The sequence below is a fragment of the Falco peregrinus genome, chromosome 3 (genome assembly GCF_023634155.1).
Source record: "Falco peregrinus isolate bFalPer1 chromosome 3, bFalPer1.pri, whole genome shotgun sequence".
In the NCBI taxonomy this organism is placed as follows: domain Eukaryota; kingdom Metazoa; phylum Chordata; class Aves; order Falconiformes; family Falconidae; genus Falco; species Falco peregrinus.
Window position 1 is genome coordinate 13,259,236 of NC_073723.1, and position 140,445 is coordinate 13,399,680.

A 140,445-nucleotide genomic window follows, 5' to 3' on the forward strand; every position below is an offset into this window, starting at 1 on the left:
GGCTCTACCACGTGCCTTCACCCCCTTTGCCCACACATTTTCATACCTTCCTTCACATGCCAGGTTCCCTCCCAACCCAAAAATGGAGGCACCCGCCAAGTTCAGGCAGCACAAAACTGAACCTTATTTTAAACCTGGATGCCAAGAGCAGGACTGTTCACAAGCTCAGAAGGACAAGATCTGTGGCAGTAGTAGCCCCAGCTTGGCCTTTGCCTGTGCCAGACAGCATGGTCCCTAAGAAATCCTAAGCCTGTGGGTAGAAAAGTCTGAAGACTACTTTAAATAGTTCAGTTGTTACCACCTTATGATCTGGGTGTGGAGCAGAGTATGGCTATCCAAGACCACAGTACAGTTCTTGGCTCATTCCAGGTGTTCAAATATGTGTGCCACTTGAATATCTCCAATTCTGGCAGGAGGGGAAGAAAGTTGAACGGAGTAGATTGGGCAGAAGACTGGAGCCAGCTCAGCTGGGGGATGGCAGTGCAATAGAAACTGTGGGGACAGTGGAGAATCTGATGGCTAAAGATGGAATATCCTTGGGCAACCTTGCATTTGCACTGAGGAGGAAAAAGATGAAGTGAGGCTGTAGCAAGAAAATAGAGGTTGGAAGTAAAGCCCAGACTAAGACTGGATGAAGAAGCCAACTAGGAAGGTTGGGAGAGAAGACAGTCAGGGATTGCATAGCTGGGGGTAGGATGTGGATGGGAGAAATGGCTCACAAGAAGGGATAAGAGCAGGTGAGGGTGAGCTGGAGCAATGAGACCACATTTCATTTACAAACCTGTTAAAAAGATCCAGCTGTTTCTGAGTGTTGCTGTTCCTCTGCTCTCGGCAAATGCCCAGCAGTGAGCAAAGCATAGAGCTGCTCTCCCTATGCGATGAGTCTACAGAGAGAAAACCAGCTGGGTGAGCTGCACCCAACTAATTACCCTGGGAGATCTTCCTTGGGGTAATCCTAGTGGAGAACTTCTTCAGCTCAGGAGAAAGCATCTCAGCCTCCTGTGACTCACTACGGAAGGGCATGAGTGAGCAAATCTCCCATTCCTAAGATTATCCACAAGGAAGATCAGTGCAGGGGAATGAGCTCCTTCAATTTTAACCATGAGAGGAAACTTGACTAGCAAACATAAAAGATTTATTTTCAAAGTTAATATTTGGTCAAAGATGAAGCTGAAATATCCAGATGCCAGCAGACACACGGTAGAAGCCATCTGTCTTTTCTGATGATTTTTCTTTAAGCACCATGCAAGATACTTTTTTCCTCTTTCAAAATAATCCGTAATGCTTATAAAGCAATTTCCGCTGGAAGACCTTAAATCAGTTTAAAGTAAACTTAATGCTCAAGATCCCTTCACATTGGGTCCTGCCTTGTCCCCTCTGTTTGCCTGCTGGAGAGCTCAACAGCCATTTCCTTTCAGCCAGCTGACCCAGAAGAGAAATTGAAAGCAAGTTAAAGAGAATACAGTTTACTCTGAAATGGAGTCACAAAAATGACACTTCTGCCATTGCAGGGGAAAAAAAAAAATAAATCTGGGAGAGACTTCCTGAAGTGAATGCAAAGCAATGGCAATATATTTCAGTGTTATTTCAATTCAACTTGCAGACCAACGCCTCCACTTTTGTTGCTGCTAACATGGATGCATCCAGCCGCTACATGCGATGTACCATACCACACAGTCATACAATAGAATAAAATAGCACTTTATTGTGCCCAGTTTCTGTTTAACAACTGTAATATTAAAGGCTTCCTCAGAGTAAAATGATACAGAACAGAAAATGGTATAAAGAGAAAAATGACACAAAAGAATGGCAGGGATAAAATGAAGGGGGAAAAAATGCAAGGAGTTAAAAAGGCCAGTAGTAGGAGAGATGGTGACTATATGGTGCCCTTCTGCAAGTGCAGGGCTCCGTATCATGCTTTTCTCTTCCAAACACCATTTTGAGGTAGAGCTGTGCTCTTACGCATTGTTATCAGAGTAAAGAAAAAGCAAAAATATTTGCTGATGAGATGTGACCTTCCAGGTAGGAGAAGCAGGGCAGCATTCACACTGTACAGATGAGAATTTGATTCCTTGCAATACAAGCCCAAGCAGCTACATTTCCCCCCAGCCCCTTTAAAAACCCAGCCGGAGGATGCAGGTGAGACTGGCCAAGATGCCCAGAGCTATAATAGTGTAGCTGGTTTTCACACTGCTGGCACCACTGATGTTGCACAAGGAAGTCTCGCAGCAGCTGGTAGCAACACCAGCTATGCCAATATTCACGTCAATTGTTGGGCAAAATGCAGAACATTTCTTGGTAATACGCTGGTTACGGTTATCGCCTGAAGTGGGACAGAGAGAAAAGAGAAAAGTCAGTTTCTTTATCTTGTAGAGTTTTTACATACTTCAATGATAGGCTGGCTGTGCAACATCCAGTGGGAATATGTTGTTCTGTACTTAATGCTGTTGGTTTTCCCTTGCGCTTCCTCACACTATGTCAATATTTGCATATATGTGACCTATGGAGACCATCTCCAGGCCTTACTACACCTCTGTTGTTTTCAGGGCCAGCTGAGTGCAACCTAGGGCAAGATTCTGGAGATCTAATGCATTTGTACAGTGCAAGATTGCAAGACATAATCGTCACCATGCCTTGGGATTGCTCCTTCCACACTACCTGGCCCTTTCCAATTCCACCACCTCATGAGCATATATTTAATCTTGGAGATGAGGCAAGCGATTTGTGCAGAGGAATCTCCTCTCTTCCCATGTCTCCCTTTCCTGAGTGCATTTAATCAGCAGTGCGGTAATGTTACAATATATTGCAACAGAGATGGGCTATGCTGAGCTCCCAGCTGCTGCAAGGTTTGCCCTCTGTGTGCTACAATCCTCATTAATTCTTTCCCTACACATCCTGGTAGGAGGAGGCTCTACAGTCAGCCTAACCTGAACTCCATCTTGTCATCAGAGCCTTAGAAAAGCTTCACACTCACCAAGTCCCGTGGTAGAATACGTTGTGAGACAGTACTTCTCATGTTCAGAGCATGTGGTTGTACTGAGACAATGCATATTGGAGGATGCATCTTTGCATGTGAAACACATCAAGGAGAAAGCTGCAAAAGAAGCACACAACACACATCAATCACCTCTAGAAATATCTGTAGAAGCACAAAACTGGTGGTGCTGGTCCAGATGGAAGATCTGTCAAGCCCAGCAGTCAGAAGCAAAAAAACTCCTGAGTGTGTGAAACTTGGCCCCAGCGACTCTCCTGGACCCATATTACTTTAAGCTCAGATTCCTGACACTGGTGTGGTTTGTTCATTTAGTAAGCCTCAAGGGACCTCCCTTTTGGATGTTAATACTTGAGTCTCCCTTGAATCCATTTAAACATCTCACATTCCCAGTGTGCTTTTGCCAAGAGCACCCCGGTCTACTACCACTTGCAGCTTGAAGCTCTTGTGGTTTCTTTCCAACCTGGCTCCTCCAAGTCTTGGTTGCTGGCCACTAGTTCTTGTATGGAAAGAGACCTATGGATTGGATGGAGCTTTGAGCAAACTGTTCTAGTGGAAGGTGGCCTTGCACATAACAGGGGGTTGGAACTAGGTGATCTTTAAGGTCCCTTCCAACTCAAACCATTCTATGATTCTACGATTCCTGTCCACACTCTTTCACATCCTCAAGTCAGCTGAAGTGTCCTGGCTTACACACCCTTTCAAGGAGCACACAAACCAACAGTGAACTATTTAACAAATATTTTTGAATACAGAAAGGGAGATACACACCTGTTGAGTAACCCCCCTGGCTGTACTAGGCATGAATATTTTGCTGCATGCCCCTCCAACATATCTCAAATGAGGGACAAGTGACCTAGATCTGCTTCTTAGTGTTTGCTGGAAAGATGGATGCATTTGGCTGGTTCACTTTTAGAGCTCTCTTGTGTCAGGAGGCAATCTTGGACCTGTAGAAGGCAGGGCTTAGCAAACTGCCCCCTTGGCTGCAGCAGATTCCTTTTTACAGCCGTTCACGGGTGATGACTGAGTCACACTACAAAATGTGTACATCTGTAACATTGCATCTGCAAAGCGCTGTGCTAATACAAACGAATGAGAACAGCTTGCACTTCAGTAAGCCAAAGCAGTCATTCATAGCAAAGAGATCCTTGGGGAAGGTTTCATTGCATGATAAGGGGAATTTCCTACTCATCTGTTTATCTCGAGCAAACACTCCAGCAGTAATGTCACCCACCAGGAATTAGACTCACTCTCCTCATTTCCAGGATGTCCGTATATATGGCCGGTTAATACCCATCTTATTCTTGTCCTTTAGCTTTGCCTTCCTTGTTCTTCGTCTCCCTCTCCCTTCTTCTCTTTTGTTCAAGCTTCTTTTCTGTTTTTAGTGCCTTTGCCAGCAATGTCCCAACCTCATTGCTGCCCTTGTTTGGCCTTAGACAAGCTCATCTAACTCAAACAGGATCTCTGCTCCTTAACATCCTACTAGCCCAGACCTGGCCGCAGCTCAGACTGTGACCCCAGGTGACCAGGATCACTGTATTTCATAGGAAGCCACAAAAATGCTTTTTAGGGTACTATTCATCCTTTTGTGTCTCTGTGGAAACTGTCTTCTCTTCCTGGTCCAGCTAACAGCCCCTTCTCCCTTTCCATGGCCACCCAGCACTGACCTTCACTTTCCTCTTGTAGCCTGTAGCCCTTAGAGTTCCTACTGTCCCTTTTCCCTCTCCCTGGAGAGCAGCTGGCAGAGCACACAGAGGCCAGGCAACTGGGCTTGCAGTGACTCACATCCCATCTCCCTGTGTTCCCATGCTCAACGCCCTTATGATTGATTGTCAAAGCCTCAGACCTGGTACCTGGCTCGTCCCGACATGATACCCAGACTATTGAAATTTGCTTCCTACCTTGCTCATTTTCATCTCCAGAACCTTTCAGCTGTCCTGCCTTTCTCTTGCATTCATCATTGTCCTGACACTGCAGGCTAATTTTTTTTTCTTTTTTTTTCCCAAGGCTGGGACCCTCCTTCAGAGCATCTCCACACAAAGTGGTATGGTTTCATTCTCTTTTCTTGTGCAAACCCTGTATAGGTACATTTCTGCTCCACCCCGCTGGGAACCACCCTTTCCTCCCAGAATAACCGTACGCTAGAGCAGAGTCCCCAGACTGGGTTTTCCAGACATGTAGCTCATTTTATCCCTTAATTAATGCAGCTTCTTTAATCAAGCCCATTCCAAAGAAAAACTTCCTGAACCTATGCAGGAAACAGTGGAGCTTGTTGCATGTGCAAGTGTTGTTTCATCACAACCTCCCAAAGCTGCTAATTTCAGATTCCAGTTGCCTTGGGACCCTTCTAGCTGGGGGGTGGGGGAAAGCACCCTGCAAGGTTGATTTTGCCAACCTCTCTCTGTTCTCAAGAGGTTTCTCTCTCACCATTTACTATGTAGGACCTTGGAGGCACAGGGGCTCCTAACCTGGGAGCTAAGACCCTGAAGTCAGGTAGAACAATTTTCCTCATGCTACTGAAAAACACTTCTGGTTTTATTGTGCCTGTTGAAATATCTGTTGCAATGAGGGCTAAGTGGGGAAGGGAACAGTATTTCTTTTCAAGTGTGCCCCACTCAGGATGCAAACCCGGGGTTAAACCAGGCTGCCTTTGGAGGTCTCCTGACTGCAGCCAGCAAGACTCTTCCCTGATTGAAAAAGAACATTCCTCAAGGAAGATTTTCATGTGAATAATTCCAGCCACCCAGATAAACAACTTACATGGGTAAAGGATTAGCAAGTGCAAGTACTGGCAGATGCAGGATTTACACCATTAAAATCAGTCAGGTCCAGGATTAACTGGAACAGCAACCAGCCTTCTGGCTAGATTGCACAGCGAAGCAGCACTGTGTATGTGTTAATTTTCACTGACTCCTTTGATAAGTTTGCTGTCTCATTACCTGATCTTTTTAAAAAATGTGATTACAGTTGATAAGCTGCAGGAAAGAATCATTTTATGTATTGCCCTCAACTTTCTCAAACCCATTGAGCACAATGGTTTAGCACATGCCAAGGTTAAAGCCTGTGAAGTCCCATAGCAAGAATATTTACAGCTTCAAATTAAGCATGAGCCTAAATGCTCTGCTAGATCAGGACCAGAATGGCTAGTAATTTGCAGGTAAAACCCTACAGTAGAACCTGAGAAAATTTCAGTTTGCAATAATGCAAAAGCCCCCTGAGCTGTTCCTTGCCTGACCCACAGCCCACCCCTGTGCAAACAGGACCTCTCCCAGTGGCACAGGCAACGATCTTTGGTAGAGCCCAATCAGGCTAAGTAAAAGCACAGGTTCCCAGTGCACCCTTCCCAAAAAATACAGTTATCAGAATGAGAATAGGACCCTACAACTCCAGCCCAGACCTGGGATCAACATCAGCAAAGTTGCACCTCAAAGCAACAAGCTGCCAGAAGGAGCCAGAGCATCTTCTTGTGGTGTGACATCTCTGACAATTTAGGCAGTGGTGATTTGTAATTGCAAGCAATAAACAAGCAAGTGAATAAAAAATAATCAGGCTATAGTTAGTTATATGTCAGATCTGCAGCTTTATTGCACATACTGCCCTCTCCCTGTCCAGCTCTGTATATCCCTCAGCTAACTCCCTTCTCATGGAGCTGCACCAAGGGCTCCCAGCTGCCTACACTGAGCCACTCGAGAGCTGGGCTGGGACTGCATGAGTCAAGTGAGTTGGGTATCTTATCCCCTACCTCAGCTCCTCAGCTTCCTTCCAACTTCTGTTGGGGATACGTCCCTTGCCTTCTTATCCTGAGGACTGTGATGCTGTCTAGACCCTAATGACCCTTCAGCTTTACCATTCATGCTGCAAAACGCCCTTGTCATCCTGCAATATCAAAGACATGCCCCAGCTCTGGGGGTCTTCCTAGTGCAAAGCAATCCTTGGAGACTCACCACTCTCCGTGCACAGGGCTATGACGAGCACGACAAGAAGAGAAGTCTTCATCCTTTATAGGTCTTGCAGCCTCCAAAACAAGGAGAACTCACCCAGGGCAGGTTTTATAGCTCCACAGTGTTTGCTTTGATGCTAGGATAATAACTATAGGGTTGCTGTGTCAGACGGGGTAATTGAGACTAACGTGTCAGTGCTTGTGTGTGGAAGTATGCTTCTCTGGAAACAGGCATACATTCCTCCCCACTTTTCTTTTCCTAGTTGTTTCACAATGCAGCTTGTTCATCTGGTATTAAGAATGCAACAGTTTCTAATTCTGGATAAGTGGAGGAAAAGGAAAAGACAAAAACAAAACAGTGTCCATGTGAGAAGAGGAATGTTTTCTTTCCAGGCCAGCCTAGGTCTCAGAACAGACTGCATCCTTAAAGATCATGTACTCCCACACTGTTTTAGTGCATATGTAAATTCGTTGAATTTAAAATTGAAATCAGGATTGAAACTTCTACAAAATGTCTCCCAGGATTGTCAATACAGCTAGATCAGAAGAGCAGTATCCTTCCACTGCATTTCATAGGGGACCAGACATCATTTTCTGTGGGCCTTTTTAAGACAGAAGTTCAAAATCATAAATGTTTCTGTTAAAAAAAAATGGATGCTTTATATGAGGGAAAATGTTGTCTTATTAGAAAATAAATTCCACTGAGCAATGAGAATGACCACTTAAATTAAAAAATAGAAATAACACCCCCTCCCATCACATTGAACAAGCTGTGATTTTTTTTCACAGATTACAAAAAATAAATGTCAGGGAGGAAATAACCAAACCAGTTAAAGCATGGAGAATGAGGGATTGCCTGATAAAAGACTCATTAAGCCTTCAGAAAAAAAAAAAAATTATAGCCAGCCAAAATTCTGTGAAATGCCAAATAGGAGTACTCCACTGGATTTCCATACGGTGCTCTTTATTCCTTCTTTTTTATCATGTTTCATCCTACCTCCCTGCATAAAAATCGGAATCTTTCCTATCTTCTGATCGCTGTTGCCTTTTCCTCCCACAGTTTTCTTTCTGCAGTCTGGTCATGGGGGTGGAGGCACAGTCCCAGAAATAGTCCAGCTGGATCCCTTTCACATGACACTCAGAGCTGCAGGAGCAACCTGCATGCCCCAAGCCTCTGCCAGTGACTCTGCCGCTTGCTGCTCTCCATCTGTTTTGTTTCCTTTTTTTCTTAATCTCAAAGTTGCTTAGATTTCCATCTCCCATTAAAAATTTGGGCTTCAAATATGACCCACCTACAGTCATTAATCTCATTGAAAAGGCACGCCTCGCTCTTGAGGTGATGTAAGTCTTTCCAACACCTCTAAATTGGACATATAAATATTGTTAGTATGGAGACCTGTGTGACTAAGGTGAGGAAATTTCTGCTTTCTCAATAGGTAGGTCACGAAACTCAGTTGGAACAGAGGTGGCAATTAACCAAGAGAGCTCAAAGGAGGGGAGCTGTTTGGCTTCACAAGGCACCAGGCAGGAGCAAAACAGAAGCTGGCACCCTCCATACCAGGTAGTGCAACCCTCTACTGTCAAATACTTTCTTCTCCCCACTCCAGAAGAGGTTTCATGAATCTTTATTGGAAAATCAACTTTTATTTCTGACTGTTTTGGGTAATAGCAGCAAAGGGGGCTCTAGTCACAAGGTGATGCCATTCTGCAGCCGGTACGTTGTGCTGCAGAGGCAGCCCACACTCAGATTTATTTCAGCCAACAGCATCCATTAACAGGTACAGAAATAGCAGCTCATCCAAGCACTCCCCCCCCATCCCCGCCTCAGTAGTCTCATCCAAGCAAAACCTAAAATATCTCTTGTCTCCTAGAAGCTGCTGAGATTTTGAAACAGCAAGGCTGTATTTCGTAAAGGAATTATTGCAGGATTTCTGACAGTGAAATTTTCCATTAGATGGTCCTGCACTCTTCCAACTGGTCCCATATGTCCCTCTGATACTAGTGTTATCTTTGTCCCTCACCAGTGCCAGGTGAGAGAAATTGAAAAAGACTTAGAAGGGTAGAAAGGACAGGGATGATTAGGACACCAGAGGGACCAAAGCAAAGGAGAAGATAATATTGCAGTTTACAAGTATTTGGAAGTTAGGAACTTTAAGAAGATTTTGGAAAGAGTAACAGGGTGTTTAGCTGGAATTGGAGGGTGGGGTGGAAAGACATACTTCCCTTCACACAGATGCTGAGTGGAGAAGGAAGGAGAGTGTTTTCATTCATCTTGTTCTAAACCTGGTTGAAATTGTCACATGAGAAGGACAAATGATTTCTTTATTTTAGTGAAAACATGTAGTTTTCATGAAACAAAAGCTGAAATTTAAAAGTAACTGTGTAATTCAGATTTTTTTTGCTAAACGTGGATTTTCAAGTTGGCCAAAAGCTTTGAGAATCATTTCAGAAATTATTGTGAATAACATATAGAAGAAGTGGTTACAAACCAGTGCAAAAATCCAAGTTTCTGTTGGTCCCTCAGCACAGAAATGCTACAACGCTACCATTCTTCAGTTAGCCCATCTCATATTTAAATAAATGCCAGAACACTCTCCTTGCCCAGAAATTAAATCTTTATAGGATGACTGAACCTAATCACATCTTCACAGCCTTCAGCCAGCACTGCGGTTTCTCCCCGTTGCACAGAAACACACGTGCTCCTCAGCCTTGTCTGGAGTGCTGGTTGAGCAGGACTCCTGTCAAATCCAGCTGGGCTGCAAATATGAGGTCTTTTTTTTCAGGTGCCCCTTTACACAGGCCCTCCCAAAACATAGCACTGCACTTGTAAGCTGCTTGTCCAGTTCCAAGAGTGGATGTATTTTGCCCATTTCAGCTACAGTTCCACTCCTCCAAGAGCTGCAGGGCATCTCCACCCTCAAGAACTGCAGGAGATCTCCTCCCCAAGAGCTGTGGGGCATCTCCACCCCATCTCCTCCATCTCCAAGCCCAGAAATGCAGCAGTGACAGAGGAAAGAGAAGGAGCAGAGACCTCCCCAACAGATCAGACACGGGTCACCTCTGCCAGGCTCTTTCTGCTCGTTTCCCCTGTCCCTGCTGGGAAGTCATGAGCAATCACTCAGACAAGCAGCATCTTTTCTAGGCAGGCACAGAGGTCCCTTTTCCATTAGGACAGATTCCAGCATCATCCTCATCTTGGAGATCTATAGCATCTTAGGGTGGGGCCTTTACCTATTCTAAAAGCTGAAACCACCCACCCTGCAGAGATCACATGAGAACTTTGCAGCACTACCAGAAGCACAACCAGTACCTGCCAAACCCCCAGCCTTGGGTGTCAGCCGTTACAAAAACAATTCTTGCTGTTGCTTGCAATGGGAACCACATGAACATCTTTGACCTTTCCAGACTGACACCTTGATTCGTTAGCACTGAGTGATCAGGCAGAACATCTGGCTTTATGGAGTGTCTGCCTTGAGCTGCTGGATGCATCTGAGTCAATTGAGAAAAGTAGCCAGGAGAAGACTCCCAGGCACTAAAAAGAGGAATTCAATGTGAAGTAGAGATTCAGACAACAGCCTTTTCTGGCAGAGCTGTTTTCTCAGGCTGATCTTAGTGTGGATATAGCAAATACACTCTAGAATAACATAAATCTTTATTTTGCCTGACAATTGTCACACACATGCTATCAAAAGAGCTTTCCCAGGGAAAATCAGTACAAAACAACAAATAATACAGGAGAAAAAATAGGAGCTATACTGCTGTGCCATTTTGTGGATGGGATCTGAAGCAATATCTTGGAAAAAACAGGGTACCATAGACCCTGTTGGAGACACTTGACAGAGGATGTTGGTTTCTCAGTTAGGGAATACCTTGTTGGGTCGTCACATCTTCTTCCACACCTCATCACAATCCTGCCCTGATGACACAGATCAGGCTGGCCACAACTCCCAGGAACATTACAGCATAGCTGATTTTTATGCTGTTGGCACCACTGAAATTGCACAGGGAGGTACTACAGCATTTGGTAGAATAAGCTGCCATACCGAAGTTCACATTCGTCTCAGGGCAGTCTACAGAACATTTCTTGGTGATGCGGTGTCCGATGTCCTTGCCTGGATGGAGAATAGATAAGAAAGGAGAACTGTGATTTAAGATTCTTTTGCAAGAGCTGACCAGAGAACAATAGGAGGAGGTGTATTGCACTATGCCTAATTTGCAGTGCAGCAATAACAGCTATCAGCAGATTTGATGACGGCTGGGTGAGTATCCACACAACCTGGATCAAATGCATGACACTAGAAAGTCCTGGAAGCACACCATGCTTCCTATGGGACAGCAAAAAATCACTGCCAATGCATTTTTGGTTTCTAAACTCCATTATTTACACACAAACCCTTTCCATCCTCTATCACGAAGCATGTGTGTGAGCTCTCAGATGAAGCAACAGGGTCTGCTCATGAAAATCTGTGTGCTCCAGCCAGCCCTGCCACAAGGTGGTGAGGAATGTACCCCAGGTGGTGGATCACAGAGCACTGCTGAGGGATTCACACCTGCTGCGATTCTTAAACCTCAGTGGTTGACTCTTTCCAACGAGACCAACTAGTGCCCTAAAAAATCTATTGCCCATCAGTGTCTTTGGAGGGAAAAAAGGAGGAGAAAAAGAAGAAAAAAAAAAAGCCAAAAAAAGCGCCTTGACATATTGCTGGTACTCACCAAACCCAGCAGAGCTGTATGTGGTTACACAGTATTTCTCATGGTCTTCACACTTATAGGTTTTAAGGCAGTTCCAGTTGGAGTGCTCGTTGTCACATGTGTAGCAAAACAGTGAGGAAGCTGGAAAAAGCGCACATGACACCTGTTAATGGTTTCTAGCAATGTCCTCCTGGGAAGAAAGTGTCAAAAGCCATGTCCCTTCTTGGAAAATACAAGGTGAAAAATATGTTACGAACAAGTTTTCACAGCAAGTGAAATAAGAGGTTGGGTTTGATTAATGAAGCTGAAAAAGGAAACAACCAGAACAAAACAATTTCCTTTCTTTACTTGAGATTTTCAGTGATTAAATTTGAAAACACGTTCTTCAGCTTGAGCAGCACTCTCAGGTGACCTTTCTTTCTCACCCAGGTCCACATTGGCCTGGTTGACAGCCAACCTGCAAAAGCAGAACTCACGACCTGCCCAGCTGGGTCTAGTATAGTTCTGGCAAGGAGAGGATGAACTGGCACTGTTCTCAGGTGAGAGCTTAGTTTTTTAGTATTTTCAGACTGCATCTGCAAAACACCGTACAGACATGAATTAATTAGAGCCTACGACACCCCTGTGAGCTAAATTACTGAGCATGAAGCCACATTAAAGGGAGTTCCCTGGAAGAGGTTGCTCTGGACAATAGAGAGATTATTTCTACCAGCGCCTGGAACAACATGTTCTCAGTGATATTATTAGCAGGGCTGAGCCAGCTCTATCACAAAGCCAGAAGGAGATGGGAAATGCATTTCTGAGCAAAACTGAAAGAAATTGAGTCAAACTTCCAGGCTGGCCAGCAGGCCATGCTAGAAACATATGCATGTGCCATCTCATTCCCTGGAGGTGGATTCACAATTGATGGAAGCTGTTTCTCTCCTGTGCAGAGTCCCATGAAGTGCTCCTCATGTCTGAGCAGGGGTGACAGAGGCAGCTGAGCTGCTCTCAGGGAAGCCTGCTCCGTTGTCACCAGTGGTGGACAGCTCTTGGCTGTAGGTGACCAAATTGCACACCAGGGTCCTCCATTGTTAGGCCGTAATTTTGCTTGTTCAGCTCCTCTTGGCCTTCTTAACCTAGGAAGGCTCTCATTTCTGCACAGAATAGCCCCTTTCAATTGAATTTGTACCCATTTTCCACAACGAAACTCCTCTCAGGGAGTCTCCAAAGCCCAGCTTCTGCTGATTTACATTCATCTCTGAAGTTGAACCTGCCTGTGACGCTTGGTTAGACAATTCCAGAAGCAGTCTTAAAAGAGAATTAAAAGCCATTTTATGCCCTAACTGCCCCAGGTAGGTGAATAAAAGGCCTCCCCTCTGTGATGTGGGGAGCTCAGGTGCCTTGGGTACAGCTCTGCGTGCCTCAGCATATGACTGACCATCTTGCTCTGAAACCTACGCAGTTGCTCTTTTCCTAGTGTCAGGTGTTGCAAGCGCAGGTGTTCTCCAAAACAGCAGATAAAAACATTCTTGTGGCATCCTGGTTTTAATTTCTCTTTAACTGACTACTCAAGACCTGCTGTTTCTCCACCACTTGCATAAGTCAAGCCTCTCACCTCTCCAGTGGAGGTTCACCAACCAGAGCTGTGGGCTACCATTCTTCTGCAGACCATGGCAAAGCAATCCCAGCCACGCTGCCTAGCAAGTGTTACGGCACTTTACAGACCCTGTAGCTCTCTCTGATCTGCTTTTCTTCCAAATCTCACAAAGCTGTTCAAACCACTTCCTGATGCAGTAGGAGCCCAGACCCCAGCATGTGTGCAAAAGCAACTGAAGTGAACTCACGTTCACCGACTGATGCAAGGAAAATCTCTCCCAGTCGGGAAACAATAACAGCTTAAACCATTGTAACTGTTATAAAGCCTTCCCTGCCTCTGGCCTCCACCCTCCATTAGCTCTAGTTTTGCAAATGCAGCCAGAAATAGCCTTAACGGTGCAAAAAGGCTTGCAGGACTCCTTGGGATTTCAAATCCATGCACAGCGCCAATGTTTCTCAACTGCACATTCCTATGTAGTCACATCTGCACCTCCTTTTGAAAGTCAAGCACAGAGCATTGTGGACCCCCATTACAAACACATTCACTCCCAGACACTTAAAAAAGCTCTTCAAACCTACGAGCAAAGGGCTCTTAGGCTTTCAAATACTTGCCAGCAACCTAGTTTCTTGACTGTAATGTCATTGTGTGATATAAAGTGAAACACTGGCAGAAGATGTCATGTCAATACCAGCTGTATTTACCTTTATCAACAACTCCTCAAGTTTCATTCAGGAGCAAAAATAAAACCAAAGGCAAAGCAGTGAGTCCAGCCAAATTCCTATCAGCATTTTTCAGTCCACATGTCTATCTTCAGGTGTGAGTGGTCAGAGCTTGCTACTTGGAGGTGTGAAAAACCAGGGCAGTTAGCTCATCTTCTTTGGGTTATGGGTACCTCAACAAAACGCACTCAGAAGCTAAAGCTCAACCACACTAAATATTGCTCGATGCAGCTGATGCCAAAGAAAACCTGCACTACCAAGACCTCACCAATTGCAATAAAAGCTGTCAAACATTCGTGTCCCTGCGTTATCTCTGATTTCTCTTCTGGCATTTTCATCCTCTCCATCTGGCTCTCCCAGCCTTTGCAAAGCCTTACCTCGCTCGGCACATAGGGCTGTCACCAGCAGGGCAATCAGAAAAGTCTTCATGGTTGTTGTGCCCTCAGCACCTGAACAATGTGGAATGGTGCACCACGGTAAGGTTTTATACTGGGACTGCGTTTACTTTGACTTCCTTTGATTACAGTAATTTGAGGTTTTGGGAGTGACAGCACATAAGATGTGCTCAGTGATGGGTGTGTTTGTGTGTAGGAACCTATTATGAGGCTCCAGGTAGCAATTTTTTTTGCATCTTATTCAGATCCAATCTTTTTTTCCAAGGCCTACTCCTGCTGACCATGTCCACATTGCTAATTTGGGGAACAATTTATCTGATTCAAACATGGGAGTCCCTCCTTATCCTGTTGGGCTGAACTGCAAAACTTGGAGCAAAGCAGAGGCAGCTGCACCAGTCTGGTATGGCTTATCACTTGCAAGATAGTAGGTGTCATCTGACATTCGCCATATTTTCTCTCTGGTCTCTATATATGAGCGCTTCATATCTGTGGGAAGTGGGAGAGCAGGCAATAAAGAAATTTTTTTTGCTGGATTGCCTGCAATCATTCAGAATTATTTCACTTTTACTAAGGAACGTGCTTTAAGCAGAAATCCAGCTTGCATCATTCCTGCAACAACACTATTTGTGCCTTGAGGACTGTCACTCAGAGGCTCCCATGGTCCAGGCAGGGACAGGATCTGATGCTTTTGTTTTGCTCTGCTTCTCTGTCCTCCAGAAGCATCCAGGGTTTCCAAGTGACAATGTTTGTTGCTACCTGTAGACCAACTCTGAACTCTGTCAGGTTTTTCCAGTCCCTCATGACCTTTCCAGTCCTTCTGGACTTCCTCCTTCTGCTCCCACAACTACTTCATCACCTCTTGCCAAATGATTCAGGATGCAGCAGAAGCACAAAGTGCATGGAAATGGCTGCAGGAGTTAAGCTCCAAATGGGAGCAAAAATAACTGAAAAATAAAACAAGTCCTGGTCAAAAGACATCTCAGCAGACCAGGACCTACCATCTTTAGAGAGAGAAATGACCAAGGGGAGCTCAGAGTCAAGGTTTGTAAGGTCACAAATGGCATGCAAACAGAATAAAGAACATCCAGTTGCTCTTTGTCTTCCCCAAATTACTCCCCAAGGATTTGGTTCATAGGGTCTTCTGATCACCTGTCTGCAAGATCCTGGGCAGATGGCCCCATGCTCAACCCCTGCGATGAGGCTTTTGCTTCCAGTCATTCTTCCCTCACCCAGTGCCTCCTTTTCTACAGCAGCTTCAGCCCCCAATGTTTTCTATCTCTGCCTGTGCCCAGAGCAGGGTGGAAGAAATGAGTATCCAGTTTTCAAAGTCTTCCACTCTGTTCTTTGGATTTTCCCTGACCTTGAGCATGAATCTTTCATTACCTCCTTTTTTTAGCAAGGATGTGAAAGACCCACGTGACAGCTAATGTAGCAACTGTACTTCGGAAATAATCTGTGAAAAAGTCATACCCTCCAAACAAGACTTCATATAAATACATGCATGAACGAGATCAAGCAGGAAACTTGATCAACTGGGCATGGGAGGAAATAGTAGGTATTATTCTGCATGTTTGTTTTATGTATAATAGCCAGGCTTCTCTCAGCCAGCTGGAGAAATGGAAAACAAAACTTCCTTCCCTCCACCCACATTGAAAATTCAGAAACAAAACTGAATTATGGCACTGAATTCAGCTTATCTTGGAGCCAACCAAGCAGAAAAATGCAGCTCCTCAGCAGAAGGAAGGGAGCAACGCATGAACACAGCCCAAAACAAGAAAGAAGAAAGGCTTTGAAATTAAAACAAATAAATGAACAGTAAATAAATGAGACTGTTAAAGGAAAGTGCAGCTGAATAGAAAATCTGCAAGTGAGAAATGGGCTGTAGGAAGTGGAAATGTGAGAAAGCATTTAAATAGATTAGAGAGAGGGAAGGTTAATAATAATAAACAAGATTAATATTTCACCCAGAACTGGGAAGAGAGAACAAGGGAGCTGAAAAATAGTGGTGTAAAGCAAAATAAATCAAAGCAAACACAAAAAGCTCAGGGGGAAATAATTAAAGACAGAAAAAGTGAGGGTAAGAAGTAAGATGGGATGGGAGGGAAGTTTCGATGCTTCACTGTTTCTTCTATGGTGGCATTACTTAGCACTGTGCAAAACGTACATGTTGCTATATGTAGACACTGTTCAGGTATTAACCACAGCCCTTTAGGGTCTGAAGAACATTTTCTGCAGTTCTCCAAATCCCAGTTTAACCAGTCACTAGTGTCAAACTTTGGGGTGTCCTATGAGACCTGGACGGGGAAAACCCCTGGGGCATCACCTGACCCCTTTTCTTGTGCCCCCGAAGGAGAAGACTGCAAAAGCTTTGGGACCCAGACTGCGGTCTGGCCATGTCCCAAACCCCACTATTCTTGTGTACTGTTGGTATTGCAATCATGCCCAGGGCCACTGCGAGGGCTCTGGGCTCCAACCAGCACCACGGCTGTGGGGTGGGGGATGGGCATCCTTTGAAGTAGAGAGCAGCCCAGTTTTTTTTCAAGCAAGAGGTGAAAAGATCTGGAAGAAAAAACAGAGCAAAGACAACTAGGGTAGTGGGAAGTGCAGATGGTGTCAGGAGAACACCGTGTGGAGGTGTTAAAACTACTTTCCCAGAGACGTAAAAAAAAGAGGAGGGCATTAAAGAGAGGAGGGCAGCAGGATGAATCTTGCTGCTGAAACTGGGCTAGGTGGGTGTTAACCCGATGTCATGAAGGGTATTAAACAGTTAACAGAGCCTGGGAGCGCTAAGGAAGAAACTTTAACCCACTTCAGTCTTGGCAGCCAACAACTTGTGTTTGTGCCAGACCTTGGGAGAGCATTGTACAAGGCCTGTCCCTTTTGTGCAACTGGAGCCAGACCAAGTGTGTTTTCAGCCAGTGATGGAGCAGTGAGGTGGAGCAAACTGCCCGCTCTGGGGACACTTTAATGTCATCTCTCCCCACTTTCCCCTTTTTTTGTTCTGGAAGGTGGCTCCAGTTGCAGCTCCGCTCTATGGTGTAGGGAGGAAACTGTTTCAGATCAGGGTTTTAAGCTGCAGCTTCAACAGGGAAAGGAGATGCCATGGGACAAGGTGAGAAGGCAGCCATGAGTAGTGCTCCCAGTGTCCCTGAGTCACACAGGTGGTGCATGCAGGGCAAGCAGTCCAGCCCAGCCCAGCCCCGGACAGCATCAGGCTGATCTGGTCGTGTCCTCTCCTTCCCTGGCAGGTCAGGGAAGGCTGGGTTTCTTCATCTGGCTGTGCAAGGGCAACAGGGTTAGGTGAGAGACCAGAAGGTGGGAGATCATGGAATCCAGAAACCCCAGGGGAAAAGGAAGAACCGTGTGTCATACTTTGCCCTTTCCACCTAAGGCCTGATTGTTGCAGGCAGCCTGCTCTATTCTTCCCTTTCCTGAAGCACACCTGGATCTGTAGGTGACTTGGTAAACTCCAAACAACAGGACAGAGCTCTCCAGGTCAGCCCCATGGCAGATGACAGAGGCTACCAGACCTCCAGCTAGGAAGGACAGGGGTAGCCCAGACCCACCATGTCTGGCTGAAATACAAGGTGATCCAGGTAGACTTCCATCTCAGTGTGACAGCTGTGATGGTCGCCAGGAGCCTTGGTATCAGTCGCAATGGGTGGCAAACCTGAGTCCTTTGGGGTCACAGCTCCCAGCCAACAGGGAACCAAAGCCATTTTGTCACATTCCCTTAACCTCCAAGGTCCTAAGAGATAATTCAATCCCACCAGCTTGGAGGCTCATGGGGAGATACCAAACAGCATTATCGTACATGGAGTCATCCACTGTGATTCACATGTCTTCCAGTGCCCTGCCTGAAGGGCCAGGTCTGGACTAGATCACCAAACAGGGCATAAGCCCAGCCCCAATGCCATCCATGCCATCAGACCATCAACATGGCTTGGGCACACCCCAACTGGCATTGTCTCAGACAGAGCCCTGACATGGGGATGCTCCTTGCAAGCAACTTGGGTGTAACCACCCTGTTTACAGAGGAACGAGGTTAGAGTTATGGATGTGAATCATCCTTCTTGGAGCCAGGGCCATGGTGTTTTATTCTGTGGTGGCATCTCTGCAGCCAGGGGTGGGGATACTGGGGACCTGTGGGATCTGAAAGAAAAAGGGTGGTGAATGATGTTTGGGAGAAAGAAGAGGTGAGAGAGGAGAATCCAGTACCCTCTTGGGATTCCCTTAAAAGAGTTAATGTCCATGGAGGACACCACTGGCCACAATTGCTTGGGGAGCAATGATCCTCACAGGTTTATTTAAGTTTGCACTTGTTACACAGCTCAGCTGGTAATTCCCACGTCTGTCCTTGCTTTTTCACTGGAAGTGGGAATTTCCTCTTGTCCAAGGTCCAGCTCTCCTGATCCTCTTTCCTGATATGAGCAGTCAATGTGCAGGCACTGAAATGGGACCGTCCCCTCTGCTGTATGTTCACACAGGTGCTGACAAGCAAGGCTCTGATACTTTTTCAGAAATCTTGGGCTATGATAGATATCTGAACCATGCCAACACACTTATGAAAGGCTGATCAAAAGCTTTACCACGGAAGATTTTGGCCAGCCTCTCCAGGAACAAAAGTAGGTGACAGCTATCGTGCTTGTCTTCACAACTGTCTGTCTGATCACTGTGGGGTTTTTGTGTTTCTTTTATGGGTTTTTTTAATTGAAACTTTTAAGATCCTAGAGTTACACAGTGGTGTAGGGAGCAGTCATTTGAACCTGCCAGGCTAGTGATATGTGAGAGAAACTCATGAGAACACAGCTGTGGTAGCAGCTGGCCTTGTGAGAGCCTCCACAGCTGTCCGCAGGGACAAGAAAGCCTTAGTCTGCTCGTCCATTTTGCTTCTGTAAGAAACAAAATTTTCCACTATAAAGGGTAGACACACACACCCTGACCCAGAAGGCAAGGCAACAGTCACAGTTTTCAAAATTGCTTTCCTTCTTTTTTTTTTTTTTTCTTTAAATATTTGCTTTAGGTTCTCGATTCATCTTTTACATGATTGGTATTTCAGGCCCACCAGTGATCCTCTGCACTGAAACCTTATAGCTGAAATTTCCAAGGTTAGGTGAAAGCTGAGATTAAAATGAGAAATATATGTTTCATTATCTGTAGAAAAGCTATGATGAGCTCCACAGACAACCTCTCTACTCTTAATTTGTTTTAGGGTCTCTGGGTCTGATTTTTTACAAGAGGCTCCCAACTGAGAGTGGAAAAACTCAATGAGAGCAGAAAAACTTGGCATATGTGTGGGAAGATCAGGATGTTTCAGTTTCTCTCCTGACCTGCTCCTGCTGACCCAGTCAGGTATGGCATCAAAACTCCAGTTGCATGGTGAGAACAAGAGCTTGGACCATCCCTCCTTACGTCTAGAAACTTGTCACACCTCAGGTAATAGCCGTGCTGAAACCTTCACAAATGCAGCCAAGGAGGGCGAGGAGAGCAGGGCTGTCCCCAGAGGGGAGGCCATGGCAGGCAGAGGAACTACAGGTCAAGGAAATGTCCTGGCAGAAACCATCCCAGCTCGACGGGTGTGTTCAGCAGGGCAGAGAAACAAACAGGATGATATCTGGGAATACAATCATATTCCTCACTGGATGAGAGAAGGGTGTTTTCCCAGGAAGGTTAGTAAAAAATTCGAGGCTGTGTGTTGTTTGGGTTTTCTAAATTGCGGTGATTTTGGAAAAGCAGGGCATGGTTTTGCTGGGGTGTGTTTGCCCTGGTGGTAGGGCAGAAGGAGGGAAAGGCATCTGTCCACCTCAAGAGCATCCCTGCACACTGCAGCTGGGCTTTGGCTTCTCTGACCACATCCCCACTGCTTGGGGGGTACTGTGAGAGCAGCTCACATGCCGTAATTGATCCCATCCACTGGCAGAGCAGCTCTTCTGAGACCAGTCGCCAACCACTCAGTGCAAACAACCGCTTGTAAACCTCAACAGATGACAGCCTGGGAGGGATATGGGAACCAAAAGCCATCCACACTGATTCAGGGAGCAATACCAGGGTGGAAAAGCTACCCTGTCTGCAGACACCCTCCTTCTTGCCAAGGAAAGGGCATAGGAGGAACAACTTGCCCCATCTTGATTGTATCCACCATGTACTAGGCTTTGACCCATTCCCAACTTGTTAAAATGTCGTGAAAAAGACAGCCACGACTTGCAGGGATTTTACAGTGTTTCAGCAAAGGCTTCCAGAGCCTCAAAATTGAGTCTGAGTGAGAAGAGTGATGCCCAGTGTCCCAGGTGTGGGAGAACAGTGGCTTTTGCTCATCAGCCCACAGCACCTGCAGTTGGTGCTTCCACCAGCATTTCTTTGCAAACTGACCACTGCTGCAGGACCGGAGTGGGAAACCAGAAAGGAAACAAGCTCTCTGACAGGAGAAGAGGTCCATGAAGCTTTCCTTCCTCTGAAAGTACAGCCCAGGGATGTGACCTCCCCTTTCTGGGCTGTAAATACAGCGCTTGGCATCAGGCCCTGGTTTTGCTTACACACAGCTGCTCTCTCCTGCCTCCACACGTGGAGGAAAATCCACTTTCATTCAAGCTGAAAGGGAGATGGGATGAAGGAAGTGCCAACAGAAACAAAGCTGCGAAGGTCTTAGCACCAGGAAACTGCTCTGCAACCAAAAGCTCACCCCCTTGTCCTCCAGACGTGGCTTTCATGGCAGACATACTGGGTATCTCCTCTCCTCTCTTTTGACATGTCCACAGCACCAGGCAATGCCTCTGGTGTCACTTCCACAGGCAAAAGCAAGCCACGACATCTCCGGTGCCCTCACTGCCACCTGGTCCTGATGGTGGGATGGGTCCTGCCCACCTGCTCTGGTCCCATTTCATTTTCCTGGGGCAGGGTGGCCAGGAGGGGCAGGATGCAATGTGCCATCCCAAGCAATCAATCATTGCATGTGCTGGAGTCAGCCATTGCTTCCTTGGGGTTTCTCATGCTAGTTGTACAGCACAGTGGGGTTCTGGTCAGACCCACAGAGTGCTCTGATAACAAAAAAGAGCTTTGAACCTACTTCTACACTGGTAAAAAAGCCAAGGACAGAGCACAGGCTCGCACATTCGCCCACTATCAACACTCAGTCATGCCAAAAAATGCCTCCCAGACCGCACCCAGGAGACAGCCCAGGGCCAGAGGGCCATTTGGATGTGACCACCCTGTTTGGGGGATGGAAAGGGTGCCACAGACATGCCACCATGGCCTCATGGCTGGAGAACAGACCCGCCCTGTGCTGTTTATCTGTCTGGATAGAGCCTCTCCCTGTAGCATTTAACCTCAGGAGCTTGATTTCACCCGTTTACTTCTTCACACTCCTGCCAACGCGTGTGGAACAGCATTTAGCATGGAGGGTCTGGAGTGGGAGGTGAGATTATCTGCAGGGATGCTGCTGTGACAGCCTCCGACCCAGCTCCCCCATGCTCCAAATAAGTGGAAGGGACCACACAGGCAGTACCATTTCAGTAATGCCTGGGACATGCTGAGCACCACTCCTGCTGGTTTCCTTGGAAGCAGGACAGCATCTAGGAGAAGCACTAGGATTCTGCCACCAAGCCTTGGCGACTGTGGGTATTTTGGGAAATGAAACATGATCAGACTAGATATTCATCAGGCTCTGCTTCCTCCAAATCCTTCAGGCCCACAGCAGGCAGCAAATCCCAAGGAGAGCATCTGCCTCCAGATACATTCACCACAGCCCAAGGTCCACGTACCCAGGGAAAGCTTTGCATGGATCTAAGCATGGGGAAAAAAGACACAGAGCAGCAGCCTGGGAAGGTTTTATTGCTGTAGGGAGGGGGTGAAGCACCACCCTCCCTTCTCACCACAGCTGACATCCAGCTGGGAGCTGAGTGATGAGCAGACAAGCCAGTCCTCCAACTTTTGCAAGGCAGGGCTCATCCCCAAGGCACTACCTTGCTCTCCTGTCTGTCGTAGCATGGGCTGTGCTGGGCTCAGCCCTTCTTCTCACCAGTGCCAGTGCTGGGGAGGGCAGCCTGCTGAAGGGAGAGGCAGGTCAGCAGCAGCATGTAGCCCTCCTGCTGCTTTTCAAGGCTTTCTGAAGACACAGGGCTCTGCATCTCAACCTGACATTGGGCTTATTCCAGGGAGCAAGTCCTGACCCTGGAGCTTCTCTGATTGCACTGTCAGGAGACTGGAAGTTGAACAAGGGGTGCTGGACCCTATCAGACCTACAGAGCAGCCTCAGCCCATCATGCGACCTGTCACACTACTGACAATAAATCAGGCAGTAGCCAAGCGACTGATGCACTGAGCAATGCCCAAACCCTTGCCTTTACCTCAGTGTCTACATCCATCCATTGTAAAATCTCCTGTGTGATAGGGAAGTGGGGGAGAGATGTCTTTCTGAGCTCTTTGCATGCCCAGCTCCTAACAAAAGCTCCTTGGCACCACAGTGAGTCAAAGAACAGCATTTCTGGAGGAGTGAGCAACGTGGGAGCAGCCTCAGCTTTGCCATGACAGGTTTCTGCATTGCATTATGGAAAGGATGAGTGTTCACACCAGTTATAGCAGCACAGCGCTGCAGGGGCCTCCAAGAGGCAAGCTCTGAGTGCACAGACATCTGCAGTCAGTGGGCAGGCTGACCCATCCTGGTCCCGGTGTAAGGACATCCCTGGACCAGCTAGATGAAACATCACTAAGATACTGAGTGCCAAGATCCAAAGAGCCCTCCAGGTCAGGGTGAGCAGCTCTGCACTGTTATCTCCATCTTAAGCACGTGAATCAGAGACACCAAGTGACTCTGCCAAGGTCAGACATGGGGAAGCAGTGGTAGAGCTTGGTTTGAAGTCTTGCCTAGGCTACCTTCTCCCCAAAGACCTTCATGGACTTCTTCCTTTCTCTACTTTCACATAGTTGCCGAAGGCATCAGGTGGTGGGTTGCAGGCAGGGTTAAAACCCACAGGTGAGGAGTTAAAAGGTGGAATTTTTATAATTTGTATGCATGGTGGGTTGCAGGTGCCAGTCTTATTTTTTGGCTGTGGCCATTTATGAGAGGAATGGAGGGAATTAGCATAGTTTAGAATTAGAGGGACAGGAAGATGTTCAAGGAGTCATTGCAAAGAGTGAATGTGAAAGAAAATCAGAAAGAGGGGACGGAGTCACCCATAAAGGAACAGAAAGGTGCGACACCATCCAATTCGATCCCCTCTTTACTTCCCAGGACCTCATAGATGTCAACACTCTTCCTGCTGTCCAGACCCAGCCCAACATCAGTCTAGCAGTTCTGGGGACACCAAGAGCACCGCAGCCACAGGAGATGGAGGGACAGAGGGTGGCACCCCACTTCCAAGCAACCCATGGCCCCAGGCTCTGGACCGAAACCTTGCAGGGCTTGGTACCAGCTTTGGGGTTCTGATGCAAATGCCCTCCTCTCCTAGTCCAGGCACCTCAGGAGCTGATATTAGACGCACCAGAATTGTCTCGAACAGCCAAACTGAGGCACGTCCCTGGCTGCCGCCAGCGCAGGAGCCAGCAGGTACTGGAGGCTGGCCGGGGTCCGCTGTCAGTGAGCAGAGCTCGCTGGCCTCGGCAGCACAGACCCACAGCCATCCTTCCCTGGGCTGCTTCCAGTCTGGCCACCACCTCATCCCTCGCATGGCTGCTGGTTTTCCCGCTGGATGATCCCGCAGGAGTCATCTGGGCTGCATATTTCTTTGCAAATTAAGATCTATTTACTTTAAAGCTTTCCTATGACATTGCTGGACTGTGTCAGATCTTATTAAGAATAAAAAAGCCAAGGATTCAGAATTTTTAAACATCATAACTTTTGTTGTCTACAACGGGTGCTGTGTATCCTCATGCCAAAGGTGCTGTGCATCCTCATCCCGGCAGCACCGCGGGCCGGGCCGGCGCCGTGCAGAGGCATCAGCTCCCTCTCGTGGGCTTGGTCTGGCTCTCTGCACTGTCCAGCATGTCCCAGGAAAACGGTGTGTGTGTGGGGGGGGGGGGGGGGTTGTTGTTACATGGTGTGTGTCCCCACCTCCCCCCAGTTCATAATATTCATTAGTGCGCCAGACACGGAAATTTTAAGGAAATGTGCCAACTAACTGCCATCAAGTTTCCTCTCATAAACATGGCGGGGGGGGGGGGGGGGGGGAAGTTGTCACATTTTCCTTTTTTTTTCTTTTTTTTTTCCTTTCTGACTGAGGCTGGGATTTGAAGCAACTATTTCAGGCATATGAATGGTAGGTCTCTGATTCACTTGCCCTGGGCCTCTGAAAAGAGTTGGGGGTCACCACACTGAGCTCTCCAAGCACCATCTTCGGTGCCTGTCCCAGGAGGGGGCAGTCACCCCAATTTGTTTGGCAGGCACAGACTGAGGCATCCAGCATTTAGGTAAGTCAATGAAGGCCACAGCATGAGTGCCCAATGGCCATTTCAGTTTGCAGTGCTCGAAATCAAGTATGTTTTATGAAGTCAAAAGTTAAGGAAGGAAAGGAGAATAAAAACAATAATAAAACCTCTTTTCATTTGTACCACATAAAAAAATAATAATAATAAAAAAATGGCTAGATTTCTAGCTTCGATTTGGAGAGCTCTTGGTTTTCCCAAAGAGCTGGAATTTCCCCCAGAGCTGAATTTCCTGCAGCATTTCCACCCAAGCCCTCAGCAGGGAGGTGTCACGAGTCCTGAGAGTAGTTTTGTCCATCCTGCAGCACAGCCTGGTACCTGTTGGGGACAGCCAGGTCACTTCTCCACTGGCGCTCCTCCCCAGGTTGCGTGACCCAGCAGGTCTCACCATCATCCAGATGATGCTGTCCACCCCACAAACCAAACTAGGACCTCACCCCCTGCTCTGAGCCCTGTGAAGATTTAGGCAACACATCAGGGGCTGCTGTGCTTCAGGGTGGTGGTTTGGTGTTTTCCTGCCTGGCATGATACTCACTTGGTGGTGTGGGTGGCAGTGGGACAGATGGGGTGGATGCTGGCCACAGAAGGGCTTGGGGGCCCTCATCTGATGTCCCCTCCTCCAGGTACCGCTGCCTAGGGCACTGCTGCTCCCCCTTTTGCAAGGCTTGATGGCTCCATCCCCCTTCCAGCCTCCCTCCCAGCACTCTTCTAGCCTTGCCCACACACAACAGCTTGGCACAGGGCTAAATTTATCGCGTGGGTCTGGCTGTTTGAGGCTGTAAGCTGGTAGCTCTGATAGCAGAGGGGAAGGGTGACAGCCACACACAGTGAGTCCAACTGTCCTACCACCTGGACCCAAAGGAGGCACGTCACAACTCCCCCTGACGTCCATCCAACCAGTCCCTTAGGTATTTAAAGTGCTTGTTATTATCTACACCCAGGCATTCATTATTACGGCATTTGCAATTGTTTGTTGCTTCATCTCAATGCTGCATAAGCCTGCCAGCTCCAGACACTGAAAGGACTCCGTGTTTGCTTTGTGCTGCCTCTTCTAAGTACCATACTTAGGCACTTCTTTCTCCATGCACCTTTCTCCATGCCTTGCTCTGGGGTCTGTTAGCCCCTCTGGAGGACTCTCTCCCCATGTCTGGCTGGTTGGGTATCTCCTCCCCAAATGCCTACATTAATGCTGTGCCAAGTGTCTGTAGCATCCTCCTCCCACACTCTGGACCATCTCCAGCTGAACTGTCTCCTTTGCACTGTGCGATGCCCCGAAGTACTCTGATGTTGCACCTGAGTCCTGCCTTGTGCTGGGGAGAGCAGAAGGGCTCCTTCACCTCTCTCCCACCTCTCCCATGACCATCACATCTTTGAGTATGGTCGAAGAAGCTCAGTGCAGTCTGTAGTGATGTTAAGAACTAGCTCCTTTCCACCCAGTGCACAACTCCTTTCTGTTTAGGGTCCTCCAAGCAACCTCCAAACCCAAGGGGTGAGTGCTGCCTTCCACAATGACACAGCAAGCAGCACAGGCTCAGGGTAGTTTTCTGGACAGCCCCATACGTGTGTTAATGACTGCCGTCTCTCTGTGGTCCTGATTGGCTCTAACTCCTGGTAAAAATTAATAGTTAGGAATCACACCCTCTTCTTCCTCCCCATACATCTCAGATGTATTGAAGAGGATTAATTGCCACCACAGTAGCTTTGCCCCATGGGAAGAGGGCAGATTTCGACGCCCTTGAGCTGCAGTGCCCTTTCAGTAAGGGAAATAACCCTTTGCTCTTCAGCTATGCCCGAGATTATTTATTTCCCTTTATATTAGCCATGGGATACAAGAATGTTTTTCTGCAGCAAAGGCAGACCAAAACAAGCAAAAAATCTGCCAGTTTTGCTTTAAAGCAGCAAAAAACCCCCCTGACTCTGTTTTCCTGCAGGCTGTGGGGGACTCTGTCTTCGCTACTGCAGGACGTGTAAATCCAACACAATGAAATATTAATTATTAGAGTCTGTCCAACTGGGATTCCTCAGTGCTTTCAGAGAGCTGAATAATTCTGGCACACAGCAGAAAAACCACGCAAGTCCCTTTTTTTATTAGAAAATATTGTGTGAGGAGTAAATTAGAGCTTTTGAGCATTCAGGCTGAGGGACAGGAGGGGGCTTGGATTGCTTCAGGGCGAAAAATGCAAATTCCTAAATCGGGTATGAAAGAGGTCTAATGAAGGGATACAGGGAGGTGCATCACCCAGCATGGCTCCTTCAGCATGGAGGGCTGCCCTCGCAGCATGGCGTAACTGTGAGAAGGAGGGGGTAGAGGAGAGTAGAAGTCGATTAATAAAAGAGAGCACACATCTCTGAAGACTCCCGTTATGCAGCACTTCAGATGAAGGCATTCATCCAGAGCAGCCATGGGCACCAGCCCAAGGCAGACACGCTCAGCACAGCTCAAAGCCCCTTTTGTCCCCCTTGTTTACCAGGGCTGGGTTCAAAGCAGAGCACAGAGCATCATCCCTTGGCTGAGCAATGTTTTGCAGAATTGGGAGCCCAGGCTGACCCGAGTTTAAGCATTTCCATGCTATTGCCAGGGCAAAACTCCTCCACAAAGTGTTGCTTGGGAGAAGGGAGAGGCATCCAGCAGCATCTCTGGTAACGCAAAATCTCTAACCTCTCATCATTGTTCATTTTTTCAGCTTCCTTTGACCTTCATTTCTCTGCAGCCTCTGGAAAGTGCTACATGAAATGTTTGGCCTCTCTGAAATCTGTATTCGTCTCTTACAAACCCCTCCATCATTCCTCAGCAACTTGACCCAAATGCTACAAATACTTTTCATTACCCTGCGGTTGCTTTGGGGGGTGTTAGAGAGACAGGTAAATGAATGGCTTGCTGGAAGACACAATGCCAAGTGGTAGGTCCAGGGCAGTGCTAGCCCTGGGTAAGGTCGCTTGGCTCAAACAACAGCCACAAGCAAGCAAGCCAACGAGAAGAAAGGGATGACTGAGGACAGCTGCTAGAAGTGGAGGTGGAGGCAAAGATAAGCAGATGTGCACAGATGTGCAGGCTGTTCAGATAAGCATTGTTTTGATGCAGAGCCAACAGGAAGAGGTATGTGGCTGATGTGTCTGACTGTTAATGGGGCACAGGGGGATGTCATCGTTCCTAGCTGGGGGCTGGGAGAGGCTGGACGAAGGGGGTGAGTAGTGCAAGGGAGGAGAGTTGCAGTTAGCACCCGTCGCAGGCTTTTATACACAGAACTGCCTTTTCCCCTGCCCCAGCAGCAACCCTATGAGTTCGTATGGTTTCACTTCTGAATTGGTGCAGAGGGGTTGTTATTTTTGCCCACCCACCTCCCTGAGTCTGCAAGCTGCCACTGTGTAGCTCCCAGCTGCACCCGAGATAAGGTAAGATTGCAGGAGGAACCCCTGTAGAGATTTGCAGGAGAAGCAGAAGCAGCATCTCTCTCCCCCAGGCTGTAGGACACAGAACAGACACTTCACCATCAAGCTGCTGGGGCGACAGAGCTGGGGCACAAGAAGCAAGTGAGAAGTTACAGAAGCAACACAGGGCAGGAAATGATGAGCATAATACTTTATCTACTGTGCAGCATGTTCGATGTCCATACCCTCCTCCGTGATTCTGACTATGCTCTTCAGGCCTTCAGGAGCCCCTTTCTCCCACCACTGCTGAGCAGGTAAAGAAGGACACTGGCTAGGACTCTCTGCCACCTCACGGCCGAGCTAGTCTGGGTCCTGGGCACGCACTCAGGTTGCATAAGAAGGTTTGACAGCAATATGAGGTGTAGGAAGCCAGGCCCAGGCTGAAGTTGTGGTGTGGGCAGGTCTCAGAGCACTTCTTGGTGATCCTCTTCCACAAAGACAAAAAGCCTTGCCCAAAGAAGGGAGAGAGCAGCATTAACAATGGGAGTTTGTTGAGAGCTCCCCAATCTCGTACAGGAGGGGGATGGGTTAATGAGTCCCACTGTCCCCCACAGCCCCAGGGACCAGCATGGTAAATGAGACCCAACCCACCACAGCCCAACAATTTCTGGTGACCAGCTACACAAGGCATTCAATATCCCTGCTGGGTATCTGGCACCTCCCAGCATGGACCCTCATGTCAAGGCTTTTTAAGGTGTACAATGGCATCCATGAGACAATGTTCATGCCTGGATTGAAAGCACACTTCCAGGTTTCTCTGCTTGGAGGAAATAATTTTACTCCCCTCTGTATCTCTCTAGACCTTCTCATCCACGCTGGCTACCTGCTTCTTTTCATCTCCTTATCTAATCAAGGCTCAAATTTATTTATTTTTCCTCTGAAAGATTCTCTCTTTATCCTACCTCTTCTTTCAGTGTCCCCTGCCTTTCCATGCAGGCATAAAACAAAGGCTAAAGAGGACAATCTCAATGTGTGATGGGGAGGAGGATTTCAAACTGCAAATTTTAGCATTGCCAGGCTGGGCTAGCAAAGGCTCCACCTCCCACATGTGCTTCCCCATGACTCCTCAGCCCATCCATCAACAAAGGGCAACCATACCAAATTCAGTCAAAATCCCACATCCCATTCCTGAGTCCTAACCAGAGGAAATACAGCCAGTGCATACCAATTCCTACAGAGGCAACATTGGTCACACAGTATTCATCCTTGTCCGAGCACTTCTTGGCCTTCAGGCAGCTCCAGTTGCTTTGTTCCCAGTTGCAGGTGTAGCAATACAGGGCATTTGCTGCAGGAGGAGACACAAAATATGGAAGATGGGGACAAAATGCCACTAGTACTGGCAGCAAAAAACACTGCCTTCTTCCTCTTGACTCTCAAATGTACGAAGTGCAGGTTTGCTGAAAGTGATGGAGCTGCAAGACTCAGACCCAACCCACTCTGGAGTCCACACACTTGCACATTTAGACCCAACACATGCACCAACAGTGCAAGTCTTCCCTTCCTGCCCTGCCCTTTAAATAATAGCACAATGGGCCAAGGGTACTGAGTTTGATGTGACGCAGGGAGCAGGGAAGGTCAGGGTCTGCTGCAGGAGTCTACAAGGATGTCCCAAGGCTTGGGGTCATCCTTTCTAGTTGCTGGAGACTATTAGGCTATAGCCTTATTGGGCAATAAGCACTAGCAGTCAAATACGGTTAATTGGGACCTCACAGCCTAAAGTCGCCAGTCTCTCACACCTGTGTCTTTGTGTGGGACTTCAACACCCTCAAACATATATCCATTACTTGGGTTAAAAAAAAAAAAGGTGAGGAGAAGGGCTTTTTGCTGTGTGAATTCAGTCCTAAGACACATGCAGTCTAACACTTCATCTTGACTGCCTAGGTCATCTAACATGGATTAGGGCAGTCTTCGTTCTGGCACTGAAGACAATCTTTCTGTCCCTGGGGCCTTGTTGACACTTGGAAATCTGTCAGAATCGCTATTCTGGTAAGAGAACAAAGCTAAATAGCAGAAAGGTATTCTTAGGCCACAATGAGACAGAAATAACTATTCCAATAAATTATTTTTCTTCCCCAGACAACGTGGCAAATTTCAAAGCACTGGCAAACCCTGTTCCTTTTTACTAAATGAGGATAATATTTATTCTCTCTGGTTGCTTAATTGTCTTGTCTGTAGAGGCTACAAGATCATATCTTTTGAGGGGGCTCTGACTTCATTTTCAGTATCTCTGTGAAATAAAACACATAATCTATAATGCAAATAATACACAAATATACATATCCACCCAATACCCCAGCATAAGACTGTTTAACCCATTTAGTCCACAACCCAACTTCTCCCCAGTTCCCCAACTTTGTCCCAAAATCTCTGAAATCAGCAAGTTTGGTGGGTCTCTGAGATGGGCAGAAATCAGGGGCATTCAGCAGGCAGCTGCACAAGGCCAGATGTTGTAGGTCTGGCCCTGTCCCATGCTGCTGCTAAAACCGGCATCACTGACTGCAGTAGGAACCAGGTGCACAGAATTGCTGTTGTATTGTGCTATCATATGCTGAAGCAATTCTTCATCAAGATTTAGAAATAACCACAGTCTTGCATCATCTCAACGGACAAAATCACTGGGAAGTCTCTTAACAAAGGCAGAACAGTGGCAAATGCCCCCTTTTTTTGGTCTCACTTTCATAAAATTCCAGTAGTACCTGCATCTATCAGGAAATTTCCCTGCAGAAAATAAACCTTTCATACATCCAGGCTACAGATAAGAAACCTAAAGAGGAGCAGTGTGTCCTTCAGCTGCACCACTGTCAGAGCTAAAGTACTTTCTCCCATTATTTCTTTTCCCTGGCTATGAGACCTCCCTGACTTCCAAACACACAACTATTCTTTGTCTAGTAGTGAACCGTGACACCTCACCTTGATCTGCACATAGGATCAAAACCAGCACAGCAAGGAGGGCGGCCTTCATCTTCTCTCAGTCGTCTCTGCAGCCCAGGAAAAGCACCCTCACCTGGGGACAGGATATATATCTTCCCCGCGTTTGGACTGAGTGATGATGAAGCCAACAATTTGGAAAGAGTGGGCAGGGATCATGTATTATTTGAGAGGGCAGGAATGCATGTGGGTTGTTTTCTCACCTCACCATTGCCTTCAGGCTGGTCTGATGGGTCTGGAGGGGAGTGAAAGCACTAAGGCAATTCATTCCATTTATTGCTTTTAATACTTTAATTTATCTATGGTCAGGCTAGGAGTGCTGCTGATGTCTGAGCCGGGGGTTTGTACTGTTTATAAGTTCCAATTTGATCATCACATCTGTGGCCACATAGTTCAGTGAAGGCAGTTACTCAAAGAAAAAATGATAATAAATGGCATAAATTAATGGCTTCATCTGGGTTTACTGCCAAGTGCCTTCCCAGGTTAGAAGTGGAGAACCCCCAGTATCTGGAGTCAGGGCAGATCTAGCTGTATACTCATGGGTGGCAATATAAACAGGAAATGTCTTACAATTTCCTGTTTGCCTATAAAAGCTGCTGGTTACTGACAGAGTCCTAAATGTTCTGCATCCTGATTTGGAGAGCAGCTGCTGCAAGAGAGCAATGGCTTTGTGGTTCAAATGGAGAAGCCAGAGCACTGGAGGTTGGTTTCCAGCTTTGCAACAGCTTTCTTTTGCTACATCTGAGCAAAGGGTAAAAATATCTTTGTCCCTCTTAGGACACAAAGCATCTGACTGAGAGTCCTGCTAGATACCACTCAGATGTGATGTCCTCAGCCTTTGTGATTTCTCTGCATGCTTACAATTTGGGTGGAGCTGGAGCTGATATTTTCAGCCCTTCTGGGGCCTCCATTTGACTGCCTGTCCCATTTCTGCTTCCAAGGAAAGAGTTACATGGAAGTTTGATGCTGCATATCGGCCAGCATCTCCATGAGTCACCTCTTAGCAAGCCATCAAAGAGCAGAGAGGATGAAGCAGGAGCAGCACCTTTGAATGAAGCCACCTGGGCCATCAGCTGTCTGTTCACCTCTTCCTTCTCCACCCTGCAAGGCTTGGTCTGCACAAAAGAGAACAGAGACCCAGTTGTAGCTACACAGCCTGGGGTTTAGAAGATGGAGATACAGAAGGAGAAGAGGCAGAGGCTCAGAAAACATGTGGAAGAAAGAGATTAGGTGGCCAGAGGGAGGGCTAAAATGATGGGGCCACCGTTAGTTTCTGGGCAGGAGATCAGTCAGATGAGCAAGAGTCCCTGAAGCAGTGGTCATGCTCATCAGAGACATTTAGAGCATCTGATGGGACTAATTAGTGCTCATCACAGTGAAGGCAATGGCCAGAGGAAGTTCAATGTGACACAAAAATGCATAGCATCTTCTTTAAAAAAAAAAGAAAAAGATGGGGAATTATTGGGGTAAGCTTTTTTTGGTTGATTTAGAGATATTTTTGAGGTTTCTGACACTGGTGTTAAACCACTGGTCTGCCAATACAGCTGCCGTAAAGCAGGATCAACAGGATGGTGAAGTCAGCCCTGATAACCCCATGAGCCCTAACCGTTCCTCTGCGATGGACGTACACCTTCTGGGTGTGGAGAGGACAAGCCACATTGCTTGCCCAACAGATGAAAATCTACCAGACTCAGGGACTGCATGCCACTGTGGATGCCAGAGAAGGTGTGTCAGTCCTCCCAGATGTCACGAGGTAGCAACCAAAGAGCTAGACCTATTCCAGGGAATAAGGATTGCCCAGCGTGATTCACTGCGTGGTGTCCTCTCGCAGGGATGACTCTTCAGGGGAGTCTGGAAGTGAGCCTGGGAAGCCAAGGCTCAGTGTCCCATAGTGGCGGGAGCACCCTGGCAAAGGTCCGCACTGATAAAGTAGTTTACTTTAACCAGATTTAGTTTTTTGAGGGAGGGGAAAATAGTTGTGTTACTCTTCAGCGTGACAAACACGGTGTGTTCTTGATTATTATTTTTTTTAAAAAAACAAAGAAATGTGTCTGACTCAGTTTATTCCTCCACTTCCAAGAACGGATGGCATGAACATCTCCCCTCTGACACAGAACTCGAGAAGTGTCACCTGGTCCAGGGGTTCAAATCTGTTCCTTACTAACAGCAGGAAGATGATCTGCAAGGCCACAGGAAGTGGTCCACCACACGTCTGCTGGCAGGAGTGGTTTGGACAAGCGTGATGATGGACAAAGGTGCGCGATGGGCTGTTTGGCATTTTGAGAATTGTCAGCGGCCCATTGAGCCAGATAGCTGGGACATTACCTTTCTAGCCTCAGGTATGTCTGATGTATATGTGTGATGTGTGGGACTGCCACAGTTGGCATTTTTGCAGAGGCGCATGGGATACTGAGGATGGTGCTGTCACTCTGGGTGGCCAACACATGGAAGTAGTATGACTGCAGCATGGAAGGTAGTGCTTGGCTAGGTCAGGGCAGAAAGCTGGAAAAAAAAAAAAAAGGTGTCCCAGTATCCAGCAGCACATAGCAGAAATGAGGTTACAGCTATAACAGTAAATTAAACATGTCCAGGACCATCTCCAGCATGGAGACCAAGAGGTGCACATCAACAAGGCCTCTTGCAAATAGTCCTTCCTTTGTGCTTCTCCTCGGTTTTTTTCCAGACATTGCATGCAACAGTGGTGCTTGGTCCATCTTAAAAACTTGCCAGGGAACACACAAACAATTAAAATGATTAATTAAATGTTGTGGATGATTGCATGCCAGACCACAGATGTTCCCAGGAACTGTTTATTCCCCTAGCTTGGGTTCAGCCTTGGAGATCAGACCCTTGCAGGCATGTGAATCACATCCTTCAGGATGAGACCTTGGTCCCTGATTTACTCTTGGCTGTGCCACATCACTATGCAACTGTGTTGGAGTTGGCTAGTAAACACAGCTTTATTTGGCTGCCCTCCGAAATGTTCTGGCCATTGGGTCTTCCTGGCTGTAGAACAGAGATCAGCAGTCAACAAATGAAGTCAGCCAGGGATCTGCTCATCTTCTGGGAGCCTCATACCAGGGTCTTCTCACAAAAGGCCTTGGGACAAGTGCCCACACATGGAACCACAGTAACAAGGAGGAACAGATACACCATGGCGTGGTCTCATGGGATCTCTTCTTTTTATTTGCCCTGAAGATTTTAACTATTCACCTTCCCTGTGGTCAGAGAAAGAAGTCTGCCTCATCACTTCTTAGGTGGCATCTCACAAGGGTTCCAGATATTTCCATCTATCCCAGCATCATCTTAATCTGTATGTACTGCCATTTCCCACTCAGTGGCTAGTGCACCAGGGGCTGCAGGACAGAATTGTTTCTCAGCACATGGTATTATTGCACCACCAGGGATTTTGCAGCCCTGAATAAAATCCATTGAAGCAATTGCAGAATCTAACACTGTCTTGTTCCCCATTCTTCATTTTGGGTGGGGTTGTGGGGAAGGAAGAGGCCAGGTCAGCATGGTACCACTTGTTTTTGGCAGTGAAGACAACAGTTTAAAGCATGCATTGCCCTGGGAGGACAAGAGGCAGCTGTGTGTGTTGAGCACACAGTGGGTGAGGGCAAGCGCCAGCTCTTCCCATCCTTGAAGTCCGATGACTGTGGACAAACAGTGATTTTTCCTTCTGGCTCTTTCTCTCCATCTTTCTCTTCCTCCTGGGGGATTTACTTGTTCTTGATCCGGCAGGGCTCATTCTTTGTATCCTTCCTGGTAGTGACCTCCTCAAAATCAGGACAGGAAGGTGGGTTGTCACCACCCTCCCCCTGACATAGATCTGTCCTCACCTCAGACCTTCACAGATGTTTCAGTTCTTAACTCCCAAGGAAGCCAAGGACAGTTCGGACCTAACCTCACCCATGGGTTTACTGCAAACTAACATGGGCTTAAACCCTTACATCCCAAAGTACTGAAGGACTCATACCCTGTGGCTGCTCCTACCCAGCCTCCTATGCACTCCCTATTCCTGGGTACTCATTATGGGAGTCCCGCTGTGGGGCAGATACACGGGTTCAATAACACAGCATGGACAGCCTAGGGCCAGGTTACAACAAGGTGTTGAAATTCTTCTGAGATTGCCCGCTGACTTCCACTCTTTCAGGCCGGGCAGGGAAATGATGCCCCAGAGGCATCCCAAATCTCTGTTTACCTGATTTTATGGTGTCTCTGGGACTCCTGTATTGCCCAAATCCCAGCTGGGTCTGGATTAAGTTACATTCAGGACCATAACCTGTACTTGGGGGCATTAATAGGGGTATCCAGCAGTCATGTCCAGGTGTCACAAGCTCCAGAGGAGGTCACCACCCTTCCAGCTGCCCTGAGGCCGGAACCACATTGCAGAGGGCAGTCATGGAGGCAACTGTGTCTATACCAGTAATACATGGAGAGCCCATGTACAGTTTCAAGGACTGTCCCACAGTTGTCTGCACTGTTTAATTGTTAGCATGCTCCTCAGCATGGTTTTGGCCTGACCAGCTAGGACCATCCCTGACAAATCCCTGACAATTCCAGATCTACTTTCCAACTGGTATTTCAGATTCAGCCTCTTTACTTTGGAGAGAGAGCGCCAGGCTGTGCAGATGGGCACCAGCTGACCCCAGAGCCAGGAACTGACACAGGGTGTTTCATTTGCTTATCTGCCTTCCCCATGCTGTCCCAGACCTTGTCAAGATCAGAATCTTGACAGCATACTAGAACTATACCATTGGAGATGCAAATCCATTATTTTTCCAGACAATTTTCTATATGCCTTCAGAAGTTCCTGCCTGGCTGAAACAGTAAGAGACACACTCTGATCTCAGGCTGTAAGAGACACACTCTGATCTCAGGCTGTGCTGATCGGGATTGTATCCTCCCCCCGCTCACCTCCATTTGTTTCACTGCCCATGTACTTACATGAACAACCTGACCCTGCTGCTTGCAAAACCCCATCCCTGCTGTGAGCCAGCACTCAATAAAAAAAAAAAAGAGAATAAATAATAAGCATCTTGGAAATGTCTTTTTTTTTTTTTAATGGTAGCTGCAAAGCACTGTTGCATGAAAAGCTATAAAAGAATAACTGATGGATCTCTTCTCCATCAAGCTCAAGCTAGCTTCAGACCGGTCTTTCCATGGCTGAACATCAGATGTTCAGAAGATGTCCTGGGGACAGATGGACAAAATGACTGCAGGTGCTCAGGAACCAGGATGGGTTAAGCGGCTTGTACGGGTTATTCAACAGGAACTTCATCACAGTCCAGTCCAGAGAAAAGGCCTGCTAACACTGACCAGAATCACAGTTCCCAGCAGCGCTGTGGGAGGTCTCACCCCAGATGCCTCGTGATTGCTGTTGTCCTGACTGCAGCATTTTTAAGGGTCTCAAAACATACTGCAAGCTGAAATGCAGGTTTTGCTGTCAACTTCTGTTGCTGAGTGCCTGGATAAACGAAATCAAACAAAACCAACGCATGAATCTTTCTCCCAGGAGTAAATCCTGACTTTACTAAGAAGCACACAAAATCGCCTAAGACTATACAGGTTATAGTGTTCATTTAACTACTCTGCCTCACCATTCAAGCAAAGAAATAACTGAGCTTCACCTGTAACCCAGTGCTATCCAAATTCTCCCAAAGCCCCATGGAAGGGGAATGTTTTAGACCCAGGTGTGCTGGAGCAGAAAAAGGGGGGAAGGACACAGACCCACCAAGAGCAGGGCTTGGGCTGGGACACTCAGGAACGTTGGGCAGCAGGCTTGGGATGTCACAACTCAGGCAGTTCATGGCAGTAGGACTCACCAGCACCTATCTTATCAACCATAGTCAAGCAGGCTGTCTCATTTTTGGTACACAGGGAAGTCATCAGGCACCGACCATTGCTGCTCTGGTTGGTGCAGGTGTAGTATGTCAGCAAGTTGGCTGCAGGAGAGGAACAGAAATTATTTGCATGAAGTCAAAACAAGAAACCCCTTTCCCAGCTGGATCAGTTCCCATCCTCACACAGGCCACAGGAGATAGAATAAGACATAATAGATCTATTTGGCTGAGACAGTTTTACCTTCCTACTATCACATATCCAAAATTGCTAAACACACACTTCCCTGTAGAAAAGCCCTCCTTCCAGGTGAGTGGACAGCAGAGGCTTTCTGCAGGTGTTGATATTCAACAACACCATCACAGCATTTAGCAAATGGTCACAGGCCCAGGAGAGCAGTGAATTCACTCAATTTTTAGCTCAAAGCTTAATTGCACCCCCATCCAAGAAGTGAAGACCTGCAGATCTCAAGATGCGATTGAGTTTGCAGAAAAAACCCAAAGGGCTCTTTCTGGTAGTGCATCATGAGAGCAGGGGAAGGTGACAGATTTTGGGTTGCTCTGGGGGCAGCCCAAGTCCTTTAGCAGCAGTGACAGCACAAAGGAAAGGCAAAGCTGACCGTGCAGACCAGCTCTTCATCTATCACTATCTACTGACTTCTTAAAGGCCTCGGGACTTAAAAGTTATGGATGTGGCTTCTCCTGAAAAATGCCATCCCAGCCCAAGCCTCGCAGCAATCCTGAGCAACTCACCAATGTCCATGCAGAGGACAGACAGACACGCCATGAGGAGAGCCCTTATCTTCATTTGCTCTTCTCTGCCTGCACAGTCTTCAGGAGAAGCAGCTCCCAACCCTCCGTGGAGTCCTAGCTGGGAGGGTGACCAAGGACATCAGCCCACTCATTGCACAGCACGCACAGACCAGAAGCCTGACACCTGCTTACAGAGCCTTGCAGGAGCTCAGCACCCACACCTGCTGTCCAAGTTTTGTGCACTGCCTTTGCCCGAGCACATTACTGAATATTTCAGAATAAGCCAGAAGGAAAGCAGCTGCTACCAATAGCAGTAGTTCCTCTTTGAAAGCAAGCAGGAGATAAAAGGTGGGTAGGAAACTGTTACCAGCCAAGGGGGAAGCAAAGCCACTAGAAGGGGGGTGGAGGCTCTTGGATTTGCACACCGTGCACTGCTCCTAGAAAAAAGGGGATATATGTGCTGGGTCCAGCAAGGAGGAGCTACTTTTTGAGGACCAGAACCCACATTTCGTTGCTCGATCAGAGTCAAACCTGGAGCCTTGGGTTAGCACTAGGAAAGCTTGTTCCCCCTGGGACTATGTAGATTTCCTTCCCATGACTTGGGACAAGTGCAGCTTTACCAGCCCTGTTACCACAAGTCTAAGCTTAGAGTGGCACCAGCAAGATCAGGGGAGCACAAAAGAACCAGAGAAAGACCAGGAGAAAGATGCCACACCACTGCTACAGCCTCAGTATCTCATCTTATGAGCAAAGAGAAAGCACATCATGTACGTGTATGTAAATTATTACTATACTTGAAATCTTAACAGGCTTTTATCCAAGAATGGTTGTTGGTCTGGATTTAACTACTATAGGAAAACAAAGAATAATCCTATGTAGAATGATATTATTAAAATTATTGCACACACTTAGTGGCTTCTACCCCTTTTCTTGGTGTTATGCTCACCCTTCCCATTCTTGGGTGTTTCACACTGGTGGCACTACAGTGAGTCCTCAGCATCTGGAGCCCTGAGCCAGGCAAAATAAGATGTTCATGTTGATGGTTCCCTCTTCTTCTCCCCAGGATCCACTCAGAGACATTCCGATTATGATTAGTAACTTTTTTTTCAAACATGCTTTTTTAATTGTTCTGCAGCTGTGTGATGTCTAAATTTACTATATGTAGTGCTTTTTACTTATGTTGGGTACTACTTTTGTACTGTTTGCTACCCCTAAAACCTGCCTAGTCCGGCTCCAGGTCTGCATTCCTTCAGTGAGTGGTTTATAGCCAAGGGGTCTCCAGTTCCAGCCCAGACCTCATCTCATCACCCCATGCCTGCGCTCCTCTGCAGCACATCCCACATGTCCACTTCTCAAGACCTTTGCTGTTGTACCAAGCCTACATTTCTCTACACTGTGTCCTTGGGTCAGAGCCATAAATAACTCATCCTACACAGAATAAAAGCTTGTTACTGCTGTCTATATAAACTGACAGCTGCACTATACAAAGATACACAAAAGTAAAACAAATTATCTGTAGCCACTTGGTCAATCAAAAAAATGGCTCTTACCACTCAGCCAAGTTAAAAAAAAAAAGCCTCAGGCAAGTCAAAACAAGCTCAGTCAGAGCAAACCTAACAAGCCTCAATCCAGATGTTTTTCAAACTTGGTGCAAAGCTCACAGCCCATTACTAGCAATAGCAATGCCAAATTAAAGTGCTAAGGGATAACAAACCATCTTGTCTTAGACTTTCAAAGGGGAAAAACTGGACTGAGCTATTCTGTTTTATTTTTGGAATTATATCTCCTGGTTTGGGTTCTTTTTGGGTTTTGGTTCCTCTCCCCCCGCCCCCAGCACACAGGAAGGCATTATGAGAACAACCCAGTACAGCCCCTTATAGAAGCTTTTTTCAAAGGTGACAATAGGGAGATGAAAACGAGGGAAGGGAAGAGGGAAGGGAAGAGGGAAGGGAAGAGGGAAGGGAAGAGGGAAGGGAAGAGGGAAGGGAAGAGGGAAGGGAAGAGGGAAGGGAAGAGGGAAGGGAAGAGGGAAGGGAAGAGGGAAGGGAAGAGGGAAGGGAAGAGGGAAGGGAAGAGGGAAGGGAAGAGGGAAGGGAAGAGGGAAGGGAAGAGGGAAGGGAAGAGGGAAGGGAAGAGGGAAGGGAAGAGGGAAGGGAAGAGGGAAGGGAAGAGGGAAGGGAAGAGGGAAGGGAAGAGGGAAGGGAAGAGGGAAGGGAAGAGGGAAGGGAAGAGGGAAGGGAAGAGGGAAGGGAAGAGGGAAGGGAAGAGGGAAGGGAAGAGGGAAGGGAAGAGGGAAGGGAAGAGGGAAGGGAAGAGGGAAGGGAAGAGGGAAGGGAAGAGGGAAGGGAAGAGGGAAGGGAAGAGGGAAGGGAAGAGGGAAGGGAAGAGGGAAGGGAAGAGGGAAGGGAAGAGGGAAGGGAAGAGGGAAGGGAAGAGGGAAGGGAAGAGGGAAGGGAAGAGGGAAGGGAAGAGGGAAGGGAAGAGGGAAGGGAAGAGGGAAGGGAAGAGGGAAGGGAAGAGGGAAGGGAAGAGGGAAGGGAAGAGGGAAGGGAAGAGGGAAGGGAAGAGGGAAGGGAAGAGGGAAGGGAAGAGGGAAGGGAAGAGGGAAGGGAAGAGGGAAGGGAAGAGGGAAGGGAAGAGGGAAGGGAAGAGGGAAGGGAAGAGGGAAGGGAAGAGGGAAGGGAAGAGGGAAGGGAAGAGGGAAGGGAAGAGGGAAGGGAAGAGGGAAGGGAAGAGGGAAGGGAAGAGGGAAGGGAAGAGGGAAGGGAAGAGGGAAGGGAAGAGGGAAGGGAAGAGGGAAGGGAAGAGGGAAGGGAAGAGGGAAGGGAAGAGGGAAGGGAAGAGGGAAGGGAAGAGGGAAGGGAAGAGGGAAGGGAAGAGGGAAGGGAAGAGGGAAGGGAAGAGGGAAGGGAAGAGGGAAGGGAAGAGGGAAGGGAAGAGGGAAGGGAAGAGGGAAGGGAAGAGGGAAGGGAAGAGGGAAGGGAAGAGGGAAGGGAAGAGGGAAGGGAAGAGGGAAGGGAAGAGGGAAGGGAAGAGGGAAGGGAAGAGGGAAGGGAAGAGGGAAGGGAAGAGGGAAGGGAAGAGGGAAGGGAAGAGGGAAGGGAAGAGGGAAGGGAAGAGGGAAGGGAAGAGGGAAGGGAAGAGGGAAGGGAAGAGGGAAGGGAAGAGGGAAGGGAAGAGGGAAGGGAAGAGGGAAGGGAAGAGGGAAGGGAAGAGGGAAGGGAAGAGGGAAGGGAAGAGGGAAGGGAAGAGGGAAGGGAAGAGGGAAGGGAAGAGGGAAGGGAAGAGGGAAGGGAAGAGGGAAGGGAAGAGGGAAGGGAAGAGGAGGAAGAGGGAAGAGGGAAGGGAAGAGGGAAGGGAAGAGGGAAGGGAAGAGGAAGGGAAGAGGGAAGGGAAGAGGGAAGGGAAGAGGGAAGGGAAGAGGGAAGGGAAGAGGGAAGGGAAGAGGGAAGGGAAGAGGGAAGGGAAGAGGGAAGGGAAGAGGGAAGGGAAGAGGGAAGGGAAGAGGGAAGGGAAGAGGGAAGGGAAGAGGGAAGGGAAGAGGGAAGGGAAGAGGGAAGGGAAGAGGGAAGGGAAGAGGGAAGGGAAGAGGGAAGGGAAGAGGGAAGGGAAGAGGGAAGGGAAGAGGGAAGGGAAGAGGGAAGGGAAGAGGGAAGGGAAGAGGGAAGGGAAGAGGGAAGGGAAGAGGGAAGGGAAGAGGGAAGGGAAGAGGGAAGGGAAGAGGGAAGGGAAGAGGGAAGGGAAGAGGGAAGGGAAGAGGGAAGGGAAGAGGGAAGGGAAGAGGGAAGGGAAGAGGGAAGGGAAGAGGGAAGGGAAGAGGGAAGGGAAGAGGGAAGGGAAGAGGGAAGGGAAGAGGGAAGGGAAGAGGGAAGGGAAGAGGGAAGGGAAGAGGGAAGGGAAGAGGGAAGGGAAGAGGGAAGGGAAGAGGGAAGGGAAGAGGGAAGGGAAGAGGGAAGGGAAGAGGGAAGGGAAGAGGGAAGGGAAGAGGGAAGGGAAGAGGGAAGGGAAGAGGGAAGGGAAGAGGGAAGGGAAGAGGGAAGGGAAGAGGGAAGGGAAGAGGGAAGGGAAGAGGGAAGGGAAGAGGGAAGGGAAGAGGGAAGGGAAGAGGGAAGGGAAGAGGGAAGGGAAGAGGGAAGGGAAGAGGGAAGGGAAGAGGGAAGGGAAGAGAAAGGTCTTAGTTGCCCAGCAAGGGAGCCAGGGGTTGTGCAGCCACAGTCCAGGCATGTTGCTTGCTTAAGGGGCCACACTGCAAAGCCTGCCCAGCTGGCTGTAGGGAAAGTGGAACTATATCAGACATAACTAAAAGCAATGAAAGAGGACATCATGGAAGGAGTCCTGTCTGAACCACAGCCTGTTACAGCACAGGCCATGTGCCAAATTACAAAGACACTCAACTCTCTGCCAGTGTTGCCAAGACCTTATTGCATGCTCAAATGACACCCATTGCTACAAAGTTGGGGTTGGTGACCCCTCATGAAAGACACAGGGATGAAGCAGAGAGCTGGATGAGACATGAGGCTATAGCCATGTAAGTCCCAGGGGAGAAGGAAGAGAAGACTAATTAAAATCAAAACTAATTAAAAACAAAACAACAAAAAAAGACTGTGTAAAGTTCCTGGGCTAGGAAGAGAGGCCAGAACTGCTGGGCCCAGTTCTTCATCTCCCCTCACTGCCTTGAAATCACACCACTAGAAAGGCAGCAGCAGAATTTGCCTTTGCAGGCACGTGAGTTCATCCCCCGCCTATTTGTGTTGAGAAACCTTCTGCATAAAGAAATGGGAACAGTGCTGGGTCCAAGGATGCACAGAGGTGGGGGGAACAGGTGGTGGTGATTTAACACCTCCAGGACTTCCTTCCAACAGAAACAGTGTTTGCAGCACTAGGAGTAAACTATGGGAAGTCAGGATCTGTTTCTGCCTGGGGGACTACCAAGAATGAAACACGAGCCCTAATTAGAACCAGTTGTGATAATTGGCACCCCATTCTCTTCTACTTCAGCAAACTAAGCCTTCAGGAGTTGAGAAGTCCAACTATAGCTTGAGAAATAGACGGAAGAGATTACACAGAACAGCTTAAAAAAAACCAAACCAACACAGCAAAACCTCCCAAAATAAACAAAGAAATAAAGGAAAAATAAACCTCAAAGAGCTCACTCAAGTATAGATGACCTCTGGGAAGGGGTTAGAGACTTCCTTGTCTGGCCCATCTTGGCAGATAAATAACCTGCCCTGTTTACAAGAGAAGGGACAGTCTGTGTGCAACCCCCCAAGCTAGAAACACAGCATTTTTTTTGACATGCATCAGCTCCCCGCCTCCCCACCCCCCATGCAACACACGGCAATGCAGGAAGCTGCCTCAGTGGCTCTTCTAGGCTCATGGCAGCAGAAGGAACTTCTGAGCCCTCCTGCAGCTGTGCAAGCAGTTACTCAAAGGTTTATTTCTGAGTCAAGACCATCACTCATAATGGCAGCTTAATCCAGACTTGGCTTAAGAATATTAATTAAGTAGTTTATTGGAATTCCTCATGCCCCGTCTTGCAGTGGCTCATGATTGATGTCTAGAGGAGCCATTCTCAGAGCCTGGGACAAGCTTAGCTGAGGCCTTCCTGATCCTTTTTTTTAATTTTGAATAATACGTGTTCAGCTGATCAAGAATATCACTACTATGGCTAAAAGCAGCTGCAAGAACAACTAGCCTATGTGTTATCTACTCATTCCCTGTGGGACACCCATGAAGGGCAGCCATCCCTCTTCCACAGCTGCACAGAGCAAGTGCCAGTTCTTCATGGGGCACAAACCTGACAACCTGGAGTTTTATCCTTGCCTCAAAAGCCCTTCTCCTGCCCCTCATTAGGCCACCCTTCATTTTATCACAGGGATCTAATTTCTCATCGGTTAGTTGTTTGCTTTCCTCTGCAGCCACACTCCTCGGCATCAGCAGCACTGCAGTTACGAACACGTGGCAAAGGCTAATATCTGTCCAATTTGAGCTTATTTTACAACAGTTTGAACTTGGCTGACTGTTGATGGACACAGACTACAACTGTAAAAAACCCAGGGAGCTCCTTAAAGCACGTGTTTCATTTATGCCAAACCACAGACATGATCTTTTCTGCTAAACCACATTGGAAAAGGAAATTCCATTCACTGTGTTCAGAGACAGAGGGCCTGAAGCACAGCTGTGGTAGTCTCAACTTAAATGTTGTTCTGCCCTTTTCCTCTCATACCAACATAAGCATTCCCCTTTAAAGTTTGTGTCCTATTTTTCCCATTTTTTTTCCCAGTTTTGTAAAACCAGAACTCAAGGGAAGAAGGGAGAGGAGCAAAAACCCTCTGGAAACCCTTCACATTTCTATTCCTCACATCCCCACAGGGGTTTCCCACCTCTCACATGTCTGCCAGACTACAGCTGTTTTGTGTTCCCCTTAATCTGATCACTCGCCAGGGAACAGATGCAGAGCATAAGCAGCAGTTCAACAGCAAATTCTCCTTGCCCAAGAGTTTATCACACCCACCTCCCCCTGTGCATCAATTAAGATGAATCAGCCAAAAGTCCATCTCTGAACCACCTACAGGTAAGCAAAGACCCTGTTATTAAGCAAATAAAAGAGCAGATAAGCAGCTTTGATGACTGTCCTTCCTCAGATCACCTGCCAGGACCCCTTCTCCACCCCACACAGCCCTGATGGGCAGGAGAGCAGTGCTGCCAATCGCAAAGCCAGGCCTGAATGCTACAGAAAGCAGCTCTAGGAAAAACAGGATGCTGATGTACTTTTCTTTCATCAATGAGGATCAATAATCTGTTGGCCAGACATCAAGAGCTTGACTTATCCCCAGGAGAAAGCATGACATGGGAAGGTTTCTGATAAGCACTGCTTGGTCCAAAGGCTTCAGAATCTGCAAAAGGTGCCAATGTGCAGGCTTTATGTTCCCATCTCTCTAGAATGCTGATGCAGAAATAACAGGCAGGAACAGAGCCCCGGTGGATCCTCCAGTTGCTCAAGCAACTTCTCACACACAGAGAAGTACTACTTGAGGTCTCCTCCCAACCAATATGAACAACAGACTTATGAAAAGCACATTAGTAACCCAAGAAGTTACAGGGGAAGGTACCACTTCTGGTTTTGCCTGAAACCAGATCTTCCCTTTTTGCTTTTCGTTTTAAAATAAAAAATGAGGAAGTAATTACAAGGGAAAAAAGTTAAGCTTTTGACTTTGCATTTCACTAGTAAAATACTGGCAAAAAATGCTAATACTTTGATTTTGGGTTACCAAGTGTCTTAGGCATCAAAGCACAGGCTTTTCTGTGCCTACAGAAAAGGAACTCTGTTGGAGAAGCCAAGTTGAAAACATTTCTGGAGGGGTCAAGGCAGATAGGGTTCAGCTGAGCATGCCAGTATTTATTGGAGTCCCCAAATAACCCCAAGCTGCTGGTCTGGGAGAGGGATCCTACTCTCAAGGGTGTCTGTGTTGGGGCACAATCCTGCTCCACAGGGTCCTGAGAAGCAGAAAATCCCTGTCAGGCTGGGCATTAGGCCAGACTGCTGCTTTGTGCCACTGTGATGTCAACAGCAAGTAGCCCGACTTCTCCAACATGTATCACACTTGCTTATGGCCAAGGGCCAGGAAGACACTTCCCAGAAATTACGAGCCTCTCCGTAAAGCTTAGCTGTTTCAGACATGTTGCATTACACTCCCCAGTATGGGTCATTTGATACCTGGCAAACCAAGCACACTGAACTCTCCCCCTTTCTTTTGCTTCACACCACCCATATGCACTTCAGCTTGATTTCACCCAGCTTTTTTGACAGAAATGGTCAAGCCCCATAGAACTGGTTCATAGGGCAATACAATCCAGGGTAACACCCTTTGGGGAAGAGGTGCTTCATTTAAGCTCCTAAAGAATAGCCAGTAATTACTGTTTAGCTGATGCTGGCAGATCTTTGTAGCCCTGACTTGCAGAGCATCTAAGCATGGCAGAGTAGCCCTACGGTACTTATTGCACAGAGCCCATCTGCCAGCCTGGCCCTCCTCATTTGCTGCAGCACAGCAGGCAAACACAAGACCTCCAGCTTGATTAGCTGAGCTCTCACTGGCTTTCAGCCACTTCAATTTCCCCCCAAGCATGGCCTTTTGGAGAGAAGCAGGATGCTCTGATAGAGATGGGGGAGCTGTTGAGGAAATCACAACTTTGTAGGTATGAAATATTGCCAGTGTCCGTTTTGCGGATCCACTGCTCCAGCAAAAATGAGGTGAGGATGGACAGAAACATGTGGGACAGCAATTACCCAACCTTTCCACCTCATTAACCCAGCAAAGGATCACAGCACTGATGTGAACCTGCTGGAGGAGAGGCCAAGGACAAAGCTACTCATTTCTCCCCCAAAGCTGCAGTAGGATTTGCTTTCTGGGGTGACTTCCCACCCCCCATTCCCCCAGCAGCTGTTCAAGCTGCTACAGCTGCTCTTACTAATGAAGTTCTTTCCTCTCACACAGTGGTTGAGAGAATTTTTCATCTAGGAAACACTTAAAAAAAATTGAAGTCTGTTGGTTCAATGGAAACACCCACAGTGCTCATCCAATTGCACCTTGGCTCCTTTTTTTCTGCTATGGGAAAAGAGGAGCACTCTTTCACTGGAGGCTTGGCTAGAATTGCTCCCTTACGTGGGATGCAACAAACTTTCCACCACAGCTAGTGGTGAACATTCCCTTTAACCCATTTTGAATGCCTGAAAATTTTTGGCAGGATGGGCAGAAAAACATCTCCATCCATTGAGACCAAACTGGTTGCCTCTGTTCCAGAAGTACAAATCCAACACAGGGGTCAAGGCACACTTGGCAGCTCCTGCCTGTTGCTTGCCCAGCTGATAACTAGTCTAACTTTGCCAGAAAATTAAGTCTTGCCATCATTCACATTGATTTAGATCCCTCTTTTAGGAGTCAGTTACCTCATTAAAACCAGCGTGAGCTCCTGGGGCTTGGAGAGGGTCCAGTTAGTCTCACAAGCTGTCATGTTGCAGCCAAGTGGTGGAGCACACCCCAGTGCAGATGTGAGTTAAACCAGCGTTGGCTTCACCCATGCGTTTTCTTTTTACATTTGTCACAACTCTATTATCACGCAGCAATTCAATTTCCATGGCTCAGTTTTGCATGTGGGCCCTTTGGGACAAAGCACACACAGGTTTTGAGATCTGCAGGCAGGCTCTTTGCTTTAAGACAAAGAATTTCCTATCAAGCTTAATCCCCTGCAGACAACGGAGCATACAGAGACCCCATTACAGAGACTGAGCCCTGGCTCAGAGCTCTGCACATCAGCTCAGTGCAGAAGCTCATCTTGGATGAGCTACAAAAAGCTTGCAGTCACCAATACTTAGAAAAAAACAACACTTCCAGTTTTAATGAAATGCATTTCAAGTACCTGACTTCCAACCAAAACAGTAATCATTTACACACAAGAACAAGTGGCTGTAAATGAACACATGGGAAGCATGAAGAGCTTTGGACTATAGCAACCTGAACATCAGCCCTGAGAAGCCAGAAGGATTTATTGCCAATGCAACAGCTCACTCACACCTGAGATTCACCGGCAGGCAGGCTCACTGTTGCCAGGTATATGCTGATATCACTCCACACACACCCCCCCCACACCCCCCCCCCCCGAAAGCAGCCAATTAGGCAGCAAGCACCAGCACAGTTTATGCTGTGGATCCCTGCCTGCTCCATGCCCAGCAGGAGCAGACTGGGGAGGCTACAGCCTGATGACAAAGCTGTCATCCCAATATAGGCACAGCTCCAGTAAGACTGGTACCACGCCTCAGCGCATTCACATCTCACCAGAGCCTGGTCCAGCCCCACAGGCACCATCACCCTCTCCCATTGCTAAAACCGGTGGCTGGACAGTTTAGTTTCTGTTACTGATACAGTGAGCTGAGCCAGAGCCAACTGAACCAAGTAGGGGAAAGTATAAAGGTATGGCCCCACATGAGATGTCCTCTCCCAGACCAAGATTTAACCCACACAGGAGTGATTAAAGTACACTTTGCTCATGCCAAAGTAAATTTCATCCCTCAGCCTGCTCTTTAATCTAGCATCTTCCTCTCCCCACCTTCTCCTGCCATGCCATTCACTCCCTCCCACAACGTTTTCCCATTTTGATTACATTTGTGTAATTGCACAATTTTCTCTTCTCTTGGAGGTAAAAGGGCACAATATATCCTGACATGTAAAACCCCGAGATTTTTCCCTTCCTCCCAGTGCATCCTTGACTCAAGCCCAGGTCTTACAGTGCAGCTGCCCGTTTCGGTGCTGTCATTGCCTTGTGTTTCCCCATCAAGCCAATTCAGACAGTCTAAAAAGGGCAGCACAGCTCACTACACCAAGGCAATAGGATTAGATCTAATTTTGTTTATCAGCACAATTAAGGCTCTCATTCAATCTTCTTCCCAGACTCCAGAAGAAAGAAAAGATCCAAAGCACCTGGCAACTCCGAAGAGGAATTAAAAGTTCACACCAAAGTCACTGCAGTCAGGATGAGTGTCACAAGTCAGCAATACCTGTTTCAACTAGAAACTGGGTGTTCTTTTGTATACAAAAAAAGGCACAAAACACCCATATCAAACTCTTTCATTAGGTAGCCCCCAGCCCCATCCCTGCAACAACTGCAGCAGCATGTAAAGAAAAAACAAACAAAAACCACAAAACACATCATTTTTGTTTGGTGCTGTTGTGAAATAACATTAAAGGCACTGTCTCAGAATTCAAAGTCCTCATCAGCCATGTCGATCGCCCAGGCAAACTTCTCCCGTTGAGTCTTGTTGTAGATCTTCTCGATGGGCACACCAAACTTCTTGCACCTGTACAGACCACAGGATAGCAGTGGGTATGTGCTACCCCGTCCTGCTCTGCTCCCACCACAGCAGTCCTCTTCCATCCATGCAACCCCCTTAGCCCCAAGCTGCTTAATAAATCAACTTTGTACCACTGCTGAGAAAGACATGCAAAGTGACTCTTTCTTGCCCTAAATCCAGAAGGAACACCCTGCAAACAGTTATTTTCAGGAAGGGAAACCTTATCTTTGGATTTTGCTGGCGTCTCCAACATCTCCAGGGCGTGGGGATGTTCCTCTGGGCAGAAGCAAAGTTTATTCCATTCCCCCACAGGCTAAGGCATATGTTTATCCCCCTCCCCAGGCAGGGCTAGGTGACCGGCATGTCTCTAAAGGAACAGCTGCCCCATAGCATGCCCCAAACTTACCAAGCTACGCTAATCCTGGGGTCCAGGTAGTTCAGTTTGGACGTGCCCAGAGCTATCTGCTTGTTCTCCTCCTTATCTGTTGCCTGGACATTCAACTTTGCCAGCTGCTCTTCCAGCCGTTTCAACAGTTTCTTTTTCTTCTCCACATTGCTGAGGGCAGAGGAAGAACATCACAGACAGCATGTTCAAGGAGAAAAGCAGCAGCAGAGGTAAGACACAGAGCAGTTCTCGTCTGCTGTTGCCTAGGAGTATGACGGGAAGCCAATGAGCTTGAACTTAGATCAGAGTAGTCTCTACCCTCGCTTTAAGTCCTGTAAGACCTGAGACTAGAAATACTCCAGAATGGCAGAGTCAAAGATGCCATTCAGCACCAACCTATTTCTGAAGTACTTTGACCTGATAAGACACTTTTACAAAAATGTTACTACCACCAAGGTCAGGCAAGCACGGAACCCAGCATCCAGCAAACACCATCTCCCACAGATCCTGGCTCCATGAGCAAGGACCATCCCCAGCAACCTGCTTTGCATCTCACCAACACAGAGAAGCAGAAAACAAGAAACCCTGGAGTAAAGCATAAAATACAAGCCTCACTGCTCTCCTCCACCCCTCTCCCACCTCTGGGCAACAAGTCACCTTTGGACTCTGGGCCAAGGGAGCAAATTTGGGATAGACCGCATGCAATGACTACTGCAGAGATCAGATCGGTCACAACCCACTACTCAAGTGTCCCCCAAGAAAACCATGCATCAAGGCCCGTCTGCCCATCCCCAGCTCCAACCTCAAGCTAGGCATACTTTGCACCATGGCATTTTGTAGGATAACTCCAAGCCAGCAGCTTGGGTTGAAATCTCAGTATTCACTGAGGTGTACCCTAAACACAAAGAAATGCCCCTGAAGGAACTCTTTGCATTCCTACCATTGCAAGGAACCATCCACAAGACCTCCACCCATCTGCCAGGCTGCCATAGAACAAGAGGCATCCAAAACCCAACACACACATTTCTGTTCTGATGTACTGCACAGTGTTGGACCACACCATTCCCATATGGAGACCCTCTGCAAAAGAGGATTGTAAGGGATTGTCACTTACACTTCTGCTTTGGCATCTTTTGTGTCTTTGAACTCATCTTCAGCTTTTTTCAGCTCTTGCTGGGCTTCTTCCACCTGTTGCTTCTTGGCATCAATCTGTGAAGGTAAATACGAAATCAGCCCATGCTCCCATCCTCCCTGGAGGTTTCAGCTATCTCCCTCTTTCCCTTTTATTTGCCACACCACTCCTTAACTTCTTTCCAACCCCAACAGCTTGCCCCTGTATCACCTGCTGGAGCTCAAGCATTCCTCAGCATCTTGCAAAAGAACCTCACAGCACGGATGCCAGAAACTCAGCTCTTATCTGTTCATCTTGGGCAACTGCCTGAGAACCGACTGGCTTGTGGCAGCGCTGGAGCCCTCTGCAAAATCCCAAGCTCACCAGTAAGGTGAGAAAAATTAAAAGTGGTAGTTCAAGGTATCTCCATAGCAGACCCATGAAGTTTTCAGCTGGTCCTCCTGCAAACAGCCAGACAGGAAAACCAGTTTCCCTAGTCCTGAAACAACTGTGTCAAAGCTGTGCCATCACAAAAGGCACCAAGTGATGAAAAAACATCCTAAACTGTGCCACGTGCTTCATCCAGCATTTGAACTTTCCTCTCCACTCCTAGGTTGCTGATGTCTCTGCACTGATTAAGAAAGCCACTATTCCTGGTTCATTCCCTGCCACACTACCAATATGATCTCCTTAGGCATCAGGTTATTTACCCTCCCTCTCCTTGTCTCCCCCCTCAACAACAGATCAGATCCAGGAGCTCTCAGTTTGGTCTGCCTCACCTTGGTCTGGAGTTTTTGCATCGACTTCTCAAAGGTTTTGGGTGTAGACCTCTGATGGTTGCACAGGATGGCCACAGCTCGGTTAGCTCGGTTGTAGGAAAGGAGCTTTCCTGCAACATTGTCCTCAGCTGGAAATAGAAGCATCACCATGTCTCCTTTCTGGGAGCCGAGGAAGACAGGAAACAGGCCAGAGCAGCAGCAAGCTGTTTTCCATCCTTTCTCAGGAGAGAGCAATACTGGTTGTGGAAATTGGTGAAGGACACTTGAGCATCGCTGATACTGTGCCTCATCACCCATATATCCAAGGCAGGCAAAAAATAACGCAACCAACCAGCAGTGCAAGGAAGGAAGAAGAGGAAAAAATACTCCCATCTTGGCTATTAAATAGTCAAGACTATCACTAGTGGGTAACTATTTCTCACTTAACATGGTTCCCAACCTGCTGCATGCCCCCATAAGTTACATGCCACACTACAACATTGTGTGCATCACCAGCCAAGGAGGGGCAGGCAGTTCTAGGGACCCCAAGGCAATGGACAGACATTGCTGAGCCCACTGGCCACATTATGTAGCTGGTAATACCACAAACACTGTCAGTAACTCACAGTTAGTGAGGGCCTTGAGCTGTTCCTGCAGGGTAATGGAGGCATTGTAGGTTCTGAACACTTTGGCACTCAAACCATCCATCAGACTCTGCAGATGTCTGTTCAAGATGGATGTCTGAAGGAAAGAAAGTACAATAAAGTGTGGGAAAAAGGAAGGAAGACAACAAGCAGAAGTCAGGACAATAAAGCACTGGTTTTCTCAGACCTTTTCCTGTCTAAATGACCACGTTAGGCATTAAAAATATAATCTGTAGTTTGCTTGTTGTGTCAGGCCCTCATCTATCAAAAACTGGCACACACTCTACTTAAACCCACAACAAATTTCTCTCAAAGTCAAAAATTTCTGCCCATCTGTGTCCAAGAGGACACATCTTACATCCAGTATCACATCTTACATATATCACATCTGATATCTCTCTTCTACAGAGCACATGGGACTGCAGTTGGACTGGAAACAAAAGATGCTAAGAAGAATAAACTGGGGTTTGGAGGAAGCCTTACTTGTACCAAGAAAGACTATACCAGAAAAATCCTATATAACCAGAAAGCAGCCGCCTCTTCAGAGGAAAGACGGGCAAGTGGGTTATAGGGGATGCAGGCAGAGGGGGATCATGGGTGGCAGCACCCCATATCCTATACCAAGAGGGGGGAGGTTTTTCTAGGGGAGTATCTTGGGAGGGAAGGCTGCGGCACATCTCTCCAGCAGCATCTCACACTTCCGCCAAGCCCTGGCAAGGTGGAAAAGCATCAAACAGCTGAGGTTTGACACCTCCAGCAATGCCTCAAGCAACATGTGTGTGGGCAGGCCTTCCCAGGCTACAAGAAAAAAGCCTAAGCAGATAAGTTAGAGGATGGAAGGAACAAAAAGACATCTCCTTAGCAGGGACACAGGTTACTGATGAGTGCAGGCAGGCAATGAAGCCTGTGTTCAGCAAAGCAGAGATGCTACTAGTGCAGAAAGAGGATGGGAAAAAGTACTACAGCATCCCAACAGGGTGCTCAAACAGTTACAGTCATGTCTCTGGAGGGGAGAGAGCCAGAACCAGAGTAAGGGATGACCAATGATGCAGCACCACAGCCTAGGAGCCTGCAGGCTGGACAGGGGTGTCACAGGTTTGCTTCTACTCCCTCTGGGCTATCAGTGCAGTTTCAAAAGCTTTGAGGTGACAACGCACATTGAGCCTATCAAAGAGGTCATCTTCCGGGTCCTTGTTCTTTGTGAACAGCTGCAGGTTCTTGAACACCTAAAGAAGAGAAAAGGATGGCCCTGGTCAGGGACGTGGAGCAAATTGCTCCTAGACATCTCCCTCATCATCCAGATGGACTCTGATTCAGACTTGTGTAGTACACCACACCACCAGCCTTCTCAACTTCAAGGGCTGGCACTGGGACCTCAAAGCCACTAGTGCCACAGGCTGTTTTCTCCCATCTCTGCTATTACCCCAGGCACTCCAGTTTCCCCACAGACACCATTAACACCATCCATCCCACAGGCAAAGTGAAAAATAAAGTATCAATGAAAACAGTTCAAGGCCTGATGCCCACCAGTCAATGGAAGATGCTCCAGCAGGAGGCACAACTTCTCTTCTGGTTCATAGGCTAAAACAACCTTGAAAGCCCTACCCCAAAATTCCCCCCCCTTCTCCAGGACAGGGTCAGTTGCCACCCAGCACTATTGCATCTCATGCACATGCTGCCAACTGTGGCGTTAAAGCACAGAGGCATCTTTGCAGCAGGTTTCAGATGCACATCTGGGACTGATGACCACCAAGTGAACCAAGGCAACCGGCTAACCCTGCACCATACTGCCATGCTGGCCGCTGCCTCCATTTCTGCCCCACTCACCAGCTTCTCCACCGACACTTTGTTGTAGTAACGGATTGAGTCTTTCCCAAGGAAGTCAAATTCTACGACATACTCCTGCCCATCCAGATTGGGGTGCAGTTTGATGTGCTCCACGCGCAGGGAGCAGCAGCCAACCGTGTCTGCGGTCTCCCCTTCCTCCTTCTCATTGCCGGCTCGCAGGGCCAGCTGGAAGGAGACAGCGAGTCATCCATCCCAGCCCACTTCAGTTCCCCCTTTCCAAGATTATTGAAGTAGATATGTAGAGATAAAGTAGATATAAAGTAGAGAGAAAACTTTCCCAGGACAGTGCCTCACTGAAGAGTTGCTGGGACCATGGTGGAAACCAGTGACTGCTTCCAGCAGACTGTTTCACTGCTTTAAGAACCCTAAAATGTCCCTCCAGAATAAAGTCACCCAGCTCTCCAGTGGGGTCTTTGCCATCACACAGACACACATGTGCTGTTAAAGTCCAGGAAGGACAGCACAGCTCCTGCACTGCTACACAACTGCATCCTCACACAAGCATCAGCAGATAGTAGAAGTCACCATCCTTCACAACCACTGCCAGATCCCTCTCGTGCAGCAACCCTGGCTACTACAACCAGCAAACACCCATCCACACCAGCATCAGGTGGACCAGCTAAGCTAAACCACAACCTCCATGGATGGGAGACCCGGGGGCCAGGCTGAGACTGCAGATACCTTATCAATGAAGTAGAGGGCCACTGCTCTTTGTCGCTTCTTCATCTCCTTGGACTTCCAATCAGCTTGGTACTGAGCACGGATTTTGTGGACAACATCCTTTAGGCGCCGAGCTATCTCATATTTCTGCCAGTCCTTCTCCCCCTGGAAAGAGGGGCACAGACATTTTCACCCATTGCCCCATCTTCCTTCCACCCTATCAGTTAAACCCTGTTCTGGGAACACCTCCAGCACCTAAATACTGCTCAGACCCCATTGTTTTCTTGAGAAGTGTCCATGAAGTGGAAAAATCAGAGGAGAAAGAGCTCATCTAGTGTTTCCATGCCCTCTGCTGGCAGTGCTAGACCTGGAATCCTGGCCAAGTCTGAACTGCTTGTAGTCTGGAGGTATCCTCCACCTGCTAGCAGCCAGCACACAGTAAATGGGGGGCCAAGCGGTCAAGCACTGTGTGGCCATGGCCGCTGCTGCTGGGACACCACCTATGGGATGATGCAATCCACTTGCTCGTTGTGCCCAACTTGTATGCAGTGTCCATATTTACTTTGAGGACTGGAAATAGCTTTAAGCCACCTCTCCCTCCCCACAGTGTTCACTCCCTCCTTCCCAAGGCGCTATAGATGGTGATCCCACCTACCCCTACCCTCCATTTACTGGCATAAATTAATTCAACCTTATAGACTCTGATCCCTGTGGACCCTCTCAGCCCCTGCCTGGCTTTCAACAACCTTGGACACACGTGAGCAGCACAGGGATGGCTCTGCCAGTAGCAATCTACCCCTCAAACAGGCTCGATGCTTAACAATCTTACAAATTGGCACACCAATTTAGTTTACATGCTTTTTTTTCCTTTTTGGCAGCGAGTACATTTTCATTGACATGCCACATCTCTGCTTTCCCCTGATCTTTCCACCTGGCAAAAAGCCAGTGGCTCAAAAGGCAACAGCTCTGCCTGAACAGCAGCACCACTCCAACCTTCAGCTTGGAGCTGGGGTTCAGCATGATGTACTTCAAGCAGTTCTGGATGTTCTCCGTCCACGAGGCCAGCCAGGTAACTGTGTTGTCAAAGCGTACCTCTTTCCACTTGTGCCCTTCCGGTGGCTTGGGGATCTTTGAGTCCCTGAGGGCAGAGCAGGGTTACAGCCCACAGACCATGAAGGAGAAACAGGCCATCAGCTCAACTGCTTCTTCAGTGAGCCAAGGACTGTCAACACATTGTGGCATCACTTACAGAAAACATACAGCCCACCCAAAATCACTCCACAACGTGATCAGTTCTAACATTTGGATGCTGGGGGCAACATAGGAACTTGCTGGGCTGGTGGGGAGTGTTTTCCATCAAGACCACAAAGTCTTTGTACGGATGGTTTTCAGATCAATCCAACTCATGTAAGAGTGTTTGCCCTCTAACTTAACCCAATCGCTGCCTTTCCTCCCTCCAGTGACCATCCTGATGCTTCCAACCAGTACAAGGGACCCATAAAATGAGGAAGAATGGCTCACTGGGAAGAGGAGCACAGGAGGACAGAGTTGTCCCTTCTCCAGAGAGACCACAGGAGCATTGCAGTGTTTGTATTTGATGTCAGGTGAACAGTGTGGGCACCAGTGAGAGATGGGAGCCGCTGACCAGCTTCCTGCCTATCCTGGCTTCCTGGTACATCCACAGAGAAACTAAGAGTCAGACCTAACTGCAAAGCAGATATCTGGAGGTGACCAGGAGGCAATAGAAGGGCTCCAGTGAGTTCAAGCCTCAGGGTGTGCAAAGCTGTGATTGCAGGAGATAGCAAAAGCACACAGCAGCTCTGAGCAGAGATGTGCTGTTTACCCCAGTCCCAAAAGCAGATCCACAAGTTCAGCTCTTCCCATGGCAACTCACTTGCTGCAGTTGATGATAACATCTTCTGGCATGATCCTCTTCTTCAGCATGCCCATCTTGGGGTGGTCACCACGGCCACGGAAAAGGCCCGGTGGTTCAGTTTTGAAGTTGCCTATCTTCTCCCGGTGACCATCAAGGATGCAGTACCCATACTCCTCCTGGATCTTATCTGCCTCCTCTTTCAGTTTCTGAAACGAGCACCATGCCACCATCATCCCATAGGGTGAAACAGAAATTCTAGACTCATGCCTGCTTATCACTACCCTCCTTTTCACCGAGAAAGGAAGGTTGGAAAGGCAGAGCTCAAAGGATTGGAGGAAGAAGTGAGCATGAGCCCAAGTCCATTCCCAACAAGTGGCTCATCTCCACCCACTTTTTAAATCCTCAGTGATGCTGTCCCAGCACATGCTGGTGAACAAGCATGGGCCACCAGCCCCTTAAGCAAGGTCCACCATCCTCTGGACAGGGCAGGACCCCAAACCATGGTCCTCAAGGATGACTGGACCCTGCAAAGCCAGGAAACATGCAGCATCTGCAGACAAACTTAATGAATAGGCGTGTGATGGTCACAGGGACAGAGCTGGTTCAAAGGCCAAAGAGGTCCCGGGTCAGGAGGGCATAACACCAGAAAGGAGACAAGTAGGAGCCAAAATACTCTGAGCTGGTCCCAAAACATGATATCTGGGACTGCATGATATAGGAAACAGTCCTCACCTGCTTCTCCTCTTTGGAGAGTGCTTTCCGCGCCTCGTTTTTGTCCACAAAATACTTGTGGATCTTCGTGAAGTCACATTTGTCCAGGTCTTTGATTATCTCTTGCTCCTCTGAGGTCATCTCCTGAGCAAGACAGAGGGACCAGGTAAAGCCAAGACACAAAACTGACTTCACACAGAGCTGCTGCCTATCTTTCCTTTCCTGTGAAGGAAAGTCAGACACCCACTTGCCAGTTCTTCAGAAAAACCAGAAGGAAGCAGCCACCCCAGCTACAACTACCCTAGCCGCATCCACCCAAGGGCAGACAAAGCTGCCATGGCAGGAGGCCAGGCTGCCTCTGGACACCTCAGCCTGCACCCACAGAGAAGCAAAACCCAACCAGCTCCGGGGTGCAACAACCTCTAACTTCTGCTGTGGAAACAAGCAGTCCCCAAGCATGACCGCAGGCAGCCTGCAGGGACTGCAGAAGCAGCACAAACTTGCCCTAGTACAGCTCTCGCTTTTATTTGGGGACTAAGATGCAGTGCTGTGGGACCACAAGGTTAATCCTTTAGAGGGACATATGCCCCAAACCATTTTTGAAGATGTTTGCAAGACCCAGCACCTAGTGATGCTTTCTTAGGTGGCATCACTAAAACTCACAAGGGAGCACAATTGCCAATGTGGAGGCCTCTAGGATGCTGCAGACAACAAGCCTCAGTCCAACCCACAAGAAGCAAGGAAATAAATAATTACCAGGTTATAGACAATATGATATGATTATAAAGAACTAAGCCATGAAAACCCTCATCCCCTCCATCCCATACCACCACCTAGTGTCTGCCTGGGTTTAATGCTAAGTGTTTAACGCAGAGGATGGACAGCAAGGAAGCCCTCACAGGGAAGGTACCTTCCTCCAGTCATTGAAGAAGTTGTTCTGGAAGACCTCCTTGGTTGTGTATTCATGATCGAGCATTTTGGCATAGAATGTGGCAATTTCCTCCGTGGCCAGGCTCAGCTTCAGGGGTTTGCCTAGGAAGGGAGAGGACCTTTAACATCAGTTACAGGGACAGCCCAACCCCTCTTCCCCAGGCAGGCGTTCAGTGAATCCTCAGGCTCACCACGGTGCCAAAACAGGGACAAGAGGTGAGAAGACACTGGCACGACTTCAGCAATGCCCCTCCCCACCCCCACCCCCGACACAGCATTACCAGGGGATCAATACCCAGAGCACCTGGCACAGCAGGATGCTGCTGCAGCCCATCTGCAATCACACACTCCATTTCCTTTTCCACAAGAGTGGAAATCCTGATTTGTTTTAAGGTCACTGAGCCACAGGGCTTTCAGCAGCCACCAAGCGATGATGAGCCCCAAACTAATGGCTCCCCAGCACAACACAGAACAAGTTTGCTCTCTGACCACGATCACTTCCAGGACCACGCTGAATAGCCAGGACCCCACTTGGAGAAGTTTTGTCTCAGTACTTCCCCACATGGACTGAGCAATTGTGGGAAGCTCAAAGCTGAGACTTGTGCAACAGTTACAGATGCAAGAGCCTCTCACAGAATGGCTGGGGTTGGAAGGGATCTCTGGAGATCATCCAGTCCAGCCCCCTGCTAAAGCAGGTTGCAGAGTCACATCCAGGCAGGTTTTGAATATCTCCAGAGAAGCAGACTCCACAGCCTCTCTGAGCAGCCTGTCCCAGTGCTCCATCAACCTCAAAGTAAAAAAGTTTCTTCTCACCTTCAGATGGAACTTCCCACGTTGCAGTTTGTGCCTGTCACCCCTTGTCCTGTCACTGGGCACCACTGAAAAGAGCCTGGCCCCATCCTCCTGACATTCTACCTTAAGATATTTGTATGCATTGATAAGCTCCCCTCTCAGCCTTCTCTTCTCCATGCTGAACAGGCCCAGCTCTCTCAGGCTTCCCTCAGAAGGGAGATGCTCCAGCCCCCTCTTCATCTTCATAGCCCTCCTCTAGATCCTCATGGTTTTCCAGTGGATCTTGATAATTTCTTGGAGGTGGCAAAGCCACCATCCTCCCCTGAGTTCTCTGGCTAGAGCAATGAAGTCTAGTGAATCCAAGGAACATCTTGGCTTTTCCCAGGAAACCAATGCTTTGAAATAGCTTTTCTAGGCAAGCTGCAGGAAAAGTACCCTGCAGAGCTCCAGGGGACTGTTCAATCCTACTTGCATTAGACACCGAGTTCTGGTGCTCCTGAACTGCAGGGTATGGTGGGTCACCATGGTCTTATAGAAGCCTCATGACAACCTACATACACTAGCTCAGACATTGTCCCTTCCTGCCTGTCTGGTCATTGCCTGTCTGCAAACACTTTTTCATCCAGGGGACGGTGACACATTTTAGCAAACCTGCCAATGTCACCCAAGATCCCAGGCCAAAACCACCAGCCTAGGTGCACATAACATAGATGGATCTCCAACAGCCGAGAGGCCACAGAGAAGATACAAACCCTATGCAGGACTACACGCTGCTGCCAGGACTTCTCAGAGCCAAAAAAAGTTGACAGCCCCACCGATGTCCCAGCAGTGCCCTCTGGTGACAGCGTTGCCAGACACCTCATTTCCCAAAATCGGCCTTTTTTTCTACTGTAAAAAAAAAACCAAACCCACAAGGTATAGGAAGCCCAAGTGAGGGGTCTGAGGAGGACCAAGACACCATGGGACTGTGGTGCCCTACCATCTCTGGCATCCCTTGATCAAGCCTCAAGGTCCTTACTGCCTCCTTCCCTTGATCTGTCAGAGAACATGTTGCTGAGGGATGAAGCTGAGAACAGGGAGAAGATGACAGCCCAGCAGGCATGGTAGGAAACCAAGGGGGACAGCAGAGACCTAGATCTGTCCTGTCAATTTCAGTCCCTCAGTGATGCAATGAGTTGCTATAGAGGCATGGTGGCTCTGGGGACAACATCAGAAGCCGTGACTAAGAGCTCACAGCAGCTCAGTCAAATCCTGCAACATCTTAGAGGGCAAGTGAGTGATGTGTCAGTCACAGAGACCACAGGACAGGCAAACTGCAGCTCTCAAAAGTAAAAATCACATTTTCTCAGCTTGTGGGGAAACCATGCATGAGCTGACTTAAAGCTCAAACTCAAAAGGCATCTTAATGAGACTTTTTTTTTATCTCCAGTCCATCTTCACAAGAGGTATACAAGGACTTCAGGCTACAGCATCAAGATGCATTGCTTCCCCTAGAGAAACTTCAGGTCCAGCCCTACCAATACACATCCCACAGCCAGGAGGGGCTGTGGGCAGAGGCACAAGTCTCAGATCCACACATGGTTGCATTACAACACCCTAAAACCAGCTGCACAGGGGTCCTCACCCTGATAAGGGTGCCCCACATGGGAGGGGATGAATGAAGCACACTGCATCCATCAGGGGCTCGTTAGCTGCCCAAGAACCCTGTAAATCCTACCACATGCAAAACCCTCCAGCTTTACTCAGGGTTCAGGCTTTATCCAGTGGGATATTTAGGCCTTTTATTCTGTGTTCTGCAATACTGCCCATGTCCCACCCCCATATAAGAGAAGATACCAGCTTTTTGGCCAGGCAGAGGACATGCCTCATGTCCTACCACAAGGCAGACATACCGTCATAGTAAAACTGCACATTATCAGGCAGCGGCTCATAGAGGGGGGCGAAGTAGGGTCCTCTGTGCTCCAGCTGAGTCCACTTTACCCCATCTTCTTTCTTCTCCTCTTCCCACCTGGGACAGACACAGGGACCCATGAGATCAAACCAACCCAGGGTCTGGGACCTTCTCCCAAGGTTCCTCTAGGAAGATTGTCTATGAGCACTGTCTGTTGCTGCAAAACCCAAGCGAAATCCTGTTGCCTCTGCTACTGCCTCAGTTTCCCCATTCTTTCAAACAAGGAAGACAACGCAATTCAGGGAAAGGTGTCTTGAGGAAGAGGACACACTTGGTGTGGTGACACAGAGGGACACAGGGGGAGAGTGAAGGGATGGATCAGTCAACCAAACTCATGGGCACAGGGAGAGGCCCCACTGCAGAGCCACAAAGGCTGCTCAGTTTGCACAGAGGTGGCTGCAAGAACTAAAAACATACCCTCCCTTCCCTCCCCATCCCTCCCTGCCTCCTTTATTTAAGGAACCACGCCCCAAAAAAAGTGCGTAGGTTCGTGTGTACATGCCAGAGATGGGCAACACACAAAGTCCATGACTACTTACTTATACCTATGATTTTAATGTAAATAAGACCTTAATGCACCTCTACCCACTCCAGAGGAAACAGGATTTTAAAGTCACTGCATGCTTTAGTTGTGAAGATTTTTTTAAAGAAAAAAGTAAAAAAATAAAAAGGTCAAAAAACCCACCCTCAAGATTACAAGAATAGCATTAAAGAGGTAACGCAGCTCAGGGGCGGAGGATGAAGCCCGCTGGAAGAGCATCGCTGACAGCAGTGCACGGAACAGGCAGGGCTCTGCACCACCCTGCAGCTCAGCACCAGCCAGGCTGGCACCGGCCCTGGACCCCAGCACCTCTGGAAAGAAGAAGGATTGCTGGGAAAACCCAGCAAGGGGAAGAAAACCGCCTGGGTTTCTTGCTCAGCAGCGCCCCGGAAGCATTTCTGACTTTTCTCTTCCCCACGGGAAGCAGGGTAGAATAAATCGCTCAGGTCAAAAGGTGCAACGTGCCAAGAAAGCATAGAAAAAAAAAAAGAAAAAAAAAAGGAAAGATCCTAAAGAATGAAATAACCATTAAGCTACAGAAAACGTGGCTGACAGCATCTCAGGCAGGCAGCTGCAAGGGCTGTTTGCGGGACACCGCAAGGGCTCCACCTCCCCTCCCAAAGTCAGGCGATCCCCCACCCTGGCGGCATTGCCCACTCACCTGCTGCAGCCCCCCGAGCCCCGCCGGAGCCCAGCGGGGGGTAGCCGGGGGCGAGGGGCCCTGCGGCCGAGCAGCGAGGCGGCGAGAGTCCGGTACATGCCCCTGAGCCACCCACGGACACACGGAGGCTGGTGGATGCCCAGGTCACCCCGAGCATCCTGCCCCAGCACCCTGCTACCCACCGGGCTGCGGTGGTGCCGGTGCCTCCGGCATCACCCGGAGGGGCCACCACCGTGCCCAAGCGGTCCGCGTTGTGGCACTCCCCACATGCCGGACTGGTGAAGCCTTATGGGAAATGTAGTTCTGCCCCTGTTTTGGAGCAAAACTGCTGCAAAACAAGCTGATGCTCGGTACCAGCCTCTCGCCTCCATACCCGGCTCCAGCCCCCCAAACAAACAAGAGAGCTTCATAGTCCCATTTTTCATGCCACTCTGTGCTCTACAGGGGCTGTCCCAAAGGTCCAAGCGCTCATGGACATCCCTGTCTGGGATAACACACTAGCAGCTCCCTGCAGCTGGGGTTTGCAGCAGGCTCCAAACCATCCCCCCCCCCCCCACAAATGTTCCTTCTCTGCCTCAGAGTGATGGGGTGCTCTGGGAGATTGTGACATCAAGTGGCTAAAGCCACTGCTCTCTTGAAAGGGATTACATCCTTTCCCAATGCTCTTGTGCCAAAAAGCTTGCCTGGATCAATCAAAAACTGCTGAAAAAGTGGGAATAAAATAAAATGCAGCCCCTCTACAACTCCCCGATATAGGTCCCGCTGTCTTGGAAGCTGTTTGATTACAAGGCATTATACAAATCCTCTCCTTCCACCTGAGAACCACCCTGGCTGGGCACTGGCAAAGTCATTTCAGGAAGAATACATATTGTATATACTGTTATAAGAACAAAAAACTATCATTCAAATACTATTCTGTATTTAGAACCTCTCATTATCTCCCACCCCCTTTCTGTTGCCAAGAGCACAGAGTTTAAGGCTTAATACAGCCGAGCAGCTGAGAAATAGTAGTAAAAAACAATTTTCAGTTTCACCCTAAGAAATAAAACTAAAACCCCAATTGCATTAGCATTAGACCTGCCCACAGGCCAAAGGCATGCAGAACACTTGCCATTTCCACTTCTTTTCTGCCTCTGCATTCTTTTCTTCTTTCTCCTTCTTTTTAGCCTTTTTGTTTTTCTTTTCTTCTCCTTCTTCCTTAAATTTCCTTTTCCGAGTTTTCCCTGTGGTCATGTCCACTTCACTTTTCTCTTTGCTCTTGTTGCCCTTCTCTTTCAGTTCCCCCTCTGGCTTTTTCTCCTTGATTTTCTGCTTTTTCTTTTTCCCTGGCACATCTCGCTTCCTTGCCGCCTCCTCCTCCTTCACCTCCTGCCCAATCTTTGCACTCTGCATCTCTCTCCACCCTTTCTCATGCACCTTCTCTTCCTGCTCCTTTACTCCTTTTCCATCTTCACTTTGCTTTGCCACTCCATCTCCCACCCCTTTCTCTCCTTCCTCCTCATCTGTCTTCTTCAGCTTTTCCTCCTCTTCCAACATCTTTTCCTTCTTTACTTTCTTCTTCCCCATCTTCTCCACCCCCTCCATTTTCACCTTCTTGCGCTTCTCTACCTTCCCCTTCTCCTGCTTTTCCCTCCAGTCACCCCATCCCTGGGTGCTGCTGCTTCCTTGCTTGACTCTGTGCTGTCCCCTTCCCCAATTCCTGCCCCCATCAACACACTCCTCCTCAGCACCCTCCATCACCTCCCTGGGACTTTCCTCAAACTCATCCTTCCTCCTCCCTCCTTTTCTCCCCAGCTCCCTTCCCTGGTGCTTCCTTTGCTCTCGCTTCTTCTTGCTTTCTTTTTTTCTTTTCAGGTCTTGGGCATCCCCTTGTTGCTGTGGGACAAGGAGGTTCAGCTCCTCCTCCTCACCCTCCCTCATAGCCGCAAGCCCCACATCCACCTTCAAAACCCCAGGCTCTCCAGAGGGGTATGCAGCCCCACCAGCAACACCATCACTTGGGTTTGGGACCTGTGGGAAGCAGCCATAAGGGAAGAAATGCTGAGACTGGGAAAGGAGAGACCTTATCCCAAAGCCCAGGTGAATGGAGGAGGTGCTAAGGGATGGGCCCCATGCAGGTTTGGGTCCAGGGGCTGACAGTCCCCCCAGGTTTCCTACCTCAACTCCAGCCTTGGTTGTTCTTCCCACTGCACAACTTCCTCTCTGGGGTTTGCACTGCAACCTACAACAAAAGCACAGCCACTTCTCACTGCTTTGGTGAGCAGTAGCCTCCTTACATGCAGAATTAGGGGGTTGCTCCCAAATAAGCCCTTTGTTTCCCCTTCAGGCACAGCAGCAACACAGGTGCTGCAGCAGGTGGAGATATCCCAAAGCAGCAGTGACTGGCCCCCATAGGAACTGGCACCAGTTTGCAGCTCATGGCATAAGGATGCTCAAACAAGCAGGAACACAGGTTCTCCAGACCAAACAGGGGAGGTCCCAAGGAAATGCCCCCAGAGACATCTCTGCCCAGAGAAGGTGACAGGTTTACAAGGTTTGGCAGCATCACAGAAGAGGACAGGGATGACATCAGGCTGAGCATTGCTGACACACAGGAGGACGAGACCTTGTGATGGGACACATCTCCTGCGACTGTGGGGGACAGGCTCTCCCACTCCCCTCCCAAGAAGGCAGCCTGAGCACTGGCACAACAAGGAAGGACACAGCCTCATCAGTGCAACACACTGCAGGAGAAGGAGTGTCAGGATCCATGATGTCCACGATCAGCAATAGAGTTGGGGAATCCAGGAGCATTTTCCTGGTCAGCAGAGAAGTCAGGTGAATTTTGGAGCTTTCTGCAGGATTTGCAAGCATTATAAATCACCACCCTGCCCCTGTAAAATACTTTCTCACAAGGCTTCTCCAAGACAGGCAGAGAGTTGGGAACATCATAAACCTCTGAGCTGCTCATGTTCCTCATGTTCCAAAAAAAGCAAAGCAAGAGATGAACAAGACAGTAGCAGGCACAGCCTAAACCAACCTTACATCTTGTAGCTTGAGCCTATATGTCCAAGGGTTGAGGTGATGATGTCTCCTTGCCCACAGGGAAACTTAGGTCTGTCTCTGCTGGGTCATTACTGCCTCCCAGCTGAGTGAGATGCCCACTAGGCTGCAGAGCATCATATCCCCAGCTTGTAATTGGCACCACCATCAAAAACCCAACTTATCCAAGCAAGCAGGTGAAAAGCAACCAAAGCCACATTCCTCCAGTCCATGCTAGGTGAGCTTGGAGATGAGTTCAGACCCTTGTACCAGTCTACAGGTCAGACCCATTGCCTGCCTTTATCCCTGCTGGCACCCCTCGGCATGGCCAGCTGCTACCTAGGAAGGAGCTTAGAAGCCAGGTTTCTCCTTCCGATGAGGATGGTGGTGCCTCCCCTGCACACCCAGGTAAGAGCATGGAAAGATGAGCCACAGTTTCTGCTTTTAGCCAAAACATCCTGCAGACATGGTTTCTGCAATGGAAAGTGAGAATTTTGGCCCATTTCTAAAAGTTCATTTACGTTGATGCTAAATTACCAAACTGTGGGACATCAGTGTGATACAGGGCTCAGGAAAGCCTTCGAGCCTGCTTGGGATGGAGGCAAGAAGTTCTCAAAGAAACAAGGGGCCAAATGCTTTTTCCACACAGCTAGAACATGTTACACAATCGCCACTAAACTCATTAGGGCAAATGGCCCAGCAAAACACACTCAGCCCCTCCAATCTCATTAGTAGCCAAGCAGATTCATGACTCAGAAGGTGAAGTCTTGCCACCTTTTGGGATCGGCTCCTTCCCCAGAAGGTCTTATTAGCGGCCTCTCACCGGACATGAAAGCCCCTGCCTGTAAGACGCAGAGAGGATTAACCTGCTAAGGGCCAGCTTTATGAGTTCAGCTGCCTATCTCTGCCCAGATCTAGGATGGGGCGAGGGAAAGAAACACCCTTTTCCCAGGCTTTGCAAGGCTGGTTGTTCCCATTAGCATTTCCCCACCACCTACCTCTGTATTTATGTAGGTATGTGCATCTGAGCAATCGCGCCCTGCTGACTCTAGCATCCTTGGGGTGCTTGGATGGGGCCAGGAGCCTCTCATTCCACCCTCAAATCCCAGGATGGGGCCTCATATTCCACTTGTGATGTGAAGACGCCAGGACACAGTCAAGCTGCCCAGTGAAGGCATCAGCAGCAGAGTGGTCTCAGTGATACGGGAGGCAAAACCAGAGCTATGCAACCCCATGGCAAGGAGAGGAAGGACAAACTTAAAGTTCTCTGGGCAAAAAGCATTCAGAAAGTGACCCAGCTTACCTTGAGGAGTCTTTCAGCCCCACTGATGGCCCTTGGTGGAAGGTCAATTTGGTCTCCGCCTGAAAGACACAAAGTGTTGATCTGGGAGAAGGTTAGCTGGCATGGGTACCCCAACAGCAACACCACCCCCAAGCAATCACTCAGCCTCTACAATGGCAGCCAGACAGGCCACAGTACCCATGTGTCATTGACTTCACCTTGCTCTTCCTCAGCCATCTTGGCTAGAAACCAGGAGCCCAAAACAGCAGGCTTTTCAACAAGTGTAAGGACAGCTTTGAGGTTTCACAGGGTTAGGAAATCCCCGTCTTAATTCCAACAACACTGAAAAGGTATTTTATAGAGCAAAAACATGAAAACTATCACCCTTCTTCTTCAACCACCTGCTAATTAGATGTGTTTCTGCTATCAGGGACAGGAGTCCAAAACAGCAGAAGGGGTGGAAGGTCTCCAAAACCATGAAGCATCAAGTGACAGCTTACAGACATCCATGCCAGCTTAGTCCTTAGAAGATTAAATGACCCTTGTAGAAGGTGGCAAGAGAGAAAGGGGGGGGGGGGGGGGGAGACATAGGGTGGGAAATACAACAAGGGTGAACAGAGGACAAGGAAGAGAAGGGCAAGCAGAAGGAAAAAAGCAAAATATAGGGAAAGTGGGGACAGGACCTAGAAGAAAACGAGCTCAGAGGAGACTCAAACAAAGCCCTAAGAGCTGACTCACGGAGGCCACCAGAAATGTTATCACACTTGGCACACTCTTTCTCAAAGCTGAAGCCAGGTGGTTCTGCTCCTGACCGTGCAAGGCTATGTCTAACCATGCAGTGCCCTGAAACCTGTTCCAGCTTAATCTGATGCTTGCCAAGTATTAAGGCTCTTGTTATGAATTCTGACTTCCCCAAGTTTCTCTTTCGAAGGCTTTCAAGGGAGGCCAAAACCACACAAGGATTTTTTTTGAAAGCTGCTGCTGAGAAGCTGCTAGGTTAACTCAAGGGAAAAAAAAAACCCCGAGTTAATTATAGGTTAGTTACGGCAATATAAACTTCCGTTCCCTGGGAATACACCTGCTCTCAAATTCACAATCCTTCAGCTCCTGTCAGAAATCAGGTTGGTAAATTCAGGAGCAGACAGTCACGATCTTACAAAGAAATTCTGCATGCAAATGCCTGATGCTTGCACCAGGAACACCAACACCACCAGGACACCAACCACAGGCACCCTTGGTGGTGTTTCAAGGCTGCATCTTCAATTTCATCCATTCAGGAGTGTTTGCTGGCATTTTAAGACCCTGTTTGGAAAAGCGATGGAGTCTCACCATGGGGAAGAGAAAGAACATCTCTGCTGGTTTTACATACTAAGAGGACAAGAACAATATGTTAATGTGGGCAAAGCAAAACGTAGGGGGGTATCAGCTACAATCTGTGCTCTCCAGCATCATCCAAGAAGAGCAGTGAAGACCAAATGCCTCAGAAAGGGATGCTACCAGGATGAGACCAATCCTAGCCTCAAGCTTGGAAAGTGTTGGAGACACCCATGTTCTGGTGCTCCCCATTAGTGCCAGTTCACACTCTTGGTCCAACACCAAAATGTGACTGATTCAACCCCGTCACATGCATCTCAGCTTCAGGCAGTTTACTCTTTAATTCAATTCAAGATGCTCCAAGGATCCCTTTCAGGGGCTCATAACCACAAGTTGTAGGACACCATCCTCACAGCTCCCTTGAGAGCAAACCATGAGTGCTACTTAATCCTTAATACTTAATTAAGCACAGACACCACCACGTACCAACCCAGATGCAGCTCCCTCCTCTGCTTGGATCTCATCCTGTAGGCTCAAGCCAAGACTTGTCCCTTTTGCAGCCTCTTGCTTTAGAGAACTTCTTGGCCAAAAAGGAGACAGAAAAGGAACACAAGTTTTTCCCTTAATAAAAAAGCTTTTTGATAAAGCAGCCCAAGAAGAGCAGAGTTGGGCATGGTGCTCCTGTGCACTACTCTGGGGTGAACCCAGCTGGGGAACCCCAACACACAGGGGTGCAAAGCCCTACAGGTCCCATCTCCTCCCCAGCTGCCACGATCAACACACCCATCCAGCCAAAGGGTTACCTGCTGATGATGTTTTCCTGCAGTGGCTTCTCCTTGACCTCTGGTGATTTCTTCTTCCCTTTTACCATAGAGGGCTGTGCACCAGGAAAGAACAGTGCAAGAGAGAAAGAAATTCACACAGTGGCTTTGATGCCCACAAAACACTGGAGACAGTCACAAGGGTCATCTCAACATCCAGGCACAGAGAGGGCTGGCTGGTACCTGCACCATGCATAGCATTTCCTTTGGCTTCTTCTTCACAACCTTTCCCCTGAGCACCTTCAGCACCTCCTGCCCCTTCCCTGACTGGCTCTTTTGCTTCCTGAGGATAAGGACAAATTCATGCCACCAAGGCCAAGCAGGCAATGCCTGCAGCAAACCCCTCGGCAGCAGAAATAAGCCATGGCATGATACCACACTGCTTAACCTCCATGTCTAGCAGCACCAAAAAAGGTCTCCCAAAAATAAGTTTGGAGGGCTTTCCCCACTGACCATTTCAGGGCTGAGCCGCCCAACAGGACCAGCTGCAGCAAGCATGATAACATGATGCTGGAAGCCCCTCAAAATTCCCTTCCATGCCCCATGGTACCCACCTGCTGGCATTCTTCATCTCAGTGGCCTTCGAGACCCTAATGGGACAGGCACCTATTGGCTCTTCAAGATGTGATACAGGGTTAAAGCAGCATCCCATAGGATGGTCACTGCAACAAGATGTGACAGTTGTGTAGCTGATAGCACCCCAGTTTTGCTCTTAAGAGGAAACCCCAACAGGTACTCACTCCACAGCTTAACCCTGAAGCATGCAGCTACCCACAGGGCCAAGCTCAGCTTTAACAAGGATCCAACTAAAACATCAAATAGAAAAGCCTTGAGCTCAGACCCTGAGCTGTTGTTGGAGACGGCACATATAACATGGCTACCAAAATAGAAGGAAAGACCCCCCAAACAGCATAGGAATTCACAGCACCAGGCAGGTGGATGGGGATTGCACATTGGGCTGGATTTACACCCTCAGAACAGCCCAGGGTACACGGCAAATATTATTCAGGCCCTAATTACACCCAGAAAACCACCACAACAAAAACAATAAAACACAGCAGAGAGACAGGAGCACAATTGAGATAATAGCTCTCCCCACCAAAGCAGGCAGCTAAGCCACCATCACCCAGCTATCACCTGTCCTCTTTTTCTCATGGATAGAGCAGCCAGACCTCCCCAAATCCCTGCTCCCCCTGGAAACTCAAAGCCTCAGAGGATGCAAGAAATAAGGACCATATTCACACAGCACCAAAGCAGTCCCTATCCATGAAGGGCCTTCACCAGTGAGACAAAAAATGTGGGCTTCCCAAGGTGAGAACAAACTACAGAGCACCAGAAGACATCCCACAAACTTTTCAAGGAGTAGAAAACACATTGAAAAACATCCATATTTTACCAGCCTTTGGTGAGCCACAAGCACTTGCAGCTGCTGATAGGACCTCACTCAGTACATGGTGACATGCTCCCCTCAAAGCCTTGCAGACTGGAGAAGACCTCACCCCTTGCCCAGCTGCCTCACTAAAAGCAACGCCTCTCTGCAGGCAGCTGATTTAAAGACTCCCTCAGCGCCAATTGGAGGGTCCTGCCCCAAAATGCACCCTGGGAAATGAAGTTTTAGCTCAACAACTGAATTCAAGGAGAAGCCCTAGCCAGCATCTTTTTAATAAGGGTACCTGCTGGGGGAAAATACTTTATGCTGCTTGTTGGGTTAGACTAAACACATTAAAATCAGCTTAGTGAAGTCTACCTTCCAGCAGATAACCCCTCTTCAATTATTTTATTACGTTAGTTCCCCAAACCTAGCCTTTCTTAGGTGCCCATCAGAGCCTTACTGTTGGAGTTAGAAAGGTCTTTGAGCCAAGATACTTGGTGTAGAAGGCCAATATCCTACAGAGTGTTGCATACTACCTCCTGTAACCCTTGCACTAAGCACTCACCCCCTCCCCCTCCTCTCCAGCCCTATTAATGCACGTTAGTCTATTGCTTTCACCTGGCCATCAAGCACCTTGTCACAGCTGAGCCTCAAAATGACCTCAACCACCCTCAACCTGGTGTAAGCAACACTGCTGGAAAGGGTCTAGTGCAAAGGGGCCACGGGGACTTTGCAGAGCAAAGCTTTCCCCTAAAATATTGGGTTTGGGGGCAAAAAAAGGCATTGCCCCATGTTGAAATCCCTGGCCAGGGTAAGTAGCGGGGCCACACGTTCCCCTGTGAAGATGCTGCCTGGTTCATGGCCAGGAGTGGAAACGCTCAGAGGCAGGGCTGGCTCTAGGCAAGCCCCTTTGATCCCTGTTGTGCCACCCGGGGAAAAAACATCCAAGCCACCTTTCTTGCTGGATGAGTAAAAGTTGTCAAGGAATAGGAGCCAGCCCTGGGGCAGGGAACAGGAGAGGACAACTTCATGCTGGGGCTTGTTCACTCTTGGCTGCCTTCTGTCGAGCCAGGGACTGGTGTATATTTGATTTTCTTCCATTTTTACGCTGTGACCCATATATGTTTATTCAGCTCTGATGCCTGATGAAGGTTTCTCCTAAGCCCTCTATGCTGGTTGGGATGCCCATGATGGGAAATGATGGAGTTCACACAGTGGGGTGAGGTGAGAGAAAGCTGTCCTAGCCTAGACCACCTCCAGTTCGCTTATCCATCCTACCTAAGCACAACCTGGGTTAAACTTCTTAATAATTGACAGGAGTTGTATGTATTTTTATATATTTTTCCTTTGCAGATGCTCTTCGCAGTGGGGGAGACAGGAGCAGGATGGCTCCACCCAGGGCTCTGCAGTGGGGAAACAGGGACCGCTCATCCTTTGGGAAAACCAGACTGCAAAGGGGGTCCCTGCGCGGTTTAGTGACGATATCCTGCGAGCTGCCGATTGTAATCGGGCTGAAGGCAGCTCCCTCGTCAGCAGAGGAATAGACGCCTCTCCCTACACGTTCCCTGGTGTGCAGACAGTTGCAGCCACACGGTTAAAATGCTTTCCCTTGCAAACCACTCCAGTATTTATATATATACATATAAAAATATATAAATATAAATATAATTTGGAAAAGCATTGCTGCCATTACAGATTAAACAGTAATTCCACTTTTCTAGTCCAGCGGCTCCTTTCAGATTAGGAAGTCCAGGAGGGAGAGAAAAGCCCTTCCTAACGTACTCCCTTCCCTGGGATGGCACACTCCTTGAAACCCTGAGAAGGAAAAATTGGCTGGGAAAGGTGGAAATGGTTGAATATATTCAGCTATAAAATAAATTCATGCAATATGAAAGGTTTAACGTATGCCAGGCTAATTCCCCTCTGCCCCCTTGTTAAACAGCCGAATCTGCACGGGACTCCCCGTGCCCTATTGAATCCATGCACAGCTTGGGAATTGGATTTTTCCAACCCCTGGACACTTTTCTGAAAAATTTTGCTGGACTTAATGCTGTTGCCTAGTCCGGCTCTTATTTTACGAGCATGATTGAGAGGAAAATCCTCCTGTGGTTCAACAGTATAGCTCGGTGGGGGGTGGTGGTGGGGAAAGGGTATGATTTGCCTGTATCTGGCTGGAAAAGGTAAAAAATAAATTTGATTTTATTTCTTCATTAATTTTTGCATTGCGTTTTCTACGATACTGAGTTTTGTGCAGGAGTGGAGTCGAAAGGCTATAGCAAGGCAAGGGTATGGCATTCCCAGATGTTGCAGAGTCGCTCCAGCAGCTGTGCGAGCTGCGGTGTCACCACCCAGATGTTTGGGTTTTTTTGAGGGGGGGGAGTGGGATGCAGACCAGGAGCCACACGCAGGGGAGCACCCGGGACCCAGCGCTGGGGCAGAAGGCAGCCGGAGCTGGGTGTGTGTGGGGGTGCACGATGGGTGCCGCCTTGTGGCGCTCCCACCCCCTCCACAGCAGCCCAGGTGTTGCGGGAGGGGCGGGGGGGGGGGGAGCTCGGGGCTTGCACGGGTTGAATTATGGGGGGGCGCCCAGATGTGGCCGGGGTAGGGGCGTGTGCGCGGTTCTAAGTGGGGTCGTCCAGATGTGGCAGGGATGGGAGCTGCCGCGCGCCCAGCTGTGCTCATGGGAGGGGCGAGAGGCCCCGCCCCCCGTGACGTCACCGGCGTTCTAATTCCCACCGTTGCCACGGGCGACAGACCCTCCGCCCCTCCCCTCCCCGCGCCGCTCCGTTCCTCCCCCGCCGCTACTTCCTGTCTCGCGCTCCCATTGGCCAGCGCCGCCGCCGATCCGTGCCATCCCTCTTTCCCATTGGTCGAAGCCTGGCTCCGCCCCGCCCCACCACCCTGCTTATGCCCGGCGCCGCGGTCGTTCTCGGCCGGCAGCGCCCAACGGCGGGGCCGAGTTGGGGAGCGGGGCGGCCCAGTCTGCCGGGGCTTGCTCCGGTAAGTTGGGGTGGGTTGGTAGAGCTGTGGGGTTTGCCCTCCCCCCTCAGTTGAGGCATCTCTCTGAGTCAGTTCGAGGGTGTTGGGGGTCTGTGGGGTTTACCCCCGTCCTCCGGGGTGGCAGGCTGTTGGGTGCGAGGGGGGAGCCGCAGCAGGCGGGGGCTAGTGGGTGTTGAAGCCCCCAGCCAGGCCAGAGCTGGGCTCAGGAGCCCCCGGGGGCTGGCAGGGTGTGGGGCTAGGCCAGGAGAAGTGGAGCGGCCCCAGGTGGGGACACCAAGCCCCAGAGCCAGCCGGTGAGGTCAGGCAGGAGCCTCCAGTGCGGGCCCATCCCCCACCCCACCTGTGGATGCGGCGTCCCTGGAGATGATGCCCCCTGAGGAGGAGAGCTTGGATGGTGGCGGGGACAGGGATGGTGGCCTCGTCCTCCTGCAAGGCCTGAAGAGCGGCAGCACCCGGAAGGTGAGGCACGGCCATGGGGTGCTGTGGGGGGGTGCAGGGTGGCAAAGTACCCAGCTGATGCTCTGTGGGGATGGTGGTCCGTGTGGGTGGGGGTGCAGGTCTGTCCTGGCCGTCAGGTGGTGCTGGGTGCGTTGGGGCACAGCAAGGACCTGGTTGAGGAAGGGCTTGATGGGCAAATGAAATGTGGCAAGTAGCTCATCCCTAAGCAGACCTACACAACTATCTCATGGCTCATCATTCTTCAGTGCCACTCCTTTATCACATCTTCCTCCACTGGCTCAGTCTGCAAGCTTCCCAGCAGCTACTTTTAACCAAAATCTCCTGGATTTTGGCTTTTTCTCCTTCCTGCACTGCCTGTCCCTCCTGTTGTTGTCGGAGGTACCCGGCAGGGTGTTGCTCACTGAGTTTCTTCCCCAGGTGCTGTCCATAAGGAAAGTCGGTACAACAGCAGCCTGGCCATGCCTGTGAGATGGGGCCAGTAGCTCCGCTGGCATCACTTCTTTAATTAGTAACAGCAGGGTGAAACCAGTGGGGCTTGTCCTCAGGCTGCCACTGTCCCCCAGCTGCTCAGCTTTCCATGCTGTCTCTTGGGTATCAGTGCATGCATGTTCCTGGGGTCAAGTGTTGCTTTTCACAGGAAAAGACGAGTAAACCTGAGTTTTTGGGGCTGTTTAAGTGTGCCTCCCGTTAGGTTTGTCCCCTGGGAGCCAGCTTTACAAACCTGCTGTGAGTTTGCCCTGTAATCTGAGCTCTTCTCACAAGTATGTAATTTTCAAAACTTGCTCTTCAGCAGAGCACTGCATTTCTGCAGCCCTTTGGCAAAAAAACCACAAACCCAAACACCCCAAAACCCAGCAGTCAAAAAAGCAGAACTCATCCAGGCTCTCTTTAGAGGTGTTTTTTTCCTGAATGAGGGCTGAGATTGCAGCCCTGGCTGAACAAGGATCAATCTGATCTTGAGTCACTTGAGCCTGGCCTCTGACTGCAGCTAAAGAGGTTGCAACCTTAAACCAGGTTGGAGTTTACTCAGGGTCTTGTCTAAATAGCAGGTGCTGCTTGTAAAGGAAGATTAGCTGGAGTTCTCTTTTGCTTTATATGAACATAAAGTTTATATATTTTATGGATGAGCTGTTCCCTTATATAAGCAATTGGTTTACCCTGTCTGATGGATCTCTAGCACAGAGAATAACATAGGAAAATATTGCAAAACTTTTGGCGGGGGGGGGGAGGCTGGCAGGGGATATGTAGCATCTGTCATAACATGGTTATTTTTTAATTAAAAAAAGCACCTGATTAGACTTCCTATTAATGATATCAGTTTTTAATTTAAAAGAAACTATCAATATAGCATTCTAGTTGTGGGTTTGGTTTTGTGTTTTTGGTTTGTGGTTTTTTTTTTTACCCCGAGAGCATCAGGGGCTGTGGATGGGACCACTGTATGTTTGCTCCCTCGCAGGGGATCCTGAATGCTGCTGCAATAGTGATTCTTTATTATTTTTTTTTGCCAAGGTTCATGTACCGGGGCTGAAGATTTAATACATCTGTTTCCTGCTGGCACCCTGCCCCAGCTTTCATGATGCCCTATGCCTCCCCCAGCTCCCTGGAGCAGTTTCACACTACTAAAATTCAAGCTATAGATGCAGGTTTTGCTGCTTAAAACCCCCAATCCCCCATATTTTTATTTCTCACCCCCCCCATTTTATTTTTCCTTCCTCTTACTGAGTGCATTAGCCAGCAGCGAGGGCACTTCGCTGGGAAATTTAAAACCTTAATCCTCCACTCATTTGTTAAAAGGCTGTGTGATGTAACCATATTCTCAATAAAAGGTTTTAGAGGTTTTAGCTGGTAATGTCTCCCACAGAAAAACAGCTTGCAGCCGGAGTGCTTCATGAGATTAGTTTCATGATAGGGACTTTATATATAAATAGATGTTCAGGGAGCAAAAACGTTTGTTGTGACCTACTGGTTGTCTTCCAGTAACAGCCCATATTACTTTCTGAAATGCCCTTGTTTGGGAGGAGAAGGAAATTGTTGATAATCTTTTATGAAGGAGAATGTTAAAGCCTGCTTTTGTGTGTGGGGTAGTTCTCCAGCTTTTGTTTTGCTCTCTATCCCACAGGCTAATGCAGCTAAACGAGGGTCACTTGGCCACTTGTCCTGTGCTGGCCTGACTCAAACTTGTAGGTTGCGAAGAGGAATAATAATCCCAGTCGACAGCTCTGATTCTATCAAAATAGCTTATAGACCATCATGGTTCTGGAAATAAAACGGGTGCTGAGAGCTTGATGTTCCAGTTACCTTATTTCTACAGTGATTTTTTTTCCAGGTGCTGGATCATCTGTGCACTGGGAAACATCCCTTTTTGGGGACAAAGCTGTGTTAGGAAATACTGAGCCTGAGTGTGGATGAAAATAGGCACTTGCTTTTTTTTTTTGAGTGGGAGGTGTAAACATTTACCAGGTAAAACCTGCAGGGCTGAGGTTGTACCTAGAGACCATGTACTCAATGCATAGAGTTGGGACCATGGATCAAGGGTATCTCTGTTAACAGCAGCGTCAGCGCTTCCTACAGCTGTGGAAATTGTTGTAATCTTCATCTGTTCTTTGTTCTGGTGCAAGAATTTTGCTCTAGCTTTTACTATTGAGAAAATCTTGATATTCCGGTGCATGCCTTGATGCAGACTTGAGTGGCTAAACACAGCTTGGACTTGACCAGCTTTTATGCAGTTGCCCACCTCTGCTTGAATTGTGCTTGATGGTTGGTCCTTGACCCTCCCAAGCACTGATCTTTGGCTCTTCATTCACCATCCCTGCTGGGGTTGAAGGCTTCCTGGGTGCAAGCCATATGATTTCCTTGCACTTTAGCACCTCATGCTCCTTAGTGTGCTGTTTTCTTTCATTGCATTGTGAGTGTAGATGGGTAGTGCTGGAAAGGTTGGTTGGTCCCTGACTTGGTGCAGGAGCTCATCACCCAGAACCCACTTAGCAGACAGCTCTGAAGACTGGGTGCCTTTAGGGTTAACAAGAAACCGTATCTAGCACTGGTGTGGATTTTAACAGTGCTTGTGAATCCTGGTCCTACCTAGAGGAATTCTCCTCTGAATGAGAAAACAGTTTGCAGATGAGATCAGTCCTGATGTCCAAATGTTGCTGTGGCTCTGTCTGCAAGTGTGGCCCTTGTGGCTATCAGGTGTCAAACTGAGATCTTGGGCTTCTCTTGTAGCCTTGCTTGGCTTTGTCTTTGGCTTCAGAGGATTTTTATTATTTATTCTGTCAGTTCTCTCTGTGCATGGAAGCAGCACCTGGGGTGTCTTTTCTGGGAACTGCTGGGGTAGGAGGAGATGAAGTGGAGGTGAGAGACATAGGGAGCCAGGCTCCAGCAGAGCTCCTGCCACTTCCTCTTGAGGAGTGTATTTATGCCCTGATCAACCAACGCCAGCAACTGATTGCTGTGAGGAGGGAACAAGGCAGCACTGGAGAGGTCAGATGAGAGAAATCCCAATGGGTTGTCCAACAGAAGGCTTGAACAATGTCATCTTCCTTCCCTGGGAAAGCGTTAAATAGTAGTACTTTTGATGTCTTTTGACTCCCTTCCCTTAAAAAGCAGTAAGCTGTCAATTCCCTAGGAGGCATAACATAAAATTAAAACAAAATTATCCTTAAGGCTTTACGGAACATACGCAGCAGTCTGGGCACCTTTGCCAAATGCAGCTGGGCTACACTTAACATGTTCGTGGTGTCCACCATCCTCCAAGTTGGTCTGAGCAGTAAAAGCTGTGATGGGCCTAATCCTGCCATGAGACCTCAGCTATATCCATGAGCTCTGGTTGTCTGGTATCTAGCACATCGCTGTGTTGTGAGACTGTGTCTGAGCCTGTGTTGTCTGACACGAGGTACCAGGACTGCGGTGCAGATGTGCTGCTGTGAATGGTCTTAATGACAAATCTTGGGACAGATAACCTGCTGTGGTGGAAATAAAGTTATACCCTCACTGAGAAAGAGGGAATTGTGTGTAAAAATGCCTGACTATCCAAAGCAGCAGCTCATCCCTTACATATTGCATTGCCTGGCACCAGGAGTCTGCGTGTTTGTATATGCACATGGCAGTGATGCAGGGCTGGCTGGTGCCCTGTTCCCTTTGCAACTTTCTCCTTGAACTTCCCTGTACTTGGATGTGAAGGTTGTCTCCTTGGTGGTGAGGCTGGCTGTAGAGCCTATGTCAGCACCAGGTGATGATTCATCTCACCACTGCCGTATTATGGGTGTCTCCAGTCTCTGTGTAAATTAAACTTCTTTCGTTTCTCCTGCTATTCTGTGGGCACTTTCCAGCTGCTCTAATTGGCAGGAGTTCTGGTGACTGTTTTGTGGCTAAAGCTGGTCTTGGAGATGACGCAGCTTGGTCTGTGCTTCAGCAGGTGGGCTGTGGAGCCCCTCCTGTGATCCAGCCAAGCCCTGCAAGTATATAGGAGCTTTTGCTGCAATGCCCATTGAGGCTATAATTTAACTCCCAGCTACAGACCCCTTTCTCATTTCTCTGAAGAGAGCTATGCCTGGCTCCTGCCAGCACGCTCCTGGTCTATGCCTGTTCCTCTGGGCAGGGATGCAGGAGCCCCTTAAGCAATTGGATCTGCATCTCTGTTTCTCTCTTGCTTATGGCTTTACCAGCATGTTCTAGGATTGTGTTTTCCCTTGTCACAGTAACAGCTCACAGTCATCCTTAGATTGCTTCATACACTTAAGTTTTGCTTTTGCTCAGTTGCTGGAAGCAACTGCAGTTCTAGCAGAAACCAAAGAGCAGAAATCAGTCCCTTTATGCATGGCTTTGCCCTTTAGACTTGCTGGCATACACCTCTCCTGACAGGTGATTAGGTTTTTCTGTCACTAGGGCTGGGAGGCAGTGGCCTTGTTTTTTTGGCACCAGGGTCACAAATAATGGTATAGGTGTGCCTTGTCACCCAAGACATAGCCAGGCTTCATTTCCTGGAGATGTGAAGTGCAAAGTACACTTGGTGATCATCTCTAAACACTTGCTGCCTGAGGACTTGCTTATAGAAGGAAATGTAACCATGTAATTGCCCTATTTAACACCACAGATGGGTGCTCTTGAACTGGAAGAGGTGTTGGGGAGCTGGCACCACCATTACGTCATTGTGTTCTCTGCGAAGATAGACTTTGAGTTGGCAGAAGCCTTGACATCCCTTAAAGGGGATCTGTTTGTCTTGGCCTCCTCTGGAAAGGGTCTTCTGGCCTTTTCCCTTTTCTTCCTTATGTGGAAGCATTGGCTGAGCACTTTCTGTAACTCTGTCATCTGCCTGTGCAGAGGGTTGAACACAATGTTATTTGGCAAATGTCTTTGAGCATAAAATGGCCTTGCTACAGTAATACTGGCTGTAATCCTGCTTTGTCAGAGGCAGTAAACTTCAGAACCGGACACAACTCGTATAACTTAATGATGCACACCTCATTCATTTTTATGGCTTTCTTAACATATGCTGTCCTCTGTGTACATACAAGTTGTGCTGTTCCCTGTCTGCTGCACAATTTATGGCCCCTTACTGGAAGACTTAGGTCCTTGCTTTCCTTTTGTAAAAGCTTTAAACTAGGAAGGTTAAGAAATCTCATGTTTGACCTGCCAGCTCCTTAAGCACCCAACTCTACTCTTCCGCTGATTTCCCTGTGCGCACCCCAAAGCCCAAGAGGCTGTTGAAATAACACCTCTTTCTTCTTTGAGGTCAGCTCTCAATGGGTTGACCTCAAAAGCTTGTGCAAAGAAGAATTAAGCAAGGAAGATGCCTTTTAAAAATGAACACTGGGTTTTGGTGGGGCTTTTTCCCTTCGCACCCCCTACGTAAGGCATGCTTATATCCATCACCACTTTAGAAACTCTGTGCTGTAGTTTTTAGCTTTTGAGTGCAACTTGGAGAGTATGGGTACAGGCAAAGTGTTGGCTTCTTTTAAACATAAGCTGTTGGAGGATGGGCATGCTTGCCTCTTGACTCCATCTCCCCTGTCTACCTTTTGATTTAAATATGGCTCTTTTTTGCTTGTGGTGGTGTTTACTTTCATATGTAAGTTAGCCTTGGCTAAGCATGTTATTCTGGAGCTGAATTTTCTTCTTGCTCCTATATTTGTGAAATAACATCATTTCTGCAATGCTTCAGGAGCAGGTGCAGCCTAGGCTTGATTGTTCCCCATGGTGGCCTTGGCATTGGTCCATGGCAGCCAGGGATGATGCTTTGGGACTGATGGCAGATCTTCTTTTGGAGAGATATGCTGCAGTCCCATGGGTTACTGCACTTCCCCAACTTCATAAGGGGTGAGTAGCAAAGCAAGGTGTGGGGAGATCACATGAAGTCCCTAAGGGCAGCAAGTCTCAAGATCCTGACTTGACATCCTCACAATGCTTTGGCATTACATTATGTGCTCTAATACCTGACTTTCTGGTACCTTTTTGCTGTTGGCTTAGGAGCCTGCATGGGAATTGATAACTATCTCATTAAATCAGATTGAGAAAACACTGTTCAGAATGGGGTGGGGGCAGGGGGGAACCTTGCAGCTTTACAGATGGCTTAGTGTCTCTTAGAGGAAGATGTTTAGGCAAATCCAAATGCCATGACTGCCTGGATGTTGTCAAATCGTGTTTGGTCCCCAGCTACCTCAGGGCTTGCAAGTGTTCCTGGAAGGTAGCTCCTCTGTGGCCCTGAAGAAAGATGAGGTGATTAACAGTTATCAAAGCTGCTCTGTTTGCATGCTTGAGAGGGTTCGTGTTCATCAGCTTTGACGCTGGTGGTGCCTTGAATTTTGCCTCTTGGTGTTGTCTGAAGCTAGGCATGGGAGAAGTGGGGAGCCGCCAAGTCAATTAAATAAACCCCAGAATTGCTTTTGCAGTGAAGAGGTTTTAACGCTGAATATCTTGAGGAGCCATCCTAGCATCTTCTCATGCCACTCTGCATCTTCTTTTCTTTCTTAATTTCTTCTTGTCTTGTCATCCAACAAGGCAGTATTCATGGACCTTCTCTATGGCTTTAGATAGTCTTTCCATCCATGTGCCTCTTCCATCATGTCTTACCTGCAGCTTCCTCTGGCCTCCTGCCCATGTATTCAGGTAGTCTTTGCCACCTGCTGCCCCTGCTCCCTGCCCCCCCCCCAAAAAACACCCAAACCCAACAAAAAAACACCACCCCAAAACAAAAAAACCCCAACAAACCAACCAAACAAAAAAAAAAACCCCAACAAACTCTTCAAATCCTCTGACTGCTTTCAAGCAAACCTTTGCAGGAAGTGTGAAGGTCTCAAAGGTGATGAAAGCTCCTGTAGGAAGAGCTGGAGGCAGAGAAAAGGTGCTTTCCACCTCCAACAGTTGCTACCAGGGTTGTTGAGTTTTGGACAGATTTTTGTGGCTCTGGAGGCAGAAAGAGGGGGCCTCGATCCTGCTTGCTTACATGTATTTGGACATATTTGCATAAGCATTCGGCTCACATGTCTCTCGAGCTGACAAGCACACACAGCTTTTGTCTGTAAACCTGAGAGGCTGTTGAAATTTTAATAAGCTCCATTTTTTTCTTTACTGCTCCTTCTCCTTCCTTAAGCTTTAACTCCCATGTGTAGGTTAATGTCCTGCACTGTATGAAGAAACATCATTGAAGGCACAATGTTTGTAATCAGCCTTCAATAAAAGAAATACTTGTGTAGTACCTTAAACTACATCTACACAAGAAGCTCCTTTCTAAACAAGAATTTGATGCTGTCGTCTTTGCTTTGAGAGCCTCTGGGTGCTCAGATTTGAGTAGTGCAGATGTGGTTGGGTTGGGTTTTTTTCAAGGACCGTTTACAGTGATGACCCATCTCTTTCTTGCTAGAGAAAACCTGGCATGGTCCCTTCTTGGGCGTCAAGGTGTGGGATTCCTTATCCTTTCCCTTTTTCTTCCAACTTCTGGATTTTTTCCCTGGCAAGCCAACAATGTGTGCAGGATGGGTGTGTTGCCCCAGGACAAATCCAGAAGCGGCGCTTCTGGATCAGCCTTTCATGTATTTGCTCCTGAGTGTCTCAGACACAAGATTTGTGCAGCTGTTGGAGTGTTTTCATTAACATCCCACTTAATTGCATTTCCAGAATAGTCCGTCTCATGCTTCCAGCTTCTTCCTTCAGTAATTTAAACAAATTATGGATTACTGTAAAGCACTAAGCCTGCAGATTTACGGACCAGATGAAGTGACCCTGATTCCTCAGTCTCCAATGTACCAATTAAGACCTCAAATCTTTCACTTAAATGAAAATGCTAATGTTAATCCCAGACCCTTTTTAAAGGGGGCACCACTTAGTGGTCTTCAAATATGAGAAATTATTTTTCAGAAGGCTGAAGTCCATGAAAATGCAAAATTTTCCATTCCCTACTTGCTAATCAAAGCTAGTTGCGTACTTTTTTGAGCAAGGATTTTTTTTTCTTTTGTTGTAAGTCTAAAGGTTGTTGCTTAAAAATTAGACTTGAGTTGCAAGGAGAAACTTCCTTTGTGTCTCTCTAGGCTAGTGCTAAATGCAAACAGAGGAAAAAAAAAAAGGGTTTTTTTTCCCATTCGTACTGCCTCAGAAAAATGAAATAATCTGCTAGAAGCAAATTTTCCCAGAGTAACACTGGGACTCTACAGTGTCCTCTGAAGAGGTAACCAAGTGTTGCCATGGCTCGTTGGATTTGAGACTTTTGTGACCCATCTTGGAGGATGAGGTGATACCTGGTGAAGCCCACAGATCTCTACATGGATGAAATTAGCTGAGAAGGTGTTTTGGACAGAATGAGAGCAGGCACTGTTGGAGCTCTGTAGAATCTCTTGAGTGGTGAAACCCTTTCTTGCTGTGGAGGCAAGAGGCCCACCAGTAGCAGTGGAGGGAAAGCACTGGGGAGAAGGGTAAGACTGATATGCATAGCTAACAGAGGTTTTCTAAGGGAAGCAAGAGCGTGAAATAGTGGCTTTGAGGGATTTCGTTTAGTGCTACAGTGGATCTTGATATGTTCTTGGAGGGATCTGCCTGTGCTTTGCACTGGTGTATGAAGAGCAGGCTTGGAGGGCTTCATCCTCTTAAACTACCCAACCTTGTGCCATCCCAAACAGGTGCTGTGTTGTTGTTTTGGGTTTGTTTTTTTTTATCGAGGGGTCTTTAGAGGCTCATTTCATCCATTTGAACCTCTCCTCGCACAAGGGAAATCATCTCTTCTTGGACAGAGCTTTTGTGGCCCTGGATTCGGAGACCCTCCTTGTGGCAACCTCACTGCTTTGGGCATCCCATAATAACCTCTTGCCCCTGTGAGACAGAGGGATATTGCTGTCTGTTATTTCTTGAAGTCGGAGATTAAATGTTTCCCTGTCTGCAGAAAGTCCAAGCCAAAGCCAAGGAAGGAGGCAGGGATGGAATTAATTTACTGCTTTGTACAACTCATTTCTCCACCCCCATGAACTCTTGACTTGCTGCCTGCACTCAATCCCCTAGAGCCAGCAGGAGATGTGAGCACATATAGACATAGGGTCACATCTGTTCCTGAGCTTGAGGGTTATATTGAGCTCATCTGCAGCCCCTTGGGTCTTATCTTGTGTCTGGATGGCGAGACCCTGGGAAGGAGATGCTTAGTTCCTGTTCACAGCTGTGTTTGGGAAGCCTTGCTTAGAAAATAAATCGCTGTAAGCAACATGTGGTATTAGATAGTAAACCCTTTATTTCAAACGAAATGCTGAAAGTGCCAGTTTTAATCCCAAAATGGTGGTTGTTTGCTTTTTTTTTTAATTTGTTGGTGAGACCCTGCCCCTCTCTCTCAGCAGGGCTGCGACCCCTTTGCCCAGACCCAGCGCAGCAAACTGCAGCATCGCCGGGCAAGGATTAACCAGCAGATCAACAAGGAGATGAGGATGCGAGCGGGGGCAGAAAACCTCTTCCGGTGAGTCCTGGTCCCCAGAGCATCTCTCTGGCCCAGGGATCTGGCTGGAGGTGAAAATATGGCCTTGATGTCTAGGAGGCAGGTGATGCTGGCACTCCCCTGGCTATGGTTGGGGTTTGCTCAGCCCTCTCTTGACTTTGCAGTATTCATGCTAGAAATGCCTGCCCTCCATCTGGTGCAATGCTAATGCTCTGCATATTCATGAAAAATGATGACTTCAGTGCCCTGAGAGACTGGTACAAAGCAGGATGTGAGCAAGTGGAATAACAGAAATAAATGTTTAACTAGGATTGAGTTTAGACACCTGAGCTCCTGTCTGATAACCCCAGCAAGTGGATCAAATCCAGCTTTAGTTCTAAAAATCTATAAAAAAGCACAGGCGCAGTGCTTCCACTGGAGCAGAATCTGAAAATTCAAGTATGTCTTTGCAGATGGGCACAGTCCAGTGGGTCTTCACCCTGTTGGAAGATGCATTTATGGGATGGCACCTTTGCATGGCTTTTAGATAGCAGCTGGTCCAGCCGAAATGGAACCAGTGCATTACTGTCTTCCCCAGCAGGGTGTTCATGATGCAATTGCATTATTATTTACATTTTTTTGCATGCAATTGTGTGCTCTTTTATTTTCTTGTTAACCCAAGGATGATCTTTCTTTTGTAGCTCTTGTGTGTATCTCATGTTCCTGTAGGATACTGGAACACGTGCAGGGTGGGCAGGTCTGTTAATATAAGAACATATAAGGCTTCCCTAAAATAGTTTTTTGGCGTATTTTGCCTGTTTGATATTTTCGTTTTTCCCCAATAAAATAAAATTGACATTTTACTTCTGAATGTGAATGTTTTAATATCAGTTGCATGTTCATGTTGCACCTGGAAGAAGGGAGTAATAGTTGCTCCACCAAACTATAGGAAGAAATGGTATTTTACTGGTGGGTGAGGACAGTGTGGCTTCCTAGGGGAGGCAATGTTACAACTCCCATACTCTACTGCTTCAACCAGGCTGCCGTGCCTCATCTAATTTAAAAAAAGTCATGAAATCCCAATGTCTGCTGCTCCACGTGACTCCCTTTTATTATAAAAAATTAGGAGAAAATGTGCTGGCTCAGCAGAAATGTGCCCGGCTGCAGTTTTAGTGTGAACAGCGGGAATCAGAGCCACGTGCAGGGGAGTGAGCAAAAATGTGATGCAAAACACATCTTAATTACTCTGCCAGGGAAATGCACTGATGGGGCTTTTTTTCTTGTTGTTGTTGGATGAGCAGTTTGAATGTCCTTTCGTAGCAGCCAATTTTCCTCCCTCCCACAAGTCCACTTTGCAGCTGGGTAAAGTAATAATGTGGGTTTCTGGGCGCTACGGTTCTCAGAGCTTATGAAACAGGAAATCTGGGGGGGGAGGCAGGAATCAAGCTTGTGCATGAGATTAAAGGTTGGGGGGGATGGTATGTTGTAAGTCTAAAGGTTATTGCTTAAAAATTAAAGACTTGAGTTGCAAGGAGAAACTTCCTTTATGTCTCTCTAGGCTAGTGCTAAATGCAAACGGGGATAAAAGCTGCGGGTTGCCCAGCCTGGAGTAGTGTTTGCAGCTGAACTTGTTGGTTTCTTTGCCTCTGAAAAAGAAAAAAAAAAACCAAACCCCAAACCCAACTCTGAATGCTTTACAAAAATAATCTCCCAAACTGTTCTGTTCAGCGTATCAGTCTCCTTTCCTGGAGAGGTTGTCGTGAATGGTGTGTTGGAAAAAATGCATGTGGTGTTTGCTCAGTTAAGAGGGTTTGTTTGCTGGATAAATAAATGGGTAGAGGCAGCGGAAACCTTTTCCTTTCTTGTTCAAATACTGGTGCTGAGCAAAGCAATCTGGGAGATAAAGGTGTTGCCAACTAACCAGTTTCTTTAAAAGAAAGCAAAAAAATAGATCGGAAATCTCTTTGGTGTTAACTAAGCAAACAGCTGATAACTTCACTGAGGAGGCTGATGGAGACACATAGGCTCAGCTCTTGCTCCGGGCAGGGGCCGTGAAAGCCTCGCTGCAGGTTTGCTCACAGAAACAATTGAGTGATTCCCTAAATTACCTCTCTGAGAGGTACTGTGCTCTTAATTGCTGCGTGTGGCTCTTGTACAGTGCAAACTGAGTGCCCCAATGTGACTTTGGGCTTTACAGCCTTAACCTGGTGGCAAGTCCTGGAAACACTTGCATGTGCATGCAAAATCCTGCAGAGCAAAACTGGGCTTGACTAAGTGCTATGTCCTTTCTACTGCAGAGCAGGGGTGAAAACACTGGTCAGAAACATATCGTGTGTATGTGCAAGTGTTGCCTTGGTGTTGCTGGGTTGCAAATCAGCACAAATCAGCTTTCGGTAATATAAGAAATTAAAAAATTACTGTTGCCAGCTAGGGGCAAGACAGGGAAATTCTTTAGTTCATGTTGAAGGAAAATTGTAGCAACGGTAGTGATGCACCCATGTCTTGGAGGTGTTGTGATGTGTGGAGGACTAGAATAGCAACTAAACATTGGTTTATGTGGAAAGAAGATGATTACTGTGCTGATAACTTATGCAGAATTGCAAAAGTGCTGAAGGATGTTTAATTGGAAGCAGCCGCAGAGATCTTGGGACCTGCTGTGGTTTTGCTTTTGTTGTTTAGAATAAATAAATAAAAAAAAAAGCATTGGTCTTGGGAAATCCCAGCAAAGGGAACTCAGGAGAGTTGATGCTGAAGGACCAGCATCTTAAAGAAAACAGCATAGCTCCTTCTACTACCCTGAGCCAGGTCAGGGCAAAGCCCTGATGGGATGCTATCCACAAAAAAAAAAGTCCAAGGCAACATCCTCTGCAAAAGCTGGGGGAAAGTGGTGCCCTGGCCAAGCAGACCTTGTGCATGTGGTGTTTTTCCTGGAGCCTGATGTGATTTAGCATGAGCAGCCAAAGCCCCTTTCAGCTCTGGGTTATCTCTCCCTACTTTCCTTCAGAGCAGATAAGAGGGGTATAATCAGCCTGGGAGCTTGTCTTGCTCCAGCAGGCAGCTGAAATCAATCCTTGATGTTTACATCTCCTGACATGCATGAGCAGGGAAGGGTCCAGCTCTACCAATGGGTGAGCACCAGAAACCTCTCTTGCAGAGGGGTTGTTTGCACCCAAAATAAGTTGTGGTTTTTTTTTTTTTGTTCCTCAGACCCAACTATAAACCACTTTTATTTGATGTGGGTGAGGGCCTTGAGTGCTCATAGCCAAATCTGAAGCTGCGCTGGAGGGTGGGTGCATGGATGGGCAAGGGGAAGGCTGCTCTGGGGCAGAAATAACAGGCTCATCTGAGCAGGGTGCAGCACTGTAATGAGTTTGCCTGGCCTTGACCTCCACGGCACAGTGATCTGGATGCTCTGAATTCCCCGATCCTAAAAGTCTGAGAGAGATGGGGTGGTTCAGGCTGGAGAAGAGAAGGCTCCAGAGAGACCTTGCAGCCTTCCAGTACCTAAAGGGCACTTACAAGAAAGACAGGGACAGGCCTTTTAGCAGGGCCTTTAGTGGTAGGACAAGGGCTAATGGCTTTAAACTAAAAGAGGGTAGATTCAGACTAGATATAAGGGAGAAATCTGTTACAATGAGGGCTGTGAGACACTGGACCTGGTTGCCCAGAGAGGTGGTAGGTGCCCCATCCCTGGAAATGTTCAAGGTCAGGTTGGGTGGGGCTCTGAGCAACCTGGTCTAGTGGGAGAAGTCCCTGCCCATGGCAGAAGGTTTGGACTAGATGACCTTCAAAGCTCCTTTCCAACCCAAACCATTCTATGATCAAGTGCAGAGCAAGAAGCATGGTTCTGTAAGATTTGGATAGATGCACGCGGTATTGCGCTGCTGGATAACTTAATCTCTATTGGTGCAATCAAATGGTGATAAATAAAGGCATTGATGAAATGGGAGAGGTTTGATCCCCATGGTGTTGTCTTGCAGGGCCACCAGTAACCACAAGGTCAAAGAGACTGTTGCCCTGGAGCTGAGCTACGTGAACTCCAACCTGCAGCTGCTGAAGGAGGAGCTGGAGGAGCTGAACAGCAGCATGGATGTGTACCAGAATGACAGGTACACCAGGCAGCGAAGCCAGGCGGGCAGCTGCTTGTGGTGTTGGAAGAGTAGCTTGCTTGGTTGGGATTTGATTATTAGTACTGTTGTTGTTGTTATTACTACTTTTTTGCTCTTTCTGAGAGCAAGGCAGCCTTTCAACTTGCACCCGTTGTTTTGCCTTCCTGCTCTGCAGAGGGTTTGGCCTCTGGCAGGGACCACAAGGTGGTGGCTGGAGAATAGGAGAGGACTTGGGCATGGGCTAGGCTTGCTGGAAAAAGTTTTTCATTCTGGGAACATCAGTGTTTCATTTATAGAGCTGCAAGGAGAGCTAACTCAACAGCTTTTCCTAGCAGATACTTAGATATTTGGGAATGAATGGGTACACCCTCTGGACACTGGTGTCCCAAAGCAGGAGGAATAGCAGGAATCATCTTCACTTGCATCACCCCCCTTTCCTGAGCATCCCACTGGAGCATGAGTTTTTTCCAGGAGGTAAAATAAGGTATTTCGTGGAAGAAATTGAAAGTGTGGCTTCTTAGTTGCCCAACCTTCTGCTCTGGCTGTTCTCAGAGCAGGCTACTCCCCGAATTCTTTTCACATTGAGGGTATTGGGTTATTTTTCTCTCTTTCTGAGGTTAGACCTTTTGTTAATTGAAATGCTGTGTTGCTTTGAAATGCTTACCCAGTCACCTTGATCTTGACTGACTGGTGCAATAATCCTAGCACGCTCACCAGCAGCAAACCAGTATGCCAGACTGGCTCAGCCATGCCATTTTGCTGGGTGAGAAAAGCAGAAATCCCTGAGGCAGAACATACCAGGGATGCTGCAGCAACGTGGGAGCCAATGCCTCTCCTTGCCTTCCTGAGATGGATGGGTGGATGACACCAAGCAGAGTGGTGCGGTTGCCATGCCTGAGGGATGGGATGCTATCCGGAGGGACCTGAAAAGCTGGAGAAGTGGGCCCATGTGAACCTCATGAGATTCAGCAAGGCCAAGTGCAAGGCCCTGTGCTTGGGTCAGGGCAACCCCTGGTATCAATACAGGCTGGGGGATGAAGGGATCAAGAGCAACCCTGTGGAGAAGGACTTGAGGGTACTGGTGGAGAAGCTGGACACGAGCTGGCAATGTGAGCTTACAGCCCAGAAAGCCAGTTGTGTCCTGGGCTGCATCCTGAGCAGCGTGGCCAGCAGGGTGAGGGAGGAGATTCTGCCCTTCTGCTTCACTCTGGGAGTGTTCCCCTGTGGAGCACTGCATTGGAGCATGTCCCGTCCTTGAACTTTGGGGTCCTCAACACAAGACAGACAGTGACCTGTTGGAGTGGGGCCAGAGGAGGCCACGGAAGGGCTGGAGCACCTCTCCTGTGAAGAAATTCTGAAAGAGTTGGGGATTGTTCAGGCTGGAGAAGAGAAGGCTCAGGGGATACCTTCTTGCAGCCTTTCAATACTTAAAGGGGCTTATAAGAAAGATGGGGACAGACTCTTCAGCAGGGCCTGTAGTGATAGAACAAGGGGTGATGGTTTTCAAGTAAAAGATGGTAGATCCAGACTGGATGTGAGGAAGAATTCTGTTACAATGAGGGCTGTGAGACACTGGGCCAGGTTGCCCAGAGAAGTTGTAGAAGCCCAATCCCTGAAAACATTCAAGGCTGGGCTGGACCAGGCTCTGAGCAACCTGGTCTGGTGGGAGATGTCCCTGCCTATGGCGGGGGGGTCAGACTAGATTCTGTGGTTCTATGTCCATCCACATGCTTTTCCTAGCACATGGTTCTCCTTGAGGGAGGATTGCTGTGCTGTTGGGGGTGCACAGACATGCGAAGACCAGGAGAGCATCAGTGACTCCATCCTGTGGGTTGCTTCAATATTAAATGTCAGAGCAAGATGATGTGGGTATAGGTTTGTGGCATCCCCTATGGGGAGAAGGCTAAGGGAGCCCATATCTCCACCACCCTTGGGTGTTTGCTGCACTCAGAGGGCCTGTTACAGTCTCTGAATGTAATCCTGGGTGTTGGCCCTTCTGTGCTAGAAGTAGGGATGCGTGCAACATTTCCTGTGTTGTGTGCATCCTCCCCAAGTTTTTCCCTGTCAGGGTGGCTCGGCTTTTCCAACCTGCCACTTGTTTGCCCTGGTTTAAAAAAGAAAACAGCAGCAGCAGAAACCCCAAAACCCTGCCCAGGCCACACAAAAGCCCCTTTGTTTGCTCTAGGCATTGGATTCAAGCAGAAATCTTGTTAGGGAACGAGCAGTAATGGCTTTTCTGCACCAATTATAGCTCTTGAAGCTGTTTATTCAGTATGAACAGATGAAAATGTGGGTGCAACCTCTCTGCCCTGCTCCCCAGGTTTCTGCAACTTTCTTTGCCTCTTTGCATGCTTGGAGTAACGAGTGGTGTGCTATCAGTGGTTTCTGGAGGGTAACAAGCGGTGGCTGTTTTGCAAACCTGGGTTGGTGAAGGCTTGGTCCTGCCTGATCAGCCTTCCATCTCGCTCACTGCCAAACTTTCTTGTCTCTTTAAACGAGTCCCCTGGGAGGCCAAGTGTCCAAGGACATGATCACATGGCTCTGTGCCAGGGCTGGGGACTTCCCCGAGGGATAGCTGGGTATCAGGGAAAGCGTTTGCAGAGCTGATGTGATCTGCAGGTACCACGGCCGGTTCGTGTTCCCCATCTCTGTATACAGGAGCTGGATGATGGGTCCAGCTTTGGGGTTCTTTGCAGGGCTGTAATTTTCTGCATGCTCCAGGCTCTACTGCTTATACAGACAGCTTCTTTACTTCTTGGCAGCAGATAATTAAATTGCCTGCTAAATCCCCAAAAAGGTGGTCTTTCCTGGCTGTCATCCTGCAGCACTTCTTCCTCAGTGCTGCACAACTGCCCTGGTTTTAATGTTGAAAAACAAACCACTCCCAGCTGGGCGTTCCCAGAGTCATCATGAGCTTGTTACAATATCAAACGGGTTCTGCGATAGGAGCTATTATTAGATAACTGCTTTTCATAGAGGTAGAGAATTTCAGTATCAGGTGCAGCGCTGCAGCCCAAGGAAGTCCTTGTCAGCACCAAAGCCCAGATTAGCACATAGGAAGTGGGTGAATCCATGACCTGTGCACATATCACGCCCAGTTCGCAAGGGTAATTAAAGTAATTTCGTTGCTGGAGCTTATTTTGTTACTACTAAATTTGTTATGGAGAGAAAAACAGAAGCCCATGGAATAAGGGTGATGGTTTCAGGTTATTTTCTCTGCACCTTTTCTTTTGCACTGCCATTCCCAACATCACATTGGAAAGAGCGTCCTTCTGCTGTGTGTGCTTCGGTCCTGTTCTAGTTTTACCCTTTAATAGGAGCAGCACAAGCCCAGGGTAAAACGCTGCTTCATTTTAGTCCCTGACACACAGGGTCTTTCCAAGGCTTTTAAACCAACCACCAAGTAGGTTGCTGTCTTCTTCCAGTGAGTCCATCAGCGTCCCCATGATCCCTTTGGGCCTGAAGGAGACAAAGGAGCTGGATTTGCTGGCACCACTGAAGGTGAGCATTGGGGATTTGCACACTTGGTGTGATTGATGGAGGGAAGGGACCAGGCACTGTGGGAGATTTTCAGCCGGTGGGTATGGTTGGGTGCCGCAGCAACTGTGAAACACCTTCTGTTTTGGAAGAACTGCAAAAAATAAATTTATGGGGAGGAGCAGGACTTAAAACATGGGGAAAGCAAGAGATGAGGGTCTGGAGATGCTGGAGAGCAAGAGCTGGGCAACGGGGAGATGGTTTTCCCTGGTGCAGCTTTCCTTGTGGTGAGAGCTGGCAAGTTGCTTGAACAGAGTCACTTAAAATCACCCTTTGAATCGTGAAAATCTGCCTTGAAGCGTTGCTCAGGTTTTTCTTTTCTTGTTTCTGCATCCAGGATTTCATCAGCGAACACTATGGAGAGGAGGGCATCTTGTTTGAAAAAGAAATCAAAGAGTTCATGGAGCTGCGGCAGGTATGTGTCTCTTGATTGCAAAGTCTGGCTTTGGCTTGTCCAGAAACACTCATTGGAGGTGCCGTGTCTTGCTTTGGGGGTTCCCTCATCCTGTCTCCAAACTGCACCCTTATGCTTGTGTCTCAGGATGCGGGATTCCCACACTAGGAATTTGGTTCATAGGTTGCAAAATATTACAGACAATTCAGTAATTGTTCTCTTTCCCTGTGCTTGTCCCTGCTGACCTAGAACTGAACAATAACAGCAATAAAAGTTGTTATCTATTGCCGGTTTATGAATATTAGTTCACCCCCAGCAAAGCTAAATAACTGCTCTCGCTCCAGCTAGCGCTTGGAGAAGAGGAAATATAAAGCAATCCAGTAAAGGTGAATTTTCTCCTCTCCTACAAAACAGCTCTCATAAGTAACTTCATGTTTTGCCTTGCTGCGAAGCTTTGATCCAGGAGAGCGGAAAGAAAGAAGCTTCCTCAAGCCCTTGTGAAGGGCCTGATCCTGCTCTTCAGGCTGTGGGAAAGGAGCCCTGCAAAGCCAGAAGATGGGAAAAGGCTCGTGGTTAAAATTAGGCATTAGGAGAGCTCTGACCCTCCTCACTGTGCCAGGTCAGAAGCTCAAGAACTTTTTTATTAAGAGCAAAAAATCTTATTTCTTCCCTAGCATTTCTTTCATCAGACTTTGCATGAGTTTTTCTTAAAAAAACCCATAAAATAAAATAAATATTCCAGCTTGGTTTACATGAGCATTGCCTCCAGCATGGTTACCAAGCTGCTGGCTCTGGATTTGGGTGCCCCAGCACCAAATTGGTGCCTCCCCAACCTTTTCTGTGGCTGAACTGGTGCCAGGGGGCTGCCTCCCACTGCTGCACAGCATCTCATCTACTACTGATCCGATCCTATTGATCTAATAACTCAGGTGGATTTCTCTCCCCTGGGTTGCCCAGCATGTGCAGCTCCATAAATCTGTCATTTCCCCTTCTGTTTTCCCCCTCTTCCTACCCACGTGTCTCCTCTCCCATCCCTGCAGGCGATGCGCACCCCGAGCCGCAATGAAGCTGGGCTCGAGCTCTTGATGGAGTATTACAACCAGCTGTACTTCCTTGATAGCCGTTTCTTCCCTCCCACCAAAAGCCTGGGTGTCTTCTTCCACTGGTTGGTGCAGCTTTCCCTGTCCCACCTGGGGCATCATGAGTTGGGAGGGAGTTGGGACCAAGCCTCCACGAGTGGGTTCACTCCCTCTGCAGCGAAGTTGGGGCTGGTAGACAAGAGGAGTTGGGTTTGCTGTTGCCCTGGGTGGGTTAATTAAGGGAGTCAGGGGAAAGCACTTAGCCCATGGGGTTGAGTCATGACGGAGACAGTAGCCGCAAGCCCATGCGGAGCGCTGAAAACCCTTCAGGATCCTCCTGCATCTGTGGGTGAGGACCGGGCATGGGCAGCTCTTGACTCTTCCCTTCCCCAGGTATGACTCCCTGACGGGGGTCCCATCCCACCAGCGGGCACTGGCCTTTGAGAAGGGCAGCGTGCTCTTCAACATCGGAGCCTTGCACACCCAGATCGGAGCGCGGCAGGACCGTGCATCCCTGCCGGGGCTCAACCAGGCCATCGATGCCTTTCAGAAGGCGGCCGGTACGTGGGTTCCCCCCTTCTCCAGCTTCCCGGGGGCATGCAGGCAGCATTTCCCTGGGGTGGGAATAGTCCATACCAGTGCAAGAAGGCGAGGGAGCAGTTGTGCAAAGAGGGATGAATACAGGTCATATCCAAGGGGCCCCCAAAGTGCAAGTTGGCACTGTGCTGCTCCTATAGGTTATGAAGAGGAGCTGGGACGACCCAACAGACACCCAGAGGGCTCTCTGTTGGTACACAGCAGTAGGGGTGTCCTAGCTGGGGAGAGGAGAGATGCTGTGAGCATCTCATCTGAGGAGAGACCCTGTGAGCAGCTGAGGAAAAAAGGGACCCTGGCACTGCAGTCATCCAGGGCTTTGGAGAAGAAAGCTGTGGGCACAAGGATGGTTCAGATAGCGAGGGAGGGACCCCTGACCTGTGTACCCACCAGGTATGGTGAGATGTTTGATGTGCAAGCTGTGTTGCCAGCTCTTTTCCTCTTGCACCACTGGTGGTCCAAAAGTCTGACCCTCGTGCTTACAAGCCCAGTGGCTACCAGGAGCTTCTCCCATGTGCAGGTGCCTTTAACTACTTGAAGGAAAACTTCTCCAACGCTCCCAGCCTGGATATGAGTGCCGCCTCCTTGAACATGCTGGTGCGACTGATGGTCGCTCAGGTCCAGGAGTGTGTCTTTGAGAAGATGACCTTGCTGCGTGCCCAACATGACTTCCTTGCCCGGCTGCAGCTCGCCCAGGAGGCAGCAAGGGTGAGTACCTTGGGGAGGAGAAGACTTTGTGGGGCTGTTACCACTGGAGAGGCTCCTTCTGTGGTCAGCCATACTGCCCAGGAAAGGACAGCCTGCCATCACTGTCTCCTGATGGGTGTCCTACATCTCAACCCATGGCTTAGAAGTTTGTCTCTTGATGCCACACAGGTGGAAGATGTCTACTCGCTGGTGCACCAGACGATGACCCAAGCCCATGTGAAGGATTACGTTCCTTTCTCTTGGACCACCATGGTCCACGTCAAGTCAGAGCATTTCAAAGCCCTCTCTCACTACTTCGCTGCCATTGCTCTTTGTGACTGTCCTGGTGAGTGTAGTGCCTCAGAGGCAGCTGCTTGCTCAGATAAGTGCTGGCTGCACATGGTAGGCTGGTGTTTGGGAGGGATTGCAAAAAAAGAGAAGGGAGGCTTCCATAGGGTAGATGGATATAAACCCTAAAGTTCTGGGGACTCTGAGCTATTGATCTTGCTTATTGACTCAGTGATTCATGCACAGGGCATATTTCCCCCATATTTCTGGTTTGCGCAGTGGTAGCAAAGTCCTTCTAAGAAGGTTAGCAAAAAGGTGCTGTAGGGATGTCATCTGCTGTCCCCTTTGAGACTGGGAGGGTAAACAGAAGGTCAGCTACCTGCTGGCCATGCATGCGCTGATGTCCTCAGCCAGGCATCCTCCAATGCAGGCAGGCCAGCTGGGGGCTTAAAAAAAAAAAAAAAAACCCCAAAAAAACCAAACCCCAAACCCCCTCAAACTTAATTGCCAGCCTTGTGGCTGGCTGCTCTGGGAATCCCACGGTGGTGGGGTGCTTGCAGCAGGGTACACGTGGCTGTGCCAGAGCCTGGCTGACGTGGATCTGTGGAGCCAGCTGGAGTGTGAATGTGGGATGTGACCTGTGATCTCGATCTGTGCCATCACTGGCACCCATGCAAGCAATTTCGGGTCGGGCAGAGGATCTGGGGGCAGGCAGCTAATGCGTGCTGTGTCCTGCGGTGCTGACCCGTCGCTTGGTGGGGTGGCTGAGGACAGGCTGGGAGCCTTTCTGGGGGATGGCTGCTGAAAGCAGTGCTGTGCCACCGACAGTGATGGCTGCCAGACTGTCCCAGCATCCTCCCCCGACTCCGGAGCCTGCCCTAAATCTTGCTGCCAGGCTTGTGCTGTGTGGGCGTTGCAGAAGCAGGATTGAGCAAGGAGAGCTGCTGGGGCTGTGACAGGAGAGAGTAGGGTGTCATGGGGCTGGAGCAGCTTAAAGACAGAAAACAGCAGAGGATGGGGATGCAGCTGTGTTTGAATGCGGTTACAGGGGACAGGACAAACTTTTCCCCTAATGTTTTGAGGCTGTTTGTCCTGGTAACCTTAGGTGCTGAAGGAAACAAATCTTCAAGAGATGCCTGATTTAGGTGTTCAGGTATTTTTTTTTTCTCCGTCCAGAGCATGCTGTTGAGAACCCACATGCCTGCTCGCTGCCTCTCCCTGACCACCTTGTTCAGAATAACAAATCTTTTGCTCTTGTAACCAGCGGGCAATAAATTCCTTATGCTGCAGTTTAATCCCTTAGGGATGCTGGCACAGACAGGGCTGGCATGGGGAGAGCCAGCCCTGGAGCTGCCAGGTTCCCAGTCCACTGGATGCTGATGCCAGGGTGCTTACCAGGCTTTGGGATCTTCCATTTGGACCAGCAAGTCCACAGAGCTCCCTGGAACCCTCTGGGTTGCTTCTTACTGCACTCTGCACCCAGAGAAGGAGGCTACCAAGCAACCCTGAGCTCCCTGTGAGCAAAAGGGGATTAGGAACAACTTTGGCTGGAAATAAAGGTGTAAAAAGCACACGTACAGAGCCCAGCATGGTGCTTGGAGCACCTGTGCAAGCTGTATCCATCTTGGTTTCTCCGTTGAAGGACCCACTTGATTGTACTGCAAGCTCCCTGCCCACGCGGGGGTCCCAGGCAAGCAAGGAGGGCTCATCTCCCAAATTATGCTTTAATCTGCTCTGCTCTTGTGCTTTAGTTGTCTGACTTGGCTCTGTGTCACTACCCTCCAGGTGGGGAAACCCCAGAGCTCTTTATTTCCAATGCTGCTTCCAGACCGGAGCAACAGAGGGAAGGAAGCAAGAACCGGATACCTCTGCTTGTGCACAGAACAAATCCTGCACTTAGTTTCAAAGCCTGGTGCAGCCTTGAATGTTGATCACTCATCCCTTTCCCCGTCAGTGAGGTCTTGGTTGTTGCAGGGTGTGGTTGGGTGAGAGGAAGCTGCTGCTAAAGTTACTGGGGCCATGGGAATGTGGATGTGGCTTCCTGGTCCCCTTGTCCCCACTGCCGTGGGGGTCTGGGTGGCCAAGCAGCACCCTGATGTCTCTCAAAGCCCATCCCCACCCGTTTGTTTTACACAGTGGCATCTGATGCTGAACTGCCAGAGCAGGAGAAGGCTTTTATCCAGTTCCATGTCACCATGCCAGAGGGGCCATCACTCCGTGTCCTGCTGCAGGACCCCGAGGAGAGGAGGAAGCTGGGTAAGCACATCAGTGGGGGCAAAGCCCCCAGTTCTTGGAATGAAACCTCAATGCGCAGGCAGAGCGCCCCATTGTAACCCTAGCCTTGTAGGCATGGTCTCCATGAAGATGTACGATGAGCTGCTGGGGGAGGTTCTCCACCATGCAAAGACACCTTTTTGGGGGGCTTTCTTTGAAAAGAGCCTCTCTTAGGAAGGCAGGAAAACATCACAGTTCCCTATTAGCGTGTTGAGGACCAACTCACAGCTTGCACCAACCTGTCCAGCCAAGTTTGACAGTAAAACCTCAGGTGATGAGGCTTCCTGAGCCAGGTAGCATCACCCAATGCAGCATGGAGAAATCCGTAGGGACACAGAGATCCTGAAAGCTCTTTGGCTTGGGCTTGTCCCTGACTTGGCTTGATAACAAGAAGACACAGCAGATGCCAGGGGGTGGCATTTTTAGCTGTATCAAAATGCTTGGGAAATGAGAACTTCCTCCCATGTGGATTTTCAGCTTCAGGGGAAAAACAAAGCGTTGCTTATTCAGCTGAAATCATGTTTTGGCAGCCTCTCCCCAAGTGAGAGCAGACTCAGCGCCCTGATTTTGGGGTGTTGTCTCCCATTTGCCTCCCCCACGAGCTGCCTCCTGGTGCTCTTTCCCCTCATTGCACACATGTGAAAGGAGACAGGTCCCACCAGGAATGAGTTTGTAGTATCACTGGCCCCAGCAAAGTCCTGGCTGCTCGGTCAGGTTTCACTGCTGGTGACAGGAGGTGGAGGATGTGCATGAGGAGACTCCTTAAATAAGCCCCGGAACCAGTAACGCCACCCTGACACACTCAGCTGCAGTCATCTGGTTTCACAATTTGCATCAGCCCAGAGCTCTGCCTGCTCTTCTCGGGGAGTGGGATCCATTCAGCGTCTGCTGGTGATAAATGAACATGCAAATGCCAGCTGAAGCTGTGGTTTTGGCTTACAGGAAGGGAAGAAGCTTGCAGCAATAAAATTATCCCCCTGGAAGGGTGTTTTTTCCCCCTTCCCTTGTCTCCTTATTTGTCTTACAACATCTTTTTATCAGACATAATATATTCCACCACCTTCAACAGAGGAGACATAAGCTTGCACAATTTCCATGCCCAATCTGTGTTCCCCGTAATCTCTTGGAAATAGCAGGAGTCGTTGACAGTTGTTAAAATCTAGTTGTTTTTTTTTTTTCCTGCTGACAGTGGGTGCTTTGATAAAATATAGTTGATGCATTTGATACGGTTTTTGTGGAGGAGTCTCTTCCTCTCTGTTTTCCATCCAGCCTCAAAATCTTTCCTGGATTGCAACTTCTCACAGGGGAAAGTGGAGGGCCTTCAGGCCGCTGGCTGTGGTCCTCCCAAGTCTGGAGCGAATCCCGATCATCTCCCTGGGTTAGGTTGCCACCGTGTGTCCTAAAATTGGAAATGCTACAGGCACACGTGTTTCTATGAGACGTGTACATATATAGAGCGAGCTTTTTCGGTAGTTTAGCATTGGATACGGGTATCTTGGTTGCAGTCTCTCGCAAAGGAGATGTTCGCATTGATATCCGTGGGTCATCGTGATTTCGTCTCTTCTGGCCATTTTTCATCTGCTCCGTTTTCACGAGGGTGGAAACACGTTGAAGGCAAGTTGAGAGGAGCAAAGCAAGAAAGGATGCTGAAGATGGAAAGCAGGACCTGCGGGGCAAGGAGAAGGCTTTGCGTAGCCCAGAAAAGAGGGAGACGTGTTGCATCTTTCTGAAGCTAAAAGGCTGTCACTAGGAGGACAGGGCTCAATTGTCCTCTCTGTGCGTCCCCCCGGGGGGTGCAAAGCAATGGAGAGAAGTTAATTTGTGGAGGAGATTGAGGTTAAGCATTAGGAGGGACTTCGGGGGCAGCGCAACATGGTGGCAGCTCCCTCGCTGGCGCTTTTTGGGAACATCTGCCAGCTCTGCCACTGGCGCCGGGGGAGTGAAGTAGGTCACCCTTCAAGGTCCCTTCCCAGCCCTACTTCGAGGGCTCGAGCTGACAACTGGGACCTACTCCATTTAGCGAGTGTTGAACGCCTGGCAGGCTGCAAATGTGACTGGGCTGTCCCTGAGTCACATCGGGTGATACAGCCGCAGGGGCTGCTGTCATCCGTGGGCAGCCGAGCGAGAGGAGAGGGAACGGCGGCAGGGCTGCTCCGCTCCACTTGGGCTGCGATCTTTCTGCTCCCTTGCAGGCAAGGCTCATCTGAAGAAAGCCATCATGAAGCACGAGGAAGCCATGAGGATTCACGGCTTGTGCAAGATCCTGCGGAAGATGGATATTCTCCAGGAGGTCCTCTCCTTTGCCCACAAACGCTCACTGAGCAAATACTCAGAAATTGACCACGAAGAGGACTTCTTTGAAACTGGAGATGCTCCGGACGTTCACCGTAAGTGGTTTTTTGGGGGTGCAGCTGGGAAGGGGATTTGTGGCAGGTTGCATGGGGTAGGCAGACTCCACGGGGAGTTCATGGCATGTCGCTGTGGACCAGAGCTACCTGCACAGAGTAGTGGAGTGTCACAGGTGGGAGTAAGGGCTCTGGTTTGCATGTCTGGCAGCTACCTGAGCAGGTCCTGGCTCTTGTGGGTCATACCACCCCTCATCAGGGAGCACGATATAGATGCAGCAGCTGCTGCAACTACCTGACCCCTGTGCATGTGCTTTTGTCTCCCTACCACTAGCCAAAACGCACCAGAAACCAGAGATAAAATCCCCCAACTTCTCCCAGGTGAAGGTGACTGACATCTTCCACAGGCTGGTACGTACAGCTACGGGATGGAGGTTGCCCCAAGGGAGCAGACATCTCCTCCTCCCCTGCATGCTCTGCTTGCCTGATTTCCTTCCTCCCCACAGCCTCCTCTCCCTCTCCTGGTGCAGCCGCTGCACTTGCAGGCGGCTTTCCAAGGAGGATGAGTTGTCTCCTTGCAGGCAGTGACCTGTGCAGGAGGGGGGCTGGGAGGGTGCAGATCTGTCAGTGCAAGACCTAAATGGGTTGCAAATCTCCTCCAGTGCATGAGGGAGTGGGCACAGGTGTTTTGGGTGGGCAAGGACCGAAGGGACCTTTTAGAGGAAGCTTTTTGGGGGCAGGGTGATGCCAGCTGGGAGGCACCAGGAAAATCCCAAAGAATCTTTATCCCTACCGTCTTTAGGCTGACAGGGTCCCAGGGAGAAGGGCTGAGCTTTGGGGCTGCTGTGAGACCTGGCTGTGCTGTCCCTGTCCCCCAGGCACCCCAAGGGCTGCATAGCACTCCAGGGAGAAATAGGGTATCTCTGCGGCAGCAGGGAAAAACCTGAACCCCCATCGCCCCTCCTTGGGTGATGGGGTTTTTCCCCCTGAAGTGGGGAATTAAGGAGCCAGCTCTTGCCCACCAGAGCTTTCTGTTTTGTTTGCTCCAGGATTATAGTGTCTAAACTGATGCCGGCTCACTGACTGTGCTGAGACCACCTCCTCCTGCATTATAGGAGTGGGGCAGTGCCGGCAGGATGTCCAGACCTAAGCTCTGGGCAGAGAGTTGGACCAGAGACCTCCTGAGGTCCTTCCCAACCTGCACAAGACTGCTGCTGCATCTCATAAAAGTCAACATCTGACATGGGCTTTTAAGTACTGCTAGCTTTATGGTGCATAAATTGCATTTTTGGGTATGCAGGCAGGGTAAATCACAGAGCAGGCTCAAAATCACATCCCTAAAGAAATGCGAGACGGGCTTTCTTGCTGTGCCTCCTCCCTATCAGCAGGCGTTTTGCAAGGTTGCACATCCCCAGGGAGTTGTTCTTGCACAGAAAGGTGCTTTCTGTGTTTCTGCCTTACCCCAGGGGCCCCTTTCGGTCTTCTCGGCCAAAAACAAGTGGTACCCAGTGCGGCGAGTCCACCTGATGAGAGGAGAGAATGGTTTTGGGTTCACACTGCGAGGAGACTCCCCCGTCCTCATTGCTGGTGTCATCCCGGGGGGCTGCGCAGCCGTGAGTACCCCAGGCTCTTGCTGTCCCCATGGGGATGCTGGAAGTGAGGTGTCAGGGGTTGCCTTGAGAGGGGTACCCAGGTGGTTTTAGGTCTTAATGCTCAGTTGGTAATTGCATTGGTATCCTCAGGTGGAGACTTATCCCTGCCAGACCTCAGCCCAGGGCTTTGCAGATGGGTGTCACAAAAGAATTGAGGTGCTTTTTTTTTTGTTTGTTTGTTTTAGGAGATGGCTAAGAAAAAAAAATGGAGGTTAACTTAGTTTCTAAACGCTAGCAGCCTCTTTTTGGCAAGCACCCAGCTCCCTTCTCCCCCATTTTTGGGGCGTGAGTGGATGGAACAAGATGGAAAGTCTGAAACACAAGTTATCTCAGTGAAAACTCACTGTGTGAGCTTTCTGATGTATCAGAGGCAACTCTTTTCCAGCAGAAGCTTGCTGGAGCATCCTGGTGGGATGCCTGCAAGCGATCCCTCTCCTTCAGCACTATTCAGCATCAACCCTACCATCCAGAGCCCAGCATCTCTGTAACAACATGCTCCTTAGCAGCAGAATCAAATCCCTTTTTGGGAGACTAAAATCTTCTCCAAGACTGTTTATGGTTCATATCTAGACCAGTTGTGTCCCCTGGGCTTCACTGCACTCAGCTGGGGTGGGATTGGACTCCAGACAGCCACAGAAATGCAGGTGTCCCTGTGTGGACAAGGTTTTAAACCTGCGTGTGCTGGCTGAGTTTCTCCTATCTCTGATGCTGTGCCCACAGCCCTGAGCTGGCACGTGCTTTCCTTTAAGCATGTCAAGAGTCTTGTTGATGCATTGATATGGGCGAAGGATATACAAAGAACCTTGCTGATCTTGCTCTGTTTTCTCTAGGATCAAGGCTAGCAGGCAATATTTTAATTTATTTTTTTTTTCTGGAGACCTGTAGCATTTAACCTTTATTAAAGAGTCAGAGCTAGATGCACTTCTTGCAAGGCTGCAACAAGTCATGGGGCTGGGATTTCATAACATGCTGGATGTCCAGCATGGCCATCTCCAGCAGCTGCAGAAGAGATGCTTAGTCTTTAAAGCATCCTACTTTTGTGTGCACACTGCAAAGCAGATGTAAAATCTTTAGGATGATGAAGGCATCAACTGTCTTGTGCTGTAGGTGGAGGGTGAACCCCACCCCTCCCTGTGGCCCGTATCTCTGAAGGAATGGTACCTAAGGAGTGGGGGGGACACTGAGCAGACCCTGTGCAGTGGTATCCATGAGCTCACACATGTGCATCTTATCTCTTCCCCTGCAGGAAGCGGGGCTGAAGGAGGGAGACTACATCATCTTGGTGAATGGCAAGGACTGCAGGTGGTCCAAGCACGCTGAGGTGGTGCAGTTGCTGAAGAGCACCGGGGAGGAGGGAGTGGAGATTGGTGTGATAACCCTGCAGGGTTCGGAGGGATCAAAAGCCGTAAGTCACATCCCAAGCCTTAGGTGGGAAACTGCAGAAGAGGTTCCCAAGTGTCTTGCTCCCAGGCTGGAGGTGCAGGGCTGAAGCCGGGCATCACACTTGCAGCCCAGGTGCTGCCCTGGCTTCACACCCCTCTCCGCTCCCCTTCCCATACAGGCAGACAAGAAGGCAGCAGCAATGTCCTCGGGCAGCGGGATGTTGAAGAGCAACAAGGAGAACAGCCGAAAGAGCCTGATGAACAGCAAGAGTGCTAGCACACTGCTGGTCTGGAGCAAGAAGAGCAAGCGGAGCAAGAAGAGCACCTATGGTGTCCCCTTCACTGCAGTGGGAGACAATGAAGCCATGTACTGAATTGGCCTCTGGGCTAGGTTGTGTCCCGCGAGCTCTGGGGCTCGCTGCCCGTGAACCTTCACAAGCACCAGTGGCCTGTCCAGGCTGCACTGGTGTCAGTGCTGCAGGGACCCCCCTGCCCCGGGGACACGCCGCTGGTCGGATCCTCTCCGAAGAGGCAAGTGATGCACAGCACCGGACTCCTCCATCTCCCAACTCCTGTGTTAAACGATCCTCAGCTAAACAATATGGGGAAACACTGATTTATTCTTAAGGGTTTGTTGTTTGTCTTTCTGCTCTTAAGGGGTTTGGAGGGAGCTGTGCTTCGATGTAAAGCAGGGACTGGTTTGTGTCTTCTGCTCAGGTCGAGGAGCAGCCAAACCAAACCCCAGCCATTAAAGCAAAAGCTGTAACCCTCTTTAGCATCTCCTAGGCTTTCTCTGCAAGGTAGAAGGCGGCACCACTGCTACTGCTCACCAAGAGCTGCTGGCAGAGCCAAATCATTCAGCAGCTCTACCTTCAATGCCCCTTTTTTTTGGGAGAGAGGATAGCATCGGCATCGACCTATGGTGATCCCATCATGGGGTCTAGCACAGCCCAGCCCAGACAGCACCGGGCTGTGCATCTCTGCCGTGGTACCAATTAGGGGTGTCCCAGTGAAAGGGGTTGAAGTTAGAATGGGTTTGACCATTTTTTAGTGCTTTTTCTTTTTTTTTAATGAACGCCCAGGTTGTCCCAGCAAATACAGCCCAGCTGCACAGCCTGCTTCTTTGGAAGAAAAGGGAAAGACTCTAATGTGCATTTGTTGTCTCGCTGTTTTTAATCAGTAGAGGTGGATTGCCCTAAATATGTGAGTAGATTAATAGCTAAGAGCCTTGTTTCTTTCTTGGTATGAGATTAAAATTCCAGGAAGATAGCTCCTCCAGATTATTAAACTACTAAATTTGTGCTGGTATTGGATCTTGCACACGTTGCTAATACCCTAACACTATGCTGTCAGCATTCATACCCGAGCTGGGCTGATGGATACATGCATCTTGGTAATTGTACTGGAAATGCTGGGAGACTCCAAATACACACTTAGATATATTGGCAAAATTTTCTCAATCCCATTTCTTCCTTGTGCATTATTTTTCTGAAGGCTAAAGAGCTGTCTGGTCTTCAGTGCTTGGATGATCTTGGTAGGTATAAAATACCCTTCAGAGATGCAATTGTATTTTTGTACTTTTTAAGTCATGACAAATTTGTAGCAGTAGTTTAAAGAAGCAAACATGTACTGGCAGTGGGATATCATCACGAAAGCATCCCCCCAGGGTTGTACTGTGAGTACTTCTAGGTGGTTCAATGCCCACATGCCAAGCTTTTGGCCCTAGTTTTATTTAAGGAGAGCTAAAGGAGAGCTTCTAGCTCTGCAGTATTGACTGAGAGGCCTCTCCATAGACCGAGACATCACCAAACCGGATTACAGATCTGGCTGCCACCCCGAGGCCATCTGGTGCAGTCAGATTTTCTACGTAATCTTGCCAGCTGCTTGGCGCGGGAGTGCTAAGGAAAGGGGGTAGGTTCACAGAAAAGGCCACCTTGCCATTAAAGCATCCCAGCAGCATCTTCCCCCGGTCCTAAACGTGTTGCCAACATGGACGTCTCCGAGCTGGAGATGTATTTATTTAGAAGCCTGCACAAGCGGTGAGCCTGCGTGTCGCATTTCCACCCGCGTCACCCAACTCCTCTGTTGGCACTGGCGGAGGGAGGGGTTGTGTTCTGTGCGAGTTGGATAATTTCCCTAACACCGGTGGTTTGGTTTGTTGTTTTGTTGTTGTTTTTTTAATTTGTACATGGACTCACCTTTTATGGATTAAAAAGCACTGATGTGAAAACACTCTAGCGTAGCATCTCTGTTTCAGATTACAGATGGACTGGGTGCACCAGCTGTGGTGGGAAACAAGCCCTGGTTGAGCTCCAGAATGGGTCAGTTTTGGGTCATTTTTACATAAACCCGGAGCTGTTGAGGTTGGGGGAGATCATTTGGCTTTAGTTCGGCCTGACCCAAGGCAAACCAAGCTCCTAAGCATCCAGACTGAACCCTTGGTGAGCCATTGTCCCCATCTCCAGTGTGGTGTAACAGGAGTTGGTGGCTTTGTTGCAGGAGTTATTTCACGGAAGTAATGTGGGAGGTGAGGAGCAAGGCTCAGGCTGGATCCTGTGGGGAAAAAAGAAGGAAATCATTCAAGAGAGTCATCTTGGCTTCAGACAGCATATTTTGATCTGCTGGTTTTGGATTTCTAAAAGAGTTTCCAAACCCTTTGTTTTTGGAAGAGCCCATCAATGGGAATGAAGGCATCACTCGTGCTGGAGGAGCTCATTGGTGTGGTAAGCAGCAAAGACTTGACATGGGACAACTCCCTCTACTTTCCCTTGGGGATCTGTGTTTCACTGGATGCCACCCCCCTGCCATCCTGGGAGGATGACCAAGGCCATGGCTGTGGGGCTGGACTATAGGTCCTGGCAGCCAGACAAGTTGCTCGCTCAGGGAACGTGCGCCCCACAGGAGGTGAAAGGAGTGAGTAGCTCATCTTCAGAGACACACAGGTGGGTTTAAACACCCTTAGATGGGAATAAACCAGGGCCAATGCTTTCAACGTTGGGTTAGTGTATTAAAAGGGTGGTGGGGAGCCTGTATTTCTCCTGCCTACCAAGCCAGGGTTAAAACGGCATCTTTTTATGACAAGATTTTGTAATTTAAAGTGTTTCCCCTTTCCTCAGAGCTCCTGTACCCAGCACCAACCTCAAAACACTACTAAGATTTTTCAAGCCACCCACAGTAAGTTCTTCTGCTGCAGTAGATCCTTTTCCCACCTACATTCAGTGGATGTGGGAAACTCATGACTCCACAGCCGAGATTGCCTCCCCCTCTGATGACATGCTTTCAGATGAGATGCGTGTTCCATTAGCAAGAGCCTGTTGCTCCCTCCCTCTTTGCCAAGAGACTGTGGAACTAGATCTTTCAGTGCTTGTCTTCTCCATCTTGACCATCCTGGACCTGGTGAAGGGGTCCTGTAGGATCCGGGCGGGGTGGGGGGCAACATGGGTAGAAAGCACAAGAACCGTTGCAAAAACAGCTTTACAGTAACCAAAACTTGAGGTTTCTTCAACCTCTGTCCCTGCAGAGAGGAGCTCCAGGGGTGCTTGGGAGCTGAGGCCATGTGCAATGCTCCTCTGTCTGGGCATCCTGGGCTGGTACCAATTAATGTAAATCTTAGGGGCATCTTATGACCAGAAAGAGGATGCAAAGAGGGGTTTGGTTTGGTTTTTATCCCTTGTTGATTTCTGGAGCCCTTGAGACAGAAAACACTGGTGCCCACCACGCTGGAAATCCCGTCAGGGAGAGCTCAGCAAATCCACGGGGATTTGGCTGAGTTCACTGCCTTTCAGATTGAATTTTCCTCCTCTTGGAGCTTCACACTCAACAATAAAAATCTCCCAGCCCATATATCAGCCCTTCCAGAGTAGTGGGAAGGTGTTTTGATTTTCCCCTCCAGTAAGTATGCAACAGCTCTCTTAATAGAAGAAGAGAAGGTACCTGCAGTGTCTGGAGCTGTGGCCTCTGCCTCCTTGCTTCATGGCTCGTTGGCACCATAACCCATAATGGCTCCTCTGGAGCTGTCACTGGCTACAAATGAATGTTCCTGGGCGTAACAGAGCGAAAGCAGCTACTGGGCTGGCAGCCCCCAGTCCGGAGTGGTTTGGTGCTGGGATGCTGCAGCCATACAAGGTGCTCTCGCTACTTGCTACACTGAATTTGCAATTCTTCTAGTGGGATCAGGCCCTTCAGCAGCATCTGGTGCTGCTTTCAAACAGTCCTGGGCCAGGAACGCATCAGCAGGGGCATCTCAGAAGGACAGGGCAGAGCATGCTTTCTCCAGCTCCCAGGAAGAGGAGAGACGCTGTGCCCACTTGGTCCCTTGTCCGGTGCTCACTCCATTCCGTGGAAGGTGTCATCCTCAGCCCCACAGCCCACCTTGGCCGTCCCGAGCACCCTGTGCTGGGTGCGGAGCGGGGTGCCCACTGCCACCCTCCTCTCCAGCCCGAGCCCGCTGGAGGGCAGCAGCACCCTGTCCAATGCGCCCGCTCCTCGCAGCACCCGCCCCCCACACCTGCCACCCGAGGGTGAGTAGAGGTGTCCCTGGGGCGCTTTGGAAACCAGGGCATTGCGAAGCATGGCATAAAAAAAGTAGTTTTAAACCATATATCCTGTGAAGTCCTTATAGGGGAAGTATGCAAGAAATAAAGCCAAGCATTGCAGTGCAGCATCCTCTGGTAGAGCACCTTGAATTCATAGCAAGCTCCATTCATCCTGTAAAGGAAAGGGTGAAATTTTTCTGGGAGTACTAGGAGCACCCATCCTGCTCCTACAAGTTGGCCCTTGGGCCCTGCTGGGTCTGAAGTGTGGGGCTTGCTCCCCTGGCCGATCCTAAAAGCTTTTTCAAGGTGCTGTCTGAGATTTACAAGGTCCCGTTTTGGCCCGGGCTCCCCAGCAGCCTGGAGGTGCTAAAGCTTTGGCAGCGAACAGCACTGGGAGGCTCATCAGGCATGAGGTCAAAGGAGAGGGGCTGTGCCACAGGGGTGCGAAGCCACCAGCAGGGTTAGCAGAGCCAGGTAGGTCAAGGCTGGACTTCAGGCCAACGCACTGGAGGCTGCAGGGGAGAGACCAGCAGGTTCAGGAGCTGGTGGAGCACCTGGAGTTCTGTATCCAGTTCTGGGCTCCCCAGTTCAAGAGAGACAGAGAACTGCTGAGGAGGGTCCAGTGGAGGGGCTACAAAGACAGTGAGGGGATGGAGCAGATATCTTTCCCTTATGAGGAAAGGCTGGGAGAGCTGGGCCTGTTCATCCTGGAGAAGATTGAGAGGGGACCTCATCCATGCATACAAATATCTTAAGGGTGAGCATCAGGAGGATGGGACCAGGCTCTCTCCAGTGGTGCCCGCTGACAGGACAGGGAGCAATGGGCACAAATTGCAACACAGGATGTTCCATCTGAATATGAGGAAGAACTTTTTTCCTTTGAGGGTGACAAAGCACGGGAACAGGCTGCCCGGAGAGTCCGTGGGGTCTCCTCCGGAGACATTCCAAACCCGCCTGGACGTGACTGTGCAACCTGCTCTGGGAGAACCTGCTTTAGCAGGGGGTTGGACTAGATGATCTCCAGAGATCTCTTCCAACCCTGACCAGTCTGTGATTCTGTAAACTGGCAGCGCTGCACTAGAGGGCAGAGTCAGTACACGCTGAATCCTGCTCCCACAGCCCAGCCAGCCCATCATCATCCCAAGCCAGCTCAGCACAGGGTGGAACGGTGCCTGAGTCCCAAATTGCCCCATACTCCCACGCATGTAGCTCCGTGCACATGACTGCGCAAACTGATCTACGCACTTGCACCCAAGTCAGCTCTTGCTTTAGCAATTGCCTTAATGCTGCCGAACAGCAAGTCTTCTTGCATCTGCCCGGTGGGCAAAGTGCTGCTGGGAGAGGAGGGAAGGCAAGCTGCCATGAGCAGGGACCTGCCAGGCACCTGCCTGTCCCCAGGCCCTGTCATCCTCAACTGCTTCCTACCAGGGACAAAAGCAGTGGCTGGGGAAACCTCCCCATCCCTGCGTGCTTGACCACCTTTCTGTGCACAGAGGAAGTTCATACCTGGCCCAGGTGGACATGGTCTGGCAGCAGGACAGGAGTGGAGGGGGAACCTCCTTTGATCCCTTGTGCCCTGTTTTCTGTGGGACATGAATGTTTCTGAAGAATCTGCACTCTGTAGTCCAAAAGAGGATGGGGGAGGATTCTGGTCCTCTACTGGAGTCATCCCCAGAACTTGTCCTGTGGCATTATGGGTCACCTTTTCCACGTTGATAGCTTCCACACAGCTCCCATTCCTTATTTTAATCTGCAAAATTTTTACTCTAGACCTAGTACAAAGCTGCTCCACTTCAGGATTTGCATCCCAACTTGAGGAGCTGCCTCTGACCATCTTTTTGCAATAGCAGCAACAAGACATGGACAAGTTGGCACTGTGGCACAAACTCCACTGGTGTAGGAGACGGAGGCTGGACCAGAGATGTGGGGCTTTCATGGGCTGTGGGATACACTGGGAGAAAGTCCAGGTCTACACCAAGCACCAGGGGCAAGAGGGCCATGCTGTGGGGCAAGGAGATCATGCTATAGCACAATGGAGTTATGCTATTGAGAAAGAGGATCATGCTGCAGGTCAGGGGTGTTGCGCTATGGAGCAAGATGGTCATGGTGTGAGGAAAGGGGGCTTTCAGGGTCCTGGTACTCAGTGGGGATCCCTCAACAGCCTGGAGCAAGCCCAGCTGGTGTGACCTCCCTCTGCATGGCTGGAGGCAGTGGCTGGGCCAGGCAGGGATTTGCCCTTGCATTGAGCAAAGCCAGCAGCCTGCATGACCCTGCAAGACCTGTGGGTCCTGCTCAGCTCCTGGGGGCCAGGGGCAAATAAACCCTGCAGCGTATGGAGGGTCCAGTGTCCGCAGCACCCTGCGGCAATAAATGTAAAGCAGTGCTGTGGGGTGCATCCCTCTGCTCTGCCTCTTCCCTCTTTCTCTCCTGTCACGGAGCAACTCCTGCCATGTCCCTAGACTCTCCCAACAAACTCATCTTGGTTTTTTCCCCGTCTCAGGAACAGTCCTCTTTTTCCCTGCAGTCACAAAAAGCCTCCTTCACCTAGGCCCAGTCTTTAATGGGAAGGACAGAACTGAGCCGTTCGGAAATGGCTCCTGAATCTTTAATAAAGCAAACATTGCCTGGGCCATAAACATATGATGACAGCAACAGAGGCTCTCAAGCTTATTGCCTGGCCGCTAGTTCTTTACTTAACTCTGCCATAATGGCTTTAATAGCCCGGGAGGGAGCTGAGGTGAAAGTCCTATTAAAAAATGTATTTCCGAATTTAATTGAGGCTCCATCTGTGGGGAAAGACAGAGGAGAGGTCGCTCCACAAGAGAGCTATGAAAAAAAAAGAGCTCACTCTGCCTTCCCCTGCCCCTGCCCTGCCTGGTTAGTGTCCAGCAGCAAATCCCACCCTAGCTGGTGACCTTAGGGACATGGGACTGTCACAGTGTTTCCTCCCTGGGTGAGACCACCAGATCCCTGGGACTATCCCTTGCATGAGAGGGGGCATCCCCATTTGTGGTGTACCTCCGCTGGCTTTGCAAAGGTGTCCCCTTTACAATTGGCCAGGACAAGTGGCTACGGTCCACAAAGCCCATCAGCACGTGCAGCGGCATCAGCTGCCTGCACTCCACGGTGGCCTCACCAGAGGTATGGCCTGGGCAATTGATCTGAGTGTCTCCCCACCCGTCCAGCCTGCAAGTGGCCCTCCAGTGACCCATCAGTCTGTCCAGCTATTCCCATAGGTTCCTAGACACCTGGTCCCATATAAATATACATACACACTGGCATCATCAATCCATTTGCTTCAGCCCCATCAATATCCATCCACACATCCATCCATCTATTCATTCACCTCTATCAAACTGACTCTTTGGCTATCTACCTACCTATTTATCCATCTGTCTATCTATCCATCCACCTACCCGTGTCGGCCTATCCATCTCTCTGTCTATCTCTCCATCCATCTATCCATTCATCTATCTACCAGTCCATCTATCCACCTATCTACCCATCTATCTACCTATCACTCTATCTATCCATGTATCTATCCACCTCTATCCTTCCATTGATCCATCTGTCCATCCATCTGTTTCTCCATCTATCCTGTCATCCAGCACTGAGCTTTTCTCCATCAAGGGAAGCTTTGTACATTGAGGCCTTTGCAGCCCTTTAAAGAAGTCACCAGGGATGAGCTCAACACTCCAGACTGGGAGATATCCCCATGTCTTGGATCACCACTATTTGGGGCTAGACACCCTGAAATACGGTTATTTCTCCCCAGAGAAGTGTCTGTTGGAAGGTGGATGGATAAAGGGACAAACACAAGAAGGCAGATGGATGGCAGGTAGGGAAAGGGGGAACAAAAGAAGAAACGGTTGGGATCAGGCTGGGAGACATCCCTGTCTGCTTGAACCACGCCAGCATGTGGGCTTGCAAATAGCCAGTCTAATTAGTAATGAAGAAGAGGGGTCAGAAGAGTAGGAATTCACTCCTTCCTTCACCCCCTTCCTGCATCCCCTCCTGGCGAGCATCACCCTGAGTCAGCAGATCTGCTGAGGTCACGCCACCCGCTCTATTAATTGGATTAATAAAGATGTACGTCATTGAGGTAATTACCCGCTAATTGGGGATGACAAGGTTGTCAGGGTTTGTCCCTCAAAGGGACAATTTCCCGTCCCCAACCCTCCCCTTTCTCAACATGCACTGAGTCAATCACATTAATTAAAAATCGGAGAGTCCATAACCTTGCGCTGCCAAGCCCTGGGGAAACGGCTGCCTCCAGAGCCGTGTGGCAGGGCAGGGTGGTGGCATCTGCCACCTCCAGCCACCAGCTCAGCTGAGGAGCATGGTCCAGGCTGCTGGCACACAGCCAGCAAGTTGGTGGGGTCTCAAAGGCCCCCTCTGCCTCCCCTGCATCCCTCATTAACCCCTTGATGATGCTGCAAGGTGCCAAGAGGAGACACACGGATGCTGCAACCATGGTCAGTGAATACACTGATGTGCAGCACTTCCCATGCCATAAGATCCAGGATTGTAAGGTCCTTGACTTTTGAAAGAAAACCAAACTGCAACCCCCAATAACACACAGGTAGCTCTTTCAGTCATGGAAACACTCACTGGAAATGTTTTGTTAAAAAAAAAATAATCCCTGAGGAAAGATCTCAGCCTGATGATATTTCAGTGATGAAACTGAATTTGATGAAATTTCCATTCTGCCCAAACTTTCCCTGCCCTTTCCCTGTGGCAAGTCCCTGTTGTCAGCTGCTGGCTATGAACCGTCTCTGCCTCTCCCTGGACTCCTGCCTTTCGTGGGGATGTCCAGCGTGTGGCCGAGCCTGTTTCATCACCATGGCCAGGATGCCCCAGGGCAGCCCAGAACTGAGCCCCGCACAGCTGGATGCTGAATCCTACTCGCTGCATGCTGTGCTCTGATACTCTGCACAGCTGGATGCTGAGCTGTGCTAGGCTGGTGATGTGTCCTACACAGAGATGAGGAGCCTTGCACAGCTGGATATGACCCTGGCACAGCTGGATCCTGAGGTGTGCACATCTGGATGTTCTGAGGACTGATTCTGAGCTCTGTGTGAGCTGGTGCGGAGCCCCACACAGGCGCAAGGAGCCTGGCACAGCTGGATAGTGAATCCAGCACACCCGGATGCTGAGCTCTCTATGAGAACTCGGAGCCTGGCACAGCTGTATACCGAATCCAGCACAGCTGAAAACTGAGCCCTGCACATCTGGATGCTGCACAGCCTGGGAGGAAGACAGGTGCAATGAGACTGTGCAGCCTCAGCGCCGCTGCAGCCTGGAAGTGCTGAGCTCTGGGGATGGGATAAGGAACCTGGGTTTAGTGGTGAGGCAGGGGGGCTGTTCCCCCAGCGCAGTCACCGCAATGAAAAAGGCCGAGGGACTTCACAGGGAAATCAGTCCTGCCAAAACAAACATGACTGCTACCCTTTTGTTTTTATTGTGAACAAAGCAACAAAATTAGCAGCAGAGGGAAAGTGATGGCTGCACCAAGGCTAGAGTGGGACGTGAGCAAAACCCGTGACTCACTGCCTGGCAAAGCTCAAAAATTAATAGCAAGTGGCAGGACTGGGAGGGTTGGGGGATTCAGTGCCTGTCCCCACAGAGGGAACAGCCAGTCAGGCTGGGAGGGTGCCTCTGAGCTCTGCAAAATACAGGGAGGAGGGTTACATGGCTTGCAGGGACCTGGGGCTAAGGGGACTTTGCTCGGACTCAGTTCAGCCCTGCATGAAAATTTGAATTTTCCCAAGTCAAGTTGGCTTGGCCCTGCAGACAGGCCCCCTAGATCTCTTGTGCTGTTGTTTTCTTGGAGCGGTCTGTTCTCCAGAGAGGGGAAACTGAGGCACATGGGGTCAGATGGCTGGGTTGGGTCTGCTGCTGGCCCTTATCTTCTCTAATCGCCAGTCTGAGGGATGGGAGGTGGCATTTCCTCAGCTGCTTATGCGATATAACCAAATCATTTAATCCTTGCTGAGCCGAAATCAGCCTCCCTGCCCAGGCCCCATATTGTACAGAACACAGATATATTAAAATGCGTATTAAATTGCTTGAACAGCATTAAAAATTGCCACACGTGTAATGCTACTGAGCTAATGTTTGTACAGAGACTTGAACTTCTTAATTACCTGATTTGAGGCATGTTTATTTTCTCCTGAGGGTGATGGGTGTGTTGGGTTTTTTTTCCCCTTTTATTTAAATCACACTGGTGATTATTTATGTGATTTAAGAGAAAACTGTAGCTAGAGGTGGCACCTGCACCGTGGCCTTTTTCCTTCCATATTCCCATTCATATTGGATGTGTCTTTGAGCAACCTGGTCTAGTGGAAGGTGTCCCTGGCCATGGCAGGGGGTTGGAACTGGGTAATCTTAAAGGTCCCTTCCAACAAAAACCACTCTATGATTCTTTGTTTTTATGATATACACAGCGAAATGTTGCAGGTGGTGTGCTGTGCTGATGTCACCTCCACCAAAACTCAATAGAAGGGGATGGGAAAGGAGGCTGGGGAAGCCAACAAGCTGAATTTCTACCCTGGTACCAGGACAGGTATAACAGATGATGCATCAGAAGATGTGAAAGAAGGTTTTTGATCCCACCACCAAAGATCTGGCCATTCAAAGGGGGCTGGGCTCTTCTTTCTGTGTTACCCTCCACAGAAAGAAAGGCAAAGGATGAACACATGATTAGGGCAAAGAGATCAACACAGGCTCAGGAAGCCTTCAGGCAGAGGCTCATCCCTGAAGGAAGCACCAGCACGCCCTGGAGAAAAGACAAATAGTGAAGAATCAGCAGCATTGTTTTCCCCAAATCCCTCTGGGGACACCTGCAGAGGATGAGGAGGCCAGAGGGATGTCACAGGGCACGTAATGGCCCTGGTCTCTGCTTTTTAACCCAAGAGCTGCTTTTTGAAAGCTCTGGTGTAAGTAGGGCAGGAGATGCTGAGCTGAGGCTGGCGGGTGTAGAAAGAGAGTGATTACCCAAGCGATAAATCAGCAGCGAGGAGCTGATGATATAATAATGGCGATATGATGTCATCTCAATCCTGCCAATTGATTTTTTTTTTTCTTTTTTTTTTTTCCCTCTCACTGAACTGGCTTTTCCCATCCATTACCCTGCCCAAGCCCACGCTGATGCTGATGCTGCGGCTCTTTATATCCAGAGATATTGATTGAGCCCCAACACCATGCTATGGTAGCAAAGAGCAATGCTTGGGTGGGTGCAGCACCTTGGGGTCCCCTCACCAAGGACACCCTTTCTAGGGCACCAGGATGCTTGTTGTAAGCTGTCAGAGCAGCCCAGTTGGTTTCTTAAAGATCACCTGTCAAGAACAAGAGACTCTTTGCTTACAGCTGGGCTGGAACCTTGTGCAATCCTTGGTCTGTGAGTTGTAATCTCCCTTCTGTCCTGTCCTTGCTCTTCTTCCCCTTCTGCTGCTGCAGGTGAGAAAGAAATGGTTCCCAGCCTGGCAGCCAGCATCCGAAGGCATGTCTAGGGCAAGAGGAGACAGGAAAAGGTTTCAGCTCAGCTGAAACCAATAAAAGTGAATCAGCACGTTCCCTGGGTGGAAGCATTTATAACACCCTCAAGCCCTGGCTGGGGGGTTGGGCATCCCTGGTTTAGGAGGACTTGGCTTATTTCATGTTTCTCCTGGCTGTGGTTGCAGGTTTCAACCCTGCTGTCAACACTCCCCATCCCTTTGAATGAATATCCCCATCCAAATCCAGGTCAAGGTCCACAGTGCGACATCCACACCTGCTGCCCCATGCCATGAGGACAACCCAAAACCAGGCTTGGCTGCAGCCCCCCCAACTTCCCCATTATTTCCTTGCAGCATCCTCCTAGGGGGGATTTTCCCTGTCCCAGCATCCAGGCTTCAGCAGAAAAAGTACCAGGCAAGCTGGCTCCTCCAGAGCAGACGGGTTTCCATTGGAAATGCGAGAACAAGCATCAGTCCTCAGGCTCTACAGAGTCTGGATCTGCCAAGCATGAGCATGAGCTCAAAGCAGGGAGCAGCTCCCCAACATGATCCTCCACCCGCCACCTCCCCCTGGCCCCACCATACCTCTCCACCACCCCACAACCTGTCTCCCCACCACTCTGTCAGCCTCAGGGATGGAGGGAAGATCTGACCCCACCTTGGATCAGCTCTCTAAGGGGCCAAGACTCATCACACAACTGGGGTGATACCCGGTGGTTTGAAATAAAAAATCTGGCATTAAAAATGTAGATGTGAAGATGCTTTATGGTTGGTTTATAAGCACTGAAACCACATGCCAAGCCCTGGGGAGCTCATGGGGTGAACTCCACCAGGATGTCGTCGCTCTCCTGGACCCCAGCTCCTTCTGTACCCATCCCTATCCCTGTCCCCAGCCTTTCTGAGCCTCAGGGAAAGACTGTGGATACCAAGCTCACCTGGGGAACTGAAAAGTGGTGAGCAAGGAGTAGCTGATGGATTGGCCGAGCTGCTGCCAGCAATTTCATGCAGGGTAAATCCATTTATCACCCCGGCATGAGCAGAAGAGCCACCGGCAGCATGAGCTGTCAGCAGATGAGCACATCTGTCACCAGTGGGCAGGGGGGGACGCCAGGGCCTCCCCTGTACTAGAAAACCCTGGGCAATATCCTGACTCCCAGGGAGAGGCACCTGTTTGGGGGACGGAGCTGCAGCGAGGGATTGCAGCTTGTGATACCCATGATCGTCTGTCCTCCTTCCTGCCTCTGGACACATCCGAAGCTGCCAGTAGGGATGAGATGGGATTTTGCACGAGCCAGTACCACAGCAGATGCAATCAAGAGTGCTGCAAATCATTAGGCTGAGGAGGGACAGGGGTGTCACGCCACAGATGGGATCCACCAGTAGCTCAAGGGCCCCTGGACTGCCCATGGGCTTCAGGATTGGTGTACCCAGTGGAGCACCCACGGCTAAGTGAGGTCTTTTGTGACTTGGCTCTCCGCCGTGGGTCACAGGCACATTGCTGGTGGCAAGGTGCTCTACAGAACTCTCCACCCTGTAGCATCTCCTCATCCTGGCAGTGGTTTCTCAGCCTCTTTCTTCCCTGGAGCTCACCCAGACCCTACTGGAAAATAATAACAGCAACATACAGAGCTCTGGCACATGTGTGTTTGCCCCTTCATATGTTGTCCTCTGCTTTCCCCTTGGTCTCCATTGCTGCAGTGGGCACCAATTTCCACACCTCCCTGGACAGCCTCCAAGGGACAGGTTCAGAGCCAGATGGGGACAGGACAAGAGCATTGGAGCCCCCATCCAGGCAGCATCTGGGCAAATTCTCCTCCAGCTCTGTGTGTGCACACTCAGTGTACGTTTGCAACGTGCCTTGAATAGAGCTTTGCTGCAGGCATGCATGTGGGGCTGCCATCCATCTCCGAGCGTGCAAATGCACGCTACTTGTGTGTAAGTGGGAAGATGCTGTGTGTGCAAATCCATATGCAGATGCCCTCGTGCAGCCTGCAGGCCCCTTGTGGGGCATTTTTGGAGGTGCACAGGAACCTCATGCACCAGTGGGGTGCAGGGTGTTATAGCATTTGCTCCTTTAGGAGGAAGTCGTGTTTCGCAGAGTTAGCACTTTGTAGTGTGTAATGTGAAGGCTGCAGTGGGAATTGCTCTCTGATATTGAACAGGTAAATAAAGCACGGCTTGGAAAAAACCTTTAGAAATGGGCTGCGTGCGAGGCAGCCTTCCCTAGGGTGTCCTTAACCTGCAGCCCTCCTTTTCACCCCAAGACCATGGTGGGGGGCTGCCAACCCCACAGCAGGGAGGCCTGAGCAGCTCTAAATCCTCTTAACCCTTTCCTCATCCCCATGCATCTTGAGAACATAAAGGGTTTGTGCAAGACTCAGACCAGAAAGTGCAAGACGAGAGAGGTCCAGCCTAACAGGGTGCTGATGACCAGGAATGGTCCTACAGACATGCACGCCCTCAAACCTCCTCACGTGCTCCCCGCTGTGGGGCTGCCTTGCTTTGGGGGCAGCTTCAAAGAGGGAAAATTCAGAATTTCAGAGACAAGAGGCATCTGCAGAACATGTCCAACACAGCTCTGTGTCTTGCAGCACTGCCACCAGGTGCCAGCAGTCTGAACCCCTTTCTGCAACCGAGGCGTAGGGTAGCGATGAACCCCATTTCCCAGGGCATCCAGCAGCAGGGGGTCTTTGTCAGGGGAATCCTTGCTGGGAAATGAACCCCAGCATCCTGCCCTCTTCCCATGAGCAGGCCCACTCATGTTATCCCCCATCTGACCCCCCTCCATGGAGTCTTTTCTGTGTGCTCATCCCTGCTTAATGCAGGGCTCACTCATGACAACCAGGATGGATTTTTGTGGTGTGACCAGATTTGCATGGATTTAAGCCAGAAGGGACTGGATGATGTCCCCCAACATCACTGAGCAAGTGCCACTGCTCATATTCCTGCAACCCCAGAAACCCACAGAGAGCTCCCAGGCACCTGCCCCCGTCCTACATTTACAGAGTAGCAATGCGTTCATCCCCATGCTCATTCCTTTCCAATTCGATCCCCCTCCTTTCTCCACAATCCTGCCGGGTTGTGAAACGGTTACATCTCCACTGAAAGGGATTTGTGGCCGATAGTATATCAGGATTTTCACCTCCCCTCAGGGATCCATTTGTGACATTATTGCTGTAAGGTAGATGGCTGTTACCGCACACCGGGCGGCCCTTACTTGCGGCATTTGGACAGATTAACAGTAGGTTTCTTTCAGAAATATTAAATGAAAAGTTTATTATTTTTTAAAAGAAAAAAAAAAAACCAAAACAAAACAAGAGAAAGGAAAGGGAAAGGGGGAAGAAAAAAAAAACCCAAAAGATGAAAACCCTCCAGAGTCTACATAAACCTCCACCTGAAGAAGTTGGGAAATGGAGTTAGGTGTGTTTTTTAAAAACTAACCAACTGCTTTCCCCTGGTTGCTTTTTAAAAAGTGTTTTCATTTATCAAAAACTTGGAAGTTGAGGCTTTGCATTTTCATTTTCTCATTGGAAACGTGGAGAATTTCAAGAAAAATAAACATGAATGAGAGGAAACAGCACTTGCAGTAAAATCATAGATTTCCCTGCCCTTATTCTGAATTTACACACCACTTCACCGCTACTGAAGTATCAGATCAGTGGCTGATCTGATCCACTCCAAGTTTTGGTGGGGTTAAAATCCCAAGATCTCCCCTGTGTGTGGTTGCACTGTGGCTTTGCACAGAGGGAGGGAAACACTTTATACATGTGCATATATGTGTATATTCACCCTTGCAAAGCTGAGAGCTTATACAGGTCGGTGCAGAAGCTATGGCTGCTTTTGGGCAGGGGAGTTTTGTGAATTCACTCTGGGTTTTTCCATCCTAAACCCAAGGGTAGTGATGCACCCGTATGTCCAGAGGAGAGTAAGTACCTTCTGCTCATGTGAGCTCTCCTTGCCAACACGAGCTCAGCAGAACGGGCACAAACCCCACAGGGCTGTAAGCAGCGGGTAGGAGCTGGAGGCACATAGGGGTGTGATACCTCCACTTGCCCCAAAAGTGTGATTGCCCCCGGGAGGGCCATTGCACGCACATCCTCATGTTTGGGATCCCCATGTGTGTTTGCAGATGCCATTTGTGCATGGGCAGCCCTCAGGAAGGCTGGTGTTTCCTGAGCCCTTGGGACCAGAGCAATAAGCATTTTTTCCTCACATGGAAAGCCCAGGTGCACAGTGGTCCTAGTTTCTCAGCTTGGCATCCCATGCTGCTTACCATCTGCTCTCCATCACCTCAGCTCCTGATCCGGTTCCAGCTGAGCAGCTTCACAGTGAGGTTCATCCCAGACCTTCCTGTCCCAGAGACATGCAGGTTCAATCCATTCAGGCTCCAGGGAAGTCAAGCTGGTGATGGAAGAAAAAGAACTCCACATCCTAAAACAGCCCTTCTTGAGAGCAAACAGCCATTGCTGTCCCCTATGGTGATGTACATCAAGGTGAGGTTACTGTAAAGGGCTGGAGCCATGGGGAGAGCTGGTTCTGGGCTTGGCCTCAGCGAAACATTGCTTGGTGGAGTCAGATAAGGACTCCACGAGCAACCAGGGCTGGTCAATACACCTCTACTGCGATCAATGGGCAAGCAGCAGTAATTACATTTCCAAGATCAAATGGCCACATAAATGTTTCATCTGGGTAAGCGTATTGTTGGGTGTGTTGGTTTATTCTGTTGTGGTTTTTTCCCTCTTTTGTTTCTCCTTTCTGCACATGCTGCAGACATCTAAGTGGATCCCATTTACTTGAACCAAGCTGCTCTGCTAAGGAACAGGAGAGCCTTGCCTTGACACCTAGGGACCAGCACCCCAAAATCCCACTGCTCGTTACATGTTGTGGGGGCAATCAGCTGTGTGCTTTCACCTGGCCTGGCTGCGATCCACCATAGAGATGTGGGCAAATGGGCAGGCAAAGGGCACACCTACACCAATGTATCTGCCAGGATTGCACCATACAGGCTGCTCAGAGAGGTTGTGGAGTCTCCTTCTCTGGAGACATTCAAAACCTGCCTGGACATGACTCTGCAACCTGCTCTAGGAGAACCTGCTTTAGCAGGGGGTTGGACTAGATGATCTCCAGAGGTCCCTTCCAACCCCAACTATTCTGTGATTCTATCATCACTCTGGCTGGCTCTAGCCTTGCATGACAGACTGCCTTCCTACCATCTCCCAGCCTCGCTGAAGGCTCTGGCAACGGGGCTGTGCCTATTTTTGCACCAGTCCAGGGCAGCTGGACACTGCCTATACTGATACACTTGGCTGTGATGTGGACACATCCCAAAGGACCTGATGCACCACAGCCACTGGCTGTGACACCCACTCCTCCAGCTCTGCCATGCCCCATGGGAGGTTCTGGGCTTCTGTCAAGCCCTGCAGGCACCCCTGCTGGCTCCCCTAATTTGTAGGCCAGCAGTACGCAGGCATTGGCATCCTCATAGTACTCAGCAGCTGGACATGTCCCCCAGCAGCAATGTTGGGAAGCATCATTCCCAGCTACAACTTCTCCCTCCCCCTGCCATCCAACGCCAGGCTGTTTTGCACAGCAAAGCAGAAGAAACCTGAGAAGCCTCAGGACACAAGCACAACCACATGAATCTGTTTCACCCTGCAGACAAGCCCCCAAAGCATTTACTTTCTGAATGCTTCAACCCTTTTCTGAAACCAGTACTCTCTAGGCTGTGAAGTGCCAACAATAAAGAGCTACAGGAGAAGGAGGTGGTTTCTTCTAGCACCAAGCAAAGACTTCTACACAGCTCAGGGAATGGCTGACCCCACCCTTGCTGTTCCCCATATCTTCCTTTTTCTTATTCCTAGCTTCCAGTACTTTCTTCTGGGCTGCTGTAAGATGGAGGTGGCTGGGAGTTGATTCTGGCAGCATGCAAGGAGCAAAGCCCCTCAGACCACATGAAAGGAAGAAGGTTAGAGAAGCTGTGGATATCAATTCTTGTGTCCAAGGAGACCAGGAAATGTTTTTCCATGATTTTTCAGTGGGGAAAAAGAAAAACAACAACAAAAAAGAAGTCCTCTTTTGGCTGCATTTGAGTCTAGGAGGCTGGAGTTTGGACTGTTTTCAGCATTTAGAAAGTCCAGTCTCATTCTCTTGTTGACTGCCTTTGTCTTTGACAACATCACAGCACCAGAGCTTTAATGCTCAGCAAAACAAGGACAAATCTTCCTGCTGAGGATAGCAGTGCTCCTGGGAGCAACCCATTACCTTTTTTTTCCCCCATCTGCTCATGCACCAGGGTGGGACTCTGGTGACCCATGTGTGATGCTCCCTGGTGCCTCAGTGTCCCTGCGTGATGGGTCGATCACTTCTGTCTCCCTCCTGAAGGTCACATTGCTCTCAACCTTTACAATAGCACTGGAGGTCCCTGGAGCAGGGGCTGGCCCTGTGCAGGGCTGGTCCCAGAGGTCTTGTTTTAGAGGCATGGTAAAGGGTGTCCTGAACCTCTTGCTCCGTGACCAAGGTGCTCCTCAGCAGGAAGGTAAACGGTCTGATGGAGAGATGGCCCCAAGACACTTGCAGAGGAGACACTTGCCCAGTACCCACCTACCTCAGATTTGCTCCTGTACCAGATTTGGGGATGAATCTACCCCAAAATTCCTTGCCCTTCTTGCTCACCCTCTTCTTTCCACTGCACCCCTGCCACACACTGGCCACACCATGCTCTGTGTGGCATCCTGATGTCCCAGCCCCATGTGGCCTCTGCAGGAGCATCATCCTTGAGATGTCCCTCAGAAGCTGCTGAGGAGCCAGTTCCCGAGCTGCTGACTTGGTGTGTTGGCTGTGCTCACGCACGGAGGCATTTTGGGTCCAGCTTCCCCACCTGGGCCCTGGAGCTGAAATCCAACACCAAGTTGACCCTTGGAAGGAGGATGACTGCCCTGTCCCTGCCAGGGGGAAGTTTCACTGTGGAGAGCCAGGATGCTGCTCCCAGAGCTTCTGTCTGTGGCATAATCACTCCAGGCTTTCAAACTTTCCCACCCATTTTTCAGACACACTTGTACCAAGGAAGGGCAGAATGACCCTCATCTGCACAAAACCCCTTGGGCCTGGATGCAGTTTAACTAACACTGCCCTCAATGCATCTGCCAAGAGCATGACTGTCTCCTTGTCCAAGTGCTGGAATGAGAAGACCCCTGGGGCCAGTAGAGATGGACATATATTTTCTGCTGTTCTTTGGCCAAGGTGAGTCAACCCCTTTTCACGCACAGAGCTGAGAATGGTCCTTGCATTGCATGTAACAGATGCCAGAACGTCCTGTCTGTGTGTCCAGGAGCAGACTGCAGATTCTTTATGGAGCTGCTGAGCACGGAGGGAAGAGGCTGTGCTGTGGCAAGGGGTATGTTTCACCCAGTGCAGAAGTAAAGCAAAGCTCCCACATGCTTCTCCATGAGACATGTTCCTGCGGCATCTCTAGGTTCAGGAGTGGGAGGAGGAGGAAAGAAAAGGATCCAGCACCCCCTGTGCTGCACCTGACCCACAAGAAATGGGCAATTATGGCAGGATTCTTGCAGGACAGATGCAGCCATGCTGCCTCTCCTGGTGTCCTCCCACAAGACGGAGCAAACCAGGAAAAGCTGAGCCAAGTGACCTGAGCTGCCTCATCCATCCCTCTACCCTCTCCGACTTCCCAGGAGACAAAACTCCCTGGTGCCGCAACCCCAAGGGGAGGACCAGTGGATCAGAGTTACCCCTTTGACTCTCCTCCTTCCTCCTTCTCCTTACACCCACCAATCTGCACCTGCCCTTAGCAGACAGCATGCACCCCACGACAGCAAAGGAGCTGTTGGCTGGTGCTGTAAGGACACCCTGCATTTCAGGTACCCCAGTGCACCGGGATAAGGCCCTTTCAGGGCTTCCTCCAACTTATGTACCACCAACAGCTTTGCCTCGCCAGCAAAGCCATCCCTTTCAGGTTCATGGCTGTGTTAGATCATCAGAAACACCCTGACTAACATAACCACTCAACCTGATGCACCACTTCCCAAGCCCAGTTCTTCCCTCTGTCCTGTAGATTTTCTTAAACACCACAAACTTGCTATTTGCCTAATTCAGCCATAACTTATGGAACAGGGCTACTAATTATATTTCCTTCTCCTTCACACAGAAGTTTTCTGCCTGTGCCAGTGAATTCTCTGCAGAGGAACGATTGAAAGCAGAGACTGACAGGCTCCCATCCCCACGATCCTGCTGCACGTTGGCATGAAGATTTCTTTGTTTGTAGAAAACTTTAAATGTCTTTGTCACAAAGACATGTGACCTTTCAGTTTCCTCTTGCAGGAAACATTTCTACTGCCGATTCTTTCTGGAGACTTGAAAAACTTCATCAAAAGCAAGTACTTGCCAGGATAGCCTCCTTTTTTGTCAGCAAGAGGATTTGAATGGCAATTTCCAAGCACCTCTGCTTGCAGCACTTTGCAGCTTTGCAACAGCACTTCTTTCTCTCTTTGCCATGTCAAGAAGCCCCCAGTGAAGCGGGATGATAAGGAGGGATGCGGTGAGAGATAAGCTCCACTGAGCCGATAAACCAACCAGCACCAAGATTGCAGATGGTGACAAGTCTTGGCAGCGATGTCTCCCAGGTAGCTCCAAGACTGGCACACAGCAGATCCCCAGCTCCCAGGCTGATGACCTAATTGCAAGGGCCCTCTTTGCTAATGAGAGGTGGAGAGTGACAGAGAGAGGCAGGCTTTTTCCCAAGGCACCGCAACCAGCATCATTGGAATTCAGAGCACTGTGCTTGGCTCCCCTGCTCAAAACCCCATTGTCATCACCCCATATCCACCAAAGAGTGTGAATTTGAAGAGCTTACCAAAACTGGGACCACCACAACATTTCAGAGCCACAGGACAGGGTGCTGCTGCCCTAATCTGTCTGAAAAAGAAAAAATAAATGGCCCTAACCCACAGCTGAATTGAGGCAAGCAAGGAACAACCAAGCAAGAATGAAACCCCAGCAGCTGACTTGGTAACTTCACCCCTTAAGCAGCCAGTAAAAAGGGCCCCCACCCTCCAGGCTCCTTCCACATGTTCCTGCATTGAAATAATTAGTTTTTGCTTCTAAATTATTTTTTTTCCAGAGCCCAGAAGGTCAAAGTTTAGTACCTCCAAAAATAAAACATAAAAATAATACTAGTAGAAAAAAATCCTCTCTCTGCTTTGCTGGCAGAAAACAGCAGGGGGTGAGGGGTAAGGGAAAAAAATCAATTTGAGCTTGGGTCAGCGGTGTGTGCGAGAGAGACCTTTGGAGCAATGGAGATTAATTTAGTAGGAGAGAGAAGGCAGAGTGGAAAAGCAAGGAGGGGGAAGAGGAGAGAGCTCAGCCCTGTTCTAGGGGAGTCAGGGACAGGTTCGGGATGTGCTTGCTCTCTCTTTACGAAGATCCCAGCATGGCCCAGTGAAATTAATCACTGCTTCGTTAGTACACAGATGCAAAAGTGCCAAGTCAGTTGCTGCACTAGAGGAAAAATCCAAAGAGCTGCTGGCCTGCTGCTGTGTCCCAAAGCCACCGTCTCCAGGGACTGCAGGTAAAGGTGCCTAGATATGGTCCCTCCTGTTTGTCTCTGCTGGAAACCCTCCAGTCCCACTGGAGACCCTTTCATAAATCTGATGAGGGGTCAAAAGGGCTGATTATCTCCAGCTGAAGGCTAGGGAGATGCTGTGGCAGCAGCAACAGTGCAGACCCTTGAGGACCTCACCAGAAATAAGCTAAACCCAGGGCAGAGTTGGGGTAGCAGCCCCAGGGGAGTCTGGCCAGCTACGGAGACACTGGAAGCGCCTTAGTGGCAGGAGGGATGGGTTCACTCACTCATCTTTGCCTGTCAAAAGCATCATCCCTGGATTATGTGTTGCTATAACTGGGAGAGGATAATAAACACCTAATCCAACGTCTGTCCAAGCCTCAGAGCATCTCAGTGGAAGATGAGCTTCTCTGAAAATCTGTCCTGCTCACCTCTGCTATCACAACAGTGGCTTCTGTGACGTGGGCATGTCCAGAGCTGCTTAAGAGCTTATGGAGCCCAGGTGGCTCATTAAAGACACTTTCCAAGGCTTGGGATGGGAAATATGAATGTTTGAAGGTAGGGGGGAGGTGGGGGTATGTGGAACTGAGGGGAGAATGAGGTGGGGCAAGAAAAGGCAAAATTAATTTATCCCACAATCTCACACCATGGTGGCATGCAGAAGGACCCAACCCATGCTTGCTGGTAATGACTCATTCATAGATTGATTGATTGTATATGTAATGTGCTGTAAATTATTCTGGGGTGAATTCTGACCATATTGACCCCAGCGAACTCAGCCATCAAAGACAGTATGGACAATGATGAGTACTGCTATGGACAGCATCCTGGACTGACTGGGATGACAGCAGTGGTGGAGGGGAAAGAGCAAGCTTTTCTTTTTCCTAAAGATGCTCCAAAACCGCTGGAAGTGCAAGAAACAAGCCCAAGTGGGAAATAGGATGTTGTGGAGAGGAAGCAAAGGGTGCTCAGAGACTGACTGATCCCAGGAGGGGGATGGAGGAGAAACCTAGCTCACCAGGGCACATTGGCAGGGATATGGGGAGACTTTGCCTTCCTCTCCAGCCCAGGAGATGATTTTCCAGCCAAGAACCTTTTGACCACCGCAAGGACTTCAGCAGCACAATCTTCACACTGTGTGTCCTGCCTTGTACCTGTGGTAGGCAGCTGCTGAGAGCTGCAGCACTTCAGTTTCTGGTTCCCATGAAGGCAGAGGTTCACAGAGTGAAATACATGTGATGCTGCAGATTAAATGTCCCCTTGTGGATATGACGGTCTGGAAGAAAAACTGAAGCAGTCACTTGGAAGACCCAAATTCATAAGGCCAGCTAATCCAGCAACTGGAAGAGCCCTGCCTATCTTCTGGGCTCTTCAAAGCATCTCTCCTCTGCCATTAACCAACAGCCAAGACTTGCCCAGATCTTTGTGTTTTACCAAACAGAGAGGGCAACAGTGCTTGAAGAGAGAAGAAAATGCACAGCAAGGAGAAACTGCTGTCACAACACCCTTGTGCCTTAGCTCTGTGCTGTTTCTTACAGGGAGAGATAAAGACGTGCCTGACTTGGTGTTGTGCTGACGACCTTAACGCTTGCTGCCCCAGCTTGAGACCAAAGGTGAGTCTGACTCCACCAGGTTTTTGGTGAGTCGGATCTCACCCAGCTGGAGAAGAAAATATTGCTAACAAAGCTTATGTCCAGCAGGATTAATGGCTCACCGAATGACCCCAGGCTTTCAGCATCCTTGCTCTGCCAATCACACTAGTGGAAATGAATAAAGACTTTGTTATTGGTATTTAAAAGGCTTTTAGGAAACAAAACAACCCAAAACCCAGCAACTCCCCCAAACCTTTTAATTGAGTCTGCAAAGTATTTAAATGCTTGACTGGTCAGCAATTGCTTACAAATTACTTCAGGAGCCACAGGGACCTCCCTGTGTGGGGCCTGCGTCATCAAACGGTTCTGCCTCGTGTCACTTCCCGGATAGCCAGGCATGTCCCTTGTCACTGGAGAATGCTCATCCTGTCGAGGGTGCTTTTAGACCAGGATCCAGTCCAAAAGGCAGAGCCAAAGTGCAAGGCCATGAGCTGAACAAGCAGGATCCCTCCATAATGTGGGTACAGTCGCTGTGCCTCAGTTTCCCTATCTCTAAAGTGGATCAAATAGAATAATGAGGTGGATAGCAGAGGTAGGTCAGCTTAAGTGTTAATAATTGAAAAAAAGCACTCTCTTAAGTATCTCGTGCTCACACACATGCACACACACATACATATATATGTATATGTATTTCCTTCTCATATTTGAGCACAGCATGAAAGCGGCCAAGGAGGAGCTCACTTTGCACTGAAGGACTTTGTTCACAGCTTCACTTAGTGAGAACACCAAGATGTATTAAAATCTAAAGGGGAAAATCATCTTTAAGGAAAAAAAAAAAAAAAAGAAAAAGAAAAAGACCCAACTCAATTTGACTTTCATGAGACACCAGTTAAATTTTTTTTCAGCTTCCACACAAAATGGCAATTCGTCTAAAATTAGATCTAGGGAATTATTTTATCTGCATGGGGAAAAAGGCTGTTTGATACCGCGACTGTGTAATAGGGGGCTTCTCGGCTTCCCAAACACATTAGGAAGATGCTTTTGATTTTTTCTCTTCTCTCCTCCTCTTGTCTTGGCAAGCACTCAACTTGTTATTTAAAGAAAAATTAAGAGGTGTTCTCAGGTCTGGCTAAGCCCAACGTATAGATTTTGTTTTAAAATAAAGGTTGGACTGGTTTTTTTGTTATGTGCTTTGACACAGCAGAGGAGCACTATAAAAGCAATCCCATCACTGATGCCATTCCCAGTGCTGATGCTCCCTGTCCATCTCTCCCAGCAGCATTTCTACCCCATATAGCGCAGCCAAGGGCAAGATGCCAAGCTCTGCCCAACACATATTGCAATTAGTGAATTTTTGGGTTCACATAGACTGGGACAGAGAAGGAAAAGAACATGAACTAAAGAGCATTCTGCATCTGTTTGAGCTGCAAAGTCCTGGGGAAGGGGAGGGAGAGATCTCCCCTGCAGATGTTGAAGCCTGTGATAGTTCTACCATATGAGCGGTGGGGCTGTGTGGTATGTCTGGGTTTGGGCTGCAGCACCTGGGATCTCCCCAGGCTTGAGGAAGTGGCAAAGCGAGGTCCTTGGGGTGATGAGAATGTGCCTGCACCCATGGGTCTCATCACAGTGGGGGAAACTTGTTGTCAGGCTCCCATTGAGGCTTTCATCATCTTTTCATCACTGTGCAAGTCCCTGAAAGTGTCTTACATGTACGTGGGGTTGTGGAAGAGGAGACAGGCCATCACATGGGGCTGCAAATGTGGGACAGCCCCAGCTGACTGGGGAACAAAGTGTCACCACGGATCTGCTGCAGGTAGATCCATGTCACCACAGATCCACTGCACGTAGCTCTGCAGGAGACAAATCCCCTGCCAGTCCCCTCAGGTCTCTGTGGCCACGCACACGGGGGCTTGCAAACCAGGACCTGGCTTTTGTGCAACATCAGGCACAGCTAGGGTCTGATTTTCATAGGGGATATGCATGAGGCAAGAAATAATGCTGACAGAGTAATAGATTTTGAGGCCAGAAATATACATTGAAGTCTCACCTGACCTTTTGCACAGTACCAGCTGGGTGAGGATGGCATGTAGGGACCAGAAATATCCACCTGCTCAGCTCCCTCATGCTTCCAGAAGGATTTCTTACACAAATAAAGGTGAAGAAGACAGTGGAGTGAAAAACAGCAACCCTTTAATCTTGAGTGACTGACACTGAGTGGACCAATAGTATGCTCTGGAGACTCCTTTTTTTAGACAGTTTTTAACCCAACCTTTTAAAATACAGCTCTGAGAGCAGGGACATAGGGAAGAAATTTTCTTCCTTTCCTTTTCCTTTTCCTTTTCCTTTTCCTTTTCCTTTTCCTTTTCCTTTTCCTTTTCCTTTTCCTTTTCCTTTTCCTTTTCCCTTTTCCTTTTCCTTTTCCTTTTCCTTTTCCTTTTCCTTTTCCTTTTCCTTTTCCTTTTTCCTTTTCCTTTTCCTTTGCCTTTGCCTTTTGCCTTTGCCTTTGCCTTTGCCTTTGCCTTTGCCTTTGCCTTTGCCTTGCCTATTTTATTTTATTTTATTTTTTATTTCCTTTTCTTTTTTTCTTTTCTTTTCTTTTTTCTTTTCTTTTCTTTTCTTTCCTTTCCTTTCCCTTTCTTTTTTTTCCTTTTTCTTTTCTTTCCTTTCCTTTTCTTTCTTTTCTTTTCTTTTCCTTTTCTTTTCTTTTCTTTTCTTTTCTTTTCTTTTCTTTTCTTTTCTTTTCTTTTCTTTTCTTTTCTTTTCTTTTCTTTTCTTTTCTTTTCTTTTCTTTTCTTTTCTTTTCTTTTCTTTTCTTTTCTTTTCTTTCCTTTTCTTTCCTTTTCTTTCCTTTTTCTTTTCTTCCAGCCAAAACTGCAGGGGAATTAAGATTCACAAGATATACTTGCCCATGATGCTGGATCTAAGCTCTTTACCTGTCAGCATTTCTAAATTAAAACTTGATCCACATCTGCTTGAAGCCCGTGGAACCACCCTGCAAGTGGCCATGGTTGTGTTACACGTGACTTTTCTGACTCTGAGGACCTAGCGAAGTCCCAGCAGGGCAGGAGGAGAGAATATCACATCCCAGAGCAAGGGTCAGGCATTCAGGCTGCAACTGCGACCGTCTGGTTGCATCATTGTCACCTCCTGGAAAAGTCCACATCTGGCTTCAGCTTGCAAAACCCCACTACTATCATCCAGTAACACCAGCAAGAACAAATTGGTTTCATTACTGGCCCATCTCTATGGAGCTTATTCTTGCTTCACTGGCAAGGACACACAGGGAATAGAAGGAAAAACCTTGTGCAAGACCTAAGTGTAGTGTCACCACATCAAACATTGCTTTGCAACCTTCAGCTGAGCTTAGGGACTGGGATCAGTCTGGGCCAGTTCAGCAATTCAGTTGGCAGCTAATGCTAGTTACCAGGCTGGTGCCACCAAGCAGTGTGCCGGAAATGGTGTGCTTAGCTCAGGCATTGCCATCAGCAATGCAGTGTCCATAGATCAAGAGCATGCAGATGATATGGCTTTGTGCCTTGACTGGACATCTGAACTTGAAACAAAAGCTGTTTTATTTAGTCTCCACCTTCCTGAACTAAGACCAAGCTTCTGAACTAAGACTCAGTGCCTCTGAGTAAGTGATTTTTCTCTTGAGGGAGCTGGAAAGTGCGTTTCCCTCAGCTGCAGTGATCGTGAAATGGTGAAGTTCAGGATCTTGAAGGAAGAGAACAAGAGAAAAAGCAGGATCACAGTCCTGGACATCCAGAGAGAAGACCTACAACTGTTTAGAATAATCCCATAGGATACTGCCTTGGAAAGACGAGAGGTCCATGACAACTAGTTGCTTTACAAGGATCATCTCCTCCAAGCTCAAGAGCAGTCCATCCCAAAGTGCAGACAGTCAAACAAAAGTCAAACTGGAAGTGTGGCATAGGCAGTGCAAAGCAAAATATAGCAAACCTGGAGTCTACCTGCTTGCTCAAAACCATCTCCAGCAAAAGCCATTCCCAGACCATCTCCCAGGGGTGGAAAGCTCTGCTCCGAAAGTGCTCCCCTCACATCTTGTTGTTCTCCATTCCTCATCCTGCTCTCATGCTCTGAGCCCCATTCTAGAAGTCAACACAACACAAACACAGCACAGACGCTGGGCAGCAGGCATCTGCCACCAAAATCCCCTAGCAAAGTTCCCCAGGATGGGTGGAATTGGGGAACCCCATACAGAGGTACATTGCAGCAAAGGTGAAGGGCTAATAGAGCTGCCTTCCTGGAGATATCAGTGAAGCCATTCATTGGCCAAGCCAAGGAAGCGTGCTCTGCAGCCTGTCGTGTCATATTAATGGGCAGGATCATTTAAACTTGGATAAAACCTACAACTTAATCTTTTTTTTTTTTTTCTTTTTGGTGGTGGTGCTTGTCGCAGCTGCCTGTTCCAGATGATGAATGGTTCTGTTTCAGGCCGATCCGCTTGTTTGAACACTGTGGTGGTTTCAAGACTTCATGCAAAAGAGGAGCCCTGGCCATTTTTCACTTGGAGAGATGAGCGACACAAGAATAAATTTTCCTGCTTAAAATTTGCTGGGCCCAGGGTTTCTTGGTGAGGCAGCTTTGACAGCCTGTCACTTTGCTAGACGTTTGGTGCTTCGAGTATTCTGGGTCCTTTTATTGCTTTTTAAAAGATTTAAAGGAAACAAAACCCTGGTGCATTATGACATTTAGCAGGGTCGATATGTGTATCTGACTCTATCCAGGCATCGCACCAAAACATCCTGAGTCCTAAGCCCACCCTTGCCCAGCCCAGCATAAATCAGGAGTGGATCAGTGGCAGGTGCAAGAATCCCAGGGCTGTAAAGCAAAGGGATGTGAGATCAAAGCAGCACCAAATGCACAACTCACCTCCGGCTTGTAGACAAGATTTAACGTTCTGCACTTTTCCATGACAGTGGGAGGAAGAGATTTTTTTCCTGGGCCTGATAAAAAAATAACAACATAGATACAACACGCATCCAATGCACAGAGCTGTGCTCTGATGTGTCAGCACACAACTGGAGCTGGATGCATTCGATCCAGTGACCCCCGAGGATCCTCATAACATGAGCAAAAGGGAGATTAGGCGCTCTGCAGAAGGAAGACAGCTTCTCCTCCATAACTGAGACTGTTCTACACCCTGAAGTTACCATGACACACCACAGTGCTATGCCCTTCCCATGACCAGACTCCTCTGCAGTGCCCTCCGCAGCATGTCAAAGACTGGACCACTCTATGGAGATTCAGTAACGGAGGAGGAATAGTACGAACCATTCTTTCAAGGTATGTATTGCTCTCTGTTATGGTCTGTTAAACACGTAGCTTCACCACTGCAGGGGGAGTTTGTGTTAGAGAGGTTTAAATGTCCTCCAGGCATCTGCAACTCCTAGTTTGATTGTGGCCCTGACTTGTGCATTTTGCCTCCACTAAATTTTCTACCAGGCAGTGAGTGACAGCTGTGGATAGCAGCTGGACAGATGTGGAAAGGGGGGCTCCCATCAGAAGCCACCTGAGGTCCACCTTCTGGAGTAGGGTGAGCTGTCAGCTCATGGGGTGTTGGGCAGCCAGGCATGCCAGCCCCATGAGGGCTGGAACAACTGGGGTAGATAGAGGTCTGAAGAGTGGGGCAGAGCAGGGCAAAGAGTACACAACAGCCCCCACATAAAGAAGCAAGGAGAAAAAAGGGTAGAGGATGCTATCCAAGAGATGAGGTGGCCAATGTTGACCCTTCAAACCACATGTCAAGTTGCTCATCTGGCTGAAAACACGTATCTCAGAAAGCTGAGAGGTGGGGGAGCGCCAACAACAGTTCACAGGCAGGAGATAACTGCATCTCCCCAGAGCCACCACCACTCCCCGCGGCTGGATGATGCTGGGCTGGGAGCAGGGCCAGTCCCCAAGATGAGCAGTATTGCTACTGCCGACACAGCTGAGGGGAGAGATTAAGCCAAGCACTAATCTAAGGCCCGGAAAGTGGAGAGGAGATACAGACAGCTGCAGGTCGGACCTCTGGAGAGCTATTTGGGGTGAAAGCCAGTGCTTAGGGAAGGGTAGAAACCATCAACTATAGGAATGGAGTCAGCCCAGCACTGCCCAGCAGGGATTGTCCCGGGGAGGGGGAGAAAAGGGAACAGATGATCAATTCCTTCAGCATGGAGGCCAGGCTGGCCCCAGAGATGGGCACTGGGGGAACGTGGCTTATAAATGCTGCATGGAGTCCTGCAGGGACAGAGATTGGTGTCACTTTAAAAAGTAAACATAGGCAGCCTAATGAATGAGTTATATCCCAGACGTTCCATTCCAGGAGAGGTATTTAACAGGCACTATTGGATTCTGCGGTATCTCTCTATCTGTAACCAGTGCATTATGACCATTAATGGATTTTTGAGGCTGGATTGATTTTTCATTAATTTGGTAAAAATCTTTTCCCTCTCCCATATAATTCTGTCTTAAAACGCTCCCCCTGACAGACCAATAAGTCACTCACCTCATAATGCAAGTCTGGCTCATAAATCTCAGCGATCTGGTGCGGTGGGGTGTGGGGGAGCGGACAGGGCTGGGGGAAGGAGGGGGAAAGAGGAATCTCCATGGGTCTGGATGGAGCTACCAGGCAGCTTTCATCGTATATGGAACAGGAAAGGTCCATCAGCAATGAAGTGAAGATGAAGGGTGGGGATACATGGACATGGACGTGCTGGTCTGTGGGGGCTGATGGTCATCCAAGCATAGGTGGGTTCCAGAGCTCACCTTTTCTCCCCAGGCCTTGCTTTTCTATGTAGGACAGTGCTGGGTGTGCTGGAACCAGCTCAGGGACCCCATGTGGGTCACTCAGCTGGTGAGTGTGATCCATGTTGTCCCAAAACTTTGCACCCCATGGAAGGTGCTGCACAGGGGTGAAAGCTCATGGCACTACATTGTGTTTAGCCCAGGGCATCTGACTAAAGGCTCCACATGGCTGAGGGTCAAGGATTCATGTTTTGTAGAGGGGCAGCCCTCATCCAAGGTTTGTTCCTTCCAAAAGTTGTATCTTATCCCCGTGGAAGTCAGCCAAGCAGAGAAGCAGCAGCAGACTAGGACCTGTTTCCCTGAGAGTGTCTGGGGCACGCTAGGACTCTGGGCAAGCCTGGATCCATCCTGTGACAGATTCCAGGCTGCCTCAAGCCTGGGGGGAAGGATGGATTTGTCTCTATCCTGGTACACCCAGGAAGAGGCAGGCCTTCTTTAGAAAATTAATTACATCTTCCCTTTAGTGGTCCATGAACCTCTTGGCTGTTGGGTTAGAGGAGCAAAGCCTTGCAGAACAAACACCTCTGAGGGATCTTCACCCAACCATGCAAAGATCTCTGCACCATCAGGGAGGGAGATGGGGCAGAAATCAGCCTGCTTGTGGCCACTAACTAGTCATTAAGGTGTCTCTGCTTGCATGGAAATAGCCATGATAGTAAGAAATCAGTAAGGACAGAGTCAGCAGTCGCTGCTGTGCAGAGTGAGGTAATTTTTGCAGCTAATTTGGGGTTGGGGGTCCTAGCCCTGCCTCTGCTCAGGGACATCACTCACATCAATGTTACAGGGACTTGCATGTGGGCTTTCCTTCCCCCAAATGCATGTGCCAGCAGCATCATGCTCTGGGCATGGAAGGCTTGTGCATGGCCACAGCAGGAAGCCAGGCCATCTTAGAAGTAGGCGGAGTGGCTGCTGTGCTCTTCTGAATCTGCTGCCCCCAGCACGATCTCCCGCAAATTACTGTGACTGCAGGAAGGTGCGAGAGGACCACTTTAACTCATGCTATTGGATTTCACTGCAGCTCCGGCTCCTGCTACGTAACCAGTGCATTATCACCATTAATGGATTTTTGAGGCTGAATTGATTTTTCATTAATTTGCTCCTCCCCCCCCCCAAAAAAAAAAAAAAAAGGGGGGGGGGGGAAGTCTTTCCTTCTCCCCCACTCCTTCATAATTCTGTATTTAAATGGACCCCTGGACAGCAAGGCAAGCCAGTGCTTCCCAACGCCATTGGGAAGGAAGACATGGAAAATACATTCAGAAATGCCCCCTCGCCTCTTCGAGGGAGGTAGGAAACCCTGCACTGCCCCTGCTCAGCAGTGCTCTGATGGAAGGCCACAGCTCCACTTGCAGCGAGGTATTGGGTCCTTTCCCTGCTTTGTTCATGATATGAGCACACAGACAGATGTCTAGACACCTCTATGCCTGCCCTTGTGCACCCTGCCAGCCCTCACCTGTATGCATACAATTTCCAGTCCTGTGACCTGTTTTGCACAGCCCGTGCATCTCCAAAGGGCTTGTGCACACACCCTGCACACCTCGTGCTTTCACAAGCTAAGTCCACCCCAAATGCCAACTCTCTCCCAGTGAGCTGGGGTGCATTTATGCACTACAGCCAGCTGCCTGGCCTGTAGAACTGCCCCCAATCATAAGAAAGAGGGAGGCAAGAGGGAAAGGAGTAGGAATGATGGGGTTCTCAATTGTCTATGCGTTTCCTCCCCCAGTTTGACCTCCAGCTTCTGATCCAGAGAGGAACAAGAGGTTCCCTATAGGTCCTATAAAACATCTGCCAGTCTCAGGAGTGTGTCCCAGATACCTTGAGGCAACTCAGATGACACAATAATGCCCCATGTTTCTAAACTGAGCCCATAACACCAGAATCCTGGGCAGAAAAGAAGAGAGAGGTGCTCTGGGGAGGAAAGGCAGAGGCAGGAGCTGTTCACCTCTCCCAAGTCACATTGAGCACCTTCATTGCCTCTGTGTCCTGCAGACTCAGGGGGTGCTAGTCCAGTCCCACTATCTGGTGACCACAGCAGGAGACAGAAGAGGAGCCCACTTGTTCTCCCAGAGCAGAGGTTTTTCTACATCTACCATGCCTACAACCACACCTGTGGAACACGGGGCCTTATTAGCACTGATATTCCTTTAATCCTGAGGTAGAACTTGTTAGACATGGCAATGCATCAGTGACTTTTGGTCACATCCAGCCTGGCGAGGCAAGGGATCCCACTGAAAGTGAATTGAATTTTCTCAGAGGCTGCAAACTGTGTGACTCAGGTACCATTTCTGAGGATCTTTTGTGATTGGGAGACATTGTTGGAGGACACAATAAAGCAGAAATAAGTCCAGGTCATAAAAAAGTCAAGAAATCAAATACAAGATCCCATTTTTCTCCCATGAAGAACTGCAAATGAACATGATTGCTTATTCAAGTGGCCCATCTGAAGTAGGTGTGCAATGTTTCCCAAGAAAAGCTTCTGTTCGCTTCTTGATTATCTTCCAATTGTTTATTAAAAACCATACTTAATGAAGACTAACAAGTAAATAATCAATACACACACAGGTTACCTAGGAATAGATAAGCCTCAATAAGCCCTTAGGGATCAGTGTATTTACTAAGCAGACAATTACAAGGGTAATGACTATCTGTGCAATTTAAAATTAATAAGATGTGATTGCATCCTGAGGAAACGCAAACTGATTAACAGAATCACATGTTGAGGTGGGCAGGCATTTTAGAAATGTGCTTTAACTTGGGGTGGGCAGGATACCCATGAAGACCCAGTAGTCAAGATCTTCATTAATCTGACAATTAAAAGCCAACTTTGATTTTTCAGGCTTTTTTTTTTTTTTTTTTTTTCAATCACAGAACCCAAAGACTCTGGAGGCTGGAAGGTACCTCTGGCAACCTTGTGTCCAAACCTCTGCTTAAAACATATCAACACTGAAGGCAGATTCAATTTCAAAGTTAGAGCAGGATGCTCAGGGCCCTCTTCAACTAAGGCCTGGATACCTTCAAGGAAGTATCACACCTTCTCTGAGTCCCTAGTTGAACATCTGATCACTGTCATAAGCAAACTTTTATCCCAGTATCAAGTTAAAATTTCCTTTACTGTAATGTACATCTGTTGCCTCTCCTCCCATCACTGTGCATCTTCAAGAAGAATCTGAATCCAATTTCTTTGTAACCTCTATGGACAGTTATATATTAATTTCTTTATGTTACTTACAGTATTTGGTCTCAACTATTCTTTTTCCCTTCCTCACATTCATCCCCAGCACATTTATAAAAATCATCCATAACTCCCCTCAGATCACCCTTTGCTGACTAATCAAGCCAAAATCTTCTTGCTTACTCCTTACAGCTGTGTTGTTTGTTCCCCTAGCCTTACCTCATGCTTCTGTCCCAGTTCAATATCGGCTGTGCCATAGTGACCTCAAGCAAAAGCATTCTTTCTTGACCAGTTCAAAGAAAAATCCCTGCCATGGTATCTCTTACAGTCACATCCACCTTTTTTCATGATCACATGTAGTAACATCTCATAGCATCAAGTCAGTGACTAACTTCATCTTTTACTTCCCCCCACCCCAGGTTATAAAAGAGAATCTTGTTGCAAGTCCATATATGCATCATCTTGTGCTTTGCATAACTATATTTTATCTCATTTCTCATTTTCTAATCCCTTAAGGTCACCCAGCACTTTCCTGAACATGGGTTTTGCCTCCTAAACTCACATCATCATCAGATTTCCTTGGTGGACTCCTCTTTGAAATGAGGTCATGTATGAAATTATGATAGAAAAGTGTTCCAAAGAAATCTTTAAGGAGCTCCACTAGTTCACTTCCCTTCAGCCTATTTCCCCTCTCAGCCACTGTTCTCTCACTGTCTGCAAGTTCTTCACCCATCTCACAGTTCTCATACAGATCCTATCTTCTCCAGCTTCATCTCTAATTATCCATGAGGTGCCACATCACATGCTTTGCTAAATCCAGATAGATGAGATCTACTGCATTCTGCTTTTCCTGGAAAATCTGTTATCCAAAGAAGATCTCGAGAGAAGGACACTACCTATCTTTAATAAATGTATTTCCTTTCATTTATCATCTGCTCCAAGTCTTCAATAAGCAGCTCCTTGCATGCCCCTGAGACCAGGCTAACAGCCCTGTAATTGTCCAATTTAGTGTATTCTTAAGCCAGCAACTACATCTGCCAGTCTCCAATCAAATGCTTCCACTCAGGCTCACAATCCTGCTACTCAGCTTGTGCTGTTTCCTATTTTCATCTCTTCCAGGATTCTGTCTGGAGCGTAGTCAATCCCAATATGCTCTTGGTGTACAGGTAGAGTTTCACGTGGTATACCCTGTGTGGGTTTCTGGGAGTGGTGTCTCTCCTGGACTTAATGGAAGACATGACCTCAGCTCCCAAACGTATCTCTGTACTTCCCGGACAGAGACTGGAACAGGGACTCTGGGTCTTGGACTGTAAATGACTGAAAATATTGATGGATCTGTGTACGTAGAGAGGAATATGACATCGGCACGGATCTTTGCCACATCAGAGAAGAGATCTAGACATGTTGTGGAGGAGATAGTCTCGGGACCTGCGGGCTGCCCCATCTGGAGAAGACCAGCGTAAGTAGAGAAGCTCCTTTTTGGTAGCTCTGGTATAATTGGCTGTGACGGCTGATGTCACTGTCTTTGAGCATTTCTGCCTTCTCTGCCAGCCCTACCATTGCTATTCATCTTCCGGGCCACCTGCCTGCACTGAACGGAGGTGGATGGGTTGCAGACAAGGCCTTCTTGTGTGGGCTTCCCGCTGCATTTATCCTTGCTTCTTTGCTGGTGCGGCTTTGCATGATTTCTGTTTCCGTAGGGTGATACTGTTGCTGTCACATGTCAAAGACTGATAATGATGAGGGGCAGAAAATACAAACCCCAAACAAGCTGAGCTTCCCTGCAGCACATCCCCCAAGTAAGGGGCCATCAAAGGAGGCATCAGTGACATGTTTGTGTCACCTCAATATGGCAGAGCACCTTCATGTCTCCCTTTCCTCCTCACAGACAGCTCATTAAAGCTGAAAGCACTGAAGAGTGATCAGCCATGGAGTCAGCAAGCTCTCAATCAGTCATCTGAGTCTGGCTTTGATCAGTAGAAACCACAGGTCTGACTGCATGAAGGCTGTTTTCTAGTTGGGTTCTGGTTACCTAGAAACATAGCCTGTAATCCCTGAAAAACAGGTCTGGGATGGGCATTCTAGGGTCATGTGGTCATTTCATCTCCTCAGGGTAGAAGCAGTGAGACCCATGTTACTCTTGAGAGGTGTTTCACTTGACCTGGTCTTGAACTCTTCCACTGTTTGAGACCCTCTCCTCCCCAAACACTGCTTCACTCTTTCCAGTTAGGGAGCTTTGCCTAATGTCTAACCTAAATCTATCTTGCTGCATATTCTTCTAAACCTGCCCACCAGGGGCACAGAAAGCAAATGGATCCCTCCCTCTTGCCGCTTTATTTGTTTGATTTGAAGGCAGTCTTTCTTCTCTTAGTGAGAAACAACCCTAATTCTTACCGACTTTCCCCGTAGTTCCTGCCCTGTAGCTCCCTGATCATCCTGAATGTTTGTCTCTGAACTCACCACCTTAGCCCCAAACTGGACACTCCTCAGCAACTGGGCATTTCCTACAGGTGTACCCACATTGTCAGAAAGATGTCAGTTTGATACTGGAGATAAGGAGGCTAGTACTAGTGTGAAGGAGGTAAACTTTTACATGAATATGTACATAATTTCTTATCCCAGGCATAAATGTGCAGTTTAAACCTCCATTCAGCAAATTTAATCTAACCAACAGCATATCCTGATTAGTGGTTTTCCTTGGCATATGACAAAGATATGTTGGGTCTTGGACTCCTGCTTCAAGAGTGGGGTTAGATAGTTCATTTTCTTCTACCCAGGATCAGCTGTTCACAGACAGATTCAAAACCAGCTGTGTAGAAAACAAAACCCTGCCTGGAAAAGAGAAAGTCTGCATCACTTGCAGACTTCCCTGCAGGCAAGTGGTCTGACAGCTAGGAAACCCACCCCATTGCTAGGAGGTGAAGTCACAAGAATACAAGCAATACAAGGAAGAGAAGGCCAGGAGGTAGTCATTTGGAAACTGTATTTGTGGAAAAAAAACCCCAAACACCCAACAATCAGTTTTTGGGAAAACAGTTGTGACCTGAGTCATGTCCTTGTTCCATTTGTGGGGTAACACTAAGTGATGCAAATGCTAGTCCATAACAAATGGAAATCCATAAATATGTCAAGCCTTGTCTAGCAAAGGGATGAGAGAAATGCCTTCCAAAACCACCCTGTGTCCTTCTTTACACCCGCCCACTTCAGCTAAGTTCTTGAATAAGCAACATTAGCATTGTGAATGATAATAACTCTGCTGGATGCAACATCAGGAGTCATCCTGACTCCAAAGCCAAATCTTTGGAGATCTACCAGATTTGTTCTCTAAGCCTCACTGGGTTGGATTTATTGGAATATGAGGACAAGGGCTATGTTCAGACCACCTTTCTAGCTGCCTCAACTAGACATTTGCTGGAGAGCATACAAAGAGTTGTTAACTCTCAGCAATTAACTCTCAGACCTGGTAATTCTAATTTTCTCTCCCTGCTGTTCTTAAACTCTTAGCTATTTAGCCCCGGGAGGCAGTGGAATACTGTCTGACCAGCATTGCCGTGACTTTCCAAGTCCTCTTTTCCAACTGTTAGGAGTAAAATCCCAACAGTCAGATCAGAAATAAATATGAAGACTATCTTCATGCCAAGCTGGTATCAATAAAACTGTTCTTATCTGTGATTCAGTCATTAATAGTCAATTGTGGACTCTGGGGCTGAAAAAACATAATCATAAAACTAAACTACTCAGTGAATATGCATTTCCTCTTTTCAGAAATGTCTGGAAGCTCTGTCTCTTTGCACTCAGTTGTGGGATTATAACTCACAGCTCTCCTGGCAGCTGGTGCTGTAGCTCACCATTCATTTTATGGCCACAAGCGTTAACATTTCTGCAGAACATCATGGTAATTTTCTGAAAAGAATGATCATTTTTTTAGTGACTCGCAACAATTAATTATCTCCCTCTTAACAATTTGCTGGGATGAATGATCACCAGGGAGAGGATGCTGGGCTCTTAGAGAAGCTGATAGTCTAATGGCTGAAATGGCAAGAGGTGAACGAAGTATATTATGCAGTTTTGGTGAGGCATTTGCTTGCGTGACACTGCTCTGGTAGCGATGAAGTCGGGTCATTATATGCTTTGAAAACCACCCATGCCACATGTAAGTAGATATGTGGTCGGGAAATCTGTACATAGGTGTCAGCCAGGACCTAATGAGATGCAAGCCCATGCTCCTCACTGGGAGAAGGTCAGCTCCACATGATGACTTATAAAGTCAATGGTTTTATTTTTAGTTTGTACCAGGCACCTGGGAGGAGAGCTGGCTGACCGGAGACTTTTCCATGCACATTAACTCCTGTTTTGGACACAAGTCAGTGGTGTCCTGCACCCTGTCTGGCTAGGAAGTAGCCACCTAGCATTATGTTGAGCACTGAAGAGAAGATTTGCACACATCTGACACGTGGTGGCATTGCCAGGAGTCACAGCATGAGAACCAGTAAAAGTAAGAGTGGTCTACTTGCGTATGAACTCACATTATACACCTTAGGCATCTCATGGCGTTTAGGTTATCTCATAAGAAAGGCCATACCAGCTCAGACTGAGAGCTCATCTCCCATCAGGACCTCACAGAGAGTATAAGTACAAGATGGTCCTAGTGAAAATTCCCCAGAATACCCTTCTAGCTTTCAAAAACATAGATCCTGCAACTCCTGAGCCAGAGGTAGTCTCATATTTCACAACCCTTCATGGATTTTTCCCAGTCTAATCTATCCAGTTTTTCTTTATTCTGTTTTTTTAACCCTTGTGAAGGTGTACACTCATAATATCCCCTGACACAGCTCAACTGTGTGTTGTGTGTGTTATCTAAAGTGTCACCTCCACTTTTCTGTGCTGTTTCAACCCTGTAATGTCCTAATTTCATCTGATGTCCCACAGTCCATCTACGGGAGGAGGCCATGGGCAACTCTAGTCATGGGGAAAGGTGTCAGCATGGCTAATCTTGAGCCTCCAAGACTGGGGAACATCACTGTAAGCTCACTTTTGCCACCTCATCCTTCTGCTAGCTCAGAACAAATATCTGCATCCCATCCATGCCACGCACAAGATACATCTGCCAGTTTGTTACCATGAAACCCATCGCCTCAGTTTCACCCACCAGCACTCTACCAGAAAGCAATACCAAGAGTCCCCTCCTGTCAAGCACTGCAGAAACACACTCTGACAAGGTCATCTCTGCTCTGAAAAGCTCTCAGTTCAAACTGCATGTGGGATTCATCTCCCCTAAGTGCCTATGAAAGGGGTATGTCCATCCATGCCAGTTATCTTTGAACCCATTACGGTTGATGGCAATCAAGTCAATGGGGCTCAAGTCATCATTCATCTGATCAGTGCAGACATCGTGCTTCAGGATGACATGATCTCCACTGAGTCACTGCCCTTTGACTACAGGGTGGTCCCAGAGTGAGGTCAAATATCCGTGCCTCCACCGTAGATGGCTAGAGGATGTGCATTAGCTCCATTTTCTACCCTCTGGGTGGGAATAAGTGCTCATACCCCACATGGGCTGTTCCTGCAAGGCTCAGCAGCGCTGGGAGAAGTGGCCTCGTGTGATTGCAAGCATCCAGAAGGAGAAATCATCAACCTGCCTCCCTGCCGCCTGAGATGGCTGGGGGGGAGCTCAGTGTGGCAGCCAGGAGCCCAGCCCTGCTTACAGACTCAATCTGCTGAAGCCAGCACGTTTCTGCCGACTAAGCAAGTTTACCAATAAAACCCTCTCATAATCTACCACTGTTGAGGGGAGAGAGCGAGCGAGAGAGAGCAACTGGGCCATAGTGTCCGTGTGTAATAAGCACTGGAGATTTAAGTGGGAGAGAATTACCTTAAATATATATCTATGTAGGGAGAGAATATATAGGTATACTTAAAAAAAAAAAAAATGCACTGCCAGAGAAGAGTAGAACCAATTTCCCAATTTCAATCTCCGGCACGCTGGGACTCAGCTTCTCAGATGTTGCCTGCTTTGCGAAATTGGCTGGGCTGAGGGCTGCTCTGTTGCTTATTTCGGCTCATTGTGGTGCATTTATGAAGAGCTGTCACACAGGTCTGACAGGGTGATGAATTGACCTGGCTCACCAGAGCTCGAGGAAGGTGGGGAGGGAAGAGTGGGAGGGGGTTTTGTCAAGGGCTGGAAGAGGTGAGGTGGGTGAGAAGAGAGGGTGTAAGAAGGGGGCAGAGGGAAGGGGGAGGAAACCATTCAAAAGGGTTTCGGTCTGTAATCGATTCCACTGGCAATAAGCAGCCAACCCCAGTGGGAGGCTCATGTATATGGGGGCTGGGTGTGGAAGAAATGGAAGGGAGACGATGGAGTGAAAACAGCAAGTTA

General features: G+C 48.7%; 4 protein-coding genes and 2 long non-coding RNA genes across 11 annotated transcripts; 2 read left to right on the forward strand and 4 right to left on the reverse strand.

Moving 5' to 3' along the window:
* Nucleotides 1-1,680: 1,680 nt before the first annotated feature.
* LOC101917158 (lymphocyte antigen 6E-like) lies at nt 1,681-7,154 on the reverse strand. Its single transcript, XM_005235799.3, has 3 exons — nt 6,937-7,154; nt 2,975-3,094; nt 1,681-2,323 (listed from the first exon to the last, which is right to left on the reverse strand). The coding sequence occupies exons 1-3, from the start codon at nt 6,986-6,988 to the stop codon at nt 2,115-2,117; spliced, it is 381 nt and encodes a 126-aa protein (XP_005235856.1). The 5' UTR covers nt 6,989-7,154; the 3' UTR covers nt 1,681-2,114.
* A 3,447-nt stretch (nt 7,155-10,601) lies between these two features.
* LOC101917336 (lymphocyte antigen 6E-like) lies at nt 10,602-14,357 on the reverse strand. Its single transcript, XM_005235800.4, has 3 exons — nt 14,300-14,357; nt 11,646-11,765; nt 10,602-11,044 (listed from the first exon to the last, which is right to left on the reverse strand). Exons 1-3 carry the CDS (start codon nt 14,349-14,351, stop codon nt 10,836-10,838), a joined length of 381 nt encoding a protein of 126 aa, XP_005235857.1. The 5' UTR covers nt 14,352-14,357; the 3' UTR covers nt 10,602-10,835.
* Nucleotides 14,358-29,470: 15,113 nt separating this feature from the next.
* On the forward strand, nt 29,471-34,543 carry LOC129784147 (uncharacterized). Its single transcript, XR_008746577.1, has 2 exons — nt 29,471-31,792; nt 31,868-34,543. It is a non-coding gene; the product is annotated as an uncharacterized LOC129784147 (long non-coding RNA).
* Nucleotides 34,544-36,124: 1,581 nt separating this feature from the next.
* LOC129784146 (uncharacterized) lies at nt 36,125-39,493 on the reverse strand. Its single transcript, XR_008746576.1, has 3 exons — nt 37,687-39,493; nt 36,919-37,038; nt 36,125-36,560 (listed from the first exon to the last, which is right to left on the reverse strand). It is a non-coding gene; the product is annotated as an uncharacterized LOC129784146 (long non-coding RNA).
* Nucleotides 39,494-48,293: 8,800 nt separating this feature from the next.
* Nucleotides 48,294-61,669, reverse strand: TOP1MT (DNA topoisomerase I mitochondrial). 2 transcript variants are annotated; one of them, XM_027784316.2, is made up of 14 exons: nt 61,401-61,669; nt 60,140-60,255; nt 57,436-57,557; nt 56,547-56,669; nt 55,833-56,020; nt 55,031-55,076; nt 53,960-54,103; nt 53,258-53,443; nt 52,588-52,656; nt 51,413-51,527; nt 50,808-50,935; nt 50,032-50,126; nt 48,939-49,088; nt 48,294-48,538 (listed from the first exon to the last, which is right to left on the reverse strand). In XM_027784316.2, exons 1-14 carry the CDS (start codon nt 61,496-61,498, stop codon nt 48,436-48,438), a joined length of 1,683 nt encoding a protein of 560 aa, XP_027640117.1. In that variant the 5' UTR covers nt 61,499-61,669; the 3' UTR covers nt 48,294-48,435. The 2 variants fall into 2 exon arrangements, with proteins under 2 accessions (XP_027640117.1, XP_013153360.2); XM_013297906.3 differs by having other exon boundaries at nt 54,932-55,076.
* Nucleotides 61,670-72,138: 10,469 nt separating this feature from the next.
* RHPN1 (rhophilin Rho GTPase binding protein 1) lies at nt 72,139-103,125 on the forward strand. 5 transcript variants are annotated; one of them, XM_027784326.2, is made up of 15 exons: nt 72,140-72,669; nt 82,476-82,594; nt 86,533-86,661; nt 90,069-90,162; nt 90,536-90,613; nt 91,633-91,757; nt 92,065-92,231; nt 92,786-92,973; nt 93,142-93,298; nt 95,377-95,496; nt 97,707-97,901; nt 98,194-98,270; nt 99,326-99,472; nt 100,758-100,916; nt 101,073-103,125. In XM_027784326.2, exons 1-15 carry the CDS (start codon nt 72,574-72,576, stop codon nt 101,265-101,267), a joined length of 2,046 nt encoding a protein of 681 aa, XP_027640127.1. In that variant the 5' UTR covers nt 72,140-72,573; the 3' UTR covers nt 101,268-103,125. The 5 variants fall into 5 exon arrangements, with proteins under 5 accessions (XP_027640130.1, XP_027640127.1, XP_005235861.1 ...); XM_005235804.3 differs by having other exon boundaries at nt 72,141-72,669; nt 90,087-90,162; XM_027784327.2 differs by having other exon boundaries at nt 72,141-72,669; nt 82,479-82,594.
* Nucleotides 103,126-140,445: the final 37,320 nt, after the last annotated feature.

Coding starts and splice junctions, on each gene's coding strand:
- LOC101917336 (XM_005235800.4), bottom strand. CDS start 14,351: ATGAAGACTTTTCTGATTGCCCTGCTGGTGACAGCCCTATGTGCCGAG. Junction 11,766..14,299: donor AGCCCTATGTGCCGAGCGAG/GTAAGGCTTTGC, acceptor CGCTTTTTCCAG/CTTCCTCACTGTTTTGCTAC. Junction 11,045..11,645: donor ATACAGCTCTGCTGGGTTTG/GTGAGTACCAGC, acceptor TTCTCCATCCAG/GCAAGGACATCGGACACCGC.
- RHPN1 (XM_027784326.2), top strand. CDS start 72,574: ATGATGCCCCCTGAGGAGGAGAGCTTGGATGGTGGCGGGGACAGGGAT. Junction 90,163..90,535: donor ATTTGCTGGCACCACTGAAG/GTGAGCATTGGG, acceptor TTCTGCATCCAG/GATTTCATCAGCGAACACTA. Junction 92,974..93,141: donor TCGCCCAGGAGGCAGCAAGG/GTGAGTACCTTG, acceptor GATGCCACACAG/GTGGAAGATGTCTACTCGCT.
- TOP1MT (XM_013297906.3), bottom strand. CDS start 61,498: ATGTACCGGACTCTCGCCGCCTCGCTGCTCGGCCGCAGGGCCCCTCGC. Junction 56,670..57,435: donor TCTTCAATGACTGGAGGAAG/GTACCTTCCCTG, acceptor TGTCTTGCTCAG/GAGATGACCTCAGAGGAGCA. Junction 50,936..51,412: donor GCTCAAGGCCCTCACTAACT/GTGAGTTACTGA, acceptor TTCTATTTCCAG/CTGAGGACAATGTTGCAGGA.
- LOC101917158 (XM_005235799.3), bottom strand. CDS start 6,988: ATGAAGACTTCTCTTCTTGTCGTGCTCGTCATAGCCCTGTGCACGGAG. Junction 3,095..6,936: donor AGCCCTGTGCACGGAGAGTG/GTGAGTCTCCAA, acceptor CTTCTTTTGCAG/CTTTCTCCTTGATGTGTTTC. Junction 2,324..2,974: donor GTATTCTACCACGGGACTTG/GTGAGTGTGAAG, acceptor GTCCCACTTCAG/GCGATAACCGTAACCAGCGT.